The 144179-nt window shown below is 35.3% G+C and overlaps 3 protein-coding genes and 3 pseudogenes across 3 annotated transcripts; 2 read left to right on the forward strand and 4 right to left on the reverse strand.

The window, feature by feature from the left end:
* Positions 1 to 12379: 12379 nt before the first annotated feature.
* LOC145936526 (lipase 3-like) lies at positions 12380 to 78755 on the reverse strand (annotated as a pseudogene).
* On the forward strand, positions 23519 to 24973 carry LOC145935852 (uncharacterized). The gene is made up of 4 exons (XM_083037521.1): positions 23519 to 23623; positions 23803 to 24005; positions 24228 to 24496; positions 24585 to 24973. Exons 2-4 carry the CDS (start codon positions 23822 to 23824, stop codon positions 24840 to 24842), a joined length of 711 nt encoding a protein of 236 aa, XP_082893647.1. The 5' UTR covers positions 23519 to 23623; positions 23803 to 23821; the 3' UTR covers positions 24843 to 24973.
* On the reverse strand, positions 49123 to 49643 carry LOC145935853 (uncharacterized; annotated as a pseudogene).
* Positions 78756 to 82151: 3396 nt separating the features above from the next.
* Positions 82152 to 94044, reverse strand: LOC145936528 (uncharacterized; annotated as a pseudogene).
* Positions 94045 to 114195: 20151 nt separating this feature from the next.
* On the forward strand, positions 114196 to 115265 carry LOC145936529 (uncharacterized). The gene is made up of 4 exons (XM_083038772.1): positions 114196 to 114405; positions 114497 to 114745; positions 114869 to 115004; positions 115111 to 115265. Exons 1-4 carry the CDS (start codon positions 114196 to 114198, stop codon positions 115263 to 115265), a joined length of 750 nt encoding a protein of 249 aa, XP_082894898.1.
* Positions 115266 to 133349: 18084 nt separating this feature from the next.
* On the reverse strand, positions 133350 to 134018 carry LOC145936530 (uncharacterized protein F54H12.2-like). Its single transcript, XM_083038774.1, has one exon. The coding sequence runs from the start codon at positions 134016 to 134018 to the stop codon at positions 133350 to 133352; it is 669 nt and encodes a 222-aa protein (XP_082894900.1).
* Positions 134019 to 144179: the final 10161 nt, after the last annotated feature.

A 144179-nucleotide genomic window follows, 5' to 3' on the forward strand; every position in this document is an offset into this window, starting at 1 on the left:
CTCATTATTTTTTACTTCTTCGCGTTTAATTCCAATCCCTTTCCCTCCAGGTACCTTCCCAACCTCTCCAGCATGCACCTCATTCCTCCTTCATCCTCCGCCATCAACGCCACATCGTCCGCGTATGATAAGGAGAATACCTTGTCCCCTCCCAGTTTTACCTCCCCCAACACCCCTTCCTCATCTCGTCCTCCAAGTCCGCCACCAACAAGTTGAAGAGTAATGGACTCAAGGGGCACCCCTGTCTCACCCCACGGCCCGTCCAGAATCTTTCCCCTATCTCTTCCTCTATCCTCACCCTAAAACATACCTCCCCCAACACGTCCTCGCATCTCCTCACCAAACCCTCTCTCGCCCCCCTTTCCCTCATTGTCGCCAATAACTTTGTCCTATCCACCGAATCAAACGCGGCCTTCAAGTCTACAAAAAATAACACTAATAACCCCCCCTTTCCTGCTGATTTGCCTGTTTATAAGATAGTTTAACACGAACACATTATCCATTGTTCCCATCCCTTTCCTGAACCCCGTTTGATTCGGTGGAATTAGAGTTCTCCCTTCTATGTCTTGCCTCATTTTCTCCGTCAACACTGTGGCGTATACCTTATACAGCGACGACGCCAGTGTAACCCCTCTAAATTCTGATACCTCCCTCCCTTCCCCCTTCTTTAAAATCGGTACCACCAGTCCCTCGCACCACTCCCTGATCCACCTCTCCCCCATTCATATCCTGTTGCATGTGTTCCAAATCCACTCCTCTAACTTTCCCCCCCGTATTTCCCGACCTCCCCTGGTATCCCATCCACGCCTACAGCCTTATTATCTCTTATCTTTGTTATCGCCTTCTTTACCTCCTCCTTACTTAAAGCCTCTTCCTCCTCCTCCCTCATGCCGCTGCTCTTCCCCATCACCACTCTCGATTCCATATCCCCTAGCAGGTCTCTGAAATATCTCTCCCAATCCCTCATTTCTATTCTTTGCCCCGCTATCCTTCTTTCTCTTCTGACTACCTCCCACACCTGACCTTCGGTCTTCGCCTCTTTTGCTCTCTTTATCCACTCCTCGTTCTCCTCTTCCTTTTTCTTCTTGCACAGTTTCCCATATTCCCTTTTCAGTTCCCTATAATCCTTCCTTTCACCCCCCTCCCTTTTCCATTTTCTCGTCTCCCTCCTCACTCTTCTTTTCTTTTCCCTGCACTCTTCGTCGAACCACCCTCCCTTCTTTCCCCTTTCCCCCCATCTTTGTTACCCTTCTTCAAGATCTCCAACAATTTTTCCTTCATCTTAGTCCAATCCTCTTCCAGACTCCTTCCTTCTCCTTCCCCTTGTATTTCCTCAAGCTCCTCCCTAAATTCCTTCCTCCCTTCCTCAGACCAATTCCATCTCTTCATTCTTCTCCTTTCCTTCCCCTCTTTACCTACACCTTCTCCTTTTATCCTTATCATTACCATTACCGGCATATGGTCCGATTCGATCCTGCACCCCACCTCAAGGCTCCCGATTTTTTTCCTTACCTCCTCGTTCCCAATCACGTAATCGATTACTGACTTCCCGTTCGGCCCCATGTACGTCCAACTCCCTTCTTCATCTCCCTTCATTCCCCCATTTATTATCTCCCACCCTACCCCCTCCAGTTCATTCACGAGCAATCTCCCCTCCCTATTTACTTTCGTATCCTTTGACCTCCTGCCCTCCTCCCCGCCTGTCCCGTTCTCCCACACCCAGCCCCCTAAATTCCCTGTTCTAGCGTTAAAGTCTCCTCCCAATAATGTCTTAATATTCCCCCCCCTCCTCCATCCCCTTAACCCTATCAGCTTTTCCTCCATATCCCCATTTATATAGACTCCCATGAACCTCCATCTCTCCTTCCCTAGCCTAACCAAACTTTCCATTACCCCCTCCCTCTCTGACGTGTCCTCTATTACTATCCCTTTTCTAATCCCTACCATCGCTCTCCAATTTTTACTCTTTCTTTTTGCATATTGAACCTCCCAACAGAATCCCTTCGGAAGTCTCCCCTTTATCTTTTCCCAACCCCTCGAATCCACCCACGTCTCTAATAAATATACTATGTCTTTTTCCCTTACTGCTTCCCAAAAGTCTGCATCCTTGTTACTTAGCCCTGCCACATTCCAAAACATCACTTTCCAACCCCTTCCCTTTTCTCTGTCACCCTTCTTTAACTCCGCTCCCATCCTCCTCCCCTCCCCGAAGTTCTATTCTTACTCTCTTCCGCATGCTCTCCTCTTATGCTTATGCTCCCCCTCACCCCTCCCGCCTGCCCCTTTCTCTCTTCCCCCCAAACACCCGTTTCATCCTCTCTCCATCCTCTCTCCTTCTATATTCATCACTCAGCTCCCTGAACCCTCCTCCTGCCTTCACTAGAATTTCCCTCTCCTCATCCCATTTCCACCAGTTTCCTTCCACCCAGATCCTCCCGTATCTCACCCCTACTCTCTTACCCTCATTTTCCTCTCTCCTCGCAATTTCCCCTATCCTCCACATCATCCTTCTCTCCTTCTATGTACGATCTTCCTCTATCCTTTCCTCTCTTACCCTTAGTCCTTTTTCTTTTCCATAATTTCCCTTTTCATCTCTATGATTCCTAACTTCACCACCGCCATACCCGCTCTATCTTTAGTCTTCACCCCTACTCTCTTGACCTCCTCTATCTGTCCTTCTACTCCTATTTCACTTAACAGCTTCTCTATCTCTTCTTTAATTTTCCTCCTTCCCTCTTTAATTCCCTTTATTACTACATTCCTTTTCCTCTTATCCCTTTCCTTTCTCTCTAACCTCCATTCTAGAGAGCTCAACTTTCCTATTAACTCCTCTATTACTGTTCCCTTCCCTCCCCCACTCCCCAACCCCTCGTTACTCCCCTCCCCATCTTCCATCTTCCTCTCACCCTTCGCTTTTTCCAAACTACTCTCCATTTCCTCCAGTCGTTTCGTCATTCCTTCCCTTTCCTTCTCCCATTTTTTTTCCTTCTCCCCTAATTCTTTTTTCAATTCCCTCAACTCGTTTCTTATTTCAACCAGCCCTCTACTACCTTCCTTTATTTCCTCCTTAATTTCTCTTTTCATTTCCGTCAGTCCCGCTAAAATCTCTTCTTTAAATTCTTTATTCATTTCCCTCATATTATCCCTCCACTCCCCCGGTCCGTCCCACCTTTCATCTTCTGGCGATCTAACCACCTTCTTGCTTTTCCTGAAAGCCCACCCCCCTTCTCCCTCACTACCACCCATTCTTTCCAGAACCGTCTCCTCTGTCTCCTCTCTTTTCCTTTTTAGCATTTCTTCTACCGCTCCCAACCTGCCTCTTCTTTCCTTTGCTATACTACCCGCTAGTTTCGTCACCTCATCCATGTTCCCTTCTCTATGCCCCTTACTTTATGCCTGATCGTTCTCTTACCGACTACCTATTGCTGCTTCCTCGCCCGATCGCTAGCTCCCTCTCGCCGTCCCCACGCTGTCTAAATTCCCTAGCTCCCCCTCTACTCCCGTTGCCTCCCTCGCCTATCACGTCTTTTCTCCCTAAATGCTGACTCACTCAGCTACCATCAACTCTACTCCTTTTCTATGCCTCTCTCTCACACTCTCTCGCCTCTCCTGCACTCACTCCACTTGCATTCACGCTGCACTATCCCGATTCGCACTCTTTCACACCCTTCTTACTCTTAGATCTCTCTTTATCCACCTCAAATAACCACACCACTTTCACATCGACTGTCCCTGCCCTAACTGGAAACGGAAGTCTCGAGTTACCCAATATCTGTGGCAATAATTATCATATATTGGGAGATAATGCATATGCTATAAGGCCATAGCTTTTGACTCCATATAGAGACTATGGAAATCTCTCCATAGATAAAACTCATTATAATAAAGTATTTTCAGGTACTAGAGTTTTAATAGAAAACACATTTGGTTTATTAAAAAACAGATTTAGAAATTTGATGAAATTAGAATTTCAAGAAGTAGATAAAATAACAAAATTCATAATGCCTTGTTGCGTTCTGCACAATTTATGCATCGATTATGATGACATTCTTCCTAACGAAGAATCATCATGATGAAAATCTTTATGAATACCCCGAGCCTGGCCATATAACAGCGCAAGATATGCATTATGCAAGATTAGGACAATTTAAAAGAGATGATATTTGTCAACAGCTTTCTTTATAATTAATTTTTTATTTTTAGTTTTGTATATAAAAGAAATAGTTATTAAAAAATGTTATTAAAAATAGTTATTAATATATTCAGTCTTTCACGTCAACACATTTGATATTAATTATTTATTTTTAGTTTTGCACATATATAATAATATTTTCAACATAAAATTATACATATGTATATAAATTTGTATTTGAAAAAAAATTAATAATAATTAAAATAAACATAATGGAAAAGTAATGAACGATAATTATTGAAATAAACGTAACTCAAAACGCGTAAGAAGTAAAAATAAATGTATAATGATTAATTTAATGCTCTCAAAACAATGTCTCTGACTTACTGTTAGTTATACACGTCAAAAATAAACACCATATCTCAGTTTGATACTGACTATGATTCTGTCAATTTTAACTCACATTTTAACATAACATCATGTGCGTATAGGGTTTACCACGTTACATTAAAGAATAGGTATTACTAATTACAATATTACTACTATAAATCAAAAGTGTTATCTAAATGTATTAACGACTCTGTATTGTGATCAATTTTTGTAGCCTGAAGAGGACCCAATTTAGGGTCGAAACGTCGTAATAAAAGAATTATTGCTTTAGCCAGTGTTGGTCAATAAAATACTCTTAACCTTGTTTTTAAAATTCGACTGGCAATCACATCTTACATTTTGTTATTTACACACCTGGACCTAATAATGGTGTTGATTGAAATAAGAAGTTTTTTCGATGAAATCTCGAGAAAATATGGAAAGGAACATACTATCTGTTTAAAAAATTGGATGAACACGAACAGGAAGATCATGGAATCAGAACAACAACTTAAATTCCTACTAAAATGTCGCAGTTATGATGTTCTTCCGGCGCATATCAGCAATTTACGGTTTAATCTCACGTTTCATAGTAACTGGGTCTCTAGATTAAATCATAATCTGATGGAAAAGAACAAGAAAACTTTATTAAATTTTGAAATAAAAGATCTACATCTTAACATTAGATTTTTAAAAAATAAACGATATAATATCGAATGTGAATTGTCATCCTTGTTATCTGATTCTTTTCTTGATGAATTTTACTCTTATAACTATGAAGGTTTATCTCAGCTAATGAATACTCAGAAAAACAGACTTATCGATAAATTCAATAATATTTTAGACAAACATATAGTTAAGGATAATTTTCTGGAAAACATTGACAAATCTAAATGGCTTATAAATCTGAGCGATAAAACTCTTCCCAATTCTGTTCAAAATATACTGTGCTTGGGTGAAAAATTTAGTCTTAATCTTAATTGTCAGAATCCTAAAGATCGTGCCTTCGTAGCTATAGAACATATAAAAAATTTTGAAACGAATAATAACAAGATATCTGATGAATCTAAGGAAACTATGAAAAATGGATTTGTAAACTCTATTAAAAAATTTTTGCATAGCAAAAAACATCCAAAATATGTTGATAACGTAATTCGCTTTCAATACCAACAATGTGATAGATTCCTTAAAAATAACAAAGACTTATTTGTCACAAAGGCCGACAAGGGTCAGATCACGGTCGTTTTGAACAGAATTGATTATATAAATAATATGACATCTTTACTTGCGGACACTAGTACTTATAAGAAGCTTGATAAAGATCCTTTAAAAAAATTGACTAATAACTTAAACTCTTTAATGCGATCATGGCGACAAAACGATATAATTGATGAAATGACCTTCAAGCGTTTGGCTTGCAGTAATGGGAATCTTCCTAGAATATATGGCCTACCAAAGGTGCATAAAAAAGACTTTCCATTGCGACTTATTGTATCCTCTATTGGCAGTCCTACGTACAATCTAGCGGTATACTTGAGGGACATTATATCTCGGTCTGTTAAGAGGCCTGTTTCACATGTAAGGGATAGCTGGTCGTTTGGAAGAGGCATTAAGAGCGCTAATATTAAAGATAATGAATGCATGATATCCTTGGATGTTAAGTCTTTATACACAAATGTTCCTAAATCCTTGGTTGTTTCGGCAATCAAAGATAGATGGAAAGATATCTCTCAAAATACGATCATTAACCTGAATCAGTTTTTGTACGCGTTGGAATTTGTTATTGACTCCACGAGTTTTTCCTTTGAAAATGGTTATTACGAACAAATTTTCGGAATGCCTATGGGGTCCCCTCTTTCTCCGATTCTATCAGACCTGGTTATGGATGATTTGGAGTCATACTGCCGGAATGCACTATCTTTTTCACTGTCGGTTTATTGCAGATATGTTGATGATATTTTCGCTATTGTTCCGAGAAATCAGATAGACAATATTTTATCGCAATTTAATGGCTATCATTCTAGACTACAATTTACTTGCGAGATAGAATAAAATGATTGTATTAATTTTCTGGACACATCCATTATAAGGCAAAATCAGAAATTAACAACTAATTGGTACCGGAAATCTACATTTTCGGGAAGATATATTAACTTTTATTCTAATCATCCTCATAAATACAAAATCAGTACTATTCTTAGCCTCACTGATAGGGCTATTATTCTTTCGGACAGGAAGTTTCATTCACAGAATATTTCGTTGGTCAAACGGATTCTTTCCAATAATTGCTATCCAATTACTTTAATTAACTCAATCATTAATAGAAGACTTAAGTTTTTACAATCTAAGTCATATGATAATTATCCATCCGGGGGAAAAAAATCTTTTGACACATCTAATGTAATCATTTTTCCATATGTCAAGGGATTAAGTGAAGATATACAGCGATTATTGGGAAAGTGTGGCCTTGAAGTCGTATATACTGTTCCTAACAGACTAGACAAATTAATTAAGAAAGGGAAAGACCAACTTCATCCCTATAAGAGAACTAATGTCGTATATGGGATCTCTTGTAAGAATTGCACTTCCTGTTATATTGGGCAGACCAAACGTCATTTGGAAACGCGCATAAAAGAACATAACTCTAACATCAAAAAACATGAAAGTAATTATTCGGTGATTAGTAAACATAGATCGTCGCTTAATCATGATTTCGATTGGTCTAATGTATCGATCCTACATAATGAAGCTAACTTGAAAAAGAGAGAAATAAGCGAAATGATTTTTATTAAAAAGCAAAAGAATTCTATAAATTCGCAAAGGGACACGGAAAATTTAAATTCAATTTATGACACTATTCTCAAATTATTTTAGTCCCATCCAACGCATTTTTTAATTATATTTTTAATTCAAATTACCTTTAATTATTCAATTTTAATATTACTTATAATTCTTTCGATACATATCCTATTATGGGTTTATAGAGTCCTTTAGCTTTATTATTGTAATTGTGTTTATTTCTATTTTAATTATTTGACTTTTAATGCTCTCAAAACAATGTCTCTGACTTACTGTTAGTTATACACGTCAAAAATAAACACCATATCTCAGTTTGATACTGACTATGATTCTGTCAATTTTAACTCACATTTTAACATAACATCATGTGCGTATAGGGTTTACCACGTTACATTAAAGAATAGGTATTACTAATTACAATATTACTACTATAAATCAAAAGTGTTATCTAAATGTATTAACGACTCTGTATTGTGATCAATTTTTGTAGCCTGAAGAGGACCCAATTTAGGGTCGAAACGTCGTAATAAAAGAATTATTGCTTTAGCCAGTGTTGGTCAATAAAATACTCTTAACCTTGTTTTTATAATGATTATATTAATTATCATGTTCTTGGTCACTTTCTTCAGAAATGTTTTCTGGATCCTTGCATCCATTTTTATCTAAATTGGATTAGAAAAATGAAAGTTTATTATTTATTATATTAATTATTTATTATAATAATAAATAATATTATAATAGTTATAATAAATTAATTATAATTAATTAATTAAATTAAATTAATTATAATTAATAATAATAATTAATAATAATTAATTATAATTAATAATTATAATTAATAATAATAATTATTATTATTATTATTAACTTACATAGATCTTTTAATAATTTTAATTTTTTTTTTGTGACGACGTTCTTTTGCTGCTTCCTTTCTTTAATTAATATCGTATAAAATATCTTGCAAGGATTTTTTAATTTTTTTTTAACTTTAGGGTTTGATATTTTTATATTGCTCGATTTAAATGCTTGATTATTTTTTATTTTTGTAACACCTCTTAAAATTTCTGGTTCAATACTGTCGTCTGCTGCTGAAATTTTTTTTAATTCTTCGTATTCTACTTCCATTCTGCTCGAACCTGATTTACTGTTATTGTCTATTGATTTTTTCTTTCTCTTTATTACTGTTTTGTATCTATTTTCACATTGAATACTAGTCCGTTCAACGTTTAAGATTTCCTTTAAATCTTGAACAATTCGGTCCACATGACTTTTTTAGTTTTATATGTTTTCATTGGACCAACTAATGAAAGGTATGAATTATACTTGTCTAATAAAAATTTTGTTTCGGGGATGGTCCATAATCTGTAAAAATTAGATTTATAAAAACGTAACGCGTTATATATCACTCAACTTTTATTAATTTTAGAAATATAATAAACACATATATACCACTATCATCATTGCAATCTTCTATTTTTTTTGAATACACATCATTTTCATTTGGAGTCAGAATATCCTCTTGAGGATTTATTTCTGTCTTTGATGAACAAGGTAAACGAAGTTCAGAATTATTTGATGAGCTGTTTAGAGCTACTGGAATACTGTAATAAATTATTTTATTATTTTTTTTATTTCTAATAAAAAATTTATTTATTTATTTATTTAAATAAACTTTAAGCAAACAATAGTATCGAACTAGAAATTTTAAGAGGTGTACAAAAAATAAAAAATAATCAAGCATTTAAATCGTGTAATATAAAAATACAGAAGTATCATATATCAAATACAGAAGTTAAAAAAAAGGTTAAAAAATCATGACTAATAAAGCTTCAGATACTTACAATGTTGTGCCATCAAAAGATTGAGCTAGTGAAGTTATGCTTTCTTCTAATTTTAATATTTGTTTTTCTACTAATTGAAGAACAAAATCCACCGCATAGTTATTGATATCTATAAAATATATATTCTTGCTGAATTTATTTAATAAGTTTTAAATCTATGAATTATATTGTGTTTAATCAACAAATATTTTCATTAATCTTAGAAAAAATAATTTACTTACGTTTTAATCGATACCACGTATTTTTGTCCACTTCACAACAAATTGGTTCTAATGAATTTATTTTAAAAAACACAATTTAGAGATCAATTTTTTCACTCGTCATTATTAAATTAAAAATATATATAGAGGAAAAATGAAAAATTATACGAGGTTCATACGAAATGAAAGCTGTAACTTCACTTTTTTGTCAAACATTACTTTTTTGTTAAACATTACTCTTTTGTTCAATATTACTCGATTCCCGCTATTTTCTCAAAACTGAGTTCAAAAGACATATTTCATTAAGTATGCAAAACTAGCTAGAACTGGTGGCGTTTCATGTAACGCCGACAAAAAACTCAAAAATTAACGGACACTGAGTGCCAGCGAGTTTTTCCCAATAGAAGACGCTATAAGGTTTGTAATTTGTAATAAACAACTCCTCGCGCGCCTAGCAACCTCTATCACTGGGCGGCCGCATCTTGCCGCGCGCTTGCATTTGACAGTAGGCCGGGCTAATACGGCGATTTTTAATAATTAATAATTCGTTAACTATTGCGAAAATTGCAAAATGGTAGAAGATTTTTCGACTCAGTTTATTTCGCTCTATCTGCACATGAATTTAGTCCCAAACATTCTGGGACATCCTGTATTTCTTCTTATCATTGAACCTCGCGTTCATAGACAGTTCTATAATTAGTAAAAACTAGTAGACTTTAAATTTGTTGAGATAAGCAATATTCCTATTGCCATACTACTAGTTGTTAACAGATTTAACTCTATAGTTTTGTGATATATGTATAATTCTATAGTTTTGGCATAAACTTGATTTGAAAAAAGCAAAACATTAAAAAAAAAATAGTCAACAATTCTATTGCATATTCGTGACATAATTTATTTTGTTTTATTCGCACGGTGAATTTATTTCGCTGAATCTGATCGATCTGTCTCTGATTGCAATGAAAATGCATAGGAGTTTCCCGATTTCGCGTCTAAAGATATTAATATATCAAAATACATGGAAATAAAATTAAGACATAGAGGAAACCCGTCTATAATGTCTCTCGGAATAAAATGGTATCCTGTACTTATCTCTCAGATTAGTGTTGTTATCTGCATGTAGAATTTTATACTACTTCTATTTCTGTCCTGCCATCATGTGAACGTTTGCTGAAGCGATTGGATATGTTTAGCAATAAGATAAAAAATTCGATTTTTTAAAGATTTGATATAAGATAAACTTCCTGTTTTGTTTCATTGTACGTCCTGTGATTAAGAGAGATTCTATACCTATAAAGTTATTATGCTAGTAAGACCTAGTTTTATACTACATATTTTAATGAGTTTAAAAAGTCCACAAGATGGCAGTCTTTCCATAGCTTTTTTTTATAAAAATGGAACGGTCGGGGTTAAACGGTCTTTGTTCCTCTTTCACTCTGTCCCAAAAATTTTTTAATGCATTACTCTGCGTTTTTGTTGCAAATATAGTACAAAAATGTCTAGAAATCATTCTCACATAAAATCACAACAAAGTTAAAACCCAATTAAAATTTCAGTGCTTATTTTGTTAATTTTTTTTGCAACATCAAGTTAACAATGCACTATTTGATAAAAAATGCTTAAAATACATTTTTATTACATAAATTCGAATTATAAATATAATTATTCATTCGAAACTATTACCTGTATCAAAAATATTTTTGGGGGACCATTTTACTCCATGAACTGGGGTAAAATGGTCACTATGGAGGCATATAGAAAATTTTTGACTGCAGAAAAATTTGAACTAATAAATAATCTGTAATTGTTCCACTAAAAAGATGAAGAAAATGTCTTTTCAATTTTGCAAAGTTTGAGAAAAAACAAAATTAATATAAAAACTGCAGCATTTTTTCCTTAAGGTGACCATTTTACCCCAGTCTCGTTTTACAAAAAATAAATTTAAAAATTATATTAAAACATATATTTAAAAAACGTTAATTACGCAATTAGGAAAATTAAGATTTAATGTTTCAACGGAAAATTATCATTTAATTAATATTTAATATTTCCTTATTTTCGTGAAAATTTACATTCCTATGATCTAGTTCTATGATCCTATGATCCTATGATCTAGTTAAATCGTGATTAGTTGTGTTAATTTGAAATGTGGCTATGTAAATGTATATCATTAGATATATAATTATGTATAAAGATATACAATTATATAGTACAGAATTATTTATAATGTAGTATAATTTAACCGCGCAATCTTTATATATCTTCTGAAAAACAATAAATTATTCCTTTAATTATTCTTGTAAATTATAAATGAAAGTATATACATATTTAAGTATATGAAAAAAGAGCATATATTCTATTGTATAAATACTTATACATTTTTTAAAACAAATATGTATGGACAATTTTTTTTGGTAGAATTTAAATTTGTATCTCGGCTATCGTAAATATAATAGACAGATCAGTAACCATATGCTATCGGTATAAAATCAATTTAAATATCTGTTAATAATTATTGTATTAAATATAATATAAATTTTTGTAAATAATTTTTGTTAGAAAATAATTGTTTATTTAACATTTTATCGTCTTTATATTAATATGTTATAATTTAAACGTATTTGTTATATATTGCTATTGACTATTGATATTGTTATTTATATTCTTATATTTATTATGTATTATTATAAACTATACTATATTATAATGCTATTTTTATATAACATTGACCTATTACTTGCTGAAACGAATTGTTTAAAAAGAATTGTTTTAATTCACTTATATAGGGTATCCTAGATCTACCGTATAATCTGTTAATGGCAGATTCCTGGGATTATTTGGAGACAATTTTTCCTCAGCGAAAATGTCAGGGGAGGTCATAATTTTTTGTATGTTCCCAATTTTTGCCATCACGTATCCTTGCAACTAAGCTTTAAATTAAAATTGTGTATATACTAATTGTATAAATAATACTAAAAAATATAAGTTTACAATTCATAAAATTAATGCTAACACCTGCTATCGAAATGTATCCATTGTTAAAGATTTGGCGTGTAACATTCATTTTTTATTTTCATTGCCAATGTAACATTATTTATATTCTCCTTTCTCATGATCCTGAAAACTCTTTCGTAAACCAGTTTTGGTGCATCTTTGGCAAAAATAAAGTCCGCGTGATTGAAATTAGGCCACGGCACTTCATATACATCCATTACATTGGGTAATGTGCAGAACAACCTTTTCAAATCCTTGAAAAAAAAAGTTTTTTTAAACTCATTTCTCATATCTATATACATACGAAGTTTAATTCATATACAATGTCCCATTTTGTAGTATGTAATATATGTAATTTGCAACTAGCAGCTATATTTTTCCTTATAAACAACTATGTGTTTTCTTTGTACCAATTAATTTCTTTCATTATTTGGTGTATAAAGGTATTGAGGTAAAAATTATTGAAAAATTTCATATTTCATATTTATGTAAGATTATGCCAAAGTATAAAATATCTCGTAAACTATTCACTTTTTGACCATCTCACTCTTATAACTTCTAATACCTAATATTGCAAGAAATCAATCTATATAAAAAAAATTGGTCATTTAAAAAAATTAATGACCTTTAAATGATTTTGAAAAGCGCTCTTTAGGAAAAAGTCAGTAGCGCGCGCCATCTTTTCTCTCGAAATCCTACTTTTGTTTAAAACATTTTTTCGTAAATTGATAAATAGCTATGTTAATTGAGGTAATAAATTAAAATAGGAAACTGTATAATTATATCGCGATATCAATTTCTACTACGTATTTTCTTTCTAATATTCTATAACATTTATTTTTTTGTCATTTACCACGATGTCAATGAACGTGTCGCCAGTGCCGTAAAACAACGCCATCGAAACCATGATTTTCGAAAGATCGTAGTCCGGAGGTTCCACCGAGTTGTATATCAACAGATTTTCCGCGCGACCGTAGTCATATTGGCAAAATTTGCCCGATTGGACTCCCTGAGAGTAGTGCGTCACCGTATTAGATGAACCACCGGCAGGTAAGTGACTCATGATTTCGGGCAGCAGAGTCTAAGTGAAAAAGATAAGAAGACATGTACGCAAAATTTTATTTGAATTACGTGATCCCGTGAGTCACGCGACAATCGAGGGTTTAAGTGTCACGTGAGTCATGTGTCAAGTGTCATGTGACGATCGAAGCTTCGTAGTATCTCGATTCGATCGTATTAGTATCTGTATCTCGATCATTCGACATTCAGGACATTATTACTCACATAGTTAAGCTGCTCCCAGTCGTAACCCCACATTATAAACATTAAATTGACGCAGATTTCCTTTCCGAGATTGTGGGCGCATAAATATTTCAAAAAAGATCTTACAGATTCGGTTGACAGGAAGTTATTAAAAAAAGATCGCATCATTATCTGCAATCGAAGATCTTTTAATAGTATAATACATAAATCTCTAAATAAAAAAAATTATTTGTCTTTTTGAAATAAAATATATAATAGCTTTGAGAGGTTCTTTGATTTTAATTTTAACTCGTCGAAAAACATTTCATTAAAATTAAAATCGATGACAGAATAAATAACGATAAAAATTGAATATGCACGGCAGATACGAATAGAATGTAAAGCAAAAAAGAACACATTTTTGTTTAAATCTGTTAGAATTATTTTTTTTAAATTTTTTGGATATAGAAATCTTTGACATTTCTCATTTAATTTTCAAATAAATTTGTGTTTTAGATGTATAAAATGTCATTAATTCATTTTTTTAGATATTTTTTAAAGAACATATGCGCTGTTTGGATTGTAATATTATTATTGTTGCAGTAATACTTAAAAAATATTACACTAATTCATTTATATATAAAATGTAAAAACGAGACAATAAATAATTGTTATTTTGTTTTAAAAAATATTTTAAATAGTTTTTACATAATAAATTATTATCTAACAGCATTCAACAGCTTATATTATACTTTACCGTATCTGGCAAGAAGGGGGTCAAGTACCGTATAGGACTTGTCATATGATTTAGAAAAGCCGTTGGTCCGAAGCTGATCATCATTTGCACCATTTGAGCAATTTTCGGACGCTCTGTTGCCATTACGTAAAAACAAGTTGTACCCATTGAATGACCAATGTACGTATGCAATGGTTGCGATCTCATATTTGTAATAAACGTAATTATTGCGGGTAAATCATAGATGCCCAATTAGTTAAAGCTGATAAAAAACTTAATCAATATACAATCATATAAATATGTAAATATATGTATATACAATATATATCGCCACATACACATATAGAAAATAATATAAATATATATGTAATATATATACCTATGTGTTTGGCGCTCACTTTAGTTAATTAATAAGTAATTAGAAATAATTTAGGGTCGGGTTTTTCCTTTTCTGTATTTTGTCTATCGTCGTTAATAATTTAGATGTAAGGTTAATAAATATAGATTTACTATATGTTATCGAGTCACGAGAAGTCGGTGGATCGCGATCGGCTGTGTAATCAATAATTCGACTCACTTATCGGTGCTGCCATCGTCGATCCACCGATGATACCTCGTAAAGAATTTGCGAGCTTTTTGCTGGGTCTGCTATACGCTTGCAGGGAGACTTTTGGAACTCACTCTCGCACGGACCGCTCTCGTACTCACTTGCGACACGGAGCTCTCGCATTGTGGATGCCTGCTCTTTTGTCGACGTCAATTACGCATGGAATTCCTGCTTGCTTGCTTGCATGAGCTCTTATCTTGCCTGATAGCTTTGCTGCATGGAATCAAAGCAAAGAAGGACGAGAATCTAAAGTTTCGAGGAACCACGAGGACCGAACAGTGAGATCCCAGGTATGCACCGTGCGGTGAGTCGCTATCGTTCGCTAATTATTTGATATCTATTAATTCATAGCCGCGCTTTTGTCGCTTGTCGCTTTTGCTAATTATTACCGAAATTCATTCTCGATTTACTATTCGCGAGCCGCCAAGTCTTATACCCTTCGCGTGTAAAATTGCTCGATATAGTCCATTTTTAGATTCGAATAAAATAGCAACTATCGCTTTAGGAGGAGACTTGAACACACCCTTCAAACATTGGTCCTTCGAGCCGGATTTGTTTCACTTAAAAAAAAAAAAAAAAAAAATTGATTTTTGAATGTTAGTACTATTTAACACCGACCTCTCGTTGCCCGATTTTACCTTGTATTTTCTTCTCTCTCTCTCGTTTTTTGTCGCGGCATTCCAGAGTTTTGAGTGTGTCAATATTTTCGTTGAGAGCTACACTCGGTTCGCTCTAATATCGAAATCTTGCTAACATAACTTGCGATATAATAAATCACTGCGTTCAACTCGATTGTTGCGTGCGTTTATTATTTGATCATTACATTATTGTTGCTAGATTTGCTACTAGTTTTCGCCACTATTATTGCTATTAATTTTGCTATTATTCTTTGCTACTATTTGCATTATGAGTATTATTCGCTCTAAATTCTCGCTATTATTGCGGGCTATTATTTTGCGATTTATCTGTTAGTATTTTTTTTTGCTACATTTGGATGCTATTTGATACGGCTTGATATCTTGTGTATTACTTTAAGTTTATTATATATATATATATATATATATATATATCTTATATTAATTGCCACTGCTATATTGTGATTATTACTTGCTATCATTATCTGCGCATTTATTGTATTGTTACTTGATCGGATTACTGTTATTATTTGTTGCTTTTGAAAAATTATTGATTCTTATATTATTATATTATTGATTATTACAATTGTTAACTGCAATTGAAATTGAGTAAGAATTATAGAATTATATCGATTATTAATTTGATTGCTCTTGCATTCACTGGTATAATTACTTTCGCATCTCGGGAATTATTATATTTTGGAAGCGAATTCCAAAGAATTGATTTTGATACTCGTAAATCAGTCCTGAACATTTCGTCTATTCATGTCTTGCTTTTGCGAACATTCTTGGTGTTATTTGCATCATTGTAAAGAGGCATATCTTCTATCCAGAGTATTCATGAATTGTCATCAATTATAATATTCTTATAATATATTGCGCACTCTTACAATATAATATTGTTGTATATTTATGTATATATGTATCTCTATTTTTTCTTGTGTTAATTTGTCGTTCTTTACAGCATTCTTATTTAGTAGTTGGAATTTTCCAAAATTTGTTCTGCTCGCTCGACGCCTGTAATCTCGCGTTCTCTCGAGCCTCGCGCGCGTGTTTACGTTTTTTCTATCCTTTCTCTCGCCGTAGTCTTCACCGTGCAAGAGCTCGCTCTTCCAGGATCTATTATCTTACAGTTTATATTATTTACACCGCATATATTTCCGAGGTCGTTCTCGTGAATTCGGTCCTTTCTCGCTTTCATTCGAACTGAGATATATTTCGTAATTTTGTGCTACTGAATCTCGAACGATAATTACCGAACATCTATCTGGTCGACTTCTTGGCACGAATGTTTATATTGTCGATTGATTTTGATATTTGGGTCGAAAAATTGAGTCGATATCGTCGCGTGATACGTTGACTTAAATATTTCTAATTCACGATGACAAAAAATGCTCAGATCAAACGCGAATTGTGCGTTAGACGTTTGTCGGAAATTTTTGACACCGCGGTAAAGGCTGAAGCGGATCCTCTGTATAAAACAGCATTTTTTGCGTGCTATCCGGATGTAGACACCTGTTGTGTGCCTCGAACAAGGCACTGGGGTTGCGCCGAATTAAGGATGAGGATCCTCGGGTCGTGCAGGACTTCGTAGGAAGTTAGGAGTGTTGTACTCTTTTCTTTCTCTTAAAATACACTTTTATTTCGGATTGAATATGGTTTCGCTTTATTTCTCGTCCTTTCTTTAAATATATATTCGCGTAACATTCGATGAGCGTATATTCGTATTCCTCTCAATAATTCAGGTCGTTGTTAGTGAGTCTCGTTCTGATGTTCTGGTTTCTTATTAGCGATTTCGTTACTTCTCATTCAGATCTTAACTTGCGACTGGCCCGCGGGCTGACTCTCGGTCTTTTATAATCCTTGTTTCTTGAATTTCCTTCGGGAGAGGCCCTTGGAAACAGGTCTCTGATTGGTTAGTAATATTCACGCGTTTTTATTCTAACTGCAAGCGAAGCAGGTTGAAGTCGCAGGTCTTCGCTTGCATCTCGCGGTTTCCGGTGCTTCGCGCGTGTCTCGCTGCGTTAGCGTTTTCACGCGACGAGCGTTTGTCGAGAGCGCTCTTTTATACGTAAAAATATCTTATAATATTCTATAAAAATATTTAGTGAATTCTTATTCCTAATAACTACTGGTTATAGTTCGGGCTATAACACACCCTTATCGAGGATTTCGAGATCGCTCATTTGAAATTGCTTCAAGATGCTACGGCAGATTTCGAGACTGAGGATAAAGTTCGGGCGCGCTTTGATAAAATGCGTTATCGCATAAAAACGGCATATCACACGTTCGTGAGTGAGCCTCGATCCTCAACAACCGAAACTCCCTCGGCTAATTCAGCATCAAAAATCAAGCTACCTAAGATATCTTTACCGCGTTTTTCGGGAGACCTTACGCTTTGGCCCTCTTTTTTCGCGCTTTTTAACCAGTCGATTCATAATAACACGCAACTCGACGCGATTGACAAATATCAATATTTGCTTGCCTCCTTAAGCGGGGACGCGCTTAATGTGGTTAAAAATCTGCCTCTATCCGCGGACCACTATGAGATCGCGTACGATTCTTTAGTCGGTAGATATCAGAATAAACGTAAGTTGGCCAGTCATTACTGGCGTTCAGTCGTAACTGCAAAATCGTTGAAGGCGGATTCATCCGACTCGCTACGTCAGCTCTTAGATACGTTTAATGAAAATTTGAGAGCTTTGCAGTTGATGTATTTCCCTACGGAGACGTGGGATTTTATATTGCTAAACCTATTGTTAGACAAAATCACTCCTTCGTTGCGCGAGAAGTTCGAAGCGGAGCATCGCGAAGTTGAAATCCCACGATATGAGCAGCTAACTACGTTTTTAAACGATTACTGTCGAGTTTTCGCGTCTTTATCGAGTGCGCCGATAAAGACGGGCAAATAGGAGGGAAGGTCCGCGTCATCTGTTTCCTCGTTTGTGACTAGTACCGTAGATTGTCTTATTTGTAAAGAATCGCATGGCCTTGCAAAATGTCCTGGTTTTCTGAAATTGTCGGCCAAGGATAGATATTCCAAGGCGAAGAATCTGAGATTGTGCCTGAATTGTCTTCGTTCGGGGCATCAGGTGAGCAAATGTCCATCTAGTTGGACCTGTCGTTCGTGCAAGGCAAAGCACCATACGCTTTTGCATTTTGAGCCCCGTTCTACGGAGGCTACTATGCCTCTTTATGACCGCCGTCGCCTCTTTATCGGAAACAGCGTCGTCCTTCTTGACTGCTACGACTGCCACTGAAACAGTACCATCGCTCGTGACCATGGCTAGCATCTCCTGTTCTAAACCTGTCGTTCTATTATCGACTGTTAAAGCTGAGATTGCTGACGTACATGGCAATTTTTCTCCGGTCCGTATTCTTTTAGACTGCGCGAGTCAATCTAACTTTATTACCGAAAGTTGCGTCCAAAGAGGCGGGTTTAGTCGTACGCCTAGTCAGATGGTAGTGCTCGCGTTGAATGATGTCAAGGCCGCCACCACCAAAGATAGCACTTCTTTCGTGCTTCGCGTCAGAGATCGAGATGATATCCGGATTCCAATAGAAGCTACGATACTCTCTCGTATCTCTTCTCAGTTACCTAGTGGCAAGGTAGAGTTAAGGTCGTGGAAACATTTAGAAGGGTTATCGCTAGCGGATCCCGACTACTATCGACCAGGTCGAATCGACATTTTGCTAGGGGCCGAAAATTTTGTATCATATCTTCGAGATGGCCATCGTAAAGGAAAGGTAGGAGAACCAGATGCCCTTAATACTATATTCGGATGGGTGTTGATGGGCGCGGTCTCTTCGGTGGCATCGCAGCCCGTGCATTCCTTTGTGACCTCGCTGGGGACTCTGGATACTACTATCCGAAAGTTCTGGGTGGTAGAGGAGATTCCGTACAACGCTCCAGCATCAAAGGAGGACCAGTTTTGTGAAGGATTGTTCGCGCGTACTACTCGTAGAGATGGTCTCGGTAGATTTGTAGTTCGGTACCCCTTTTCACAGAAGTCACCTTGTTTCGTCGATTCGCGCCAAATTGCTCTTAATCGACTTCGATCACTCGAGCGCCGCTTCAAGTCTGACGAGGCCTTCAAGTTGCAGTACTTGGCGTTTATGCGAGAGTATTTTGAATTGGGCCACATGGAGCTTATTCCTCAACCGTTTCCGGTGGACGGTGAAGTTTGTTACTTGCCGCATCATGGTGTCATAAAGCTTGATAGTGAAACCACTAAATTGAGGGTAGTTTTCGACGCTTCCTCAAAGGACTCGAATGGGTTGTCGCTTAATCAGACACTTTTGAGTGGACCTAAGTTGCAGCAGGATATCTCGGCCATCTTGATTCGCTTCCGCATTGGATCTGTGGCCCTGACCGCGGATGTCAAACAGATGTTTCGACAGATCCAGGTTGAACCTTCGCAATGTGACTGTCAGCGGATCGTGTGGCGATTTTCGGATTCCGAACCTATAGCGGATTATAGATTACGAACCGTAACCTTCGGGATCACTCCCTCTCCGTATTTAGCGATTCGATGCTTGCTTCAGTTATCGGAGGAGAGCAAGGAAAGTCACCCTTTAGCGTCTCTGGCCTTGCGATCATCCTTATACGTCGACGATATTGTGGCGAGTGTTTACTCCATCGAGGAGGCTCTCGCGCTTCGAGATCAATTACAAGACTTGCTCCGAAGTGCGGGTTTTTCCTTGAGAAAGTGGGCTACTAGCCATTCTGCCGTGTTAAAGGATATCGCGTCGGAGCATTGCAGCGACTCAATGTTATCTTTCGACTCTGGTGAAAATTATTTTCTGAAGGTGCTTGGACTTCGATGGTATGCGCCTTCAGATTGTTTTGCATTTCAGGTTCACCCCTTAAATAGAGAGTGCTCAAAGTGGGTCATCCTATCGGAGTTGGCGCGAATTTTTGACCCCTTGGGATTTCTGGCGCCTCTCACTTTCGCTGCCAAGCTGCTCATCCAACGATTATGGACGCTAGGCTTGGACTGGGACGTTCAACCTCCTACTGATATTTGTCAACAGTGGGCTAGGTATGAACTTGAGCTGGGGGAGCTGGCCTCTTTGCGGATACCTCGATCTCTCGCGTTTGATGGTGTGCTGCGTGGGGAGATTCATGGTTTTTGCGACGCCAGTGAGCGCGGTTATGGGGCCGTCGTTTATTTGCGTGTCGATACGACCACTCGGGTCATTATTCGCCTGCTTATCGCTAAATCGAAGGTCGCTCCGCTTAAGTCTCTTACCGTGCCACGCTTGGAATTATGCGCGGCTCTATTGCTCTCGGAATTGATTAAGTATTTGCAACAGGTACTCCAGGATCGGTTCACCTTGGACTCCGTACACGCCTGGTCGGATTCAATGGTGACCCTTGCTTGGATTCGGTCATCTTCACATCGGTGGAAGACTTTTGTTCGTAATCGCGTGGCACGGATACAGGAGAATCTCGCTGTTGCTGCTTGGGGTCATGTCGGGACTGATTCTAATCCCGCTGATCATTGCTCACGTGGATTGTTTCCTCGGGAACTTGTGGCCTGCGACCTATGGTGGAAGAGGCCCGATTGGCTGAGGGATTTTCGACCACGCAATGAACTCGATACTGATTCTGTCGTTTTACCGGAAGCTGAGACGGCTTCGGTTGTATTTCTCACTAGCGTTTTGTCGTCTCCATTCGAACTCTTGTTGTCGAAATTCTCGTCGTTGGAGAAGATCTGTCGTATCGTAGCTTACTGTCGTCGTTTTGTTAGTAATTGCCGAAAAGTTCCGATTCCAAGTAGTGCGGCAGTCGATCAATTGGAATCTCATTCCGCTCTACTCTTGCTGGTTAAGTACGTGCAAACTGAAAGCTTCTCGGTGGAGCTACAAGCGTTGGAAAGCAAAAAGAGGGTCTCCCGGGATTTCCGCAAACTTGTTCCCTTTCTTGATTCGCGCGGAATCCTCAGGGTGGGCGGAAGGATAATAAACTCGATCTTGCCATACGAGACGATGCAACCGGCATTGTTACCGAACCGACATCGTCTTACGGAGCTTCTGATTGAGAGCACTCATCAACAGCATATGCATCCTGGCAGGCGTACTCTGCAGTATCTATTAGCTCAAAACTTCTGGGTGTTGGGAGTGCAGCGTGCGATCAAGCGAGTTCTCTCGAAATGTTATCGTTGCTTCCGGGCAAACCCTCGTATTGCTCAGCCTTTCATGGCCTCTCTACCCTCCGAGCGAGTCAATCAGGTCAAGCCTTTCTCAATTACAGGCGTAGATTTCGCTGGCCCCTTTTTGGTGTCGCCTCGTCGAGCTCGCGGAACTACCTCGTTTAAAGTGTATGTTTGCGTGTTCGTTTGTTTTGCTGTTAAGGCCGTCCATTTAGAAATCGCCTTTTCTTTGAGTACGGACTCATTCTTGGCCGCCTTGCGGCGTTTTGTTGCTCGGCGCGGAAGGTGCTCGCTCATCTTTAGTGATTGCGGTACCAATTTTGTCGGTGCGCACCGCGAACTGTTAAGATATATGGAATTGGCTACCGAAAGTGAGAAAATCAGGTGGTCATTTAATCCGCCTTCGGCGCTTCATTTTGGAGGCCTGTGGGAGGCGGGAGTAAAATCATTCAAGACACATCTCAAGCGCGTAGTGGGTGATCAACTCCTCTCGATAGAAGAGTTCTCCACCATTCTTGCTCAGGTAGAAGCTGTTCTTAATTCCAGGCCTCTCTGCCCAGTGAGTACCGATCCGAACGATCTTGCGGTCCTCTCGCCAGGACACTTTCTGACCACCGAAACTCTCGTTTCACTTCCAAGTCCCGATCTAGCGTCTGTGCCATTGGGTCGATTAGATAGGTGGCAACTCATTCAGCGGATGCATCGAGATTTTTGGAAACGATGGTATCTCGAGTATTTGCAAACTGTACAGCAGCGTCCTAAGTGGCTCAATCCTGGGGCGCCCGTTTCGGAAGGCGCTTTGGTTCTCTTAAAGGAGGCCAACGCGTCTCCGTTGCATTGGAAGCGCGGGCGGATTGTATCTCTGTATCCCGGTCGCGATGGGATATGTCGGGTAGCCACGGTGAGGACTGCGGACGGATTATTGACTCGTCCTCTGGTGAAACTGTGCCCTCTGCCGATGGGCAACTCACCGGAGAAAAATGTAAATTGAGAGTTCTTAAAAATAAGTCTTATTTTGGTGGGCGGTATGTTTGGCGCTCACTTTAGTTAATTAATAAGTAATTAGATGTAATTTAGGGTCGGGTTTTTCCTTTTCTGTATTTTGTCTATCGTCGTTAATAATTTAGATGTAAGGTTAATAAATATAGATTTACTATATGTTATCGATTGTCACGAGAAGTCGGTGGATCGCGATCGGCTGTGTAATCAATAATTCGACTCACTTATCGGTGCTGCCATCGTCGATCCACCGATGATACCTCGTGAAGAATTTGCGAGCTTTTTGCTGGGTCTGCTATACGCTTGCAGGGAGACTTTTGGAACTCACTCTCGCACGGACCGCTCTCGTACTCACTTGCGACACGGAGCTCTCGCATTGTGGATGCCCGCTCTTTTGTCGACGTCAATTACGCATGGAATTCCTGCTTGCTTGCTTGCATGAGCTCTTACCTTGCCTGATAGCTTTGCTGCATGGAATCAAAGCAAAGAAAGACGAGAATCTAAAGTTTCGAGGAACCACGAGGACCGAACAGCGAGATCCCAGGTATGCACCGTGCGGTGAGTCGCTATCGTTCGCTAATTATTTGATATCTATTAATTCATAGCCGCGCTTTTGTCGCTTGTCGCTTTTGCTAATTATTACCGAAATTCATTCTCGATTTACTATTCGCGAGCCGCCAAGTCTTATACCCTTCGCGTGTAAAATTGCTCGATACAGTCCATTTTTATAGCGTTTTCGATTGGGAAAAAGTTAGTGCGCACCAGTGCGTACTCAGTTCACATGAACACTGGACAAGTTCCATGGGTTGCACTGAATAGTGCAGGTGAAAAAGAACACGCCGAAATTTTCAGTGCCACTTGAGTTGACTAGATCGCGGGAAGAACGAAAAAGTAACCTCGGCATCTCGTGTTCAGTTAAGTAATGATTTTTACTATATGTAATTAAATAATATAAAAGATGATCAAGAATATCACGTATTTATCAATAATTATACACACTTACATGCAATAAATTATTACATGCAATGGCACAAATAAAAAAATTTTAATTTAATCTTTGAGTTTTTACTAATATTTGATATTATTCATTTAGGATTGAAAGCATTTTCATAATGGAAAAAATAAATGTCGCGTGCAGTTTCTGTGGAATTGTTGGATCATATAAGACTATATTGAATCATATTAATTATGATCATCCCGATCCAGAAACTAACAATTGTGAATCCCAGGCTGGATGTAGCAATGTTCAGGAATCGCAAGAAAATTCAGAAGTAGACGAGACTGATAATAGCAAAAGTAATATATTTGTTTTTTGTGGAAATTATGAACAAATAATATTTTTTACTGTGCTGCTTATGGCCAATTTCTTCACCTCTAGATAACTTTATCTAACAGATAACTTGGTGATTATTGGTAAATAAATTATAATAGACATTTATCAATGCAATGAAGGTCTAATAATACAAATATTTTAAGATTTGGCAGAATGGAGTGAAGGTGAAACGAAATTTCTCCTAGATAAATATGGTCAATACATGGTTATGATTGGTCCGATGAAACAATTTAAAACAAAGAAAACTATGTGGGAGAAAATAGCAATGGACTTAAAAAATATTTTTGGTGTGTCCAAAACATCCCTGCAATGTGAAAATCGGTATAAAACCATCATGAAACGAAAGAAGAAGGCAATCGATAACAACAAAAGTACAGGGCGGAGTAAAATGACTGTTCCTTATGAAAATGAATTATCAGGAATTGTAGGATTAGATGATAGCATAGAACCTGAGGTATAATTTTAATTTTAAATCATGTAATCAATCTTATAAATTTTTAATTATATTTTGTAATTTTAACATTATTTGTGTATAAATATAGGTTTTAATGGACGCCAAACATCTAGTTGTAAAGAAGAAACGAATATTATCTAATCTTGGAAATGAAACCAAAGAAAACGTTTCTGATAAAGAGACAAATGCTAAGAAAAAGAAGATTTCTAATAAGAATCGAAGTGTCGAAGACACTTTGAAGGAAATACATGAAAAGAAAGAAGAAGGTAGAGAACGAAGACATCGAGAAAAACTTGAGTTGTTTAAACAATTTTGTGAGAAATATTACGAAAAGAAAAGTGAATAATATAACATTCCAAACACTTTCAACGAATAAGTTATATACATTTATATATATGTAAACCCCTTCAGGGTTAGCCGAGTAAACGGCATTACTTCCAAATATTGTACCAAAGTATTTGCATTATTTCCAAATATTCTACCAAACTTAATATTGTGTCATGTTTTGTGTTCATTATTATTATTTTTTATTTTATTTTAATTTAAAGACTGTTACACAAATTAAGGCATTAATAATAGAATAAGAATTTTATTTTATTTTTGTAATTATATTTTATTTTTGTTATTTAGAATTAGAATGTAAGTGCAATGGAAAAAATAGATATAATGAGATGCAAGAACTATAAACATTAAAACATTTAACAAGTAATAGATATTGTTTCATTTTTTATTCATGTTTTTTTAATAAAATGTACATATGATCCAAAAACCTTTAAATTTAAAACTATCATCTATTTACTATTAACTATTATCAAATGATTCGCATATTTCATTTCTCTTCTGCTCTCCTCTTCTTTTTGCTTCTATTTCTCCCAAAACTTGGGGATCATCGATATTAAATATTTCATCATTATTGGGCTCGTTTATTAATTCTATGTCGAATGAATCCTTCAAATCAATACACAAATTATGCAATACGCAACATGCCATTATAAATTTTGACATTTTTTTGACATCGTGAAATTGTAATTCTATTAACTGATGAAATCGCGACTTTAACAAGCCAAATGCATTTTCGATAAGCACTCTAGTTCCACAAAGCTTTTTGTTATATATTCTTTGTGATCGAATAAGATTTCCATAATCTTTATAAGGTGTTAAAAGATATTCCCTTATTGGGTAAGCACTATCGCCTAACAAGTGATACTTTCCATTTTGACATATACCACTAATATTTTTGCTTATGAAGGATAATGTGAATGTCCTGCTATCGTGAAGTTTGCCAGCCACTCCAGTGAAGGCGTCAATAAATCTCTTCTCATCATCACAAATTCCTTGTAATACAAGACTCGTTTTGTCATGTCGATTAGCGTAAGTAGATCTTATTTTATACTTAGGAGTTCGAATGTTTATATACGATCCATCAATACATCCTAATACATTTGGAAAACCTGATATCTGAAAAGAAATAATTATTTATTATTTTAATTTATAACAATTCAATAATAATTAAAAGTAATTTTCTTTTATTTAAGATGTAACCTTTGAAAAACGATAAACCAGCTCATCTTTTTCTTCGTCATTATTAGGAAACTTTATAACATCTTTCGCTATGCTTAAAAGATAATTCATAACCCTTGATAAAATCATTTCGCAGGTTGAAATAACTGTATCGAATCGATCTGCTACGTCTCGCATCGATGATTTGTTTCCTGCAAACCTATAAAATATATTATATCAATTTTTATACAATTATAATTATTAAAAGGAACTGTTTTCTGCTGTACTAACCACAAAAAAGATAAAATATGCTTTTCAGCAGAAACTGCTGATCTACCACCATGCATTTCATTTTTTGGAAAGAAATCTGATTGCTGAAAACCATCTATTAATTGCTCACATGTTTCTGGACACATTCTGAAGTGCCTACAGAACTATGACAAATATAAAAATTATTATTATTCAGTATAAAAATGCTATTATATTACATTAAGTACATTAATTATATTTTAAAAAAGGGTATAGGTTCGATGTTTATATAAAAAGATATAACACTTACGGTGTCATTATCCATTTTTTTCACACATTCTACATAATTTACAGTTTTTGGAATTATTCTTCTAGTTCGAAGAGTTATAATTATTTCTTCTTCCTCGCTTGAACTAGAAGAAGATTCCAAAAATGTCTCCAAAATATTAAAGAGAGCCAAATCCGAATTGCTCATTATGAATTTTCGTTCGTTATTATTCAAAAGAATGCCCTACTGCTTGCATGCATCCAGTGCACTGAACTGGCACCGTCAAAATATCTCGTGCCACTTAGTGCGCACTGAGTGCGCACTATGCGAGTGTCGTGCGTTCAAACGAACACGCAACACTAGTCAAGTGCGCATTGGCACTGCCAATCGAACACGCGCCTGACACTCAGTACAGCCAGTGCACCCCAATCGAAAACGCTATTAGATTCGAATAAAATAGCAACTATCGCTTTAGGAGGAGACTTGAACACACCCTCCAAACACTATGTATAATATATGTATACATATAATATGTAAAATGCATATATGTATAATATAATATATATATAAAAAAACGTCTTATATAAATAGGCATCAAGATTTTTATACAAAGAATTATATATATATATATATATATTTATTATACATCAACATAATACATTTCTAAAAATTTTGTCTAAGAGAAAGGTATATACGTACCTATATCTTACAACTTACTGACCACAAATATTTGTAATATCTGTACTTCTAATACTTGTCTGTACATCATTTATATAGAAAATACTTTATATATTTATAACTATTTTTAGATAAATGCCATTTAAATATATATATATACAGGGTGTCCCAGAACTGGCGAAGAAGCTTTTAATGACAGATTCTTCATGAAATTCTAAGTCGAAAAGTTCTTTACAAAAATGTGATTCAATGAATAGAATTTGAATGGTGAGGCATTGAAGTTGACGTATGGGAGCGCATGAAATTCGCGCGGACAGGAGCGTAACGGCCAAGCTCGGCACGGGTACAACTTATAACTCGTGTATCGCGCCGATGCGTGTTTATCGTTACTCTATAATATTTTGTTATTAATAATATGAATTAATTATTCTCATTAATAATAATATTTATCTTTATCAATTAATAATTTTGTGTACTTGACCTACTGGTTGAATATCCTTGTATATCCTATATATGTATATATATATATATATATATATATATATATATATATATTGTGACATTGCCGTCACGACGCGCGTCCCTCCAACCAAAATCGCGGGGCAAGGGCCGAGCGGCCGCGCCACGCGAGAGAGAGAGAGAGCACGAGAGCTACCGATTTTCCCCGGAGAGACGGCTTGCGAGATCAAAATTATATTTATTAATTCGCGTTTATTTTTATTTTTTTTTATCGTACACAGAGCGTTGTCGGGAGGACAGAGCGAAATAATAATAGCAACCTTGGAGGAACCTAAAAACTGTCGGAAGCAGCCGTATTTACAAAAATTGGCATTCGGCTGACTCAAGGGCACGGCCGTTACCGCGTGGATCGCGCAGATCCTCGAAACCGGGCGATGACGTACATTGAAAGGGCGAGGAAGTCACCCCTGATCAACGAGGGCGGATAGTATCGAGCTGCACCTCAGCGGGTCCGAAAATTGATTCCGGCCACCCCGCCGGATAGTACGAGGCCCAAGGACCGGCGAAACTATCGAGGACAAGGCGTAATGAGCGCCGACCATAAATTTCGCGAATTACAAATAAAGGCGCTGTCGCCCTAAGTACGGCCGTGCGTAAACCGCGCGAGGGCGATAAGTCGTGCGATGCAATTATTGGGTGGGCGTCCGCGCAACCCCTTTCGCGCAGGATTGAGTCCCGATATCGATTCGAAACAGTGGTGCGTGCCCGTTACCGAGCGTCAGCTGATCTCGAGGCTAACGAGATTTCGAGTTACTGGAGACGCAGAGGTGCCCACGGAGAGAGATTTTCGTATCGGTGAGGTCACCCGTGTAAGAACTATTAATCACGTTTATGTACGTCCGAGCCTTAGCCACTCTAACGTCGTCGCGAGCTTTTTGGTGTAACCTTAGATTAGAGGTGTTCGCGAGGGCTCTGCCCGACCTTTGGTGCTTTAGTGTTTGTGAGCGATCGACGTTAAGTGGCGAGAGCCTCCGAGACCGTCAGTCCGTGGATTAAAGTACACGTTATTATCGTCTCTCCGGGATTCGGTCGGGTTTGCGTATCGCGATTGTGCGTTGTCGCGTCTTTGTATAATTGTGTCGTGCGATTGAGTGAGTACCGTCGTAGCGTGAGAATTTTGTCGCGGGATTATTTATCGATCCGAAGGAAGAGCGTATAAAAAGAGTTCGCGTAAAACATTTAATTGTAGAGAGAACCGATGATACTCGCGACCATCGGCGAGAGAGCGCAAACGAGAGAGAGATCACGCGAGAGCGCGCACGCGGAAAAGAGAGAGAGAGCGAAGACCCGACCCCGTGCCGTCGGAAGACTATCGAATTGCGCCGCGAGAGATTATCTCGCTCTTATTGTTAAAGTCGTAGGTCGTGCTAACGAATTTCGCCTGCTTATTATTATTTTTATTACGCGTCACTATTGTTAGTCCATTAGGTTATTATTGATTTTTTTGTAAGTTAAAGTTACCGTTAATATTATTTGAAGCTCTAGCGTCGTATTTTCTTTATTACATTCTCGTACCGCAAAATTATCATTACTGTTGAACGGATTGATGTTTCCGTCGCATTCGGCACATTACTTGCTAATTTCTTTAGTACTTTTATATTTCTGTTTCATTAATTTTTCTTTAATAAATTTATGTTATTTTCTTTTTATAATAAACTTCTATGATTAAAATTGCCAAATATACCACGTCGTTTCTTTCGTGTCTCGTCTCGTCACGTAAATTGTAAGTCCTGCATTTAAGTATTTCGCGACTTTATCATTCGCGAATCTATTGGGTTCGCGGCAACACCACCCTGCCCCTCTACCGTTAGGAGAGCTGACCGGCCCGTAGCGGGTTTTTGGCCAAGATTTCGCGTCGGATTATTTCGCGGATTGATGCGTGAAAGAACGTGTCTGGCGCCCTAAGCATATTGATTCGTATTAATTGCGGCCCTTTTCTCCGCTGCGGTACACGCGGAGCGACCGACACCTTAGCTCACACGCGGAATTAAATAAATCTATCTCTATATCGTTTTTTGTAAACGACTCCGCTCCGTTCTTCCGATTTGCCGCGCGCGAATCGGAAGAAAAAGTCGTCGCAATATATATATATATATATATACACATATATATATATATATATATATATATATATGTCAAGCGCATAGTTTGAGACACCCCATTTTTTTGCGTTAATGTGTGTAATATTGTCACAGTAACATGTCCAAAATTATTAAATTTTTTATAAGGCAATAATTTTAAAATTACATAACTTTTTAGTATACAATGCATACTTTGGGGATTTTAATATGTATATAATAAACGAATATTTCAAGGACAGTCCTTGAATCATACAATTCACATATACGACGGTCATTTTTATCCTGTCCTTAAAGCATGCGTTTAAATTTGAGGTCTTCCTTATGTTAACCGCATACTTTGAGGACTATTATATATATACGTGTATATAATAAACGAATACTTTGGGGACAGTTCCCGAAATATACAATTTACATACATATGATAAAATATTTACATTGTCCCCAAAACATGCGTTTAAAAAGGTATACTTTATAGTAACCGCATACTTTGAGGACTATTATATATATAGTATATAATAAACGAATACATTTTGGGAGGAGTTCTTGAATTATACATTTTACATATAAGATGGAAATTTTTACCTTGTCCTCAAAGCATGCGTTAAATTTGAGATTTTCTTTATAATAATCGCATATCTTGAAAACTTTTTTTATATTATTAAAACTAAATTATCTATATTTGTTAGTTTAATATTATATTATAAATAACAAATGATGAATTATTATATTTTGCATTTATAAATAAGGAATATGTTTTGAGTATCGTTTTAGATTCTTTGAACAAATAAAATATTTTGAATAATACTTTATTTTACTTAAAAATCAAGGATTAATGAAGTGCAAGTTGCACATATTCCTTTTTTATGTAAATGCAAAATATAATAATTCATTTGCTGTTTATAATAAAACATCAAACTAACAAATATAAATAATTTTAATGGTATAAAAAGAAAAGTCCTCTAACAATAAGTATATGATTATTATAAGAAAGATCTTAAATTTCAGGCATGCTTCGAGGACAAGATAAAAATTTCTATTGTATATGTGAAATGTATAATTCAGGAACTCTTCCCGAAATATTCGTTTATTATGTACGTATATTAAGATAATACTCTAAAACAGTGCTGGGATTTACTTGCCATTTACGGCGAGATTTCGAGACGCACGCCTCTTGCCCCCCACTCCTCGCTCGCGCCATAACAACGCAGCGCCGGTCGCTCGTAACTAAGGAGCGCGGCACATAGTCTCAGGAACGTGCGTATCAAACGCAATAGCACAATTAGCATTCTAATAGCAAAAGAACACATATACGTGATTAATAATAGAATAATAACTATTTGTATTATTAATACAAAATAAAAGATTGAATAGAAAATTTTAATAATAACTTTTGCTATTAGAATGCTAATTGTGCTATTACGTTTGATACGCACGTTCCTGAGACTATGTGCCGCGCTCCTTAGTTACGAGCGGCCGGCGCTGCGTTGCTATGGCGCGAGCGAGGAGTGAGGGGCAAGAAGCGTGCATCTCGAAATCTCGCCGTAAATGGCAAGTAAATCCCAGCACTGCTCTAAAATAATAAATTATCTATGAATTATACAACGCATACATTGAGGTCACTTTGGTCACAAACCCTGTATAGAGTGTCCCAAGTCAATTGCTCTATCCGTCATAGAAATAGAACGAGTTAAACTGCATAAAAAGTCCTCCATTTTGCTACTTTCACAATAATTAACGAGAAATTAATTTTAAAAAATCGGTCAATCCGCGAATAGAAGCGCGCGGCAAGAGGAACAGTCCGCTGTAACTTGATACATGGCGCACGGTGAAGCAAAGGAGCACTCTACAGAAAACAATAGCTATGTACGAGCGATTTCGTTGCAGTCAAAACGGACTTTCTTACTCACGTTTAATTCATTCTATCTCCATATAACAGAGGAGAAGGATTGACTTAGAATGCCCTGTAGAACTTTTTATCTATACATATCCGCAATTCTTTTTTTATAAATATAAGAAATAAAATCCGTTATGTTTCTTCTTGCCGCGCGCTTCTATTCGCGGATTGACCGATTTTTTAAAATTAATTTCTCGTTAATTATTGTGAAAGTAGCAAAATGAAGAACTTTTTATGCAGTTTAACCCGTTCTATTTCTATGACGGATAGAGCAATTGACTTGGGACACTCTATACAGGATTTGTGACCAAAGTGACCTCAATGTATGGGTTGTATAATTCATAGATAATTTATTATTTTAGAGTATTATCTTAATATTAATTATATTTTAAAAATTATATTGTTTATTGATTTTATGCATTTTTCTTGAGTTTGTTGCCGTCGGCCACCGGTATATTCGACACGGTACCAAATTGGAATGTATGGTGTTGGTCACTGGAGGCGGAGGTGGAGGTCAGCTCGACACTCAACACTCAACGTGTGTTAACGTTTTCTCCAACTACAATATATAATTGATAATTGAAGAAATAAATTCATTTCATAAATCTTATTATTATACAGGATGTCTCAAGTCATCGCTCTATCCGTCATAGAAATAAAACGGGTTAAACTGAATAAAAAGTCATATATATGTATATATATCGTGAGCATGTAACGAGGACAAAATCTCAAGCGTATGCATGCTTTGGGGACATTTGTATATTTTGGGGACAGGCCTCAAACTATACACATATCAAACACGCGTGGTTCGGAGATGCATACGCTTGAGATTTTGTCCTCGTTACATGCTTACGATATATATATATACATATATATGACTTTTTATTCAGTTTAACCCGTTTTATTTCTGTGATGGATAGAGCGATTGACTTGAGACATCCTGTATAATAATAAGATTTATGAAAAATGAATTTATTTCTTCAATTATCAGTTATATGTCAAGCTGACCTCCACCTCCGCCTCCAGTGACCAACACCATACATTCCAATTTGGTACCGTGTCGAATATACCGGTGGCCGACGGCAACAAACTCAAGAAAAATGCATAAAATCAATAAACAATATAATTTAAAAAATATAATTAATATTAAAATAATACTTTAAAATAATAAATTATCTATAAATTATACAACGCATACATTGAGGTCACTTTGGTCACAAACCCTGTATAGAGTGTCCCAAGTCAATTGCTCTATTCGTGATAGAAATAGAACGGGTTAAACTGCATAAAAAGTCCTCCATTTTGCTACTTTCACAATAATTAACGAGAAATTAATTTAAAAAGATCGGTCAATCCGCGAATAGAAGCGCGCGGCAAGAAGAAACAGTCCGCTGTAACTTGATACACGGCGCACGGTGAAGCAAAGGAGCGCTCTACGGAAAACAATAGCTATGTACGAGCGATTTCGTTGCAGTCAAAACGGACTTTCTTACTCACGTTTAATTCATTCTATCTCCATATAACAGATGAGAAGGATTGACTTGGAATGCCCTGTAGAATTTTTTATCTATACATATCCGCAATTCCTTTTTTATAAATATAAGAAATAAAATCCGAATATTTTTATTAAGTATATATGCTCAAAATATGCGATGCATATATTTAATTTATTATTTAATTATTTATTAAAAAATATAATAAAAATAATTAATTTATTGTAACATTGTAATATTAGTTAGTTATTTTATTTCTTAAGAGCAGTTGACAAAAAATATTGACTGATTCAAATGAAATAAATAATCGAAATTAAAAAGAAAGAAAGCTTTATTCGGATTTTTTCATTTCTTATATTTATAAAAAAAATTATGGATATATGTATATAGATAAAAAGTTCTTCAAGACATCCCAAGCCAATCCGCCTCATCCGTTATATGGAGATAGAATGGGTAAACATGAGTAAAAAAGTCCATTTTGGAACTGCAACGAAATCGCTCGTACATAGCTATTGTTTTCCGTAGAGCGCTCCTTTGCTTCACCGTGCGCCGTGTATCAAGTTACAGCGGACTGTTTCTTCTTGCCGCGCGCTTCTATTCGCGGATTGACCGATGTTTTTAAATTAATTTCTCGTTAATTATTGTGAAAGTAGCAAAATGGAGGACTTTTTATGCAGTTTAACCCGTTCTATTTCTATGACGGATAAAGCAATTGACTTGGGACACTCTATACAGGGTTTGTGACCAAAGTGACCTCAATGTATGCGTTGTATAATTCATAGATAATTTATTATTTTAGAGTATTATCTTAATATTAATTATATTGTTTATTGATTTTATGCATTTTTCTTGAGTTTGTTGCCGTCGGCCACCGGTATATTCGACACGGTACCAAATTGGAATGTACGGTGTTGGTCACTGGAGGCGGAGGTGGAGGTCAGCTTGACATATAACTGATAATTGAAGAAATAAATTCATTTCATAAATCTTATTATTATAAAGGATGTCTCAAGTCAATCGCTCTATCCGTCATAGAAATAAAACGGGTTAAACTGAATAAAAAGTCATATATGTATATGTATATATATCGTGAGCATGTAGCGAGGACAAAATCTCAAGCGTATGCATGCTTTGGAAACATTTGTATACTTTGGGGACAGGCCTCAAACTATACACATATCAAACACGCGTGGTTCGGAGACAATCTCCTATATATGTTACACTCGTAGTTTGAACACCTTGAATTTTATCAACTAATGGATGACTTCACTGAATGAATTTGAATACATTTTGTTTGGCGCCGTGTCGAATACCGGTAGCCGACGGCAACAAACTCAATAAAAATGCATATCAAATTAATAAACAATATAATTTTGAAAATATAATTAATATTAAGATAATAATCTAAAATAATAAGCGCATGTTAATATAAAAATATAATTATTTTTAAAATTATATATAAAATGACATGGACAGTGTATAGTTTGTTAAAGCCCGGCAAGCAAAAATATAGTTGTTATCATAGTCTTTGTAGAAAATTAATATTCTTTTTGTGTGATTTTTGGCTACCTCCGTATCTCTTAACTATTGGATCTATCAGACAAATTATCTATAATAATTACACAACATACATTGAGGTCACTTTAATATAAATATTTGAAATATTTTTATAACTTCAAATTTATTCAGTGAAGTCATCATCCATTAGTAATTGATAGGTGTTCAAACTATGAGTTTAATATATATAGGAGATTGTTTCCGAATCACGCGTGTTTGATATGTGTGTAGTTTGAAGCCTGTCCCCAAAGTATACAAATGTACCCAAAGCATGCATACGGTTGAGATTTTGTTCCCCTTATATGCTCACGACATATATACATAATAAGTATATATATATATAATAAGTATAAGAATAATAAATTATATACTAATAATAATAATAAATAATAAATCAATAATTATTAATTTTAATATTGAGGATGAATGCCGGCACTCGGTGTACGCGCACCGGCAGGAATTGTGTCCGGCGTTAAGATGTGTGTATGACAGCCGAATGACAGCGCGATCCGCGGTGTCCGTATAGCTGTCTCACTCGCACTTCCTCCGTTCGACAGTCGAGTGAGTGAGATAGCTATTGGACACCACTAGCGGTTATCACGTCTTGCATTGCTTTCTCTCTCAATCGTGCGATGTATGAAAGAGATGCAAAATTGGAGTACCCCCTACTATTTTCTCCTTTGCTCCTTGATCTCCGCCGCGCTTGAAGCGACACGTACGTCGCGTTACGTATGTGTGCGTATAACTTTCGGCTGTCATACACGTATTCGCCCATCTAACGCCGGACACCATTCCTGCCGGTGCGTGTACACGTAACACGCAACGACAGGAATTATCCGGCGTTAGATATGTGTATTCGTGTATGACAACCGAAAGTCACACGCACACATACGTAACACGACTGAACGTGTCGTTTGAAGCGCGGCGAAGATCAAGGAGCGACGGACACTATTCCTGCCGGTCAGCGTACAACATGATTATAAACCGGCAATAAAAGACTTTAGAATATTATTCAAATATAAATAAATAGATTTTTTAATTAGTTTCAGATTGCCTTAAATATTTTAACATTTACTATAATAAAATATATGGTCTCAAATTATACATTTGCCTTATGTTATGACCGTACAGTATGCAATACATTTTTTTACGGATTTATTTTATCAACTGCATACTTTATACGCTATTTTTGAAGAAAGGGACAATATTGATCTAATGATTTTTTTTTAAACATGTTATGTTTTTGCTTATCTTCAATAATACAATTTATGGTATCAAATTATATGTATATTTGATACATGTTATGACTTCAAAATATGCAAATGTTACATGTAGAATACTTTTGAAACTTAAACAGAAAATTTTAGTTTTTGAATGTCAAAATTGATATTTTATATATGAGTATAAATATTTTAGTGTATATGTAAAGCATAATTTGAAGTCACATTATATGTTTTTTATTGACAATAAAAAATAAATATAAATATAGAAGAAAATATAAAGAGAATAACCGTGAGAACTAGCTTATTGACTCTTTTAATTCGGAACAGGCTGTTATATCCATGTACGGATCATTAATATCATCTACAATTATTTCTTTACTATTTATTATGTTCTTCATATTTCTGTACTATTGAAGATAAGCAAAAACGTTTTATATATGTTTAAAAAAAAACAAAATCAATATCTCTACTTTGAAAGCAGCGTATAAAGTATGCAAGTTGATGCCAAGTTGCAAAATAAATCCTATATGTTTTATATACTATATGTCATAAGACAAATGCATCATTTGAGACCACACATTTATGCAATTTATAACTTAGTCCTTTCTCTTACATTAAATGCTTTATTATTTGTAAATAATTTTCCTAAACTTGATTTTAATTATCTCTTGCAAGACAAGCAGGGAGTATTCTGCATCGTTCCCACGCGGAAGACAATCTATTTTCATTGTTATAGTATTAGTGGCGCCATCTGTTAGTGACCTCAAATTATGCGTTTAATATATATGCGTAATGTCCCCAAATCATACATTTAATATATGGATACTTTGAGACCTGACCCCAAAGTATACAAAAGTCTCCAAAATATGCATTCGCCCGAAATTTTGTCCCCAAAGCAAACGCTTGACATATATATACACATATATATATATATATACTAGCTTTTAAGCCCGCGCTACGCGCGGAAATACTTCAGTTATTATTTTTTTTTTTACAATAGAAGGAAAAAATGTGTTATGTACTTCCGATGTTGCGGGGAAATGTAGGATTCTCACCCATTAAAATCCCTCTCTGTACACAAAATCAAAATCTCGGCAAAATTTTGCTATACGAAAAAATTAAAAAAATTTTGGCACCGATTTAAAAAGAATCAATCCATCAATAAATAAATGTTCACCCACTAAAAACTCTCTCTCACGTCACAACCAAAAAGTGATATTAGAAATGTGTGTGTGTGTGTGTGTGTGTGTGCGCGCGCGCGCATATACAGCGTGTTCAAAAAAGACCAGAACCCCTGAATAACTCAGAATAATCGAATTCTAGGAAGAAATACCCCAGATAAAAGTTGTAGGGTTAAAAAAAGGGACTTGATAGTGACCTAGAACTTGACCTTGAGGTCAAGTTTAGAGGTCATTTGAAGGTCAACTCGATTTTTTAAAATGGAAACCCCCATTTTTGACCCCGGATTCGGAAAAAGCGGGAAATTTTAGGTTCAGAATGGTACTTAAGTCTTGAATTAAGATGACCTTTAGGGGTCATTTAGAGGTCAAATCGTATAGGACAGAAGAATCTATCAATAACTAACTTTAATCATGTTCTAGGGGAAAAACACTCCAGACAAAAGTTGTAGGGTTAAAAAACAGAGACTTGATGGTGATCTTGAACTTAACTTTGAGGTCAAGTTTAGAGATCATTTAAAAGTCAACTCGTATTTTTTAAATGGGAATCCCTATTTTTGACCCCAGATTCGGAAAGAGCGAGAAATTTTACGTTCAGAAAGGTGTTTAAGTCATGGGTCAAGATGACTTTTAAGAATCATTTAGGGGTCAAATTGTATAGGACAGAAGAATTTATTAATTAATAACTAACTTTAATCATGTTCTAGTGGGAAAACTCTTAAAACACCCCAGACAAAAATTGTTGCATTAAGGAAACAGAGCTCGGTCGTTACCTTAAACTTGGAGTTGGGGTAAAATGTAAGTCCTCTGAGTGGCGGAAAGGATTATCTCTGAGCAAGATTAAGTTTAAATTTCATCTCGAGATACTTCAAATTTTTTTTTTTTTTTTTTTTATTTATTTATTTAACTGGACTCATCCCTCTAATACAAAAAACAAAATTGAAAATTTTATGTATTAACATCAGTAAAAGACATAATTAAAATAATTATAATAAGAGACAACGCAATATAAGTATTAACAATCAGAAACAAAAAATACGTGATAAATTAGTGAAAACATTTCGATAGAGATCGTTTGAATGAGTAGAGCGAACAGTGAAAGAAATCGACACGATCTGAAAATTTATTCGCCAATATGCTAAGTTTGTTTAGCGGTTTAAATTTACCAAATGAGGTACGATGAAATTCTTCCCCGAAAATTGGACTGATTCTGAGAGGCCTAGCTGGGATACGCAAATTTACTCGTGCCAATAATTCCGAACAACAGATATGGCCGTTGATCAATTTATATAAAAACAATAAATCTAAAAAAACTCTTCTATCTTCCAATGTGCTTAAATTAAGCTTCTTTAAAATTACATCATACGTATGATCGGAGAAACGCATTGGCCTGTCCGTAAGAAAACTCATCCTGCGGAGAAATCGATGCTGCACTCTTTCAATCAGAATGCAACAACTCTTCCGATACGGATCCCAGACAATCGATGCATATTCCAGCTGAGACCTAACAAGCGTGCAATACAACAATCTTAAAGTAAAAACATTTTTAAAATACTTGAAAGAGCGCATTATAAAGCCAAGTTTTTTAAACGCCCAACTCGTGATATTTCGAATATGTTTACCAAACGATAAATCCGCGCTAAAAGTGACACCCAAATCTCGTATGTCATCAACAACTGATAGAGTAAACCCATCTATCATGTAGTCGTGCTTATACACTAATCTTTTATGATTAAAACGAACTACATGACATTTAGATAAATTAAAGTGTAATTTATTCCTATTGCTCCAATGGTCAAGGCGAAGCAAATCTTGCTGTAAAAGATCCGCATCCACAGAGTTATCCACCCGACGAAATTCTTTAAATCATCAGCATAGAGCAAAAATTTACTATGATAAAATATTTCTCCAATATCATTAATAAATAAATTAAATAGTAACGGGCCTAAATGAGAACCCTGTGGTACGCCTGACGACGCTTTTATAACTCTGGATAGACAATTATTGTACTTAACGGTCTGCAATCTATCAGTTAAATAACTAGTTATCCATTTTAATATGTTACCCCCAATGCCAAAGGCACGCAATTTGCAACGCAGTATAGCATGGTCAACACTATCAAAAACCTTTTTAAAATCGGTATAAATAGCATCTACCTGGGAGCCATCCTCAATTGTCGCGCTTATAAAATCCTGATACACCAATAAATTCGTAACCGCAGAACGACCAGCAATAAATCCATGCTGCTGCTCAATCACTACATTCTTCAACATTAAAGCAAGTTTATTAGTAATCAAATTCTCAAATATTTTTGGTATAATACTTTGCTTACTTATAGGTCTATAGTTGGAGACTGAAGACCCATCCCCGCTCTTAAAAATCGGAGTAACGATAGATAGTTTCCAGGATTCCGGAAAGATACCACTTGATAAGGACTTATTAAAAATTATCCACAGAACTCTAGACAAGATATAGTTGCATGACTTAAGAAGCACCGATGGGATGCCATCGGCGCCCGGACTGGAATTTATTTGAGTGGAATTAATAAAGTTGAAAATGTCCCCAATGGAAATATCCATGTCCCGTATATTCAAGTCATGCTCATACATCACGTCACAAACTTGACCATTAGAGACGGAATGGACAGATTCGAAATAATCTGCGAAACAATTGGCAATATCCAAGCTATCATCGATACAAGAATCGTTATGGTATATATACGTAGGTGATTTATTGGAGGTCGTCATAGAATTAATAAAATTCCAAAAAATTTTTGGATCTTTGGTGATCGCTGACTCTGAGTTAAGTACGTAACTCTGCAAGCATGTCGATGCAAGTGATTTGCACTGCGCTCTCAGTCTCGAGAAAATCAGATAATCGGAATATTGATTGCTACATTTATAACGGAAATGAGCAGATTTCTTAGCCTTAATAAGAGAGATCAATTCCCCCGAAAACCATGCAGGATGCAGAGACCTGCGAACCGGATATCTAGGCACATAGGCAGATGTCGCATACTCAATATGATTATACATCAATTCAACAGCCGCATTTACATCAAGATACCTGAATTCATCATCCCATAAAATACTGCCAAGATAATCATTAATTCGCACGCTTAAAATTCCATCTCCATTCAACTTTAGAAGGTAGAGAAATCTTCATCGGTAACTGAACAGATTTGTTCGGGAATTTGTTACGGAATTGTAATCTAAAATAATTGAATTTCAAAATAATCTTGTCAATATAATATTATTTTGCTCTCAGGTTAATTGTTTAATTTCAATATCATGAAGTCGATATTCTGGGGTGTTTTAGGGGTTTTCCCTCTAGAACATGATTAGAGTTAATTATTAATAGATTCTTCTGCTCTATACGATTTGACCTCTAAATGACCCCTAAAGGTCATCTTAATTCAAGACTTAAGTACCATTCTAAACGTAAAATTTCCCGCTCTTTCCGAATCCGGGATCAAAAATTGGGGTTTCCATTTTAAAAAATCGAGTTGATCTTCAAATGACCTCTAAACTTGATCTCAAGGTCAAGCTCTAGGTCACCATCAAGTTCCTTTTTTTTAACCCTACAACTTTTGTCTGGGGTATTTCTTTCTAGAATTCGATTATTCTGAGTTATTCAGGGGTTCCGGTCTTTTTTGAACACCCTGTATATACACATATATATACAAGGTAGGCCATTTTAATATCTCACAATCAATCAGATACTTAATTTAACAATTAAGTATAATTCTCAACACATTTTATTTATTCAAATACCTGAAGTTCCAATATGTCGAGGTCGTTGAAGATAGAGAAATATGCGTTGAGTAAGTATTACCACGAAAATTGCCCAACCAAACATCATATCCTTGATCCGCTAATAAGCTAAAATGCAAAAAAAAAAAATCAATTGCAAAATTTATTATATAACTTGCATCTTCTCATATAACATTCTTATACATAAATAAATTTTACAATATCTTCACGTACTAGTATTTTTAATAACAAACTGACTTATAATTCACTCATTACTTATTGTTAAATAAATTAAAAATTAAATGAACATTTCTCAGTATATCATAGTGTCCTCTTTTAAATGCCGCAGGTAAATATCTCGAAATATATGGAAGATACGGAAAAATGTTTTAGACAAAAGTTGCATGGTTTGAAGGGGGCCACATGATGAAAATATGGACTCAACCTTGAGTGATCTTTTCAAGGCCAGGTCAATGTGATCGATGTTTTCTTAAATGGAACCCTCCATTTTTTATTGCATATTCTTGTAGCTTGTAGCCCTTGTTGAGATATTTTCAAAACACTATCTACTTTGGTCTTTTGCGCAAGTCATTCCCAAGATATAAAGCTTCAAAATTGACATCCCAACTAGCAACGATGTTCACGGGACGTCCTTTTCGACGTCCATTTTATGTCCAACCGCGAACGTTTAAATTGATATGTTTCCAGAACGTTTAATTAACGTTTAATATGTCTATATTTTAATTGAATGTTTTCAGGACGTTTAATAAACGTTTAATGTGTGTATTTTAAACTGAATGTTTCCAGGACGTTTAATAAACGTTTAATATGTATAGGTTAAATTTTTATATTTTGTTAAAAAAGTTGGGAGTGCGATAATTCATCATATAATATATTTTAATTTATTAAATGTACGTATAAATGTTTTATTTATCAATTTAAGTAAAATTATTTGTATTAATAGGCCTAATATAATATAATATATATTTCTATATAATAAAATGCTGAGAAGAAAAAAATTTAGAGATCTTGGAGCAAGACAAATTAATAATAGATTAAATTATATCAGAAATAAAAATAAGTTGTTATCAGAAGTAAAAAATAAGATTTATGAACATAATTTAAATGAATCTTTAAATCAGTCTTGTTCAAGCCTTGAATCGGCGGTAGATGCTAACTGCTCCAACTTTTCAAATTTTAATCTATCATTGCACGAACATGATAATTTGCTTGATGATAATATAATTATTGGTAACGAACACGACCAAACTCCAATTATCGAGGTTTTAAACAACGAAAATGAAATCTTTACATTTAAAGAAATTTTAGCTGCGTGGTCATTAGAATACAATATTTCTCATCAAGCTTTAAATGTTTTATTGCATAATGTTAAACGATTGGGTTGTTGTTTTTCTAATTTACCAAGTGATGCTCGAACTTTGTTACGAACACCTACAAAACAGTGTGCATTGGAATCAATGGGTTCCGGAATATATTATCATAAAGGTCTCAAAGAATCAATTATTGAACAACTTGAACAAGTATCTGATTTAAATCAGGTATGCCCGCAAATAGGATTGTATCTAAACTTTGATGGTTTGCCAATTTCAAATAGTTCTTCACAACAATTGTGGCCAATTTTAGGATACATAGTGAATGCTGGATTTGACAATGTCTTCTTAATTGGAAATTATTTTGGCCCCACAAAACCTCCCCGCAATATTTTTTTGAATAAATGCTTAATAGAATACGATTATTTAAATAATACAGGTTTTTTATTCAGAGGAATTCGTTTTTACTTAACTATAGTAGGAATTATCGTTGATACAGTAGCGAGGATTTATTTTACTTTTACTCCTGCTCACAATTCTTTTCTAGGATGTAGCAAATGTTTTGTTGTTGGCCAAAGAATCAATAATAGAACAGTATTCCTTGATACAAATGCTCCACTCAAAAATGATCAAAATTTTACAGAAAATTTACCTAATAATCAAGAAGTCTCTGCTCTCGAAGGAGTTGGAATAGGAATAGTATCACAAATATCTCTAGATAATATGCACCTTGGATATTTAGGGGTAGGCAGAAAAATGATAGAAATCTATACTTCATCGTTAGTTCACGGGCGACAAAACACTGTAAGAGTAAAGGCTATGGATGAAGCATATTTGACATTTAGAAATTGTATTCCTGATGAATTTGTACGGAAACCTCGTCCACTTAGCGAATCTTCACGATGGAAAGCAACAGAGAGTCGACTCTTCTGTAATTATCTTGGTCCAGTTGTTCTCAATAACTTTTTATCCGAAGAACAACTCCAACATTTCAATTGCCTACATTTTGCTTTTCGAATATTAAACGATCCTGCAACATGCCAAGAAACTGAAAGTAATGAATATGCTCGCCAATTATTGATTTTTTTGTTGAAAAAATGAAAGATTTGTACGGACATGACAAACTGACATTTAATTTTCACAATTTAATACATTTACCTCAGGATGTTTTGACAGTTACAGTGCATTTCAGTTTGAGAATTTTTTACAAATTTTAAAAAAGCAACTTCGTAAACGCAATCAACCCCTATCACAGTTATATAAACGATCTGTAGAAAAACAATCAATTTATTTGCAAATATCGAGACAAAGCAAAATTGAAAATGGAAAAATTATACTTCATAAAATAAAAAAACTCTCTGATAATCTACCACAAGATTGCACCGAAGAATATGAAGCTGTGAAATTTTCCTCTTTTACATTGAAAAGTAAATTTCCTAATAATTGCTGTTATATTGGAAAAACTGTCATCATTGTTGAACATATTTGTATAAAAAACGATACTCCCATTATTATTGGCCGCAAATTTATAAATCCACAAAAATTTCCAAACTATCCTGTAGAATCTGAAAAATATGCAATTGCGATGGTTTCCAAATTAAGTGAACAGAGTATATGGCCAATACAATTTGTTGACAGAAAAGGCTTTTTAATACCACTGCTTTCACAAGAAATCGCAAATACCTGTTATTATGTCTTTCCTCTTTTGCATTCCGATTTTGATTAGAATAAATTGGTAACATTAAATATTTTATTCAGTTTTAATTTATAACTTATTTCCATACTATTTTAACAATTGTTTTAATATAGAATTTTCTGAAAAATATAATAATTATAATTATTAAAAATAGTTTTAAATTTTTAATATAAACTTTAAGAAAATTTTAATATACATATTAAATATAAATACCTCTCAAGCACTCAAACAAACACCCCTCATTTTAATCAAAGGTCTGTTTAGTTCATAATTTATCTTTTTTCTTCCACTAAATTCTAAACTATTAAGGTGCCTTTTCACGAGCCGCTGAAACCGATTGTTTGAGCGACAAAAATGATCACGTGACAACTTTTATCGCTGAACTAAACAGCGATAATTTTTGTACATGAAAAGGATAGCAGCGCGACAGAATTGAAAGTTGAGAGACAGATTTTGCGTCGTTTGTGTAATCAGTTAAAAACAAATTTTGCATTATTTGTGTAACCAGTTATATTAACTTGTATATTACGCGATGGCTTCTAGAAAACAAAAATATCACAATTGGCTACTAAATTGTAATAGTATGATTCGAGAAAGTGAAATCAAATATAACAATGATATTATTTTTGCCATTACTTTGCTGTTGACAAATCATGTTCATTTTCCTCGAATGAATTCATCTTTGCATCTTCCACGTATTCTTTAATAATTCTCGGTTCTGTCTGCAATAACGTCTGTATTAACGTGTAAATTATGTTATAAATATGTATTAATATTATAAATAAATATGTATTTATATATTATAAATATGTATTACTTATTATTTATGTGTCGTTAACCGTGGAGTAATCTGTGGTTATGTTTTCTTCAGTATACACGACACTATCAACAGTGCATCAGAGTTTGAGCAGTAAATGCTTTGTAGTTGAACTGATTCAAACTACAAAATTGTTGGCGCTGGATTATGAGCGACAAATCTGTCGCTTCAATCGCTTGTTTTAGCGGCACGTGAAATTGCGCCTTTAGCGTGCAGCCAGTTCAACTGAAAAGAACAGACCTCTAATCTTCATACACATGTCATTTAATCATAACCTACAAACTTTATTAGATCGCTTGACATAACAAGAAACAGAATTAATAATAATATAAAGCCCGGAGTCTACAATGAGTCGTTAGGCGTAAGTCGTTAGTAAATTGATGAAAGTTATTTTTCAAAAATAATCAATTGTGGTCAATTTACTTACGATTTATGACATGTAGACTATAAGCACAAAAGATTGGTATCAATATAACCTCTGGAGCTCTCAGTCAGAAACACGGCAATAATATAAGTTTTGGCTTATCCCGAAACTTTCTTTAAACAAAAATAAATCTTTAACATATAAACAAGTGGTTTCAATTGTGATTTCAAAATGTACACGAAGAAATGTGAAGAAAATGGTGATAACCCAGGTAAATGAAATAATTTCTTTGTCGCTGAATTTTATTTATAAATATGCTTTGATCACTGGATTTTATTTACAAATATGATTATATTTTTTAGATCTTATATTAATAAAACTCGCCAATTTATAATAAAAAATAACAATGTAACACAAACGTACAAACACATACCTATTGCTACAAGAAATAATAACACTGATGTTAGAACATATAAAAATAATAGTGATGATCTTATTGGCAAAATGAAGAATATTTCGAATATAAAAGGTAAATATATTGCTATAGATCAATTATTATTATTATTGATAAAGGAAAAATTTCATGTTTATATTAAATAATATTTTTAGATATTAGAAAGAAATGTGCAAATGAAACTATAACATCAAACGCATATAAAGAAATAAAGCAAGCATCAACCTTAGCACAGAGTAATAAAATTAAGATGAATACTAATTGTAAAACCAATGATTTAATACAAATAAAAAATTATACTACACAATCAATACCAGGTAAAGTGTTTTTAAAGAAATGCTGATAAAATAATTGTATAGCTTAAGTGAAAAAAGAGGAAAAATATGGGTTTTTTAAAATATTGAGAAAAAAGCTATAAATATTAATATTTATTTATATGTTTCTGTATAGAAATCAAATTCGCAAAATCACAAGAAATTATTCCTTTGAAGCATGTGGTACCTTTTGATAACTCTACGTATAATGTAGATTCAACAGAAAAAGGTAATATTATATATATGTTTTTATTTTACGTAATAAAGGTTTTTATATCTTTATTGCAAATGTTTTAATTGTTTATTACATATTTTTATTACAGAAAGTGAAGATGATTTTTGTCCATCTGTGTCTAACATTACTAATATAACTGACGATGGTAAGTTTAAGAAAGGATGATTTATTTTTTAATAAATTGAATAACATTAACTCTTATTTTCTAGTCCTAGATGAATTTGTTTATTATGATGATGTAAATGATAAAAATGAACAAACTCAAGAAGACACATTAAATTGCTATGAAGTTTTAGATGATAATAAATCATATAACACTGATAGAAATATGCAATATAATGATGAAGAAGATAAAACATATTTAATACACAAACTTCGGAAAGAAATTATACTTTCGGTAAATGATTGCATATTATTTAATCTATTATTGAAAATTCTTTGAAAATCATAAAATATTTTTTTTCTAGATGACATTGTCAAAACTCAACTTAAAATAATACAGAAGTTAGATTTTCTTATGGAAATTATTACAAATGAACCAAAAGGTGAAGTCGGTTCCTTCAACAAGGTCATAACCAAAAAAATTTAAACACCATTAAGTGTGAATATAAATTTGTACAAAAATCTGAGTTAGACAAATTTGATTGTCGTTTAAAAACCGATCAAGAGTTTCTTCACGCTTTCGTAAAATATTTATTACTTTTTCTTTACTTGTTTTATATAGTCAAATTTGCTTTAAATAAAATTGTATAATTGCAGACATTAATGCTGTTCCGCTTCTGTGGAAAATGTGTAAAAAGTAGTATCCGAAAGATGCTGGAATTTGTTGAGTTATGAACTCAGCGTACACTTTAGCTACTACGGTCAACAAAATAATATCAAAATAAAAGATTACAAGTTTATTACAGTGATATTAGGTATGTATAGAATCTATTATTAATTTTGTTATTTGTAATTGCAATGAAATAAATCGTTTTATTTCAAATAAAAATGTACAAAGACTCTCGCGAAGTATAGTCAAATAGGAGAAATCAAGTTTCTTTATTTGCCTCTTTCATTTACTCTTATTTACGACTCTTATTTACTATTTAATTTGCTTTATTCCGTTTATTTCATTACAGATATAGCAGCTATAGAAAAATTTCAGTGCAGTTTAGAGGAAGCAGAAAAAGTAATAAAAATTTTTTTCCGAAGAGCAGGGACAAAAATTAATAAAAAAAGGATTGCAGAAACTAAAGAAAACCGTCAAGATCCCGGTAATGTTAATGATGAAAGTAATGTAGATGAAGATAAATCTGATTAGTTAAAAAGCGTTACAAAAAATTACTTTTACTAATACCAATAAGTTTTATTGTTTCTAAACTATTTAATTTATATTTGATATGTTGCGACAGAGCGTTACATATATAGATTATTAATAAGTTTATTTTTTGTTCTAAAGATTTTATTTTATTTGCGTTTTTATATTACATATAATCTAAAAAAAATGTTTTATTTTATATTCTATTCAAAGTTATATTTAAAGATTCTTTAATGTGTTTAAAGCTTACAATATAATTATAGTTAAAAAGTATAAGTATTCTCAAAAAGTTCCTATTATAATAGACAATAATATATATAAATATATTTTTAATAAATGATATATAAATATATTTTTATTATATAATTTCGTAATTTTTTGTATTACATTATTAATAAATATATCAATTATTTGCATAAATATGTATATATTGATATTACGTAAAATATGCTATATGTTTATTAAAAATTAATTACACATATTATAAAACATTTATAAATATTTTTCATATAAAACTTTAAAATATTTATAAATTCGTGCTTAATTTACAAATTAAACATGAATCATAAATGTTTCAAGTTTTTTATATGAAAAATATTAATAAATGTTTTATAATATAATTAATTTTTAATAAATATATACTTTAATTTTAATATATATACACATAACCTAAAAAACAAACGTCTAATCAATGGCCACAAAACGTTTCAAAAATGTACTGACATGACATCCGTTGGACGTTTCAAATAACGTTTATAAAAGCGTGAATTATGACGTTCTAATAAACGCCAATAGCACGTCTTTTCATCTTAAATGAAACGTTTCATTGGACGTCCAAGATCCAATGAGTAACGTTGCATAAACGTCTATCGGACTTCTTTTTGCTAATTGGGATACCATCGGCATTCGCATTACCCGATGTACACCGCGGAAAGGTTGAAGTATTCTAATCAGTGATGCCATTTTCAGTGATCCTACTGTCTCTTGTCTGTTATTAGTAAACACTTCGAATTTTATTTCGAGCTACTACTACGAATTTTTTATCAACCTATGTTGATGCCCTATGGCGCTAAATATTACTATTTGCCTATTGCACTTTTTCTCACTGATACATCTTATTCTTGTATTTTGTTCATTCCCATAATAATGTGAAAGTAGGTAGTGTTTTGAAAATGTCTCGATAAGGGCTATAAGAATATGCAGTAGAAAAATGGAGAGTTCCATTTAAGAAAACATCGATCACATTGACCTGGTCTTGAAAAGATCAAGTCCATATTTTTATCATGTGGTCTCCTTCAAACCATGCAACTTTTGTCTGAAACATTTTTCCGTATCTTCCATATTTTTCGAGATATTTGGTTGCGGCATTTAAAATGGGACATCCTGTATACATATATCAATAAATTATATGCATATAAAAATACATATTTGTAGGAAGACTCTTTATTTAAAGCTTGTAGATGCATGTATACAAATGTAGTTCTCTCGGAAGAATGACCGAATAGTGACTGACCCGCTTTCGGGCACTCGCTTCTTATACGCTCGCTTCTTCAAGGGATATTGAGTTACATGATAAGTCGCCGGCTCGATATCACGGAGCAATAAAGGGATCGGAAAGGGATTGGACGCTTTTATTCCTACAACTCGTCTATCTTGACATATCGACTGTCTCAGTCAATCATACGGTGTACATTAGTTATAAGACTTGATAAAATAATTTGTTTTAGTCGCATATCCAAAGTTTCATGCAATCGGCGGATATTACACCATCGTAAGGTAAATGGGTAACCTGAAACCCAGGGATATCGCGTAGAACGTAGCGGTCAGATCCCAAACTCTTATGGATAACATATACGGTTCTTTATATTTTGAAATAAGTTTCTTATTTACTCCTGCCGTACTATCCATATTCGCGATCATGACATAGTCGCCTTTGGTGGCTTTTTTATGAGTACGATCAAATGACTTCTCATTCGCAGCTTGATTTACTAAAATTTTTTGTGCTACCTCTTCTCGTAATGCTGGTAGATCTTGATCGGTTACGGTATAATCGCATAAAGTTAGGTATAAAGAATCATTGATTTCGCCTAATTGTTCTAAACCAAACAATAATTGGCTGGGAGTATTTCCGGTCGACTTGCGTACGGTATTATTAATGGAAAATTTTGCCAAATGAATCATTTGATCCCATTTTCCTGGATTGTCACTCAATTTGGCTAGCATTGGTGTTAGAAATCTATTCATTCTATCTATTCTTTATTTCTTGTCCGTTGGCTCGAGGTGTAGCAACGGCTATCAGGACGTGTTCTATAGATTGTTCTTTCAAAAAATTTTTAAATTTAACTGACGTGAAAGCAGTGCCGCGATTGCTTACAATGCGTTGCGATTTACTGTAAGCCTGGAAATAGTCCTTTAGATGCTTTATCGATTCGCTAGTCGTAGTCAACTTACAAAGATAGAGACATATGAACTTTGTAAACGCATCTACAATCAAAAATATATATTTATAGCCTTTACTAGTTTTTTCGAGAGGCCCATAATGATTGATATGATAAATTTGAAATGGCAGATTGCCTTTTGAGATGCTATGTAAATATCCCTCTGACTTTCCGCTAGGCGGGAAAAATTGGATACATTTTAAGCAATTTTCTAAACACTTTTTTACTTTTCTCCGCATATTAGGAAACCAATACACCTTATTAATGTTAGCGATTATTTTGCTAATCCCGACGTGACCAAAGTCATTATGACACGTACGTATAACGTTATGTTCCATCGTCTGTGGTACGTAAAACAATAGCTTTCTTTTATTTATTTCGATATACAAGGTTGTCTCGAAGTTCATACATTTTATCTTTGTATTTTTCTAGTTTATCTTTAATTTTGCAAGACTTTAATTTTGAAAAGACGCGTTAGAAAATATAACCTCTAAAATCAAGATGCTATTGCAGCGGCTAAAAACGTCTACGTGCGTTGTTATACGTTTGCTAGACTGGTTTGCTAGACTATTTTATAATCGTATTGTTGCAAAAACATCGCCCAGCGCGCTATTCGCGGATTTATCGTTTGCTTACTTCTTACTTAATGTAAGACGGAAATTATTGCAATCGGTGACTATCTTGAATCGAATACCTGATAAATAAACATGGAAACATTTTATCGCATATATAGCGGCTAAACACTCCGGCTCAAAGCTGTGATATTTAGATTCGGCGGGCGACATCCTATGACTAAAATATGATACTGATTTATATTTTGCGTCGCCTCGTCTTTCTAACAAAATAGTGCCGAATTCGCTCGTGCTCGCGTCGCAATGTAACTCGGTTATCGCCTTAGGGCAATAAATCGCTAAGATAGGTGTGTTGATTGGCTAAATAAATTTTAGCGCGTTGAACGCATTGTTCTCTTCGACTCCGAATTTAAAGTTAACGTCTTTTTTTAACAGATCGTATAATAGTTTCGCGACGATAGAAAATTTCGGTATAAATTTTCGAAAATAGCTCGCTAGTCCTATAAATCGCTGTACATCTTTTGTGTTATGAGATACAAGATAATTAACAATGGAATCGATATTTGCAGGGCTCGGTTGGATACCATTTTCATCGACCAAATAACCAAGTTACGTTATCTGATTATACAGAAAATAACATTTATCTAACCGAAATCTGAGATTATGATCATGAACCTTTTCAAGCATTTTGCGTAGAATAATAAGATGCTCGTCTATTTCTTCTATGGCAATCATTATATCGTCTATATAAATCAATATCTTGTTTTGTGTGATCATCGATCGAAATACATTATAAATGTATTTGAAACACTCGCGGAGCATTTATGACCCGAAAGGCATTTTTAAAACTCGTACTGTCCCATGGGCGTTATGAAAGTATATTTAATTGAGGTCTCTGCTATTTTAATATGGTAGACCCGTTTTCTAAGTCGAGACAACTATAAACCTGTTTCCTTTTAACTGATTTATATGATCTTCAATTATAGGCGTTGGAAAGTTATCTCTAATCGTGATTTTATTTAACTTTTTGTAATCGACACATTGTCTCAGATCGCTGGTTTTTTTACGTACTTATACGATCGGACTTGCGTATAGGGAGTTACTTTCTCGAATGATTTTTTCTTTAATGAAATCATCTAAAATAGCTTTTAATTTTTCTTTGTCCGAGTACGACAGTCGTCGGGCGTGAAAGCTGATAAGTTGCTCATGCTTTAAGCTGATTATCATTTCCGGTTCGTCTGATGATACCATCGGCTTTCTTTGTGACGAATAAACATCGTTGTATATATTTCGGCTTCAGTCGTGCTATGCGAAACATTTGGATTGAAATTCAAATCCGGTTTATCGAGCGATTGCCTATCGTAATCTATATGCATTATCTATCTATCTATCTATATAATATATAAAATCGCTATTTTGTCTGTCGTTGAATTGATCGGGTACTTCCTGACATGCTAGAAACACCAAATTTCGCATGGTGATAGGGGTCCACCACCCCCAGGTAATGGGAAAATTCTTGAAATCTTTAATTTCGGTTTAAAGGCGCAGCCAGGGGCCTCTTATTGCGCCATAGAATTAACATGGGAAAAAACTTCAATCTGGCCTAGGAAGCTAAAATTTCGTACATTGATAGCGGTAACCATAAGACTAAAGGGAAAAATCTCACAACACAAAATTTTAATCCAGGAGCGCAGCCAGAGGCCCCTTAATGCGCCATAGGGTTAACATGGGAAAACTTCAATCTGGCCTAGGAGGCAAAAAATTTGGTATACCGACAGGGGCTAACGTAAATCAAAAGGGAAAAATCGGAAAACCCAAAATTTTTATTCAGGGGCGCAACCAGAGGCCCCTAATTCTGCCGTAAGGGTTTACACGGAAAACTTTACATGACCTACGTAGGAAGATGAAATTTGGTGTTCTGCCAGGGGCTAGAGTAAAAGCAATGAAAAAAACCAAAGAGAAAAATCAGAAAACTCAGGGGCGCAGCTAGGGGCTTCTTAATATCCCATGAAAAAATATTCAGTAACAGCTACCTTAACGCCTGGCGTAGACAGGCTTTTCCCCTAGTTTGTTTATAAAAATCGTCTTTCTCCTGCGCGTTTCGCAAAACTTTGATTGTTTCACTAAATTCTACATTTATCGCGGGGCTTGCAACAAAATCACTATCCAACAACGCGACACCACTCATCGTTATACTCGGTACTACAAAGAATTAGATGCGAATATCAATATCGTTAATTTTTACATTCTCTTCAAAAATACCTGAAATCTCAATCAGTGAGCCGTTAATGCCGCTAAATTGATAATCGTTTTTCGTGATTGGATAAGACAAGCAGTCGGTACGTATTCGGATTTAATTAGGCTAATGGATGAGCCGGTATCGACTATCACTTCGAATAAATATTGACGCGCGTTATCTTTACTTTGGGGAGCCGCACTTCACAGATACCGTATAGGGATTAGTTCCAACGATCAGCTGGACCAAATTAGCCTCGGTCGCGCCGAATGCCTCCGTCGAGTTGCTAGGTCGATCGCCTGTTGATTTTTCGGCTGTCGTACCCACGTATGACTTCTTGCAGTTTGATGCACGATGTCCCGGCTACTTGCAGTTGAAACACTTGAAAAATCTTCTTTTGTGTCGAGTTCGCCGTCTCTCGTTCGGTTGAGGCTGTTTTATCTTCCTTTTCCGCGGTTTTCTGCGGATTTTTCCCATAGAGATTTCGCTCTACTTTCGCATTGTTCCGAAGGGTAAAGTTTTCGAATGCCTTTAACAGTTCCGATACTTCCACGAGTCGTTGAAGTCGTGCTTGATCTCGTAGTCATGGGTCGGGCACACCGTCGACGATGTAATCAATAACTTCGTCATCATCAATGGAAACTTGACCTGCCAAAATTATTTTTTTATGACAATAGTCGGCGAAAGACTCGCCGTTTTGCCACGTTTGTTTCTCGAAATTCCTCCTTAAAGTTAGATTGTTCGGACGTTAATTGAACATTTGCTTCATTTTGTCTAATAGATCCGTGGCGATTAAGGTTATGTATATGTTCTGGCTTCGAATAAAATCAACTTAACACTCTACCTTTCAATTTCGAACCGATTAATACTTTGACAGCTTTATTGTCGAAGCTGTACGCATCTCATAACAGCTCAACTTGTTGACGCCATTTAAAGTATTCGTTTCCGGTGCGTTCGAAGTCGCTTAATAAATCTTTCAGTCTTCTTATATTGTTGCTGGTACTTCCATTTACGGTCGGGCTTCTAATGCCGGGAGTTGATGTGCGATCTCTTAACTCGGCCTCGCGTCTCATCAGTTCGAGCTTACGTCGAAGCAGCTCTCTCCCGACGAACGAGTTCGAGTTCGCGGGTTGTTGCGTCGTTTGCTTCTTGGGTCATGTTCTTATCGGATTCTTCACCTACAGCATTTTCCTATACACATTTCACATAATTTGCGTCTTCTTCTTGGCTTAACGCGTCAGGCACCTTCTCCTTTAGACGTAGTAATAGCTCAGCTTTATTATCATATGATGACAGATCCCTTGCCCGAAGGAGTTCCCTCAGATGTGCAACACTGTATCCGGATACGCTTCCTGTGTTCGCCATTATGGAACAGTTCTTTTTTTTCATCACGCGATCTATTTACAGTTCTTTTATTATCTCGATTACCTATTTACAGGGCAACGTGCTATACGAATGTTTGCGACACGATACTGTAACACTTCGAGATATTGCCCTTTATCCCGCACCTTGCGGAATAATCACACGTGACACACTCGTTTCTCGACACGCACCACGTATCACGGTGAGAATCTCTACTTTAACGTGTATTATAACACCTCGAATCTCACTTCTAAAATTTGTAGGATGACTCTTTATTAAAAGTTTGTAGATGTATACAGATGTAGTTCTCTCGGAAGAATGACCGAATAGTGACCGACCCGCTTTCGGGCGCTTGCTTCTTATACGCTTGCTTTTCCAAGGGATATTGAGTTACGCGATATGTCGCCGGCTCGATATCGCGGAGCAATAAAGGGATCGGAAAGGGATCGAGCGCTTTTATTCCTACATATTATATAACAAAATTTAAATTTTTAATTTAAAAAAAATAATTTAGTGCACTAAAATGTAATACAATTAAGAGAGTGCAATAAAAATGTTTTTTTCCGAATTAATATTAGAGATTTTTCTCTTAGATGTTTTTCTAATAAATATAAGCTCAGCAATGTAATCTGATGAACAAAATACTGGAATATATCTTTTAAGCATTGTTTACAAGACCGTACCAAGTGCTTTGCCTTTGCCAAGAAAAGTCCAGACAACGGAGGTACAAAGAAGACCGTGTTGCAATAATACAGGTAGAGACCCGTTGCCACCTGGGATACGATGTAACGGCAAGAGATAGCCGTCCTCTGTCATTACAACATGAACCTCCACGGGATAACCCGCCCTCCTTATTATCTCCGGCTAAAAATAAAAGAATTAGTAAGAAAGAAAACTTTTAAAAATAATTTAAAGTTACAATAAATTTGTGTGATAAAATGAATATGATATTCATTTTCGAAATAATAAACATCTTTATAATAATAATATATATATGTATACAAATAAAATAAGTATGTTATTAATATACAGAGTAATTATATAATAATTATAATAGTAAATAATCATGAATTATATCCAAAATCAAATAAACAATAATAATTCTTAGTGTGAAACATTAATAATATTTAATTAAACGTATAATTATAATTTACAAAATTATAAAGCGAAATTTTTTGTATGATAAAGCATAAGGCTAAATGGAAAAATTATTTTAAAAATAAATTGTAGAAGACTATACTATCTTGTTAATATATAATATATCTTTTGTTATTATCGCAATTGAAATAAATTTAATGACTATTTCACAATTACAAATATACATAACTATGTACAGTACCCTCCATGGAAACATTCTCTAAAAGTATACAATATAAAGGAAATACATAATAAAATCGATTCGTTTTGCTTTGTAAGTTTATTTTACAAATGTTGCAATGTCCTAGATGGTAACATATATCGTTATTTAAATGTCTTACAATATATTTATACCAAAAATCGTCGCAGATCGCTGCCGTGCGACTTTATTTGTAAAACGTAGGGTGTTTCCAAACTTATGGAGGGTACTGTATTTATTTTTAGTCACTTTAAATAATCTACATTATATGTCGTTAGAAAGAGAGACACAATAGTACTATATACAGAATGTGCGCAAAGATCGTAAAAACGTTTAAGGGTAAATTCTTCAAATCATTTTAAGAAAATTATCTTAATACTGAAATATTCAGGCTATAATAATTTTCAAATTAAAAGTGTTTAGAGTTAATGATTGAGGTAATTTAAAGTTTGCGCGCGTTCAGATGTGGCACAATAATGAAATCTGACTGTCACCCCTCAACAATAGAATAATAACAATAGAAAGTATCAACAATAAAATTTTTAATCGATTTTAAAGAGCGAAAAGAAAGATATGAATGCTATTGTAAAAGTAATTAACCAATGTATATAATTTTGCGAAATTTACATTTTTGCTTCCTCATAGAGGAAGCTTTGTTTTCGTGAAAAAATTTTTTTTTCGGATTTCTATGCCAATGTGTTTAGAATGTTCCAAAACATCGAAAAATCACATTTTTACAAAATGTCTGTATGTATGTATGTATGTATGTATGTATCCATCTACGGATTTTTCAAACGTCCATAACTCAAGAACTGCTTGAGCTACAGCGCTTTAATTTTGCACACAAATAAAGTAGTACAACACTTTTATTTACTGTAATTTTTAGAAAAATTCATAAAGTGTTTTAGATTTTAATCCAATTTAAATTTTTTTAAAGAATGGCGTGATTTCTCTAACTTCCGTAAATTTTGAGATATCGGGTTAAATTTTTTTACATGAATAGATTATCATTAAAGGTTGGTTGGTATTGAATTTGACGAAAATCGGTAAAGGGATTTATTTTTTATGAAATTTTAAATTTTTCAAAAAATGAAAATTTTACGAAAGAAACATACGAAAGGAACACATACAAAAGGAAGTACATACATACATACAAGTAGTAATACTATGCCGGTTCTAACTCAGGGGCAATGAGGGGCGAGGGGAACCCAGGGCGCGGGGAAATGACGTCACGCGGGGAGGGGGAATGACGTCACGCGGGAGGCGTCCGCGATGTACCGCGAGGGGTCCGCGGGGAGGGGGAGCGTCTGCGATTTAGGTGCCGGGTCCGCGAGGGGTCCGCGGGGAGGGGGGGAGCGTCCGCGATTTTGGTGCCGGGTCCGCGAAGGGTCCGCGGGGAGGGGAAAGCGTCCGCGATTTAGGTGCAGGGTCCGCGAGGGGTCCGCGGGGAGAGAGGAACCCGCGAAAGACCGTATGAAGCTTTTTGGGTGAGGAGTCCGCGCGGAGAGAGGAACGCGAAGGAGAGCGCGAGGCGAACATGAGAGAGAGATGACGCAAGCGAGGCGTATATGCAAGAGCGAGAAAGATAGCTAGGTAGCGAGATAACGCGAGGCGTTCGCGAAGGAGAGCGCGAGGCGCACGCGAGAGAGATGACGCAAGCGAGGCGTATACGCAAGAGCGAGAGAGATAGCGGTCGCGAGATGATGCGGCGATAGAGAGCGCGAGAGCTGATGCGGCGAAGGAGAGCGCGAGAGGCGGACGCGAGAGAGGTAACGCGGCGAAGGAGAACTCAAAGAGAGAGGCGTTCGTAAGAGAGAATTTTTTTTAATTAATATTTTTTTCTTTTCATATTTTTTTAAATTAATATTTTTAGGATGAGGAAGGGGAGAGGACCTATTCTAAAATAAATACATTTATTTAATATTTAAAATAATGTTTATTATATAACTGTGTGTGTGTATTTACAAAATGTGTGTGAATTTAAAATATAAAAATGAAAATATAATAATACAATAATAATATAAAAATATAAATTAATATAAAATGTAAAAAAGTATATAAAATTTAAAATATGAAATATAATAATACAATAATAATATAAAAATGTAAAATGTATACAGCAGCGCGATGGTGGCTGCGAGGTGGCGGGTGTCGGCAGACGTCGGCGGTGGCTGCGAGGCGGATGCGGTTTCTGCATAACAAAATTTATTAATATTTTCCTAATTTTTTAATTTATAAATATTTTAATTTATTTATTATTATAAAAATAAAGAGACTTACATGGATTGCACACTGGACACATGTTTCTTGTAAAAATTTGGTCCATCGGAGCCTGACAACCGGTACATCACTGTCCCAAAAGCTGCTCGTATTGCGCCGTTTGGTGAGTGCGCACGACGTAAATTTCAACGAAAAGATCTTGCATTCGCACAAAACATCTTGTGCACAACTTAGCACCACCCCATGGACGATAATACAGACGTATCGCGCACATTCTCGTCGTATCATCCATGGCGATGATGTCCGCTGTGTACAAGTTTTGCACTCTTCTTTCGCGAGTAACACCATCGCACTCACTGTCATAGTCCGAATCGTTTGCGGGCTCAATTTCAACGTCCGAGCCCATTTCGTCGTCTGATATAGCATCTACGTCTGATCCAACTTGAACCACTATCACCTCATCATCACTATCATCAATAATTATAACCTCGTGCTCCATTATTAACAGTCTGAAACTTTATGATGGATGTACGAACACCACGGGGTTAAAAAGACTCACGTTAAAAAGAGTAGGGGATGTATGACATAATAGCTTGAACGCTTACTCGGCACATGAGATAAGAAAACAGATGGTCCGAGACAAAGATTCCATGATGAGAATAAGTGGGGTCAAATGTGGCATTGCATCACATCCTGGATGCGTAAATCGCACGGGGCACCCCCACAAGGATGGTAGGTTCACTGACTGCATCCTCGCCGCTGCAATGATACCGGACACTCTAAGCAAGCCTCTCTTGGATAGCATTCATAAAATATTCCGCTCAGAATTCGCTGCTTTTAAAAAAGAATTATTGGAAGATCTCAAAGCTGACATTGATAAAATAAATAATGATGTATTACGCCTGTCGGAAAGAATTGACAGATTGGAAAACTTAGGAACGCACCCAAAGGGTGCCCCCCAGAGGAGGAGATCCTAGAAGAAATCGCCGAGAGAGAAATGAGATCTAAAAACCTCGTGTTTTTCAATCTGGAGGAGGCTGAAATTTCAACGGATTCCGTAATCTCAGATTTGGATCTAGTCAAGGACATCTTAAAAACAATAATTCCCAGGGACGTACCAAATATCAAAATCTCAAGATTGGGAATGAAGCGACGTGATATCCCTAGACGTTTACGAGTATCGTTTCTGACGAAGCAAGAAGCTCTACTTTATTTGCGTGGGAGAAAAAAGTATTCGGGACCGGCAAAAATTTATCTCGACAGAACTCCTAAGCAAAAGGAACACCTAGAGAATCTGCAGGCGAAGCTGAAGGTGGCTCGTGATGCAGGGGAAAGTAAAACTATCCGATATATCAATGGTGTGCCAAGGATTGTAAATGTGCGTCCAAACAATAATAATAATAATGAAAAAAATTTTTAGCTCCCCCTCTGGTATATTATCAGAACGTGCGTGGTCTTAGGACCAAATTGTCAGATCTTCTGTGTGCGTTAGCCTCGGCTTCGGAAAGATATGACATTATTATATTTGTCGAGACGTGGTTACATGCAGATATAAGCGATGCCGAACTCGGCATGAGGGATTTTAAGATTTTTCGAGCGGATAGAAGCGTCGAGGTTTGTGGTTTTTTGCGCGGTGGTGGAGTATTGATAGCAGTCCGTGATTGTCACACATGTAAAAAATTGACTTTAGCGGATTCCGACCTTGAGCAATTATATGTTGATATTTGTGTGGATCGAAAGCACTTGTTTGTTGGTGCGATATATATACCACCATGCTCAGATGTATCTGTTTACGAATCACAATGTTTTATTATGAGTGAACTAATGTCGGGATTTCCAGATAGCGATTTTTTGATTGTCGGAGATTTCAATATTGCGCATATGACTTTCGCAAGCGATACCGACGGAGCTTTTCGTTATACCACCACTCGGGCTCGAAATTTGACCAGTCAGGCGGGTGTTTTCTTAAATTATTTAAACGAACTCAATCTATATCAACATAATTATATTAAAAATGTAAATGGGAATACACTTGACCTGGTTCTCTCGAGTTTGACTGAGGTTACTGTAGGTATGGCTCTAGACAGCTTAATTGAGTGCGATAAATACCACCCAGCTCTATGTTTTGCTCTACCACTGTCCATTACCAAACGAAAGAAAAAGTCAATCACTGTGAAGAGAGACTTTAAGCGTGCGAACTACAATGCTATAAACGAATACTTAGGCAGCATCCTCTGGGATAACGAGTTGAGGGATTTGTCGGTTGACTGCGCGGTAGATTTTCTATATATGCATCTAGATTATGCAATCTCTCGTTTCGTGCCTACGTATACGTTGCGAAAATCGTCTTTTCCCAGCTGGCTCTCTGGGGAGCTTATTGCACTTATAAAAGCTAAGAAAAAAGCTCATTTAAATTACAAAAAATCATGCTCAATAACTGATTATCTTGAATTTGCTGGTGTCAGGTCGAGGTGCAGAGCTCTCTCTAGGAAAACGTGGAAAAGTTATCTGCGGAGTACGGAATCTGCTATCTCCAGAAATGTAAAGACTTTTTGGAGTTTTATAAATAACATTCAAAATAAAAACTCGTCTCCATCGTGCATTCGAGTCAATAATAATGACTTTATAGATGATGATCTGGCCATAGCGAACACCTTTGCCGATTATTTCGAATCAGTGTACGCGCGAGACAGCTCTGCGCGCGTCGAACACAGTAGCGAGCCTATCATAAATATATCGAATATCGATATAAGCATTGGGGAGGTTTTCATGTGCGTGAATGGTTTGAATGCTAACGCAAGTCCGGGTGTTGACGGCATCCCCCCGTTGTTTATCAAGTCGTGCAATTTCATTTTATCCAGAATACTTTGGCTAATTTTTCGTAGCTCTTTATCTTGCGGCACTTTTCCTACCGCCTGGAAATCTTGTATTGTGACACCAATTTTCAAGGGTGGTGATGATACATTAACTTCAAATTACAGGCCTATTAGTAAACAATGTATAATGCCAAAGATTTTTGAAAACATTATAACGATGAAAATGTCTCAGCTCCTAAAAAACATTATTATTGGGGAACAGCATGGCTTCATGAACTCTCGTTCAACATCTACTAATCTAGTTTTGTACCATGATTACATAGTCACGGCCCTTCAAGAGGGTTGCCAGGTGGATGCCGTCTACACCGATTTCAGGAAGGCATTTGACAGTGTAAACCATACGATATTAATTAACAAGATGAGTGCTCTCGGTATTAGTGGTGGACTCCTGGAGTGGCTAGCGAGTTTTATCTCGAATAGATCTCAAACCGTAAAAATTAATAACACCTACTCCAGAAATATTGCGGTTTCGTCGGGGGTTCCCCAGGGATCACATTTGGGCCCATTACTATTCAACATTTTTATAAATGATATTGAGAAAGTGTTTGTTCACTCCAGGTTTCTGCTTTATGCCGATGACCTTAAGATTTTTCTTAGAATAAACAACTCAACCGATGCTTGTCGACTGCAGCAGGATCTGCAGGGGTTGGATGCCTGGAGTGAGGCAAATGGGCTGGACTTCAACGTTGCTAAGTGTCACGTCGTTCACTTTAGTCGTAAGAAAAATAGTAGCTTATATGACTACGTTCTGAGCGGAACTTCTCTCTTGGCCGTTGACTCTATACGTGATCTTGGCGTGATATTTAGCAGCGATCTGTCCTTCGAGAATCATATCACTCATATTACTAATTCTGCATACAGGAAGCTGGGGTTCATAAGTCGCACATGTAAATTATTTGACAGCGTAAATACGCTAAAAATGCTATATTGTTCGCTGGTGAGGCCTCAACTGGAGTATGCCTCAACTATCTGGGCTCCTTATCAAGCAAATCAAAATGCTCTGATTGAGAGGATTCAGCACCGCTTTCTGCGCAGGGCCAGTTTTAAGTTTGATAAACCGATGAGCATTTTTGACCACAACTACGATCGTGTGATGATAGATATGAAATTGTTGACCCTCGCGGATCGAAGAATAGAGTTGGACTTGATGTTTATTGGCAAAATAGTAAACGGATCGATTGATTGCCCGGATTTGTTGGAGCGCATTGGGCTGCGTGTGCCCGGTAGATCGCTTAGACATAATCAATTATTTTATCTAGAGACGCATCGCACGTCTTATGGGATGCATAAGCCATTGAATAGACTTTGTTCATTGGCAAATGATTTTGCAGCGCATGTTGATTTCTTTGCCATGAGTATAGACCAATTGAAAAGCGCTCTGCACCGCTTTTTAGTTATGCGTTTCTGTTCTGGTATTATGTGAAATTATTTTGTATTATTTTATTTTCGTATTTTTGTGTTTCTTTTTTTATTTTTATTTTGTATTGTCAAAGGCAATTTATGCAAAAATTGTCCTTTATTGTCTTATGTACTAGAGGGTTCTTCCCGTTCATCGATTAATAAATAAATAAATAAAAATAAAATATTATTTTAATATTAATTTATTCAAAAAAAGGGTGTGGCGAATCATTGCGATGATTTGACCACCAATTAAATATTTTAAATACATTTTCTAAAGCACAATTTTTTACATGTTTATCGCAACGTAGGCTATAGGTAGTATCTAAGTTGTTTAAGGTAGGAATATCTTCATAGTTTGCATCCAAGGTCTCAATAATGAAACCGTTTCTCGCATCGTCCATTATATCGGTCAACCATTCTCGCTTTTCATGGCCTTTTACGTACACAAGAGAGGATGATTCTTCTTCTTCTTGTATCATACCAGCGATAGCTGTTGTAATTAAACGCTGAGCCATGCTGTATGGAACGTTTCCATCTACCCATTGCAATCCATGATGATTTCGAGTCAACCATGAGGCTTGACGTCTCTCCGATTTTATGAGCACACCCCATGGTACGGGGCATGCGAAAAAATAATGTGAAACAATGAATCCTCTTCTGAGGATCGCCTTCACAATAAACTGTTTATTGAAAATAAATCCTTGTAGATCCACAAACGTCGGTACATCCATATTGTTGCAAGAATGTTGGACGACTGATGTCGATTGTTAAAAATCTCAATCTTTTATATCGGAGGATAAATGCTGGTTAAGTAATTTTACGAACTATGTTGGTCAACGGACAATATTCGACAACACGATCGTGCAAAATGAGGCAATAGGCGGTAGTATTTGCCGTTACATCTTCCATACATTCAAATTCTATTCTCACGTCCACGGTAGAATTTTTGACAGATTCATTTTGTCGCGAACAATCAATAACTGCGAGAGGACCGCAATGTAGAAATTTTGCGATAGTTAGTACATTCTCAATATCACACCCATAATAAGATTTGCGAAAACGAGAGTACATATCATACAGAATCGACCATCTGTTTTTATCGAAATCTAAATTTAAATCATCGTAGGGATAAGATTCCGAGTTTAGATATAGCTTAACGTTGGCTAATTTACAATGATCGAATGTAGTATTATCTTTTGTCATAACATTCTTTTTACCAGTCTGCAGTGCAAAGATCACATATCGCGGCTTTTCCAGCTGAGAGGCGGTTTTCACAGTCCACGAATGCTTGGTCGTACTATGTAACAACGGAAATTCGTACAGATCCAAGAGCGAAAACTTATGTTTAAGAATCGCCCGCTTTCCAATGTTCGTAACAAGGATAGTTTATTGATTTCGTTCAATATTACATGCGGCCATTGTATCTTGATCAATTCAATATCAGCTTCCGTACGTCCATACAGACAATTGTTGTCGTTGCGCGAACGTATCAAAATTAATTCATGGCGAGCGTTAATCACAACTTGCTTGTAATCTTCGCAAAATCCCAACAGCATGTTGAGCGGTACGCAAAAGTTAAACATGCAACTATCACCACATGATCCATTATGCGTCATATCCCACCCGGCATTCTTCAAGATTTTACTTCTCTCGGTAGTTAAAGAGACATAATTTTTCAACGTTGAAGTTATTCCAACGTTTCTGTTGCGATCAATCTCCACACCATCGAATTCATATCGAATTTCATCAAACATGAATGCAACGCAGTTATTTGCCAGCGTTTCATTTGCATCTATTTTAGATACCGTCAACTTTCCCTCAACATACAGAAAGCTTTCGCACGGTAACGTGTACAAATCCTGGTGGTGTATAGGTATCCGTATCTCATCGCTATGTCCAAGCGATGAGTTGGCGTATGGATGGCGTACGTATGTGTCTCAACCTTGACGATACGATCATCAAAGACTGGCTCACCACCAATATTCAAAATGTCAATCATCTTTTCGTACGATGAATCCCAATGATTTTAAAAATTCGCGATTCAATGCGTTGAGTTTCTTTTTAGTGTAAGGAGATCTCTGATTATTGTCGCTCACTGCCGCAGCTGCTCTCGCAAAAGTATTGTCCCTCGTAATGTCCCTCGTAAAATTATTTTCTCTCACGTGCTCCGTATCATTTAGCACGAGCATCACACGCTAATTTTGTCGACGCCGTACGTGCAATCTTACAGTAACTTCCTCTCCTCGAAAATCCAGCAATCGTCCTTCTTGATCAACAATGCGTATCGTTAGATCAGTAATGCTCCGTACGACGATCGAGAGATAAATGATCTGTGCAGGCGTTTCCGATATCTTATATCCTGGCGGCACGCTCGGTGAAAATTCATGTATCGTGTATACGCGCTTGTCATTACTGTACGCACCAGTGGTGACGCTACATTCTATACGGATAATATTCACGCTAATAATATTTATAGGTAAATCCGAATCATGCCATTTGTGAGGTTGCAATATACGATTCGACGAGAATCCCAACAGCGATCCTATGCTGTCTGGTTTACTAAAATTTATTCTATAGATGCATTTGATTTCGCTCTTTAGAGTATTATGATTTGCGCGAAGTGCTATTACATCTTCATTCTGCTCTTTATTGGAAGGATATTGTGAAATTGCACGTCTCAGATACTCATCTATAGCTTGTATTTCGTATAATCCCTCGGGTATCGTAATTTCCTTATCATCGTTATCAAAGTAAAATTTATTGTTCTTAGAACACATTCGGTATCGTATGATAAGTTTCAAAATCTGTTAAACCGAGCTCATAAGCACCATTCGATAAACCTATAGCTGGAAAGTAGCTTACAGCGAGAACGCTACTTTTGCCAGTCAACGTTAGTGTTAGCGACATGTTGTCAAACTGAATCGTGATGATGGATTGACAGGCTTTATATCAGTCGTTTGAAGAAATCGTAAACACAATTGTCCACAATTATTCTGATTATAATTTTGATAGGATGTGTGATTGTATTCTATATTCGTAACATTTAAATATTGCACCAATTCTTTGGGTGGTTGAAGATTGCCAAAACTATGGAAATATATTGCTCGATTTCCTCTCTTTACATATGCTACCTAATGGGTATCGGAACCATCAACGTCATCCAAATTTACAATACCGCTTTCATTTTGTCGTATACCGCTTATCGGTAAATTATTGCGCATGAAAACACCTCTAAAGAATGGTATACGCATACGTCTTGCCAGTTGTTGCAATTGTACATTAGTTGTTACACCCACAGGCATTTTTAGCGTTTTTTTTGACGTTTTTTTTTTCTTAGTTGAGAATCCCTGTCCACGGTTGTATGGAGCGAGATAAACTCCACGACCTTCCATAGCGCGATTATGACGTTGCATTTCTTCAAGCTGACGTTGCGCAGCCTTGCTATCATTCACAGCCTTTGCGACTCCCGCTGCTCCACCGGCCAACGAACCGAGAACTCCTAACAATGGTAAAAATGGCAAGATACCACCACGCTTCGCCACAGGCAGTATTCGTTTCTTCTTCTTTTTCAAAGATTTTTTCGTCTTTATCCCCATACCGAATTTTGTCTTTGCTTTCATAGCTGCCCAAACAGTCGTAGCGGCTGCTCTTTCACCAAGAGTCGAATCTCTCGCAGTAATATGTTTTCGCGGTTTCACAGCGAGTATATTATCAGCAACGTGTCGTTCTCTGAGGGCGTTGCTTTGAGAATATGCAATGTCGTGCTCGCGACACGCGGCATCCAATGGATTAATACCTCGATCACCTCTAGCCAATCGCTTTTCCAAATGAGTCCCCGGACCGCAAAACTGATAGCCGGGGATATGGAATTCGATCGGAAGCGTTTATCGCGCGATTAAAGAGACCACTACCTATTTTCGTTGACATTCGCTGCAATCCTTTATCATCGGCGCAAGACCGTCGATGTGCGTTTGCTGCCACGGTCGATTGTAATGTTTGAAACAGCGGCGACAGGTCTGAATCTCTGGATCCGCCTTTATGTGTTCCGGAAGCTTGTCCCACACGTAGTGGATGTGATTTTCATATCGCAATAAAAATGCTTTTGGCACAAATTGCAGCTGTTCGGCGCTTAAACCGTGAATATCTGAAGCACTTGTTAGCAGAACAAACATTTTTTCGGTACTGAGCGATTCATGGTTCCGCGCAGCTATAAATAGGCTCTCCATGACTCATTCATTCATTCGAGAGAAAACATGCGGTTCGTTCAGCAATCGACGATAATCAAAGTTACAAATTTCGACGATAAAACACGGTTAATGTTGGATAAAGAAATACGCAGACATGGAAACATGCTACCAAATACTATACGCGGTATCATCTGCGGCCCCTCGAATTGCGGTAAAACTAACACGTTGATTAGTTTGATAGAAAGCCCGTATGGTGTTCGCTTCGAGAACATGTACGTTTACTCGAAATCGCTTCAACAACCGAAATATCAATATTTGGAAAATTTGCTATCACCGATAGAAGAAATTGGTTATTTTACATTCTCTAATAATAGCGATGTCGTTCCACCGAGTGAGGCGCTTCCGAATTCCATTTTTATCTTTGATGACGTAGTATGCGACAAGCAAGATATGATAAGAGAGTACTTTGTAATGGGACGACACTCGAGCGTCGACTGTTTCTATCTATGTCAAACGTATGTCAAGATACCCAAGCATCTTATACGTGACAATGCAAACTTATTAATTTTATTTAAACAAGATGGGACAAACTTGAAACATGTGTACAACGATCACGTAAATACAGATATGTCTTACGATAATTTTCGCGCTTTTTGTCAGAAATGTTGGCAACATAAATATGGATTCGCGGCGATTGACAAGGACAGTCCGTTGACTAATGGACGATACAGAAAAGGATTTAATGAATTTGTAATACCACAAAGCAATTAGTCGCTTTCGACACATTGATCGAGCAACGTCTAAATTGCAACATGATGAATAAGGATCGTGAAAAGATTGTGAGAGAGATTGCGAAAACGAGCGATTCAATCCGTAAAAAATATCCTTTCTTGAAAACTGGTAAAATGGAGGAGGACGATGCATTGGAGAGGCATTTTAAACCAATCTCTGAACCTCTGAAACAGCTTGTTGAAAATACAGTCGGTGTTGAGTCTGGTGAAGAAAAGGTTGAACCATCGAGTATGCTCGGAGAGAAAAAAGAGTTTAAAACAAAGCGATCAAATATATCATTGAGCGGTATAACTTCTACTCCAAAGCGAATAAAAAGCAGGCGAATGCAACAATTATTAGATGCCACTACTTCTACTCCGATACAAGATGTACAACCAAGGCAATTATTGCATGATAAGACGTCTATCGAGGAAATTTTCGAGACTTCACCTGAATCGCTTGTGACATCAATTCAACATTCATTACAAACATCTGAGGGTCAAAATTCATTGCGAAATCACCTGGGTCCACTTGCTCAAAAATATGTGGCAGCTATATTGAGTCAAGATAAAAATTCCAAGATGGATTACGTATACGGTGTTAAATTTATCGACAAAGGAATGATGCTCGGTAATAAAAATTTTGATGTGGATAAAAATGATAATATAATTATCGATGGATCAAAATACGTTGGAACAGCAGGTCTTTACGAGTTGGTTTTCAAAAGAATTCCCGACGATGAAATATATACTGCAAATGACTTGCAAAACTACAAAAGTATATTAATAAGAACAAATGCGCACAGACGAAATGGTAATGTGAATCAGCCTGTATTAGGTAACAAGGGATACAAATATAAATATATAATCGCACCATTATTCTCTGATAAAAAATCTGGAAAAGGTATACCGCGTGCTATGACCTTAAACAATAATAGGATTGATTACGTGCATTGGAATGATCCCAACGAGTTTGTAGATCGTCTGCGATTGCTCGAAGCTTCACGTCAAGCCGGCAACAACGCCCACGACAATGAAATATTGTCGATTATCGAGGAACTTTACGAAGCTGGTATTATTATAAAATAAGTTATACATCCACGATACGAGTCAGTCTGTCAATATTAGTGGTATCGAAATGTCGATTAATAAATTTGGATTATCACTTGGAACGTCGAATAATAATTCATATTATCAATGGAATGGATTACTAAGAAATTACGTGCGCGATAACACTCTGTGTCTAACAACCTCCGGCTATGACGCAAGGTCGCGCAAGATACGACGTGTAGCGCAACCGGAAGATGATAATGATGCAGCCAACAAACGATATGTCGAAGCGAGTATCAAGCTTTTGAGAGATCAACAGAAAGAAATTGAGAAAAAAATAATCAGGCTTGAAACGAATATGCAGGCGCTATTATTAACGCTGGATAAAATGGCTGTAACGCAGTCTACATCAAAAGATACATAAAGAACTGTACGTGAAAATTATATCACATTATTACAAATATGCCTCGATCAAACACCTCTGAAAAGCAGCGTGGAGGAATTGCACGCTCCAGCGAGAAGAAATTTTCCGCGTAGACGGGTCATAGTACGTGGATACGACGACCTGTGGCAAGCTGACGTGGTCGAGATGCGTCCTTATGCAAGAGTCAACAAAGGATACAATTACATACTCACCGTCATCGATGTGTTGAGCAAGTATGCATGGGCCGTGCCGCTCAAGAATAAGAGCGGACGCGAAACAGCTGACGCTATCGCCGAGATAATTCGAGATAGCAAGAGATGTCCGAGAAACGTACAAACCGATAGAGGAAAAGAATTTTACAATGCAAATGTCCAGAAACTCGTAAAAAAACAACATCAATCATTACTCGACGTATTCTGTTATGAAAGCCTCAGTGGTGGAACGATTTAATCGTACTTTAAAGAACAATATGTGGAAAATGTTTACACTTAATGGCAATTACAAGTGGATTGACGCGCTGTCCCGACTCGTTGCAGAGTACAATGCGCGAAAACATCGCACTATCGGCATGAAACCTATCGATGTTACTCCGGAGATTGCCGAAAAACTTTTAAATACAGTATACAGTAACGTAAAAATTGCTGCTCAAGCAAGATTCAAAGTAGGCTGTCAGGTACGCATGAGTAAATTCAAGACCATCTTCGAAAAAGGTTTTACACCAAATTGGACTACCGAAATATTTAAAATTATCAAAGTGCAGAAAACTAATCCTGCGACATATATACTTGAAGATTCGCGCGGAAATTCGATCGCCGGAGGATTCTACGAGTACGAGTTACATCATGTTGCAAATCCCGATGTATATCTCGTGGAAAAGGTTTTGCGGAAAAAAGGCGATGATGTTTATGTGAAATGGTTGGGACTGGATAAATCTCACAACTCATGGATTCATAAAAATAATGTATTATAAACATTTATTTAAAATATTTGTACACTGTTTATTTTACAATATATTTATCTAATAATTTTATAAATACAAATATACATATAATATACATATTTATACAAAATATACATATTTTACAATAAATATTATTTACAAAGGTATTTTATAATGTCCCCATGGTAATGTATCAGTGGTTTCAGGTATGATATACCGCTTGTCATCGTGAGGACTTAGAGCAATTTTCGTCTCGCGAATGGTGTATACTTCATGCAATTTCGATCTTATACATGATTGACTACGTGTCATTTCAATCTCTTCATTCAAACACCGCGTGTAATCATCAAATGTTATCGTTCTCGCGACAACGTTACTCTTGACACCTTTTATTTTTTTCGTATCTTTCTTGCCATCCACTCGCAAGGCATACATTTTTGCTCTAAGCCCTACAAATTCGGTCATAATCACACTGTTGTTTTCATCTTTCATTAGACCGGGTACCTTTTCACGAGCGGTATACCGTACACATTGTCTGCAGTGTAATCGCTCGTATCAAATTTGTCGAGGTTGCGCTTTATATTCTCGTACACATCTTCACATTCGATGTGGTATATTAGGCTGTCTGTATCGGTGTACATTACTCGACATCTGTCATGATACAGCGGTAACATGTACTCATGATGAAATTCATATAAACATCTAAGTAATAATGACACAAGCAAAAAAGAACAGCTTCCAACCACTTTCTTTAACATTCCGTATGTCCCTGGTATTTCCGAGCAATTTAGTCGGGCAATTCGAGATTTGGATACAAAAATATCATATACCGGTATCAACAAGCTTAACAAGTTTATTAAAGTGCATAAAGATAGCTTGCCGAAAGACTTTCACACGAACGTTGTATACAAGATCTCCTGCAATAACTGTGACGCTTCTTATGTCGGTCAAACGCGCCGTTTCCTAAAAACGAGAATAAGCGAACACCGCAACCACATCAATAGAAACACGACGCAGCGCTCGGTCATAACAGACCATAGACTTCTAAACCATGAGTTCGATTGGAACAGCGTGGAGATCCTGGATGAGGGCCGATTCTAGGGAAAAGATTCGTGTCCGAAATGATTCACATTAAATTACAAAAAAATAGCATCAATTTACAAAATGACACGGAGTGTTTAGACCATATATATTTCCCGATGATAGAAAATATGTATAATATCTAAAGCCAAGCGGGCGCTCATTTATCATCTGTTTTCTGTTGACCTCATTTCTGTGTTTATATTATTGTCTCGATCTCATCTTTCCATTTAAAGACCAGTCGCGATGTATCGTTTAACAAGTGCGATTATATGTTACGTTCCCGTAGGCCTCTGTGTTTTCTAGCATCGGTAAGTTGCCTCTTTCTTTCGTGTTTCTTTGTTAGCTCGATCAACTTTTCTTTAATCAACACAGGTTTGCAATAATATGCATTCACAAACGTTCTCTTTCCGTTTGGTAACGATGAGAGGTGACGCTGTTGCGATTATACATTGGCTGCGGGGCTCTTCGCCGTTTTTTGCCGCACGACCCTTATACAGCTTTTGAATCATTCTTTCTTTCTTTTATGTACGTATTGTTTTTATCTTTAATTTTAATTATTCTTTATCTCATGTTGGTCCTCCTTCTTATTATAATTATACTAAATTTCTGTTTACCATCTCCTCACCGTTTTTTGTTAAATAATTTTTGCCATTTTTTCAATTTTTTATTTTTTACTTTTTATTTTTATTTTATGTTTGTACAGTTTACTGAGGATGGCCCGAATCAGGGACCGAAACGTTTGAATAAATAAACTTTGTAACTCTAAGTTCGTTTCTTTTTTTGTCGCGCTTCTATCCGCGCTCGGCTCTTATTAGCTCGTTTATCTATTAATTTCATATAAACATGTTTTGGAGATGTCGAGTATGCACATGCCAACATAGATTGGTTTAAAAAATTTTACCTCGAGTTTGCGTAATTCGACAGCGATTAGATTTTCAGAAAAGATGCTTCTACTGTGGAAATTTGGTTTCGCAATCATTGCCTCTGCACCGTATCTTCCTTCCCAATGTGTGATAAGTTTTACATCAACCCGATTACGCACATTTTCCATCGTTTTGCCGAATACTGCATTATTCATCAATTTATATAAATTTTTTTCAAAATCATTTTTTGCTTGCGTTCTAAATTGTGTATTAAGTTCGATATAATTTCGAAGCTATGGAAATTGCGCGAATTGTAATATGCGATGTATTTTTGCAACGTGAAGGCCGTGACGCGTACATTGCTGCAGGTTGCGGTAGTGTATCACGTATCGCTTCTTTTCGTATAGCGTTGCGAGAAGCTTATCTTCCCGCTTGCCTGGCGGCTTGTCGCGTGTCGGGCAAAACGGTAGGTCAGTGTGCGTGTCGTGAAGATGTCGCGGATATTCTAAATCTACCTCGAGGATGTAGCCTGTGGGTGAATCGAGCGCGATAGATGATGTGTCGAAATTAGATACATCGTCGACCCATTGAAAATCAGCATAAGGCAATGGTTGACACATTGCCCATCCATACAAATTATTTACATCGAAATACATTAGATATGAAGATGGTTGCAATGGATCGTACGACTGCATGTACTTGTTATTAGCGTGTGCATATCTGTTTGAACATTGACTCAGACCGCCGCGTATACCCCGTTCGATAAACATTACCATGTCAACGTCTGTAAGTAATTCGAACGTAATTTTTGTTTGCTTTAACATGGCGTCCCACATATACCCGGGGAGAGTATAGTAATACGCGGGGTCGAGCCCATAACTCTCGATACATTTATCCCGGAAATTTTCAAAAATGTCAGCTAATAACATAACATCAGTTTTTAAATATAAGTCGCTATATTTGCCCACCGTTCGAATGGAGAACCGCTCCCAGACGTTTTCGGCGTGCGCGTAATCGTTCTCGGATACAGTGTCGCCGGTCAAGGAACTGTAAAATGATTCGCGCGGTGGTAGACATGTATCATGCAACCTTTCAAAACAGTTGATGTATTCGTATGGAAAGACACCTTTCCGTGTTAATAATTCGAAATTTTCGGTGGATAAATTTTGAAATTTCAATTGTAAATTTTTGAGTTTATCTTTACTTAGAAATGATGCCAATTTGTCGAGACTAGTATTGAGAAATTTATATGAATCGATAAAACGTAATTTAATATTTCTGGATTTGTCTTCTGCAATTTGAACAGTTTTGTAAATGATATATATTTTTCTTTAATTATTGGAAGTAATTCGATTCCCCCTTCGAACGCTGTAGCTATTTTCTTAATTATGAAATGTGAGTCGTAACCGGATAAATTATGAAATACTATTGGAATACAAAAAGAGTTTTTATAATTCAAGTTGCAATTTGAGTGTGGACCTCTGTACCGCCCGGTCAGATGGCAATGATCGCGTACGCGTGTATCATCATCATCTTGCGTGAATGGTTTCTCACATATATGACAATGCGTCGCGCTATGAAATTTTTCCCACTCGTCTGATGTTAAATTTATCATGGGGACGTTAGTTGCTAAAATATTCTTTACGCGTATCGCTAAATTTTGTAGTTGTTCGGAAAACCACGAAACGCAATCTACACTACGACGAGAATAATACTCGGATAATGAATCGTCATATGAGCAATGTACATAATATGCTATACTAAATACTTGGTGATGTTGATATAAATTCTTTTCTTCTTCCTTCTTATCCGTCTTTGTCAGCACATATTCGAGGTCTGCGTATATGACAAAAGGAAGTTGCTCTTTCCTGGTGTAGTTGGTGAAGCTGAGCCACTTGTCCTTATCGCTCGGTAACCGGATAGCACAGTCATTCATCTTTCCGCAGTCTACTGTATGTGACTGCAACTTGTCTTCCGAACCGAAATAATGCAGACATCTGTAAAATAACAATTATAAACAATTGCACATTTATTTATATAATTTGCAATAAATTTACATACCGATCGCAGATATATTTCTTGTGATCATGTTTGCACAATTGTGAGCTGACAAGCCGGGAGAGATTCTTGATCCAGGCGAAATGTCCAATGTTGTTGCTGTCTTCCACATACAGCAAGTTGACGTGTCCGTCTTTCTTTTGCTCCGAAAGACGTATCGAGACAATGTTCTTTTCTTCGATGCTGTACAAATTTACCGAAATGTTGTTTGATAGTTCAAATTTTTAATTTGATTCACAGTCACTGGAAACTCAATGTCCTGGATATTCAACACTGTTGTGTAGTGCGGATATGATGATTCCCGTTCCACATTTCTTTCGGCGGGGTACAGAGCAGCAACCACCGCCCACGCAAAACATGCATTTTCTTTTGATTGCACATTAACCACTGCTCTTTTCATCATTATTTCTCGCGGTAATTTAACATGGCATCCCGCGCGCATTGGATTATACTTGTTTATATTTACAATTAAATTGATTATTCGCGACAACGTCCAACCACTATCACGTTCTTGAAACTCTTCGAGAGATGCCAATGTGGGCTCGATAACGCGGTGATCGTACCAATCATGTAAATCGGAGGTGCGAAAGATTTCAAAGTTTTTCTTATTGATACTTTTATTAGCATGCTTATCGCCCGACACAAACTCGCCATTAAATATAGTGTTCACTTTTACACTAGTGTGATTTTGCAACACTTTTTGCACGTGTTCGATCACAATGTCTTTGGCATCCTCTAGAAATTGACGAGGTTCGATGTGGTTGCTGTTTATCACCGCACCAGTCAAGATGCGGTCTCGAACGCCGTATCAATCTCTCGCCATATGAGTCCGATGTCTCGCGAACTGCTTCCGGCACCTGCGTGTACAAAACGTCTGCGTACCGAATTCTTCAACCCTTCGAGACGTGCGATTTGGGAGACAAGCGATTGTCGAACTCCGATCGGTAATCGTGGACGCTTTATTCGACTTTGTTCTTCCAGTGATTCGATGTATTCGTCACATTGCTGCTCCCACACAATATATTCTTCCACCGAATTCACCCATGCGGCTTGCTCCAACAAACTTGCTTCCAATTGTGCCATATTTCTTTACTCGAGATGCACTTCTTGAACCTCTGACAAAGATACTGACAGAGTATGCCTCCTTACCACCATTTTTATTTGATCACTGACACTTGAAAAACTCGAGTATGTTGCATTTTGCACATTTGACCTTGACAATAATTCTAATATTTCATTAAGGATGATGTCATAGCAGCCGTGCATCGGCGCTTGAAAATTGCAATTTTGCACATTTTGCTAATAAACTAATTGTGAACACCTGGGGGATGACAGCAGCCGATGCATTGGCGCTCGTGATACATTTAGCACATTTCGCAAGATTCATCTCAAGGTGATAGCAGCCGTGCATCGGCGCTTGAAAATTTTGAATATGTTGCATTTTTGCACATTTTGACCTTGACAATAATTCTAACATTTCATTTGAGGATGATGTCATAGCAGCCGCGCATCGGCGCTTGAAAATTTTGAACATGTTGCATTTTGCACATTTTGACCTTGACAATAATTCTAACATTTCATTTGAGGATGATGTCATAGCAGCCGCGCATCGGCGGTTGAAAATTTTGAATATGTTGCATTTTGAACACCTGGGACTGATGTCATAGCAGCAGCTGTGCATCGGTGCTTTGATTGGTTGAAAATAATATTGGATCAGCAATAATCCCCACCCCATCACAGTGGATATTATGGATAAAATTTAAAAATAATTTAGTATCACATTGATCACTCGATTGAAAAGGTTCTTTTAAAATGTACTCCGCCAGCATGAATTATTACGTTCCAGTACAAGAGAGCAATGTTTTGTGCAAGAAGAAATGTGACGAGTAAGTTTCAATATTATCTGTTAAATGAATTTTTCAATAAATAACTTTTTTTTTTGTTGTTAAATAATTATTTTCAATAAAATTTTTGTAGCGCTTCATCTCATTGTGCGGCTCGTATACTTGGAAGAAGATACGTCTTAACCCCAACATCATACAAATATTTGGAAATAGGAATCAGCGGAATAATATCCTATGTGGAATTGGCTCTCGGTGATAATCGAGGCAATCAAATAATATTACCCATTGAAACATGGAAATCTCTAATGCGGAAACGAACAGACATTGAGCAGCTAACTGAAACTCCGCTATGGATTAATGATCTGACACTCGAAGCGGTTAACATGTATACTTCAAAAATTATAAAAATTACATTATCTGATAATTCTTTGTACATGAAACCATCAACGTTACTACATTTATTCGATTTCGACAAATGTATTGATCATATGTATTCCTGGCTGTGTGAGAATACTCATAGTGTTAATGAAAAATTTAAGCAATTTGTAAATATTTTACAATGTTATAATATCCGCGATGTGAGCAATGCCGCAAAGGCGATACGTGATAGTAATATGTTTAATAGCGAATCACTTATAGATTGTGAATTGATAACTTGTGCTATAAATGAAATTATTTATAATGCTTGCAACAAATAAATTATTTTACTGTTAAACTGTGTTTAATTATTTCTTCCCTGTCTGATATACATAGTCGACAAAACTCTCTGGAGATGTAGAAAAATGATGAGCTAGATGATACTCCAGTTAGAACAGAGAGATGAAGAGATGAAGAGAGATGTAGAATTAAAATCAAGAGGGGAGCAACATTATAATATATGTGTCGTGTTATAGAGTAGCAGACTTATACTCGCATGCTCGTGCTGTGCGGTTGTATGAAACTGTATGATATACTCTAATTGAAGGGAAAACGTGTTGTAAAGATGATAACTCTGGAGGAATACATTGAATTACTGGAACAACTTGTGTTGGTGACGGTTACTGAGCTGAAAGAACGTGATTTAATGGGATTGCATGAAATTGATAAAACGTTTTACTGTATGTGGGAGCCAGATTGCGATGGTTGTATCGACTTGTTAGAAGGACAATGCCCGCAAGAACTAATGAGAATTTTCGGAATGAAAATCAACCCAAAGAAATTATTAATTAAAAATTTGCAATCACGGACAGCTCGAATCGCGCGACTTGAAGAAATAAGAAGATCGCTACGCAAACGTTACTTCGGTGTAGATACCAATGTTCCAGCACTATCGACAAACACTCCAGTAAATTCAATTGTGCAGGCAATACACGGGCGCGAAATAGGTTTGAAAAAACCTCATACCGATGCTCTAAAATATCAACTATGGGCTATGAAACTATGGGATGATCCGAAAAAACGCTCTCTCCTATTCCAGTCGAACGTTTCTAGATTTTCCTATGCTGAGCATAGAGAATCCTCTGAGGAGGAATAATTGTTGTAAGTATTTCTTTTCATTTATAAATTAATAAAATAATAAAATGACTCATAAAATTATTAAATTAATTAATAAAAACTTTTTTTCTGTTATGCAGGAGCCTTTCACGACCGCTGCATCATCGTGCCGCGGCAACGTCCGCTGACACCCACCACCTCGCAGCCACCATCGCGCTGCTGTATACATTTTACATTTTTATATTATTATTGTATTATTATATTTCATATTTTAAATTTTATATACTTTTTTACATTTTATATTAATTTATATTTTTATATTATTATTGTATTATTATATTTTACATTTTATATTAATTACATTTTTATATTATTATTGTATTATTATATTTTCATTTTTATATTTTAAATTTACACACACATTTTGTAAATACACACACACACACACACACACACACACACACACACACACACACACAGTTATATAATAAACATTATTTTAAATATTAAATAAATGTATTTATTTTAGAATAGGTCCTCTCCCCTTTCTCATCCTAAAAATATTAATTTAAAAAAATATGAAAAGAAAAAAATATTAATTAAAAAAAAATTCTCTCACGAACGCCTCTCTCTTTGCGTTCTCCTTCGCCGCGTTACCTCTCTCGCGTCCGCCTCTCGCGCTCTCCTTCGCTGCATCAGCTCTCGCGCTCTCCATCGCCGCATCATCTCGCGACCGCTATCTCTCTCGCTCTTGCATATACGCCTCGCTTGCGTCATCTCTCTCTCATGTTCGCCTCGCGCTCTCCTTCGCGTTCCTCTCTCCGCGCGGACCCCTCATCCAAAAAGCTTCATACGGTCTTTCACGGGTTCCTCTCTCCCCGCGGACCCCTCGCGGACCCTGCACCTAAATCGCGGACGCTTCCCCCTCCTCGCGGACCCTTCGCGGACCCGGCACCAAAATCGCAGACGCTCCCCCTCCCGCGGACCCCTCGCGGTACATCGCGGTACATCGCGGACGCCTCCCGCGTGACGTCATTCCCCCTCCCCGCGTGACGTCATTCCCCCGCGCCATGGGTTCCCCTCGCCCCTTACCCCCCCTCATTGCCCCTGAATGTTATTTTATATGAAACATGTGTGCAAATTGGAAACTTGCACATTGCTTCCTCACCATTCTATTTCGCTCATTAAGCTTCCTCTATGAGGAAGCCAAAATTGAAAAACTAGCTTGCTCATAGAGAAAGATTAATGAGCGAAATAGAATGGTGAGGAAGCCATGTGCAAGTTTCCAATTTGCACACTTTTTAAGATTTTTTTATAAACTTAACAGTGGCGTAAGATCAACTAAATTGTGGCGTAAGTTATTTTTGATTATTTTTTGCTAGCGTTGAAAAAATTTAACTTATTAACTGATCAAAATAATGAAAATTCTAATCCATGTTTAATATACAGAATAAATTTTGTAAAGCGGTTACACACTTATATCTCGGAAATTAAGCATTTCAGAAAAAAATGTTTCATACAAAAGTTTTGTGACTTCGAAGGGGACATAAGATAGATTAGTTTGACCTTGGAAAGTTGTTTAAAGATCACGTAAAGGTCATCTTTAATTTCTTAAATGGAAATTTCCATTTTCCAATGCATATTCTTGTAGCTTACCTCGACAGCTTTTCAAAACATTATAATTGAATTATTTTTTAGGGTAGATAATCGAAAACTGAATATTTTACAAGATATTTTATATTTTATGTCAAAAAATTGTTAACTTCAAACCTTATATATAACTCAAATTAAGACAAAAATATTTTATTATAGTGTTTTGAAAAACTTTCGAGGTAAGCTATAAGAATATGCATTGAAAAATGGAGGTTTTCATTTAAGAACTTAAAGATGACCATGTTATCTTCAAACGACTTTCCTAGGTCAAACTAATGACACCATCTTATGTCTTCTTCAAAGTCACAAATTTTTTGTATAAAACATTTTTTTCTAAAATAGTTTAGTTTCCGAGATATAAGTTTGTAACGCTTTAAAAAATTCACTCTGTATGTGATCACTTACCGTGTTGGGAATAACATCAGGATTAAATTCCGCGTTGTTCAGCCAATTCCAGCTAGTCCAAAATATTTTATTCAAGAGTGCGCTTAGTTCGAATGTCACATCTGTCGACGTTATATCAAGATGACCGCAAAATGACATTAAATACACGATTCCGATCAATCTCATCGCATCGATGAGTGATTCAATAGACAATAAAAAAAAATGGAGAGATTATCGAAATTATCCGGAGTATCGGAAGAAGACAAACATGCGAAAGCGAGATGAATACGACATACGACTGCATGCAACTGCTCTTAACACACTACTTATTCCTACTAGAATAAATTGGCATTATGATAATTGTTTATTAACTAGAAGAAAAAAAGATAAAGTATATCGTGTTATTAATCATACATACAGGCTGTCCCAGAATAAGTGGTACACGCACCGGCAGAAATGGTGTCCGGCGTTAGATGTGTGCGAATACGTGTATGACAGCCGAAAGTCATACGCACACATACGGAACGCGACATACGTATATGACTTTCGGCTGTCATACACGTATTCGCACACATCTAACGCCGGATACCATTTATGCCGGTGCGTGTACATAAGAAATAGATGCGTCTAAAAGAAATGGACGTACATGTGTCGGTGGTGTCGGTGCAAACGTATTGACGTCAGGCGGCTAGGTCGGTTGTTAGATCCGTATTTATAGTTGTGATTTTGCTGGGAAACTTACAATTAGTTAAAACCGGTCTTGAAACATGATATGGTTTAATAGATGAATCTTTAAAATCAATTTGATATTCGTTCATAACTTCGATTTAATAGAGATACTCAAGAAAAAATTTCAGTTAAAAATTTCAGTTCTTTAATCAAAATTTAATTATTAATTGTCCACATCTGAAGACATAACCCTACTGAAAAAATCACGTCACGAAATCACGTAACAAAATTACATAACAAAATCACGTAATTAATAACATGACTTTGATTTTTAAAAATCATGTAATTCGAAAAATCACGTAACTCATCAAAATATGTGCTTTATATGAAAAAATATACATTTTGTACAAATATAAAAACAAGTTCCCTAGGATTGAAATACACGAAAAAAGCACTATTACTCTCTAAATCTAGATTAGAAGTCTAATATAAAAGTATAGTTTGTATTACGACTCATGCGTATATGTGTGTGCATTGTAGGTATAGTAGAGCGAAAAACAGCAGTACACATTTACGTTCAAACCTAAAATAGTATTAAACGTAGCAAAAAGTGACTCCATGTGTGCATGGATATACATAAATTTCTAATACGTTTGCCCTGGGATGATTGATAAATAGAATTCAAAATGTAATTATTCTTTGATAGTTAGTCGGTAATTACCGATATTTTTAATTGCAAAATGAGGGCGCTACTATTTTGTCGGAGTTCGCTGTACGCTCAGGGATTCTTTTAATAGTGCGTACTTCATTTGCAATAATACATCGTACATCATCATTTGACAATTTGTTCATGTGAACAATGTACGACTTTAGAAAAATATTCATATTTGGTTTATCTTTACCAAACCATATGCCACACACTATAGGTCTACAACTTCTTACATGTGATAAATACGTGAGTACATATTTCAAAACTGCAAGTAAAATTCCAGCTTTACTCACGACTACTTTAGCATTCATATTCTTATTATTTTCTCCTTTTTGCATCATTAATCTATTAAAACTATTCTATTATATATATATTGGGTGTCTGACGTAAGGTGTCACACCGAAAATATACAAGTAGATCTCGTTAAACTGAGTCGAAAAGTCCTATACCATTTTGCAAACAACCACGTAAAATTTCGAGATATTAATTAAAAAAGATCGACCAACGAGCGCGCGAATTACGTCGGGACGGCCCGCTAAGCGGTGTACCGTGCCGTATCGCTATAGGCAACGCGCGCCTAGCATGCGGCGGACCGCCCCGACGTAATTCGCGCGCTCGTTGGTCGATCTTTTTTAATTAATATCTCGAAATTTTACGTGGTTGTTTGCAAAATGGTATAGGACTTTTCGACTCAGTTTAACGAGATCTACTTGTATATTTTCGGTGTGACACCTTACGTCAGACACCCAGTATATATATATATATATATATTGTGACGTGACGTTTTTACGCCCGTCACAGGGCCGGCACGGCCCGGCCGAGGAAGGGTCGAGAGAGAGGACGAATTTTGGGTCGGCGAGCGACGAACTTTTCTTCGTCGACTCGCCTTTAGTTATTTAAGTCCCGTAGATTTACCGAGTGGAAGTGAGTGGTCGGAGAAGGCCCTAATGTATCGAAGAGAGCAGCCATCGTGGGATGGCGGAATTTGCAGCAAGAGTGGACGACCTGGGTGGAAGCGGTGCGCTCGGGGACGCCGGGTAACACGGTCAAGTAAGGTATTTATTGTAAAATAAATAGAATAAATACGCAAGGGCCCGTTACTGCCGGATACGTTTTACAGCCTCGGATAGCGGACGGGACTAAGCGGAGGAGCACATAAAAAGGTACCGACATCTCGAGACAGGGATGGTTACTCCAGTGGGGCCGCCGGCACCGTCCCGAAGAAAGCGGAACCGTCGGAGACTGATCACCTCTCGGCGGTTTCCCCAGCAAGTCGACAGCCATTAGAAGAGGAGAGAAGCAGTTATTCGGGAGTACAGCGAGCAGCCACATTAGCCGCACCAACATTCCGAAAAGTACCGAGAGTCGTTTCGAAATTACCGGGGCAACGAGGCCCACAAGGATCGACTAGCGTCGACAGAGGATCAAGGATCGATTATCGGCGGCGCGCGCAGCGCCACCGACGCCGGCTACCGGCGTGCCGTGAGCCCAGAGTCGTACACTGTTCGACGAGACTGCGGCGTGCGAACCACGTGAGACACCGACGGACCTCAATACATTGTAAGGCCACCACTTCGAAATCTCGGTAAGAGCGAACTCGGCAGGGACTCGCGTCTCTAAGGGCACGGCTAGAATTGTTATCTATGTATTGTTAATTACTTTCGTTACCGAGCACTCGGGAGTGTGCGAAACGCGAGGCCCGTACCGAGATTCGCCATTAATGTAAGAACTGCGCAGCCTCTCTCTCTCTCCGTGGAGAGCCGTACCGAGTCGACAGTCCAAAATTTTGTACATAAATGTTAGATTAATGAGTTATTGAGTTTCGTTCTTCTGATTGTCTTGTGTCGAGTCTTTGAGTCTTGTAATTTGGAAGTGTCTTTATCCCTCGCCTCCTCGGTTGAAATGTAATACGGGATATGTTCCCCTCGGTAGCGATAAATATCGAACCATAATTGCTTTGTAACACCTCGAGTGTCGAGGATCTACCGAGTCACGAGGCCGTAAATAAGTGATGTGAAACTTCAATCAATTTTCTAATATGAAATATATTTATCTAACTTTTATTTAAGTATTTCAATGTGCCGATTTAATGACTCTCCTTCTCTCCGAAGCCCCGAGTACGATTCCCCGCATTAAGACTCCCGCCCCTCTGCCAATTAAGAAACTGAGTTACCGAGCTTAAGCCGTCACTATCGTAGAATTAATTATCGTGTTATTTTGAGTGATGCGGCCTGACCGTACCTGGCGCCCAAGCAATCTGTCGAATTTTTGTGTGTAGAGATACCGAGAAAAGTGACGAAGTTGCGCGGCACTAGGAAGAAAAGTCCGTTGCAATATATATATAATCTATTAAAACCAATATTACTTTCACTATTGACATCTTCAGGATTGTCTTCTTCGTGAATATCATTGTCATCGCTATCATCGGCATCGCTAAATTGAAATAATTCTTCATGTGCATTATAGACCCATGAATCCTCTAGATATAAATTACGTTCATTATTATGGAGTTTTAAAAAATATAATTAAGATGGATATAAAAATTAAAAAATTAATGTATAGATGCAAATGATACGCATATTGTGAACCATGAAATTTAAAAATATATGCTCACATGAAAATTTTCATTCTCAGAGTCTGATAAGCCGTACAGTTATCACAATCCCTATCATTTATTGAAATCTGGGATACATCTTCTGTCTGTAAAAAAACCAATTTTTTATTTTTAAAAATATATTAAGTTAATCCTCAACATATACAGATACAAAATTTTTAATATACAGCCCTATATCGACAAATAGAAAATTCATATAATAAAAAAACCAATGAAATATTATATTTAGAATAATAAGAACAAAGTTTTTTTATTATTCTAAATATCTAGAATAATAAAAACTATGTCTTTCATATACATAAATGAAACTAATTAATTTGATCTGAAAAATGTAATAGTAATTTTTTCGTATGTTATTAATTACCAATATATTTCATAAAAACAATATAATAAATGTTATAAATTAAATAAAATATTCATGACTCACACTGCTATGAGTGTTCAATAAAATTTTTATGAATTATAATTTATTTTATGCATATCAAATTATGTATATTATTTATAAAAATTCCAAATAAAAAAGAATGTGTATAAATACAAATCAAATATTGATAATGTCTGTCTCTGCATACAATTATCTTAAAAAATACAATTATCTATCAACAATGTTAAATGCGATTTTCAAAAGAATTTATAATAATTTTTTAGTAAGAAGCGTTATACACTAACTTGCAATGTTGACGATGATTGTTAATCATTGTTTCGCTCAATAAATGGATCTTCATGTGTTAATAAACATTCATGACAATTATGTTGTACGATATTCATATGCTGGTCTTGTACTAAATTTAATGACAAGTTATAACTAATTGTAAGTTGCTCATTGTTTCTAATGTCTGCTGATAATGCTTCTTTGGAGGATGATGTGAATATTACTATGTTGACTCGTGCTATCAGAATCTGTATAGCCACTGTCACTAGATGATTGAAGATTAGAATATTCCTAAATAGAAGCAATAAAATAATATTAATATGATACAGAATGAAATGAACATATTTTTGTATTCTACATCATGAGTATAGGCCATTTTAATATTTTTAAAAATTAATCTTCTTTATTAATTTCAGCATAATCAAATAAAATAATTATTAATTTAAAGCATAATCAAATAAAATAGAAATAAAGGAACTGAAATTTTTGTTGGTTGGAGCTTGTGGTTCATGCATACATGAAAACTATCGCAAAAATGTGACAAAAATATTACTTTCAAGAATTTCATCAAATATAACAATTAAATTAATACGCTAGCTTCAAAACAACAGTATTGAAAATCTATAAATAAGTAACATTATAACAAAATTTTATAAGTTAAAAATTTGTTGCATTTAATATTATCTTTTCAAAATGCTTTTATTAATATATTTTATAAATTTTAATATTCAATTTCTGTAATTTATAAGGTTAATATACATATGAGTCATTCCACGTCAACCGTGCCACCTCTCTGCCCAGAACAGATTGTGTTGAAGTAAAACTGTCAACATTTTATAATTTAGTTTGAAACTTCTGGTTACTTTATCTTGAATGATTACTGTTAGTTTACTTTAAGTTGGTACCATTGTAGTAATTCTTATTTTCCTTGAGTTAACAACACTGCATAAATTGTCTTGTTGCGCATGTACCGTACTGTTGTTCGCGCGTTTTTGTCTAGTCGAGTCAAGTCTCGTGCAATACCTTTGTAGTTTTCATAGGTCATATTAATAATAAATATTCATGTTGATACTTCTATAAGTGGCCTAATTCTCTGCATCCCAAATCATCAACATGATAGCAGAGCGTGGTTTCCAAAAATTGTAGTTACTGACACGTGGTTCGCATTACCGGATTATTCTAACCTCTCTAAGAGCGGTCTAAATCGTAACGCGTGGAATTGGAAGTACGTACCCATACAGCACTGAAGCTTGCAGCAACATTGCTGCAACATTGCATCATTGCATATTGCAGTACAATGTTGCAGAAATATTGCAAAGATATTATTTTACAATATTACCTTAACAATATTGCAGCAACATTTAAAAATATTATATTAAAATATATAGCAGTGCTCTCAACAAATATGTGTCCGGATGTATATATGACTTAAATTTTTTACCTAAAAGCTGCTTTCAAAAATATATAAAAGTTTGAAAAAATTAATAGATATACTTATTTCTATTTAAAGGACAACATTAAATTTTTTAAATATATTTATATTAACGCAATTAGTTTTTTCAAACTTTTATATATATATATATATTTTTGAAAGCAACTTTTAGAGGAAATCATACAATATATATTTCCTTTTACTCAATATATATATATAAGGCCCTATTCTTGAAATAGTTGCGTATACGTAAGTTGCACATTGCGAATGATCGCACCTGAAAATCCCTAGAACGTTATTCTTGACGGTCGCAACTGAAACGTATACGCAATTTTTCATTCGCAATGCAACGAATGGGTCATACCATACTTTTCAAGAGAAACGTATACGTTTTTAGAGTTCGTTGTCGCTCATGGCGTGATATATAGTTTATCAAAAAAAATATATACATATATAATATATAAATAAACATAAGAAATAAAAGAAATATAAGAAATTTAACGAATTTATAAGATAAAGATATAATAAAAGGCTCTGCCCACAATACAGAAAATATTAAGAATAAAAATAAATATTAAATATACTATAAAGAATAAAAATTAGGAATAGATATTAAATGTAACGCACAATAAGAAATAACAAAACATAATAAAGTATAAATATTAGAAATTGTGTCATTCAGTCATAATATAACAACCAAAAATATTTATATTTTTATAAAGGACCCCGCACAAATCTTATGGAAAATGGGTCCCAGTCGAATTGGCTGAAATTTTAGTATAATGTAGTTCATTGCATCCTGATGAAAAGTGTCCATGGGCACAAGGTCGAAAAGTGGACAGTTTTCGAGTTATAGAGTCAAAGATCGGAAAAATGGGTTCATCTGCTCTTGGTAGTTTTTTTTTTTTTTTTTTTTTCTTTTTTTGTTTGATTATTTGATTGATTGAGACGATTGATTGAGGAGAGAGAGAGAGATGAGAGAAAATTATTTGATTAATGTTAACTAATGGTTTACGTACCTTTTATTATGAAAGATTTAAACATTCTTAGAATTCAATCGGTTAAAACGGAATTTTGCATATCTCTATCCACGCACGCACGCACACACGCACGCCAAAACACACTACCATAACACTATCATGACCGTACGCATTAAGACTACCAAGAGCAGATGAACCCATTTTTCCGATCTTTGACGCTCTATAACTCGAAAACTGTCCATTTTTCGACCTTATGCCCATGGACACTTTTCATCAGGATGCAATGAACTACATTATACTAAAATTTCAGCCAATTCGACTGGGACACATTTTCCATAAGATTTGTGCGGGGTCCTTTGCAAATTTAAACAATATATAGATTTAGAAATTATTAACGAAATATAATCTTGACCAAGTTATAAAATCTGTAATCCCAGAGCAGCATTTTTATTATCATGTTTAGTTTTTTAATTAATGGGAATTTTATTTATATTAAAGAGAAAAATATATAAACTTTGGAGAAATAATAGATGCTAGTGGATCTCATTAATTTACAAAGAGATAGTTCTAGATAATTTTTAAATTTTTGTGAAAGAGTTTAAAAATGATGCAGATCTCTTTTTTCGCTATACTAAAATGACATCAGAAATATATTATAATAATCTTTCTAATTCTTGGTTCTGTTGTATTTACGTACCATAGGAGGAATAAAGCTGCGTCAGTTTCATTGAAATATCTATAATACTTTTATTTGACAAAACTTTTATTCTGAATAATTTCAATGGTTTTTTCTTTAATTTGGAATATAGAATTAAATTTATATAAATTAGATAAAGCTAACTTAGATTAATAATAAGATTAGCTATTTGAGTATTCACGCGCATATCTGTTAATTTGCAATACTATTTATCTGTAATGAAATAATATTTGTACAAATAAGTAATAAATTTGAAAGTAATTAATCTATATAAATAATTTTAAAAAACAGTAAAAACGTTTGATTCAATTTTTTAATTAAATTAAGTTATTTAGTTATTTAGTTAATTTATAAAAAGTGTTCATTATATTTAATTACAATTTCATTAATTTTTTTATTTTCATGTGCAGTCATATTAAACAATCAATTTTTAGTTACAAATTTTTTACATCAAGGTTTCCATTAATTTTGCAGATTAGAAAATTATAAAAAGATATTATTATGTATATGTGTTGTTATTCTAAATGATAAATTTTTTATATTTATAGAAATATATTTTCTAAAAATATATATATATATATATATATATATATATATATAAAACATTGATATAAAATTACATTGATACACTGAGAAAATTTTCTCTCGGAATTTATCCTGAAAATCGTGGTAGGTAATCGTGAGACAATATGGTATGGAAAGAATTTTATGAGAATTTCTCTGATTAATATTTATCACAATAAAAATAATAATATCTTTATCACGATAAAATATAAAACATGTTTGATTAATTTTACTAAACTGCATAGTAAAATTAATCAAACATATTTTATATATTTTATTGTATAATAGATATTATTATTTTCATTGTGATAAATATTAATCAAAGAAATTCTCATAAAATTCTTGTCATACTATATTGTTCCACGATTACCATGATTTTCAGGGTAAATTCTAAGAGAAAATTTTCTGTGAATATAATTTCATAGTAAAACTTGAAATACAAATCTTTCTGCAATTTATTTGTATAAGATTTTATTTTCTTAAGATATATTATATATATATATATATATGTATATAAAATATATATATATATATAATATATACATTAAAAATACATCAATACATACATTGATATACACGCGATATGTAACACATGTTGATATTTGCCCAATGTTTTTCGAAAATACAGTGCAATACAAAACGTATACGTTTCCAATTGCGAATATTACAAAAAAGTGTTCAAGAATCTACTTTCAGAAGCGTATACGCATTTTGATCGTACGAGACATGCGCATACGCAATATTGCGAACGAAGTCAAGAATAGGGCCCCTGATCCCGCGCATTTTACATCTGATTGTGAGAGTGAGAAAGTTATCAACACGTACGTGCGAACAAAACGAAGATACAGGGTGATTCAAAACAATCGTTTGTCCTTAAAATGTCGTATTCCTGACTGAATTCTAAGACGATTTTTCCTTTGACAAAATTTGATCCGAAGCTTAGTTTTCAAATTATTAAAAGAAATATTAAGCGAATTACGGCACGAGTACGGGCGGTAGGCAGGAGCGGCGCAACTCACTATCCGACGCGGGCGACTATGTGAGGCACTCGCTGCGATCAGCTGTTCGCTACACGCGATGTGTTAGTGTTTGTTTGTGTCTGTGTTTTGCGTGTGTGCGTACATACACACACACACATACACACTCTCTCTTTCTCTCTCTCTTTTTCTCTCTCTCGCACTTACTCACTTTTATTCTTACCTTGTAGAGATGTTTGATGACTTTACTTCTGATGAATAATTGTTGCACGACTGTTAACAATGAGACGTTCCCATCTGACACACCGAATAATAAACAAATTTTTCTTCTTTCAGAAATTGTATCCACATTTAGAACGAATACACTCACGCACTTGATCGAAAATAAAGAATTTATTTATCGATTGTAACAGTTAATCACAATCTCGGTTACTACTGATTGATTATTAAAATCACTCACAAAAACGCGTTAAATGCAAAGCGCACGTTACTCGATGCGGATGACAATAGTCTGCGACGATGACAACAGACTGCGGTGACGCGACGCGACGCGATGACGCGACGCGACGCGACGATAACAATCACGGCGTTGCCGAACGTGAACGTGTACATGTACATACATTCCATGTGATAATAATATGTATAATTTATAAGTTATTATATTTAAAAAAAACATTATAACGTATTATAATACATTATACTTTTTTTTTAAATAACTTAACATTATCTACTGTTTTGCTATTTTTCGCAAGCGAGACATGAGAAAAATTAATTTTATGTTTTTGCGAACAAGATGTTCCACGTATGAATGTGTTGGTCGCTATTAAAAGAACGAGTTGTTTTTTGGTCGCTCTGAAAAGAGCGGATTGACTTTGGTCGCTCTAAAAAGAGCGGCTTTTTAGTTTCAAAAAAATTTATAAGTGCTCAAAATGACCACCATCGATTCTAACGCAAGCTCTCAGGCGTTTTAATAGATTTCTTTGGACGTTCTCCATTACTAATAGGAGACTTCTTTTAAAAAGTCCGATATTTGGAATGTCGAAGAAGAAGTAATGGAGAACGTCCAAAGAAATCTATTAAAACGCATGAGAGCTTGCGTTAGAATCGATGGTGATCATTTTGAGCACTTATTATAAATTTTTTTGAAACTAAAAATCCGCTCTTTTCAGAGCGGCCAAAAAACAACTCGCTCTTTTCAGAGCAACCAACACATTCATACGTGGAACATCTTGTTCGCAAAAACCTAAAATTAATTTTTCTTATGTCTCGCTTGCGAAAAAAAGGCAAAACAGTAAATAATGTTGTTATTAAAAAAAAAAAAAAAGAAAAGCATAACGTATTATAATACGTTATAATGTTTTTTTTTAATAACTTAAAAATTATACATATTATTATCACATGTAATGTATGTACGCGTTCACGTTCGGCAACGCCGTGATTGTTATCGTCGCGTCGCGTCGCGTCATCGCGTCGCGTCGCGTCACCGCTGTTGTCATTGTCGCAGACTATTGTCATCCGCATCGAGTAACGTGCGCTTTGCATTTAACGCGTTTTTGTGAGTGATTTTAATAATCAATCAGTAGTAACCGAGATTGTGATTAACTGTTACAATCGATAAATAAATTCTTTATTTTCGATCAAGTGCGTGAGTGTATTCGTTCTAAATGTGGATACAATTTCTGAAAGAAGAAAAATTTGTTTATTATTCGGTGTGTCAGATGGGAATGTCTCATTGTTAACAGTCGTGCAACAATTATTCATCAGAAGTAAAAGTCATCAAACACCTCTACAAGGTAAGAATAAAAGTGAGTAAGTGCGAGAGAGAGAAAAAGAGAGAGAGAAAGAGAGAGTGTGTATGTGTGTGTGTGTATGTACGCACACACGCAAAACACAGACACAAACAAACACTAACACATCGCGTGTAGCGAACAGCTGATCGCAGCGAGTGCCTCACATAGTCGCCCGCGTCGGATAGTGAGTTGCGCCGCTCCTGCCTACCGCCCGTACTCGTGCCGTAATTCGCTTAATATTTCTTTTAATAATTTGAAAACTAAGCTTCGGATCAAATTTTGGCAAAGGAAAAATTGTCTTAGAATTCAGTCAGGAATACGACATTTTAAGGACAAACGGTTGTTTTGAATCACCCTGTATATGTGTATTATATTACCGATGTGAACCTGGCGCCCAACTTAATAAAAAATAAAAATAAATAATACAGTTCGTTTGTACCTTGTTTGTACCTGTTTGTACCGTTTGATTTTTCGTTTGTACCTCAAAGGGTTAAAAAATACCAGGGGGTAAAAAATCGCCAGCACCCAACTTTAAGGTATTTTAATTTCATTAGAGCCATTCGAAAGAGAATCGTTTGTACCCGTTTGTATCTCCTTTAAAATCGTTTGTACCTCAAAGGAACCGGAAGTACAGGCTTTTCAAAATTCGACCAAAAGGTAGTTTTGTCATTTTTTGAGATTTCGAAAAACGACCGACGCCACTCGAAAGAGAATCGTTTATACCCGTTTGTACCTCCATTCAAATCGTTTGTACCTCAAAGGGACCGGAAGTACAGACTTTTTAAAATTCGACCAAGAGGTAGTTTTGTCATTTTTTGAGATTTCGAAAAACGGCCGATGCCACTCGAAAGAGAATCGTTTGTACCCGTTTGTACCTCCATTCAAATCGTTTGTACCTCAAAGGGACCGGAAGTACAGACTTTTCAAAATTCGACCAAGAGGTAGTTTTGTCATTTTTTGAGATTTCGAAAAACGGCCAACGCCACTCGAAAGAGAATCGTTTGTACCCGTTTGTACCTCCATTCAAATCGTTTGTACCTCAAAGGGACCGGAAGTACAGACTTTTCAAAATTCGACCAAGAGATACTTTTGCTATTTTTTGAGATTTCGAAAAACGGCCGACACCACTCGAAAGAGAATCGTTTGTACCCGTTTGTACCTCCATTCAAATCGTTTGTACCTCAAAGGGAAAAATCATTAATTTGTTATTTTATAACGCTACATCGGTCATCTTGCATATAACATACGCACATATAAAATATTTATAATTTGCACAATTTATTCTGCCATTAAAGTAAAGGGACGTCTTATCTTATGAAAATTGTTTTATTAATATATTTTCTTCCAAATCAATATTATTTATTATAAAAATAAAATTCATATTTTATCAAATTTAACATACTGTATTTACTGTATTACAAAGAAAAATACCTTTGGTACATTAGGTACTTTATAGTAAAAAAATATATAATGCTCATAAAAAAATGTCGGTGCTAATCAAGAATTAGTATACGTTTAATTTCTAAACAAGTAAAAAAAATAATATAACTAAATTTAATATGCTATATCTATGTTAATATGTTAAATTAAAATTCTCGATAGAATTTCAAAAAGAAAACAAAAAGTCATAAAATTAAAAAAAAAAACATTTAACATTTGGGTTTCTTGAATAAATTAAAAATTCATATTACATATTAATATAAACATAATTATTTTTGCCCCCCCTCCCACCTCCTCGTCCTTGTCCTCGTCCTTGTCCTCGTCCTCGTCCTCGTCCTCGTCTTGCTCTTCGGCCAGCTCTCGCCCAGCGTCGTGGTTGATCTGCCAAGTGTAATAATAACGTATTGTTACGTCCTGTGGACTGCACGATTCTTTTCTCCTCCCCGATTTACGCAGATTCGCGTTCCGCGAACATATTAATTATAAGACCGAAATTAGTTATAAGAATTAAACGGAGAAAGACAGTGATTGCGAAACAACTCGACCGGTGAGATTACGAAACCTACACTTTGATCAATAAGTCATAGGTAATGTTGAAATATCACGATCGACACACGCTATCAGCGGACCAAAGATCAGAATTAGGAAAGAACCCTTCATACAAGAGAGCAATACGTTGCGCAAAAGGGATTAAACACCGAACGTATGACTATGAGTTACAAGAAAAGAAGACGCCCTTTGCCCTATAAGAAGGGCAGATGAATAGTATAAAAGCAGCGAATCTTCCAAGAACGCTCTCATTAATTCCGCCTACGTCGTGGCAGTTACGCACTTCATACTGGATCCTCGCATTAAGCATATATTGTGACCATCGGGGCTCAACAACCAGCTACTAGTCAACCTACACCTTCGCCCACACCACTCGAAGGAACCATCGATCCTGAGAATCAACCTATAGCTGCCAACCCGCTCATCAAATAATATACAGCCAACAGTGAGTACTCTCATTCTTCTACGATCACGGAAGTGAATAAATCCCCGGAATCGCGACTAAACCTAATAATCCGTAGTGGAAATCACTGCCCGTCGAGCATTGAAACGGGACGATCAAAAGCCAACGCGAATCCTCAACCGCCTCATAGCACATCACTACGACCTGCACGATTCGCAGGAGTTTCGAGAGCGCTTTCTATCGTCAGGTCCTAAACAAAACCGCTCCTCCTTTTTCTCCTTTCCGTCCCGAGGTCATCGACCTCACTGACGAGTCGAATTTCATATCAACGTTACACACACACTCATATATAATTGTTTATACATGTCCACAAATTCAAATGTCTAATTCTCCGAATATTATTAAGATTTTATTTTTTGAATAAATGATAATTATTTACATTACGCGAATTTAAAGTCTTATTTAAACCCCTGTGTTCCTTCCTATATCCCCCGAGATCGCACAAGGTCCTATCCCGCGTAAAAGGGATTTAATTCCCTTACCGAAAAGGACCGACGAACGGACCACTGAGATAAGCCAGGTAAAAGCGACTATCCAGTCGTTGACCTGCAAAAGGGCCAGACAGTCCGTTCGACCCGAAATCACTCCGATTTCGGGAAAACGCTGTTACGACCTTCGAGCGGCCTTTCCTTCGTGCAGGCCAGGACGTAACAGTATAACTAATGTAATAAAAAATAATGTTACGTAATAATGAAGAACAAAAGAAAAAAACAAAAAAATATATAACAATGTAATTTAAAAATTATGATAATTGTTATTTATTACAAACATACATTTTTACTTGCCTTGTTTTTTTTGTAAATTTTTGTCATTTTGATCAGTTTGCGGAGATTCCTCCTCGGGTAGTGTTTGGGTGGTGTTTGTCTCTTGCATGTTTTCCTTATTTTTTTCTTGTTTTTCCGCCAATAATTTTTTTAATTTTTTTAGTTCTGCTTTTAGTGTTTCATTTTCATCCTGCGCTATTTCCAAATCCGTTAATTCTGTCATATTAACTTCTGGTATATTATTTTCTGCAAATAGAGTTTTATTAGATGTTTATAAAGTAGTATATATTTTATAAATTGTAGGTTAGATATTATTTATAGAGGTATTAAGATAAGATTTAGAACTTATTATAAATGTTATATATGTACGTCTTTATTCGGCGTCCCCTAAGGGTTTGCCTAGGAGCTTTAGGGTAGCTCCAACCCATTACAATCTCCCTTCTTCCACCTGGCCACTTGCGACCTCACAATATCTCTAAAATACAAATACAGAATTATTCCATCTTCTCTCCTCCTTCTCTCCTCTCATCCAGACTCATCTTTCCTTCTCTCTTATCTCCTGTCTTACTCCGTCTCCTTCAACGTGTGCTCCTTCCTCTCCAAGTCCCCTTTCCTTTACCTTCACATATAAATCAAAAACATAAACATAAACCTAACCATAACAATTCTCCCTCTGCGCCATCTCCTCTCCCTTTCCTTGTCCTCTCTCCTTCTCCTATCCTCTTGTCTCTCTTGCTGCCTCCTTTCTCTCCATCTCTTTATCCTCCTCTTCTTTCCTCCTTCCGCTCTTCTATGATCCTTCTTCTTTCTTCCTCTCTCTCTTCTTGCTCCTTCTCTGCCCTCCACTTCCTTCAGTGGACTCTCCGCTTTCTCTCTTCTTTCTTCCTCCCTTCTTCCGGCTTCTCACCCTCCTCTTTCCTTCGCCCCTCTCATTTTTCCTCTACCCATCTCCCTCCTTCCGTGTCCCAGAACCACTCTTTGCTGTCAATCCATAGTCTCCTATTCGTCATCTCCACCGTCCTCCCTCTTTTTCTCTCCAGCCTCGCCTTCTCCATTATCCTCCACCTTGCACTTCTCTCCTCCATCGTCAAATCCTCGTCGATCCATACTCCCCATCTCTCATGAATCTCCCCGCATCTTCTCAGCATCTCCTCCTTATCCTTTTCCTCCTTCATCTCCACAATTAGTACCCAGACTCCTGTTTCTCCTGTCCTCTCCGTTATCACTCCTACTTTTGCTTCCTTCCCTATTGCTCTCTCTATGATTTTCTCCACAAAAATTCTCCTTTCTCCCTGGTCCTCCATCCACTCCTTTCCAAATCAGGTTCCTTCTTTTCCTTCTTCTCTCCTGTTCCTCTCTCCTCTCTCTCTCCTTTCTAATATTCTCTCTCCTTTCCCTCTCTCTTCTCCACTTCTCTTCTCTCTCTTCTATTTTCTTCCACACCTCCACTTCTTTGTGGTCCCTTTCTTTACTATCTACCTCCTCCTTTCCTCTGTCCCCTCTGCCCTTTTCGTCTTTTATTTGCTCTTCTTCCCTCTCTCTCTCTCCTTCCCTCCTCTCGTTCCGCCTTATTTTCTCCCTCGCGCTCCGGTCCTCTTCTTCCTTTACCATCTTCCACCATTCCGCTCTGCCTTCCTCCTGATCCTCTTCTCTTTCCTCGCTTTCCCCCCTGCTCTCCAACTCCCCCTCATCTAATCTCCATGCTTCCACATCTTCTTCTCTTTCCTCTCTCTCTTTCTTCTCTCCCTCTCTCCTATCCTCTTCTTTCTCCTTCAATTTCTCTCCTCCATCTTTTATTCCATCCTTCTCTGTTTCACCAACTTTGTACCTTCCTTCTTCCAACTTCTCCTCCTCTCCTCTTTTATCGACTGACATATCTTCCTCCTCTGACCTCCGGCTGTCCTCTTTTCTTCCCTCTTCTTTTCTTCGAGTTACTCCTTCCCATGATTTCATCCCTCTCACCTCTCTTTTCTCTCCTTCTGCTATCTCTCCTTCTCTTCTCCATTCCTTCCTTGCCTCTGTCTCTTCTTGACTCTCTCTCAGTACCTTCACTCTCTCTCCTGTCCTTCCTTTTAATATCTTCACAATCCTTACCAAAACCTCCTTTATTTGTCTTAATTCCTTAACACCCTCCTTCGACTCCATCCTCCTGTCTCCTTCCTTTCAAACAGATACCCGAACAAATCAATAAATAAATACTCTCCGCAGCTTCTTTCTCCCGTAACGCACGTGTGCCACCTTCTCCATAACCTCTTATCCGTCAGCTGTATCGATTATCGATTTGTTCTGTCGATCCTTCCCCGTCGTCCGCTGCGCCCTCTCTCCGCTCTCTCTCCTTTCTCACTACCTCGTACCTCTGCAGCGCCATCTCCCTCGATCTACCTTTCCTCCGCCTTACCCTTTTCCTCTTGTACCAGCGCCCTCTTCATTCTCTCCTTCTCCACGCCACGTCTCCTTTTTCCTTCGTCATGCTGCCCTTATTTTCCACCTTTCGCTAGAGCCTTCTCCTTACACTCCATACACTCCACCATTTCTCCCAACTCCACTTTCTCTCCTCTATCCAAAAACTCCATTCCACTTACTCCATTTCGTTCTTAACACCTCCTTTTCCTCGCTCCAACACGGAGCACTACCACACGCTTGTCACTACTTCCGCCGCCATCTCCCCTCTCTATAAATGTTATATATAATATTATAAACATACATACATAAATACATATATATATATTTTTTTTCTTTGAAGAGAGTCATTAATTGCAGGTTTTATATCATCAATAACCATAGTCAAACAAGACAAAAAGTGTATGCGATATCCCAGTGAACACAGATGTGAGAGATGTGTGACTTTTAAGTAACATATATTTTAATAATAAATAATTAATATGAACGTTACATGTAACGTATATCTTAATCGTAATTTCTCACTCATAGATGTTACAAATATGTGTTACTGCATTTTTATCCCATACAGCAAAGTGATTCATTGGTATCATCCTTCTTTGATATCGACGAATTATTGTGCTATATGGAATATAACTACAATATAACAATGTAGTACATGTTATTTACATTTATGAGTGGGAAATTACAACTAACATTTACGTCACATGTAGTGTTCATTTTAGTTACATATTATATAGCAATCTGTGTTTGTTGGGTGGTAACTTAAAATATGTATATTTAACCTAAAATAAATAAGTAAATACTTACGTTGATTCGCTGTCATAGTTGTATGACCAAAGTTAATAATTTTCAATCAAAACTAAAATAAAGACTTTTTACTTTTGAACGCAGTGATACTTGAGACACAGTTTCTCTTTTGATGACGCAGTTTATTTTTGATGACGTAATGACCATAAAATATGAATTACCAACTTAGATTATCGAATCTCAATATAGAGTGCTTTCAGCAAACAACACAGGCGACATCTCTAAAAAACAACAAAGATAAAATGACGCCCCATGTCGCCCTCTGCGCGTACGACGCAGCATACACGGCAGCGCGTTTGCGCCATAGAACTTATAGATATGGAAGGGGAATAGGATGCGGAGAACTGTGTCCAAGAAGTGAGACAACAAACTATAGTTCTGTCTTATTCTAACCTATAAGGCTCTGTCTCATTCTATTACTCTTCCTCGAAATGCGCATGAGCGGCCGAAGCGAGATTGTATTTGTAGGTGTGCATTTTCGTCTGTGTACGGTTTAGCGCATGCGCATAACGAACCAAAGTCATGTTCTATCTATAGATGTCGGACGTAGTTTTAACTATAGAAAGTATATGCTATTCCTCTTCCATATCTATAATAAGTTCTATGGTTTGCGCTTGTGTACGTAGGCAATAGAGCTCAACATCTGGTATGGGTACTTTCAGCAAGTAACACAGAGGGCGATGCAATGCGTCATTCTATCTTTGTTCACATCACTAACCCATCCTACACATACACGACGTACAAATAACTTGTTTGACGGAAGGTTGCGTTAGCGTTCTGCGGTACTAACTACATACGCGGTTAACCGATCAAGTAATTGATAAAGTAAAAAAGTCTTTTGTCTTTTTACTTCCGACTACTGCCAATTTTGGTTATGTGTGTGATTGACAAAAGAGTGTGATCTATAAAAGAAGTGATTATTAAAAAGAGCTTATAAAAACGTCGTGGTAGTCTTCTTTTAGTAATCTGATAATTATATTTCATATATCGAAATAATATTTATTTATTTAAAAAATCAATGCTTTCAATCTTTATTGCATATGCAAAAACAGATATATATGTCTACTAACATATAACTAACATGCGCGTTACATATTACGTACATATTAATTGTTATTTCACACTTATTAATGTAACAAATATGTGATATATAATTATACATATTGTTGTTATATCCCATATAGCACAATGACTCGTTAATACATCAGAGACCCTTGGCATCCATGATACCAACGAGTCACTATGCTGTATGGGATGTAACTACAATATAACTAATACATATTTATTATCACATATACACATATTTAATACATTTGTAAGTGGGAAATTACAACTAACAAATATGTTACGTGTAACGTCCACGTTAGTTACATGTTATATAACAATCATATATCTATGTTTGCTGGAATGCATTGTATATACATGCATCTTTACGAATAACATGATTGAAAAATAGCAAGAATTATACTTACAAGATTTATGTTGCACTCATTTCTTTAGAGCAAAGATTACGTAGGATAAAGACTAAACGAATTAGTTTCTAAACAAACAGTATGTTATATATTGCATATATATTGTATATATATTTTATAGTTACATATACATATATAGTCTTCATAAATATTGTAAAAAATTTGCTTATAAAGAAGTGAAGCTTTTTTCTGTATATTTCTGGATAATAAGATCAGGTATAATTATATTATCACATATATCACATTATTTTTAATATTATATCAAAATAATATTTATTATCAATGAATCATCAATATATGTGCTCTTGCATAAGAAGATAACTTATAATTCTTTATAAGCAAACTTTCTACAATATTTAAATTTATAAAATTTTTTACTTTGCATATGCTTATTAAAATAATTTTAAACTGCATTATATTATTGAAATATTGATTAAAGATAAATGTGTACTACCCTTTTTAAAACAGAAAAAATATATTTAAATAAGTTATCAATAATAATTTTAATTTTTGTAGATATTATAAGTGTGTGTACCGCTGTGGTAAGTAATCACAAATTCTAATTAAATTTTAATTAACATTTTTAATAAAATTTTTTATTAAGTTTTTTATTTAAATTTTACTTTTTATCTTATTTTTAATTTTATTTTTTTTTAATTTTATTTTAATTTTTTTTTTATATAATTTTTTTTATTTTTATATTAATTTTATTTTGGTGTTAATTGATTAATTTTTTTATTTATAGATTTTTTTGATAATACAAGGCTGCTGTGCACCGATACAAGGCTGCTGTGCGCCTGTAAAAAGCGGCTGCTGTGCACCGATACAAGGCTGCTGTGCGCCTGTAAAAAGCGGCTGCTGCGCACCGATACAAGGCTGCTGTGCGCCTGTAAAAAGCGGCTGCTGTACGCCGATACAAGGCTGCTGTGCGCCTTTAAAGAACATACTGTATACTTATACAAAGTTACTGAACGCTTATAAAAGAAATTTGCTTACAAATAATAATTTATTTTGCGCTTAAAAGTCATTAGTTTTCGCTTACAAAATCATTTTCAGCTAATTACAAAAGTAAATTTAGAAATAAAAACTTGCAAGATGCCACGTCAGCCAAAAAAGAACGTTGATGAAATTTTCAAATCAATAGAAAACTTGAATTTTTTTGACTCTAAAGGTCAACTTTTCTGATTATCTCATCCAATTTGGAAAACTGCAGAAAATGTTATGAATAAACAGCTTTCTGTGAAATATTTATATTTATATTTCTCACAAGATAGAAATGGAATTTTGAAGCGGTTACGTAAAAAATGTAATATTTCACTTGAAGATGTATGACTAAAATCGATAAATTCATCTAATAAAACTCATCAATCAAATGATTCTAACTGGTCAATGTCTACTTCATGTGTTCTTAAACCATGGCGTACTATTTTATATTTAGATAGAAAAACGTGGCATACAATTTCTGAATGCGAATTGTCGAATAATACTGATAAATATACATGCTTAAAACCAGGATGGACAAATATTATTTATAATGAAATTTGGAAACAATTAAAAATACCCTGTTGCTTTGCTTTTAAAACTGGGAGAGTTAATCGTAACCCAGGAGAAATGCTTTTAAAAATAGAAGGAAAATGTACAGAATGCGGTGCTGCTTTCAATGCGTATAGTATGTATGAGCCAAGCGACGTAGATTCAGAAATGGAAATCCATGTTTCTACTTATGATACCAGAGGAATCGTACACAAGCAAAAACGGCAATTGCGAAAAATCGAAAGAAGCAATGTAATGAAGGATTTACGTGCAACATCTGCATATGGCTGGAGGAGAGAAAAGGCTAATGAAATAATGACATTTGGTGATGTAGAGCCAGCGCATTTGTATAGTGAATCCGTATTGCGAAAAGCAAAACAATTAGATAATGATGAGAAGTTAGGACTTAACAAAATATCCGATCCTATTGCATCTGTTCTGCAACTAAAATATATAAGCCCGAATTTTCATCAATTATACGTGAAATTGGTTTGGATAAATTTTTTGTAATTTATTTTAGCCCAGAGCAATTATTCTTGTATCAACAATTTAATCGGCAATTAGAGAAAACGGATATGTTAAGTATTGATGCAACAGGATCGTTGATAAAAAATATTTAAAAACTTGATGAATCCACAAATTTTGTGTTTTTGTATCAAGCTGTTGTTCCTTTTAAAACAAAAATTTTACCTGTTCTTCAAATGATCTCCGAAAAACACGATACAAATATTTTGACGTATTGGTTACGAGAATGGCTGCGATCTGGTGCACCTTGCCCAAAAGAAGTTGTAACTTATTATTCGTTTGCACTTTTAAATGCAGTCGCTCTTTCATTCAATAATTGTGATCTAAATACATACGTTGAAAATTGTATGAGAACATTACAAAATAATGATTGGACAAATGCTCCAAAGTGTATTCTTCGAATCGACATAGCTCATTTGATAAAATTAGTCTGTCGTTGGAAATGTTTTAAAGATAAACATGCGCGCATTAAAGATTTTTTTGTTAGGTGCGTCGGTATTTTAAGCAATACCACAACGCTTGAGAGTTTTCAACGGATTTGTCAGGATATCTTGACAGTTGCCTTTTCAGAAACAGAAGACATTTCTGTCAATGATTGCGCGCTTACATGTTTTAACGCGCAACAACGATTATTAAAAATGATTAAAACACAAAATTTTGAATATAATGAAGGTGATATAGACGATTATGTGGATGAAGTACCTAACAACGAATCTGCTATAAGTATAAGTAATTTTCTTCGCGACATCGAAAAAAATAGTAAACAAATCAATTCCGAAGATAGGCCGAATCTGTATTATTGTCACAATTTTGGTATCAATTTACTTAGAATTTCTAAAGAGTTCCCATTATGGACAGCCACAATGACATCAAATGGCATAAGTAATATAGCGTCATCAGCTAGAAGCGAAGAATATTTCAATGAAATAAAAAACTTGATTTTTAAAGGTACAAAAAATATACGCGTGGACAAATTTTTAGTAACACATATGAGATCTCTGGCTGGTACAATGAAAATTTTAAATGCTGACGAGACAGTTCCGTTACTCAATAAAACAGCTAAAATTTTGCATGTTCGGACTACAAATTCGGATGAACCTATCCATATGTTAGAAGATAACGACAAATGCTTACTTAAGAACGATAGTTCGGATTGTCCTCAAATATCGCAAACTCCACCACCCACGCATAATGAATCTGAAGAACATACAAAAATTACAGAACAAACCGTAACAAATATTTTAAATCAAACAGAAACTTGGAGAGGTAAAAAAATTAAACAACTTAAGCGTGGCAAATATTTAAGAGTATGCCCTGATATGCAAAGTATCCATAAAAAGTCTAATGTTACATCAAAAATTCCATTTTTACAAAACGGTAATAATTTACGCCCTCAAAATATTTCAGGACAATATGTAATGGTGAAAAATACATGTGCATTCGATAGTATAGTGCAATCTTTATTAATAGTTTACCGTGATTGGACCTCCTATTATGATTACGTTGATAAACACAATAATGACATATTAAAATTTATAGAAATAGTATCTACATTTAGTACTTTACAAAGAGTTTACAAAGAGAGTGTACGAATTTTAAATAACATTTTCCAGCCAACAAGTGGGACGATTGAGTGCGCTTATAACGTAAGTAAATTAGTGGAAAAACTTTTCATAGAAAATGTATTATCTTATGAAATGTTGCAAAACTGTTCAACTTGTGAGTGGACGAATAAGGAAAACATCACAATTATTGAAATAAATACCAAACCAATGTATAAATATGGTATGCGTGGTTTGGAAAAAGCTCTCGATGAAAAAATTAAGTTCATAAATAAAACATGCAGACGATGCTTTAATGACAACTTAATTATAAACATTACGACAGGGATGCAACTTTTTATTGATGTCGAATGCTTACAATGGACTGAGCTTGCCGAAAGGCTCGGATACCCTGATTGGTCCGGTATGTTTACACTTTCCGAGTTACTAGTAGATATTAAATTTTCTAATTACACATATAAATTAATCGCAGTAATAGAATATATTGGTGGTAATAACAAACATGAAATAGGACATTATGTTGCACATTGTCGTCGAATATCAGGAAATTGGGAAATATACGATGACATAAACAAAAACAAAACATCAATATTAACATCAAAAAGAACACTTTTACAGAAAAAAAAATTATCTCCCCTTATATATATAAAACCACAAATTAAACTATTTTCCATTTACTATCATTTTACAAAGTTATTTAATAATTATTAGCAACTACGAGGGCAGTTCGATAAGTCAGTGACTTTTACAAGATATGGCACTCAAATCGAAATCTAATTTTATTTCTGATATTTACCATCTTATTTAAGTATACACACCAAGTTTCAAGTAGATCTGTCAAATAGAAATTTTTTGACAGCGTTCTAAAGCGGATAAGTTTGTGTTTTTTGCTAAAATGGAAAAAAGTGAATTTCGTGTGCTAATAAAACATTACTTTTTGCGTGGAAAAATCATTAAGGAAACTGAAGAAAAGCTAAAAAAGTATTATGGGGACTCTGCTCCGTCGCATGGAATGGTTCACAAGTGGTTCACTGAATTTCGTTGTGGTTTTTGGTCGATTGTGAGCAAGCGCGGCACCCATCTGGCCGACAGCTTCTTCATGCCCAAATGTTTATGCAAGATATTAAAAACACGTTCGTTTGAGATGTTTATCATCTTGGCTATCTCGCGTATCTTCACTCGACGGTCGTTCAATACAATATCATGGATTTTATTGACTGTTTCTTCAGTTGTGACCTCATTCGGACGTCCCGGGCGCTCAGCATCATTCGTGCTTGTACGAGCACAACGAAATTCAGTGAACCACTTGTGAACCATTCCATGCGACGGAGCAGAGTCCCCATAATACTTTTTTAGCTTTTCTTCAGTTTCCTTAATGGTTTTTCCACGCAAAAAGTAATGTTTTATTAGCACACGAAATTCACTTTTTTCCATTTTAGCAAAAAACACAAACTTATCCGCTTTAGAACGCTGTCAAAAAATTTCTATTTGACAGATCTACTTGAAACTTGGTGTGTATACTTAAATAAGATGGTAAATATCAGAAATAAAATTAGATTGCGATTTGAGTGCCATATCTTGTAAAAGTCACTGACTTATCGAACTGCACTCGTATAATGTTGATACGTTACTATTACATTTATTTTTAAAAAGTATATGCTCTACTATTTAATACCAATAATATTAGAATAATTAAATTTTATGAATTTAACCAAACGACTTTAATCAACTCTCATGGCTCACTTTAAAGTATAATAAGAAAGCCAAATTCGCTTATTTGTTAAGAATTATTTTCAGAAGAAACTAATTAAAATAAACTGAAAACCTGTGCTTCCGGTCCCTTTGAGGTACAAACGATTTGAATGGAGGTACAAACGGGTACAAACGATTCTCTTTCGAGTGGCGTCGGCCGTTTTTCGTAATCTCAAAAAATAGCAAAAGTACCTCTTGGTCGAATTTTGAAAAGTATGTACTTCCGGTCCCTTTGAGGTACAAACGATTTGAATGGAGGTACAAACGGGTACAAACGATTCTCCTTCGAGTGGCGTCGGCCGTTTTTCGAAATCTCAAAAAATGACAAAACTACCTCTTGATCGAATTTTAAAAAGTCTGTACTTCCGGTCCCTTTGAGGTACAAACGATTTGAATGGAGGTATAAACGGGTACAAACGATTCTCTTTCGAGTGGCGTTGGCCGTTTTTCGAAATCTCAAAAAATGACAAAACTACCACTTGGTCGAATTTTGAAAAGCCTGTACTTCCGATCCCTTTGAGGTACAAACGATTTGAATGGAGGCACAAACGGGTACAAACGATTCTCTTTCGAGTGGCGTCGGCCGTTTTTCGAAATCTCAAAAAATGACAAAACTACCTCTTGATCGAATTTTAAAAAGTCTGTACTTCCGGTCCCTTTGAGATACAAACGATTCTCTTTCGAGTGGCGTTGGCCGTTTTTCGAAATCTCAAAAAATGACAAAACTACCACTTGGTCGAATTTTGAAAAGCCTGTACTTCCGGTCCCTTTGAGGTACAAACGATTTGAATGGAAATACAAACGGGTACAAATGATTCTCTTTCGAGTGGCGTCGGCCGTTTTTCGAAATCTGAAAAAATGACAAAACTACCTCTTGGTCGAATTTTAAAAAGTCTGTACTTCCGGTCCCTTTGAGGTACAAACGATTTGAATGGAGGTACAAACGGGTACAAACGATTCTCCTTCGAGTGGCGTCGGCCGTTTTTCGAAATCTCAAAAAATAGCAAAAGCACCTCTTGATCAAATTTTGAAAAGTCTGTACTTCCGGTTTCTTTGAGGTACAAACGATTTGAATGGAGGTACAAACGGGTACAAACGATTCTCTTTCGAGTGGCGTTGGCCGTTTTTCGAAATCTCAAAAAATGACGAAACTACCTCTTGGTCGAATTTTGAAAAGCCTGTACTTCCGGTTCCTTTGAGGTACAAACGATTTTAAAGGAGGTACAAACGGGTACAAACGATTCTCTTTCGAATGGCTCTAATGAAATTAAAATATCTTAAAGTTGGGCGCTGGCGATTTTTTCACCCCCTGGTATTTTTTAACCCTTTGAGGTACAAACGAAAAATCAAACGGTACAAACGAGGTACAAACGAACTGTATTATTTATTTTTATTTTTTATTAAGTTGGGCGCCAGGTTCACATCGGTAAAAGATTTATATAAACTACCATGTCAATCCAGTGATTTTAATATTAAAGTGATGACAGTATGTGATAATAACTTTTATTCTTGGCCATTCACAGATGTTCTATGTAAGGCATGGAAAATTCCATATGGAAACGATACAAATACTTTTGCTATTTTTCCTCTTAATAATGAAATATAATTTTGTGCGTTATACAGAGTATTTTAAAAATCTGGAAACGATCGAATCTTATAAACAATGCATTTTAGAAAAAAATATTTCAAATAAAAATGATAAGGGGAAAAAAATATTGGTCCGAAAAGTCGCTGAAGCGGGAATTGAACCCGCGTCTTTCGCTTGCCGGGCGACTGCTCTTACCACTAAGCTATTCAGACCCCTTCGATCCTATATTTTTCATTTGCCTTATAATGGATGTTAGTAAATAGCGCCATGAATTAGGCCCAGACGCAAATATATAAATTAAGAAATATTTTTATCGGCTCTCAGTATATAATAAATAAATGTGATTTTTAAATCCGGCCAATAGAGCCAAGCACGAAAATTAATTCTAATTTTCCAGAACTGTATCTCTTGGTTTGAGATTACTAAGTTCCATCAATTGACAATCCTCGAACTTACAACGGGAGAATAGGCGAGAAAAATATTGGTCCGAAAATTATAAGGTTTAAAGATCTATGTATTTACAGATCTTATCACTTTGATCTTAAGTGGCGTTGCCAAGGTCAAAATGATAAGATCTGTAAATAGATAGATATTTTTAAACCCTACAATTTTTATTTGAAACATTTTTTTCTAAAATGCATTATCTATGAGATATTCGACCATTTCCAGACTTTTAAAATACTTTGTATATAATATACATATTTCTATAAAAAGATATAATATGTACATAAATTCTATATGACCTCGTACATTGTGCGACAGAAAAATGGATAACGAGAAATATATTATTGTGGAATTCACTGATGGTCTGCAGTTAATACCTGCTGCATGGTTGAATGCAGATACATTATCAAGTATTTGGCCTAGTCACTTCAAGACAAAATTTCGTATTAATAAGGCAATAATAACGAGAGAGATGCCAAGAGAAAAGTCCGATTGGGAAGTATTATCAGTAAAGAAAGTTTTTGGCATTGCAAGTAAGTAAATAATATAAAATTTGTATATATATATATATATTATTTTATTGTATATATTATTTTAAATTTGTATATATTTATATACATTATTAGTAATTTTTATCTTTTTTAAGACTTTTTATTCTTTAAATTATTTAGATACTTATGAAGATGGCAAAAATTAACTTTAGCAGAAGATACATCAAATATTAAATCAAATATATCGTCAAACGAATTAAAAGAAAAAGAAAAGAAAAGAAGACGTTTAAAAGCCAGAAAACATATATCTTCGTCTTCTGAAGAAGATTTATATTCATATAAAGAAAATACTATTACACGGGAAAACATTCTGCCTGCTCTTCCACAGAAACAAAATTTTGTGTCATCTGACAAAGAGTTGGATACATCAAGACAGGGTACATCTAGACAGCTTACAAGAAATATATTATGTGAAAACACATTATTTAATGGAGTAAACAGGAACGGTAATAATTATAGTCACAATTTATTAACTATACGATGTTTGTAAAAAATACTAATACATTTTAATAACTTTTCAGATATTAGTGCTAACGAAATTATTAAAGATAGTACTCCATTTGTAAAAAAATTCTGCTTTACATACAGAAAATGAAAATGTATATACTCATGGTACGTTTTAAAAAAAATATTTACAATTTTTTACATATTTCACATACTAAAAAAATATACAATATATTTGTTGCATGATATATGTATAATAGTAAATGCAGTAGTGATGTTTCTAACTATTAACTAAATAATATTAATTTATTTCAGAATTTAAGAAACTAATATTAGGAAAGTTAAACAGAGTATTATACAAATTGGATACCATTGAAAATAAATTTGAAATACTGCAAGAGAAAATACAATATGGGAAGCAATCTTGCATTATACAAGAAAACAACATACAATTTCCGATATGTACATTACCAGAATTAACATTGTTTGAAGAACAATTGCAAGATATGAGATTCAAGGAAGATGTAGTATGACATATATAAGTTTTTAAATTTTGGAATATTTCTCTTTAAATAGTATTTATTCAAGTTGGCAATTTGTTTCAGCTTAATATCTTTCAACTTGTTGGTGGAAATAGTGCTCATAATATGATACGAAACATATTTAAAAAGGCAATAACCGATAATTTAGCTACACATTTCAGTTGGACTGGAAAGAGAAATAAACAATGTTTCAAAGATTTAGGACTTTCAAAAGTAATTATACGTAAGTATTTTTTAATTTTATTAATTTTAATTAATTCATTAAGTAAAATATTTTATACAAAACACATACAAAATATCCTAAATAAAATAATATACATATCGATAATTCGTAAACAGTAAGTCTTAAGAAGTTATTAAAATTAAACTTTTGAGATTTTGAGAGAAACATATAAGATGGCTATATTTTTGAAGCATTAGAATGATTTTTCTGTTATCTGTATTTTTTTATACTTTGAAATAATTGAAAAACATTTAAATATCATAATATGTATTGTCATATCTCATATTTAACTTGATGTTTTCTTCGAAATTTTTTACAACTTTGCTCACTTTATATTTAAGAAATAAATGGGATATAAGAGCAGTACTTTACTCACTTTAACAATTGATTCTCTACATGTAGTGTTTACAAGTTTATGTATTATTTTAATTACGAATTTAAGTGTTATTTTATTTGGAAATATATATACTTTGACTAATATTTAAAATATATATTAAATATTATTTGTATATATTTCAGAAGCTGTTCGTATGTTATATAAAGAAATAAGAGAAACCGAATTTGCAGAATATGCATCCAAGTGGCTTGCGCAAGCCCCCGTACGAATACTAAGACAAAAGAATGAAGAAAAGGATTCAGATAAATAAAAATTAAACATGTGTAATGAATATCATCAATCATATCATTGCCTCAATTCTGGTAAATCGCATTCCACGGTGCCCGATTCTTGTTTCATACATATATTACTTTAATCGTATATTATTTTATAGTCATTTAACCAAAGAAAATACTTTGTTTTTGTTTTATACATATAGTTTATTATATCTAATAATCTAATATGTGATTATGCGTGTATTGGGCGCATATTATATTTTTTTCTCATATATATAATTTAATTATTTATAAAAATTAATTATAATTGAATTATTTTTTCATTTTATTTAATGTGTTACTTATCGTATATTTTAAATGTATTATTTAGTATACTTCTCATGTCTTTCAAGTAAAACATTATGTTTGTTTAAATATATATTTGTTTAATTGTTTAATAATAATTATTTATTTCATTTACGTACACTTACAGTTGCGTATTATTAAATATAAATAAATAAATATACATATGTATTAAATTAAATTATTTATTATTAAAATACCATTCCACATTTTTAAGATAGCATTTATACGACAGTTTATAGATTGGTATATATACATATAGCCGAAATGATAAAATTATATGATTTTAAAATTTCAATAATAAATTCATAAGTTTTAGTATGGTTTAATTTTACATGAAATTAAGAATAAATAAATGTCTGGACTATATATATAATGGCATTCAATTAAAAAATTATGCCTATAGAGTCAGATGCAGGATCTATAGTGTGCAGATTTTTTGTATTATAATAACAAAATTATAAAATGTAAACTTTTCGATTCACATTCGACTCTATTCATTGAATTCTCTCTGTCACTGAAGAGAGTCGAATGTACATCGAAAAATTTGCATTTTATAGTTTCGTTATTATTATACTACAGAAAATCTGCACACACTAGATCCTGCACTTGGCTCTTATAAACCTAATTTCTTATTATTTTTTTCATATTTAAGGATGTTACGTCGATAATTATATATAAAGTATTATTGTATATATATATTATATTGCTATATTGCTGCAATATTATTTTGCAATATTTCTGTAAGCGGACATTTTACTATTGCTGCAATATCACAACAACGTTGCAGCAACATTTTGTAATGTTTCTACAATGTTGCAATCTTGCAGAAAAATGTTGCTGCAATGTTGTTGCAATCTTGCGGTGCTATATGGGTAGTAATCTTTTTCTCTTGTTCAAATATCATCGTGACACGGAACATGGAAGTCCACGGAATTGAAAAACTACGAGGTACTGAGAACTGGAATATCTGGAAGTTCGCGATGAAAAATTTACTGCGTGGAACCGAGGGAGCGTACGAAGTTTGCAACGGCGAAATTGAGAAACCGACGCCAGCTAATGCAGCTGGTAACGAAGCTGCATATCAGGTAGAATTGAAAGCATGGGATAAGGCGGATCGAGCAGCAAGTCAAATCATCGTCAAGACCCTGGAGTCCAAGGTAATGGCTTTGCTGGTAACATGTGAGTCAGCGAGAGAGATGTGGCTTAAGTTACATTCAGTTTTTGAACAACAGACTAAACAAGCTGTACACACTGTCCAAGCAGAATTTTTCAGCTTTAATAAAAATCCAGCCGACGAAATGGTGACGCACATCGCTAAATTTGAAGGTTTGATCCTACGCATGCAGCAGATGAATGTGAAGCCAGATGAGTCATCGCTCATGGTTAAATTACTGGACTCGCTCCCGGATGACTATGAAAGCCTTCGACAGGCGTGGTGGGCAAGAGCTGAAAATCAACAAACGATCACCAACTTGGTAGGAGTATTAACCTCTGAAGGAAAGCGTCGACATCAACGAGCTGAAAAACAGAAAGAATTAGTAGCACTAGTAGCAAGCAAAGCAAAAATCCAAGGTAAGAAAGATCGCAGTCACACCAACAATAATAAAATTAACCGATCAAAGAAATCAGTCGAATCAACGGGCAGAAATAACAAGGATAAGCCATCGAATTTCAGATGTTATCAATGTGGTGGCATCGGACATATTCGTCGTAATTGTAAGAAAGAAAAGCAAAACAGCACAGGTACGTCAAAAAATGGTCAAAGGACGAGGCATTTATCTGTGAAACTTTAAGTGCAGAAAACGACGACTTATGGATTGCGGATACTGGTGCGACGGATCACGTGACACATCACGGTGAATGGTTTTCATCATTTGAACGATTCGCGACTCCTGTTAAAATATATATCGGAGACAAATCAACGATGGATGCTTTCGGCAAAGGAGTAATTAAATTTGAAGCTCTCGTTGATGGAAAATGGATGTCATATCACATGGAAAACGTCTTGTATGTACCAACCGCACGCAGAAATTTGCTATCAGTTACTTCAGTGTTGGACAAAGGAATGTCCTTCAACTCGTCCAAGAATGGATGCGAATTTGTGAAGAACGGCGTTGTAAAGGCACGTGGTGTTCGAGCAGGTCAGCTGTTTAAAATGGTAATTCGAGTAAAGCAGCCGGAAACGTCGTGTGTAAGCGAAGTAAATATTGCATCACGTGACACGTTACATATTTGGCATGAAAAACTAGGACACCAAAATAAACGTCATGTGAAGAAGTTGCTCAAGGAACGTGGAATCGAGTTCATAGAAGATGATCAATTCTGTGGAGCTTGCATGGAGGGTAACAACATCGTAGTAGCTTTCTTGAACGACAACAGCATGCTACAGAACCCGGCGAAATTATACATGCAGACTTGTGCGGCCCAATGGAGTGTGCGTCATTAGGAAGATCAAAGTATTTTTTATGCTTTACATGCGATTTTTCAAGAATACGCATAATTTATTTTCTGAAAGAGAAATCAGAGACCGCGGAAAAGATTGCTGAAATGCTGCAAGTTATCAAGAATCAACGTGGGCGACCGATGAAGATCTTTCAATGTGACGGCGGTACGGAGTTTGACAATAGAGAAGTGCGAAAACTCATGACGTCAAATGGAGTAACTTTGGCAATCACAAATCCGTACACGCCACAACAAAATGGCTGCGCCGAACGAACTAACAGAACCGTGGTGGATCTTGCTCGGACGATGCTTCTAGCGAAAAACCTACCAAAACATCTGTGGGCCGAGGCAGTAAATGCTGCAGTTTATATTTTAAATCATACCGGACCAAGTAGCGTCGATGGAAAAACACCCGTTGAGTTGTTTACTGGAAAAAGCACACGTCTGGAAAAATTTCATGTTTTTGGCACTGAGTGTTATGTGCATGTACCAAAAGAAAGACGCAAGAAATGGGACGTGAAAGCAAAACGTGGCGTATTCGTTGGATATTCGGATAACATGGACGGCTTCCGCGTCTGGTCAGAAAACTGCGTAATTCGGAGCAAAGACGTTGAGTTAGGAAAGGAAAACACTGGAAGATTACTGACTCTATTTCCCATTGAAATGAATAATGAAACACCAACTCAAGAACAGAAGAATGTACTTGATCCAGGTAATCAATCAACTGCCTCATCGCCTGAACAACTAGCTGATCCTGAAGAAAAATCAAAAATTGATCTATCGCAAGTGCTAGAAACTCCATTATCTACAACCGGACGGCAACTGCGAGGTAGAGAAAACCTAAAAGCACCTAAGCATCTGATTGAAATAATGGTCGCAGAAGTAAATGAACCGAAGAATTACACCGAGGCAATGATGTCAGCTGAAAAAGTGCATTGGAGTACAGCAATGGAAGAAGAAATGGCTTCACTTGAAGAAAACTTTACGTGGGATTTAGTCAAGTTACCAGCAGGTCGTAAGGCTATATCAAACCGTTGGATTTATCATTTAAAACGAAATGCTGATGGTGAAATCACTCGACACAAAGCACGTTTGATCGTCCGAGGATTTAGTCAACGAGAAGGAGTCGATTATAACGAGACTTTCAACTCTGTTGCAAGATTGGACACGATTCGGACAGTACTCAGTGTTGCGGCAAACGAAAAATTAGAGCTGGCTCAATTTGATGTCAAAACGGCCTTTTTAAACGGAATAATTGAAGAAGAAATCTATATGCAACAGCCCGAAGCTTATGAAGATAGCAGCCAGCGTGTATGCAAATTACGAAAGAGCCTATATGGATTAAAACAATCCCCAAGATGCTGGAATAAACGTTTTAAAGATGTTTTAATCTCCTTCGGATTGCAAGAAAGTACAGCAGATCCGTGTTTGTTTTATCGTATTACTGAGAACGACAAGTTGATCGTAACATTATATGTCGATGACGGGTTAGTGGCTGCAACGAAGAAAATGCGTATCAAGGAATTCTTAAGCAGGTTAAAAGAAGAATTCAAAATAACAGCTGAGCCAGTTGGATGCTTTCTAAACATACTAATCGATCGTATCGATGATGGGTCAATTGTCATCAGCCAGAAGAGATATACCGAGGATATTCTTCGACGATTCAACATGGAGCACGCAAATTCAGTTTCAACTCCAATCGAGAAGTGCCAATTGACAGGGGAAGAAGCAGATGCCAATATAGCAGATGTTCCATATCGAGAGGCTGTGGGATGCTTAATGCATCTGGCAGTAGCTACACGTCCTGACATCACTTTTGCGGTGAGCTACGTATCTCAATTTCTTGAGAAACCTGAAGAACGACATTGGTCAATGGTAAAGCGGATTTTAAAATATCTCAAGGGCACAACCACAATGGCCATCAAATATACTGCTGCTAATATAACCGGAGAGCTGGAATCTTACAGCGCCGCAGATTATGCAAGCGACCAGGCTACCCGACGTTCAGTCAGTAGTCTTCAAGTTCAGCGGAGGAGCCATCGTCTGGGCGAGTAAACGACAGCACTGTGTTTCCCTGTCAACTACGAAAGCGGAGTACGTGGCGGCTAGCGAAACGGCGAAGGATGCTGTGTGGCTAAATCGTTTGTTCCAAGAAATTGCACCATTAAAAACCGTACCTCTACTTTTGGTGGACAATGCGAGTGCCATAAAGCTCGCTAAAAATCCAAGTTTTCATAAGCGATCTAAACATATTGACGTACGCACTCACTTTGTGCGTGAACGAATTCAGAACGGAGAATTGAGAATTGAACACGTTCCAAGTGAAAATCAAGTCGCTGATGTTTTAACAAAACCAATTCCACGCATGCAGTTTCAGCGGCTGCGTGACAAGTTGGGCATGATTGAACACTGACTATGGATACATATAATCCTATATTATCTAATACATATTACTCTAAAATTTGAAGTTTAAGGGCGAGTGTTGAAATAAATCTGTCAACATTTTATAATTTAGTTTGAAACTTCTGGTTACTTTATCTTGAATGATTACTGTTAGTTTACTTTAAGTTGGTACCATTGTAGTAATTCTTATTTTCCTTGAGTTAACAACACTGCATAAATTGTCTTGTCGCGCATGTACCGTACTGTTGTTCGCGCGTTTTTGTCTAGTCGAGTCAAGTCTCGTGCAATACCTTTGTAGTTTTCATAGGTCATATTAATAATAAATATTCATGTTGATACTTCTATAAGTGGCCTAATTCTCTGCATCCCAAATCATCAACAGATTGCAACTAAAAAACTTTTTCAGGGGTGCAAAATTTACTTAAAAATATACTCTTTCGAATGCCGTGTGCTAAAAATTGTGATACATAATGGCGAAACTAATACGGCGATCTCAAGGTGTCCATACGGATGCACATTTATAAGAGTGAGATATATTACACAGAAATATACTTAATGTCTTTATAAAAATATAATTTAATGTCTTCTAAGTAATTTCTAATAAAAATTGAACGGATTAAAGGTTGGTTGTTGACTTGTTCGGACTTGGCATGTGTGATAAGCATTAATGATATTTTTGATTTTATTTAACTTCTTTTCTATAAAATTTCAATATTTTTAATCTTTTCATGCTAAGATTCTCTGCGGTTAAGCCAGTACCAAAACTTTAGCAAAGTCATGCTTTTATTCCATTATCAGAAGGAAAACTTTTAATAAAAAGATATTCTTCTGCAACAGAAGGTGTTCTTTTCTTGTTTTTTTTTCATTGTGTGTGTGAATATGAGTGTGAATATTAATTATAAAAAAAATTGATTCCAAATTTTCATTCTGATTTATTTAGTTGATATCCTGACAACGGTTGAATTTTCGAAAGATACACTGATACACAAGTTATTAAGCTCATTGAGTACTATCGATAGAGTGACTACAAAGTACTCCTTTCCATTAAAAAAAATTTTGTTTTAATTTTTTGTGTGAAAAATCAACATTCAAGATTATTCAAGGTCACCAAAATATGTGCCCCTACTTGTCCTACAATTTTGATAATGGATGTCTTCCCCTATCTCTAACCGTTTTCGAGAAAAACATGGTGGACTTTTTATCAGACTCACCCTGTATATACATATATGGGTGATTCTACAAAAATAGGAATTTTTTGCGGCTCCTGTATTTTTATATTTTAATTAAATAATAACATTAAATTGGATTTTATTTTGAATGAAAATGAAGATAATACTTGAATACATATAGACATATAATAAAAAAGAAGTAATGGCTGCGTTCAGCAGAAAAAGCAGCTTAGAAAGCGCTTCACGCTATGCTACCAGCAGCGTTCGACTTCTGATGAACGCACTTTTTCTGAACTATATACGTTGCAAGTGAGCGTGTTTTGTGGCATGATGTGTCATAACCTACAGTTTTGAATAAAAGTGATCTGTCATACAAATAGTGGTCATCAAATCATCAAAAAGCACTCGGTAGTAAATTATATATCTTTAATATACAGTTATTATATATAGTTCTATTATATATATATTTATTATATATCTTTAATTTAAGTTATTTAAAAAAAACAATAATGGATCCAATGCTATTATTCATGTTGGATGAAGATCTAAATAATATAGTAAATAATGTGGTAGAAGATTTAGATCATCCAATACCAAATATTGAAAATGAAGAACGAAATGTAAGGCCTCGGAATGAAAATTATTTTGAGATAACGATTCCTCAATACACCGATATACAATTTCTGGAACATTTTAGAATATCACGACGTACATTTGAGGTATGTATACATAAAGTATATTTATGATATATCTTTAAAAGATCTTTGTATTATAAACTAACAATTTGATATTTTGTACATGACATTACAGGAATTGCTTAATGTTGTTGCTCCTCTTGCAAACAATATGGAAAATGTCAATGTAGATTTCTCAAAGAAATTGATGTTTACCATTTGGATATTGGCAAAACCAGAGAGTTTCTTAGCTGCTGGTGATAGATTTGGCCTTGCAAAAAGTACTGGGCATCAAATCTTTAAAAATATAACAAATATATTAGCACAATTAATGCCTCAATATGTAAAATGGCCAACTATAGCAGAACGTCAATTATCTTGTGAGGTTCGTTCTTAATTTCATTATTCTTTTATATGCATATTGAAATTAATAAAATGTATAATTATGTAATATTATATATATAAATATAAAATATACATACATATATATGTGTATATATTATTTTAGATATTTGAAAACCGATCGCACGGATTTCCAGGGGTAATTGGTGCAATCGATGATTGCCACATTCCCTGTAAGCAACCAATAGGGAATGCAAACGATTATTATAACAGAAAAGGATTTCACTCGATAATTTTGCAAGGTAAGTATCATAAAAATTAAGTGTATAAATAATTGATACAAAAAATTCTTTATTTTTGAATATTAGAAATGTTATACTTTGATATTAAACATTTTTAACCAATTAGAAATATATGCGTTACCTCTTATAAATCCTTTTACACACCTTACTGAACTTATATTTTCTGCTAAGTTTTCTGTTATTTCCGAGCGTGTATCCGAGTCGATGGGATGTTCACTATATTCAGCTGATGTTGATGGAATTGAAGTGGAATCTTCCTGAATATTATTCGCTTCGTCGCTATTTATCATAGACGACAACGTAGCACCTACGTTTATGGTTCGATCTTCTTTGAATATATCTTCCATTGTGTCGTACCAATCCCAAGTTATTCGACCGCGACCTGTACTAGTTTTTTTGTTGTTGTCTTTTATACTTTTGTATGATTGTTTCAAATTTCTCATTTTGCGATCCAGGATACTTTCGTTAACGTTATAACCTTTTATTTTAAATTCATCTACTATTTCAGTCCATAACATTTTTTTCTTAATTTTAGGATCACGAAATTTATTCTTGCTCTCATTATATTTTTCTAGAAGGAACTTAGTAGTTTGATTCGTCCATGAGAAATTTCCAGTATTAAGATCTGTATCACAGATAAATATACTTTATTACATATCTCTAATAATTGTTTCAAATCAGTTATACATACCATTCACTTCTTTTTGTATACCTACTGCTTCACATGAGTTCATATTATTGTTAATATAGGTATGGAAGAACTTTTCATCTGTAAATAATGAATAAAAATTATGTATGTTGATTAAAAATATCAAAAATAATAATAGAAAATTAAGTAATATAAGCATTATATAATTATAAAATTTTACTTACCATTCAGCAACCTATCATGTATTTCTTGAGTTGTTATAATATTATAATTGACATTATTATAAGTGTATATCATTTCATATTCGCCTGTCTGATCCATCTTGTTAGGTTATTTCCAACGTGTTGCGCTTAATCAGCGTACTTTTATTATGCTAGAAAAAATGGCGACCGCTGAGTAAACATGTTGGAAAAGCGCAAAGTGATAGATGGCGTTCAACCGAAAATCTTACAACAGTTGCAAAGCTGCTTTTTCTGCTGAACGCAGCCAATGTTTTTATTTTCAAAACTTATCTTATAAATAAGAAATTCTCAGTTCCCTGGTGTGTCACAAACCCAGAATTCAAATTATTAGGTGTACAAATGAATAATCCAAATTTTTCAGCTAAATTTAAGATTTATTTTAAAAAAAGTAAAACAAATTTGTCAAAGTATTCGCCGTTGCTTTCTATAACTTTAAGCCATCTGTCAGGTAACTGATAAATTCCATTTCGGAAAAATGTTGTGTCTTTAGATACAATAAAGTCGTCAAGCCATTTTCGGATCTCATCCACTGATTTGAAGTGCGTATCGGACAAGGCATGTTGCATCGACCGGAACAAGTGGTAATCGGTAGGAGCGATGTCTGGTGAATACGCCGGGTGCTGCAAGACGTCCCAACCAAGATTCATTATGATATCTTTTGTCGTAGAAGCAATATGTGGCCTAGCGTTATCATGTAATAATTTCACAGGACGTTCCCCTTTGCCAGTATACGGGCATTTCGTTCTAATTCTTGACTCAAATGGATTAATTGGTCTTAGTAGCGATTCGCAGTAACTGTTTCATGAGCAGTTGCTATAAATCATCATTACCACATTTCTGAGGGCCTCCAAGACGTTGTTTGTCATTCAGATTGAAATAGTCGCTTTTAAACCGCCTAAACCAAAATGCGCACACATCATACGATACGACACCTTCGCCGAGAAAGAAACAAATTGATTCGCATGCTCTTGCAGCATTTTTTCCTTGCTAGAATTCGTAAAGAATGCAGTGTCGGATATGCACCTTATATCTGTTGCCATTTTTTACTTTACTGAACTGAATAATTTTTAAGGTCATGTTGAGTCTTCCGCCATACTAAATATAATTTTTAATAACTATATGTCAACACTACATAAACCGTAAAAGAGCGGAAAAATTAGATTATTTGAAACTTAATTTCTTAGCCGCTTAGAAAAGTTTGGATTATTCATTTGTACACTAATATAATACATTGTCACAAAATAATTTTAGAGATATATAAAATTTTTATGTGTGATAACTAATTTACATTAGTCATTGATATCAACAACTGTATTATTTATGTTATTTAATTTTATTTTATTGATAAACAACGTTATTAAACTTTGTCCCAAGATTTAATTCTCAGTCGCCTGACATTAAAATTATTTGCATTGTAAAGTCATATATGGTCTCAGCGAAATAGCTATTTGTACCGAATGAATGAGTTTGAAGTAAAGTTAACGTACGTCAGTCATTTTTGTTTATTTTTGTTTTTATTTATTTCATTTCGCGTGATTTGTTATGATGAATACATGTTGGGTCAGTCAACTTCTCAGTCCCCTGGTAAGTGTTATGTTAAAAGTTTATTGTTTTTATTAAATTTGATTTAATGTAAATTATGTACAACAAGCCAACTCGCGTATAGATACACGGAGTGCCTCGCCGTTGGCGTGGTCGGCTACGCCCAAACTCAACGCCAGACACTACCGTGTCTGTTGATAAGTTTAACTTTTAAATTTTTCTCAACTATTTAAACCTCTATATATAATTCAAACGAGATATTTTTAATTTATAAACCTCAAAATTCTCAGTCCTCTGGTTTTCAGTCCCTATTCTCAGTTTCTTGGAAAACAATATGACAGGAGATTAAGCACTAACCGAGGGATTGATAAATGTATATTAAAATGAATGTATCTTTGTATTTAAAAAGCGTTTCGCATTGTTTCTTGAAAGTTATTGGCAGTTATTTTATTATTTTACTTACTTATTCAATATTCTCCTATGGAAGAAATTTTATGATTGCAACTGTAGATTTTTTTTTTTGTAAAAAAGATATCAGTTTTTAGTTTTAATATAAAGTTTTAAATACTTATTCGTAATTTTTTTATTTAAATCTTAATTCTTTGGAAATCTTCCCAGTCTCCTGACCATGTTTTGAAAAAATGCTCATAAAATCTTAAATACATATTTTATTGACTGGCCGGTTTTATAACTATAATAACATATCTAGTTTCACATCATATACCAGTTATAATCCATTAAATATATTTTTAAAAATGTGGACAAAAATAATGTCAAATAATTCCTATTTTCGTAGAATCACCCATATATACAGGGTGTTCTAAAAAGGTGCGGCCAAACTTTAGGGAGATATTCCACACACCTAAAGGATGAAAAAATGTTATATGAACATAAGTGCGGAAACGCTTATTTTAGGAGTTAGAGCTTCTTTTCGGAATATGCGACGTTACGGCTAATGAGGTAGTGACCTTATCTGCCAGGAAAATCAGAAAAATATTGACCTTTAATGTTATTAAGTGATCATTTTTAATGTTATTAAACTCCAGAGCTAAATCGTTATATAGCATAAACTGAGTTGTGGTGAAAAAGATTGAGTTTTCATGACTAAATAGTGACGTTTAGTTATAAAAATTGACGGTTTTATTATCGCCTTGCATGCTCAGAGTTTTCGTATGTTTTCTTCTCTATTTTAACCTTAGAGCATGTAAATGTCTATATGCTCTAAGATTTTAACTCGAGATGCAAGAAAGCGCAATGTAGCAGCCAATCTACCTATTATATAGATATATAGATATCAATTTTATATTTAAATTTAACCGATAACGCAATGTGAAAGAACATATTAAAAAGAAATACGGATTCGTTAAAATTTACCGTTGACAAGGGTTTATAGCCTGACGCATAACAGTATCTTTTTTTTGTAAGTGTGGAGTTATTCGGATCAAAATTTCTTCAAAAAGACCTTCATCCATTCGATAATAATTGTTATAAGACTCAATGTCTTGCAAATTAGGAAAAAATTAAATTAATTTAAAAAAATGATTTTGAAAAACGACAAAATATTTAATTTGATGATTTGATATAGATATAGATTAAATGTACCGAAGCTCCTCTTGCACCATATTTAAAACTCCTTCGTTCCTTCTCTGTAGCCAATTTCGAACCCATATCCTTTTACGTCTACAATTTCTTCTATTTATTTCACGATCAAGTAATAGCGCGAATGCAGCTAATCTCCGTCGTCGCAAAATTTCATTTCTTATATAAAATAATTGTTGTTCCTCCATATCATTTTTTTACAAATATTTGATTTGATTATCGAGATCTATCCTGAAAAACCTGTCAAACAGCTACGTTTGACGTTTGACGTTTTCTTTCGTCTGACGTTTTCATACAACGTTTCATACAGCAAACAAATATCGTGTGACGCTTTTATACAATGCTCCATGCAGCAAACCAAGCAACGTACAGCATACAAGCTAACATACAAGATAATCATACACAAAAATGTACATCGTGTGACGCCGGCTTTATAGATAGATTGCAAAACAATATAAATGCGATTCAAAATTATTCACGCTTTTATATATAATATATCGAATTAAAATAATAATTATTAGAATTTATGTGTTAATACCCTAGTAGCACAACTTTATTGGAGCAATATTGGCTAAAATTGATTCATCGTAAAAAAATGATTTAATTATTATTTAAAATTACAAGACAATAGATCGAAGGGCGCATTATATATTTTAAATAAAGAAATAGTCAAGCAGGAACTTAATTTCTGATGAAGATGTACTTGGTAATGTCCAAAGATGAAGTTAATTTGATTGAATTTATCCCAAATCAATTATCATTATTAATTAAGTAATTAAGTATGAATATTAATTATAAATTATAAATTATTCAATAATTAATTTATTATTAAGCGAGATATAATTGATTTAAAATTATTTTTGGGCGTAGTTGAGTGTTCTGAAATGGCATTAATTAATCAGCCAATTAAGTGTGAATATTAATTACAAATTAGTAATTATTTAATAATTAATTATTAATTATCCGAGAGATGGGATTGATTTAAAATTATGTTTAAGCGTATTTGAATGCTGTTAAATGGCATTAAGTGTTAAAATTGATCCATCTTAAAAAATGATCTTTGTTATTATAGAAAATTATAAGATGATATATCGATAGGCTTTTCATATAATTTAAATAAGGAAATAATCTAGCTAAATTTTAATTTTTGATGAAGATGCACTCAGGCATGACCAAAGATGAAGTTAATTTGATTGGATTTATCTCAAATCATTTTTATCAATTATCATAATTAATCAGCTAATTATGCGTGAATAATAATTATTAATTATTAATTAATTAATAATTAATTGAGATGACATTGATTTGAAATTATTTTTAAGTGCAACTGTGTGCGGTTAAATGGTATTAGATGTTAAGATTGATTTATCGTTAAAATAATTTTTTATTTTAATATAGAACAATAGATCGATAGGGGTATAATATTATTTAAATAAAGAAATAATCAAGCTGGAATTTAGTTTTTGATGAAGATGCATTCAGTAATGTCTAAAGATGAAGTTAATTTGATTGGATTTATCCTAAATCATTTTTCATTATTAATCAATTATTAAGTGTGAATAATAATTATTAATTAGTAATTAATTTATAATTAAGCAAGATGAAATTAATTTGAAATTATTTTTGGATGTTGACATTAATTTTTAAAATCGATTCATCTCGTAAAAGTAATTATATTATTAAATTACATTATTATATTAAAAAAAAAACATGCAATAACTGTACTTTGTAAAATGGAATAAAATTGAAAAAGAATGTTTAGTATCGCAATGCAGTTATTTGAGAATTTTATTAGAGATAATATATTGCTTTATTCTTAAAGATATATTGGAACTTCGAGTGATTTATTGAGATAGAAACGCGTGCTTGATTTCTATCACATTTTTACTGGCACAAAATATGCTTACAGATAAACCTGATATCTAATTATATTTTATATACATATGGTGTCATTATTATGTTTAGTTTTGATTTGATTTCTGTTGACATATTGAGCCAACATATAATGCTCAAATTCTGCTCTTTCTATGATAGTTTTATTTTTGAAGCATTTTTTCTAGTAAGTATGATGATGGGCCTATTGGTGTTTTTCTGCATTTCTGTTGATATTACAATTACAATAGCAGATTATGTTCGGCTGCTAATTTTGTTAACATAAAATATAACACATAATTTGTAATACATGTTTTCTTTTAGATGATATTATAAAATAAATCAAATAAATTAAAAAATTAATAAATTAAAAAAAATATTTTTTGTATACAACATACTTATAATTTTTTTGAAATCCTGCGACATGCATTTAACATCTTTTTTATCTTCAAAATTATTTAAAATTACACAATATATAGTTTTCTTTATCAATAATTCTTTATCGTTCATAATTTTATAAATAATTTTACATAAAAAATTGTTTTCATAAATAATTGTTTTGTTTTCCTTTACATTTATATTGGAGAAAAATATTATAGTTTTGAAAACAATCAGTCTATTTTAAGAAAGTCTTTAAAAATAACCAGTCTATTTAAAAAAATTAAAAGTCCTGGAAGAAACCAGTATATCTATAAAGACCTGGAAATAATCATAATATCTAAAATTTTAAATATCTGATAATAAACTGAATACATAATAATGTATTTTGTAAGAAACAAAATACAATAGAATATATAATGAATTAAGACTATAAAATAAAATAGGTCCTGGGAAAGACCCTCTATGACATATACAGGGTGTCACTTAAAGACCGCCCACTAAATACATAGCGTTATTCCTTACCAAAAAATAAGTCGAAAAGTCCTGAACAATTTTTTTTCTAGAACACTTGTAACGGGCCGCTTTTCCCGATACGGCCCACAGTGGGCGAAATCCAGAAAAAGTGGACAAAATCGGTAACCCGGTGAATTCTGCAGTATATTTTTTGAAAATTGGTATCTCTAGGTTATTTTTGGCGTAGATTTCCAAATTTAAGTCATAATCACGGAGGTAAAGGAGGGAACATTAGGCTGCGGGGGTGAAGCACTGGTGGAGAGGGGGATTTGATCGTCGGCCATGTTTTTATGGGCCACTCGTGCTGCTATCTATCAATATTTAGCTGTATTATTTGCGTAATGTTGATAATGCAGAGAAATTTATTATATAAGAACATACAATATAATAAAAGAAACAAATAAATATAAGAAACAAATATAAGAAATAATATGTACATATATAATTTACTGTCCTTTAAATAATATTAACTTATTGAAAAGATGCCTTTGACTAACACCGCCAGTATTTGTTTGCTTTGCAATATAAAAATAATGAATATTAATATATTTAATAATAATACTTTTTGTTAATTGTGTTTTGTGACATGTTAAAAAACCTTGATCGTTACAATGATCTTTCAAATCTTCAAATATAATTTGTCTATGTAAATTTAAAAGCACACTTTGAGTTATATTATGCAAAGTATACTTTGAGTTAAGTATAACATTAGGTTTTTCTTTCATAATAAATTTTATAATTTTTTCAGTTTCGAAACATATTTTTATAACGCTTAAAGATGGATATATTAAACTGCCACGATCTTTAATTTCTATTAATTTTCCTGTTTTTGTATTATTAATCAAGGCATTTGTACATAGGTCACACATAATACTTTTATTTAAACGCCGAACAATAAATCCGGAGATATAAGTTATAACTTCCTTAGCATATTCAGTTAAATAAGTAGTATGTGATAAAGCTATAACATATGGATAATCATGATCCAAAGTAAAATTATTTATATAGTTTTCATTATTAATTTCATAATCGTCTATCATACGCGCAATTGTGGAAGTTCTATTTATTATTTCGTCTGGTTTAAAGGCAGAAGTTGCATTTAATATAGGTATATAATCCAGAGCTATACAATTTCCCGTTGTGGCACCTTTAATTTCTGTTCTAATCAATAATCTTTTAAATGCTGCTTTAAATTGGGTAACAGTAGGATTATTATTTTGACGTCCAAAAGCTCGAATGCAGCCAAAGAATATTTCCAGATGATCTTGACTGATTTGATACAAAGGTATGTATGGTACAATTTGTTCCTTTTGGCATATATCTTGATATAACATTTTTAAACTTTCGATATTAATTAGAAAACCGAGAAATCCCGTTTTACGATTAGAATGTATTAACAATTGTCCATTTTCAAGTCTTAAATTCGACAAATATTCTTTGCATTCATCTAGTTTGCTAAAAGTCAGTTCGTAATTATCCGGATTTATTGGACGTTTATAAAATTTTTGTCGCAAATTTCGAGAATTAAATATATCAAATAAATCATTGATCATCTGCAGAAATTTCTCTGTTGCTTCAGATTGCGCAAATTTATCTATATTCAACACACTTCTGCATGTTTTTAGTGCACTCGCAACAGATAAACTAAATATTTGGGCTGCTAAGCGAACATTCATCTTTTTTCTGTGATATTCTATATGTCCGATTCGTAATTTGTTACCCATATGTAAGCCTTCGTTTTCTTGTATTTCATGCAGAGATACGATATATTTCCATAATATATTTTCGTTATTCTTATTTATAATTCTTTTTTTATCTCCAAAAGTGTTCCGTATCAATTTTAACATGTGACACGGATCAAGGAATACATATATTTTTGTTTTGGATATAGGATGTTCAAACCATGTCTGTAAATTATTAGGATTTAAGTTACATTGTAAAAGACGTATCATACTTAAATTACATGCTGCACCATCACACGTTAAAGTTTTTATATGTATTCCGCAATCATGTAACATTGACAAGCATTGATTAACTAAATTAGCTTTTCGTTCACCGCTCATGCCATTAATTAAAAAATAACCAACTGGTATTTTCCATAATTTAATGCCGACAATTAAAAATACTAACGCTTCTTTTGCAATACTACACTCCTCACTCGCAATGTTATTGCCTACATCACAATAACCGGAAAACTTTTTGCCATCATATTCAATATGCTGTCTTATTGCCATTTCGTCTAACATAAGAGCAGCAAGTAATATATGATTCGAATTTTTTACACGTTCTTTAATATATGCCAAGGCTTCCTGATTAAAACCGGGTTCACCATCTACACAACAATACCATTTGCTTAAAGTTTTTGGATGCGGAAGGCATGAATCAAAAGTTTCTCTAACGTATGAATACGCTCGTGGTGAATAGTAATGCAACGTTATGGCAAAAGTTCGTAATGCAGGTGAAAACTTGCGAGTGAGTGGCATTCCTTTTGATTTATAAATTATTCGTTTAAGTAAATCTGCATTTCCTGCTGCAATACCTTTTAAATTATAAAATTCTTCTTCTTGCAAAAAATTTTTTCCTTTAAATGAGCGAAGATGGTTGTCATTTTTGCTACCTTTTTTTCCAAACGTCTTGTTCTCTGTTTTAGAACTTTTATTTTCGATTGGTAGTGTTTTTTCGTTCTGTTTAAGTCTTCTCTTAATTTTACCTTTTCCGGTGAATTATGAATTCTGCGAGGAGATACTGCAGTACCTTTGCAAACTTTGAAAGATTGTGCTACGACAGATAAAAAAAATTTATTGTGTGTATTGTATAACGCATGTAAACAAAAAATATTCTTTTCTATTGCATGTCATATCTAAAAAAAACTTACGTGTTTGAGTACTTTTTTCTGCCGTATTTTTAGTTACTGTTTTTTCAGGTATAGATAATTTTAACTGTAAATAATACATTAAAGTTTTAAAAACCATTTATCTTACACGGAAACAAAACTAGCAAAAGAAAGTTATCTTAGAAAAAAATAATTTATATTATATATAATATATTATATAATATATATATATATATATATAAAATATAATATATATATATAATAAAATATAATATATATATATATATATATATATAAAATATAATATATATATATAATATTATATTTTATATATTATATATAATATATAAAAAAGAAGAAAAATTAAAGCATATATATTTTTAGAGGTAGCAAATATCAACAAATATCATGATAGAAATTATTTTTTTCTAAGATAACACTCTTTTGCTAGCTTTATTTGCTTGTAAGATAAATGGCTTTTAAAGCTTATATAATATTTTCTGTATTCTAAATAAAAGACATTTTAATGTTTTTATTTAATTGCCTCAGCCTATATGTTTACCTGTGTAACATCAACAATTTCCTGTTCTGTTATTTTTGTCTGATCAACAATCTGATCCATAAGTACAGGTGTCATAGAATCTTTTTTACTTTTCTTTAGTGGTCTGCTATCATCGTCTGTCTCTAATTTTCTGGTGCATTGTTTCTTGCACAATGTTGATGTTGATGGTTCCTCTAACTAAAAATATTAACATGCAACGTTTTTGTAATACAATCTTTTACGTTTAATAATTAATTAATCTAATTTTTAAAAGTTTTACGAAAGGAATTGCATCTTCTTTTAAACATATGCGTGTTTCAAAAGACCCATAGAAATCTTCTTTTTGGAAATGCAAAGAACATAATGTTGAATTTTGTGTTATGCAAGCTTCTGTTATATTCATAGCTGTACACCATGCTTTTATTCTTTTTATTTCATTTTTGGGAAAACTATAACATACGCGCATTTTCTCTAGATTATATTTTATCCTAGATTTTTTAAGTATATCCTGGTAAACATTCTTTTATATATTATTATATAAAACAAATATAAAATTATATAGAAATATATAAATAATTATATACAATAAGCTATTATATAATTATATCATTTTAATACATGACTTTGACATATAATTTTATATATTACTGGTTGACTATAATTATATATAAACATATTTTAGATATAGTATATATTATATTCTCATTTTATATGTAATTATATATATATAAATTTTGTTTACCAGATAGCTATTTAAAAAAAAATAAATAAATAAATAAAAAGGTGAGGAGGTTTCGTATTTGTTATCAAAATGATTCCAAAATAAATTTTAATCTATATATTTTTATTTATTATAGACATACATACATATGCCTTTGTTATACATACGTAAAAAATGATATTTTTTGTATTTTTTCTATTTCCTCCTGCTTCTTCGATTTTCTCGATGATCTGTTGTTACATCCTCTCGCTATACAATGTACCATTTTTATATTCTATGCGTCTCAATTGTGTTTTTTATATGTAGCTCCACAATTACAACACGTGCTTACAACGGACTTTTTGTGCGATGACTGCGATGACTGCTTGTCATTTACCATGTTAAATATTTCGATACTTCACCCTCCACCTAGCGCGCCAAATAATGCTGGCATTGTCCGATAGATAGCAGCATGAGTGGCCCATAAGAACATGGCCGACGATCAAATCCCCCTCCCCATCAGTGCTTCACCCCCGCATCACCAAGCTGGCCCTAATGTTCCCTCCTTTATCTCCGTGGTCATAATGATGAAATTCGAAATGGACAATTCAAAATGGACAATATGGGGGACCGAAAAATTAAAATCTGTATGATTTTGTTGAAAATTGATATGCATGAATTATTGACGACACTAATTTCGAATTTAAATTTGAAATTATGAAATTCAAAATGGCCGATTCATTATCGGCGAAATCCGAAATATATGGACAAAAATCAATAACTTATTGAATATTGAATAAAATTATTTGAAAATAATAATCTACTGTTTTTGGAGTCGCAATCGCTGATTCCAAATATCAAATTAAAATTATAAAATTAACAATAATAATGGATTCAATATGAAGAACATTTCATATATATTTATATTAATGATGGTCTCTGGATTGCTAATATTTAATATTAATGGTCAAATTAAACAGTGATTATATCACAATTAATACAATTATATACAATTATATTTGCTTGTTAATAACAATTTGTTAATAACTTTCCAACGGGCAAAAACGGGCAAACGGGGTTTGTTTCTTAATTTAAAGGGCACTTTAAGGAAAACATTTCTCCTAGTCTCGTTCGAGCAATTGGTCAAACTTATCAAATTGCACATCGGAAATTTACTTCCTTTATGCAAATTTGAGCTAATAGGCTAGTCAATTATTTAACTTGGCACAAATATAGTTCAAAAAATATTTAAAAATTTTTTATTGATACAGTGTACAAAAAGCTGTATTAGTGAATTTTTTAAAATTTTTACATGCAATTTTAGCTGTATATGAGAAATTTGAACAAGCACAAAAATAAACGAATGAGCGTTAACAACAATATAGTTAAATATAAATATCAACTTATATGTAATAATATATAACATATTTTATTTGTTTTTCATAAACTTCAGGGTGTTCTTAAAGTCGTAGAATAATTGATTTTGTCCATTTAAATAAATGTTAAAAATCGATTTTTGTCCACTTTTTCCGAATTTCACCCACTGTGCGGCCGGACGTTGCTCAGTAGTGATCGCAAGGTTCGGGAAAGGGCTGATGCGAAAACACAAGACGGTGACTCAGTTTTTAAATAAAGAACACAGTTCATTTAACGTTTCGCGTAATTACAGAAGAAGTGATTCGCGATATTATATTCATACAACGAAAGAAAATAATGCATTAAATGCTTCGGATAAATACATTAAAGTGATTCGTGATATAATACAACTAAGTGAACAATGCATTAAACGCTTCGGATAAATACATTAAAGTGATTCGCGATATAATACAACTAAAGAAACAATGCATTAAACGCTTCGGATAAATATATCAAAGCGATTCGCGATCTAATATTTCGTATCGAGATCATATGTTTCGGTCGCGTGTATGCGCAGGGTTATTGCCCCAGGCCCGTGTTTATCGACAGTTTAAAGGGCCGAGCCTTTGCACTGTCTCGGTCGCGTGTTGATGTTGTCGCGCGAGCGTTGACGGCGCGTGAAGCGGGGCACGGCGGGGCCGAGCGCGTGGCCTCGGTATGCACGTTTTTATGCACGCTCTCTCTTATGCCCGAGAGAGCGTTCGATATATCGAACGCGCGTTGCGTTATTCGCGCGTTTCGGTCGTTTCTGATAGCGTATGGGGCGCGGGATGGTGTTGCGGTTTTAACCATAGGATGTTTTGGTTCCCCAGGGACGGTTACTGGTGACGGAAACGTCCAAGGCAGGGAACTCCCTACCTTGAGATATCGTCCGGTACCGAGGGGTAAAAAGGAAAGAGCGGTTCCGACAACCGAAAACTCTCGGTAGAGACCGGGCACTCCCGATCCCTTCGGTCGTTCGCTCGTGTGACTAGGTAGGATCTTGCTAGGCGGCGTCTGTGAGAACGCTCACCGGAGGCAGAATACACCCGACCCCCGTAATTCGCCGTTAGCTAGTTTTCGGGATCTGGTTCGTTTCTAGGAGCTGTGCTAACTCTAGAGCGGATCGGAAACCGGAGTGATCTCTTCTCGTCTGAGATCGCTCTTTTTAAGCGGCTCGGCTCTCGAGTTCGGGATTTTCCGCGCGTCGTCGGGCGTGTTCGGGGCCGTGTCGCGAAGTCGTTGTTCGTCGGTGCGGTGCGCAGGACGGGGTTTAAACCGAACGGTCGGGATAACGGCCCGATTGTTTTGCGCGAATTAATAAATTGTGGCGCATTGCGCCTGCTGCATCGCTCGGCCGGTGTTCACCGGGCGCAGCCTTCCGCACGGTGTTCAGGCGGGCATCGGGGGTCTCGTTACTTAATAATGGAGTAATAATTCAGTAAAGTGGCGGCCAAACAGCGCCGAACCTTATCCTGGCGCATGTCAGTGAATCGCACAGTGTGCATAAGTACATATTACCAGGATTTACTGAATTATTACTCCAATACTGAATTATTACTGAATAATTACTCCATTATTAAATGTTCAAAAAAAAAAATTGTTTAGGACTTTTCGACTTATTTTTTGGTAAGGAATAACGCTATGTATACTTACAATTAGTGGGCGGTCTTTAAGTGACACCCAATATATATATATATATATATATATATATATATATTGTTTTGCGTTGTGTGTGTGTATCTGCGCGTGCGCGCGCGCACCTGTATATATAGACGCACGTAGTGTTGTTTCGTGTAATTTAAATGCCTCGACGGCGCGTCACCTGAGGCGTGTATATAAGAAATAGATACGTCTAAAAGAAATGGACGTGTGTCGGTGGTGTCGGTGCAAACGTATTGACGTCAGGCGGCTAGGTCGGGTGTTAGATCCGTATTTATAATCGTGATTTTGCTGAGAAACTTAGTTAAAACCGATCTTGAAACATGATATGGTTTAATAGATGAATCTTGAAAATCAATTTGATATTCGTTCGTAACCTCGATTTAATAGAGATACTCAAGAGAAAATTTCAGTTAAAAATTTCAGTTCTTTAATCAAAATTTAACTATTAATCGTCCGCATCTCAAGACATAACCCTACTGAAAAAATCACGTCACGAAATTACGTAACAAAATTACATAACAAAATCACGTAATTAATGACACGACTAAATAATAATCACATAATGAATCGTTCCAATTCGGTACATAATTTATAAAAATCATGTAATTTGAAAAATCACGTAATATTAATAAACCATGTAATTTTGAAAAATAACGTTACTTGGAAAATCACATAATTTTTTAAAAAACTTATGATTTGATTTATAAAAAAATGGTGGGTTCATTAAATGATTTTTTAAAGAATTATATTATATTAAAACTGTAAGATTTTTAATTATTAGGGTCCATTGTTTTTATATTAATAATATATTTTTTAAAGCATTTTTAAAACATTCTCAGGAATCTATCCTTAAACGTTGATCTGAGTTTTACGGGACACCCTGTATACTTACATATTTATATATATTTATGTATATTTATATATAATTATATATTTATATATACTTATATAATTATATAATACTTATATGTATAGGTATATATTTATATATATATTTATACATATATAGATATATACTATTTATACATACACATATCTAGATCCAACATTATTTTTAATTGCATTATCTAAAGATACTCTTTATCTATAAGTATGTACTCTTTATTTATAAAATTTAACTTATATAGAGAATACATATGTATAAATATTACTGTAATTTTTATGAATAAAATATTCATCTTATTTTTTGTAGAATATTCAGAAATGCAACATTCTCGAGATATTTCATCTTATAATATGTAAATATAGAGCATTTGTTATTTCTTAATTCTTCTCTCGTGTAAATTGTAAATAATTCTTCGTGGAAAAATTTTATTATAATTAAGTTTAATATTTATTTAATTATTAGAATTATCACAATTTTTATAAAGTCATTTAAGTGAAGAATCAAGAAAACATCGAACACAAAAGTCACAGTGATATTATAATGATACTGCTCTGTGACAATTAAATATGTCACAATAAAATCACAACGAAGCATGGTGACATACAAATGTCCGTTTTGTCACAAGTGTGATGTCACTATGACATTATTGTAATATGAAATAAAATGTTGCTGTGAGACAATTTACACACACACACACACAACAAAATGATCTTATATTATATATATATATATATATATATATGCATATATACCTTAAATAAGATAAGCTTGTAGAAGTTTTTTGATTATAATAAATCATTTTTACATGTTAAGATCTCTTTTTTATTTCAAAACGGATCTTACTTTAAAAATGCGCTTCGTATATAAATCATAATTAAATAAATTAAATTTATTTATAAAATAAATATGTATATACAATATATATATATATTATCCCGAATACGAGATCGCAACCATTGCACGCGTACATTGGTCATTCGATGGGAGTAGTAAGTGGGCACGTATGGCCCGTCATAACAAACCCCCACCACTCGGCCACTGGCGCCGCCCCCCCTCCACTCGGTCCCTGACGCTGTCAGATATGGCCCGTCAAACTAACCCTCCCCCACCACTCGGCCGCGGACTCTAGAGAGGGGAATGGTGGGATGCCGATTGGTCACGCCGGTGAGATAAAAAAGGGTAATAAAATGTATTTGCATAGGTCCCCGGTGCGTCGAAGGAAATCTTCGATAATAATTACGGTAAGAAATAATTGAAAAGGAAGAGATTATACAATATTATATTTAAGTAGACGACTAATGACATGACAGAGGGGCGACAAAATTATCCGACAAAATAACGATAAAATGCTGAAGTCGCCGTGGTATACCGAAATCATTGTAGGGAGTATGACATCTCCGTCTACCTCTTGCAGTAGAGCGAATGGGCACCGGCGTCCATGTATAGCGCTGAAAAAAATTAACACAAGCATTTATTTCGGCCGAGCGCTTACTCAGCGTCGCATTGGCAGATATCGTTGGTAACGAAGGAAACAAAAAGATATACAAAAAATACAATCGGCCAGCGTCCGTAATTATGCCTAACCGATTACTCAACATCGACGGGTACTATTGGCGCCTCAGGTAACAAAAAGAGTTCTAATAAAAAACACGTGCATTAGCATTCTAGTAAACAATATAGTTAGGAAGTGTAGTATAGACATTTGTTGGATAATAAAACAGATATGATCAGGCATGGGAATCTGAGACACAATATTGAGACAGCTGCTGTTATCGAGGTCGTAAATTACGCTTTAAAGTTTTTTAAAAGATCGAGTTTCTGTTTTGCTATGAGGTTAGAGAATGTGAGAAAAATAACAAAAAATACAAGTAAAAAAGTTTCACACACATTTATTATTACTAATTTCTTCATATAAATTGATATTACAAATACATAATGTTTAAAGTGATACATAAAAGTATTTTATTGAAATTACTGAATTACATATGATATCAGCTAGCAACTACGTTAAAACGTTTCTTACTTCAACGAAGAAAAATTTTGCGAAATAAATGTACGACTAATTGGTCGATGTGTTCGCAATTTTCGGTAAAAAGAGTAAGAAACTGATTAAAATCCGACAGACATATAATATAGAAATACACAACTATATTGTCCGCAAGTTTGTAAAAAAAATCCTTGTAGTTGTCGAGTGTTCCATCGGTGGATGATGGAGTTTCGCCGAAGACGAAGGAGAAATCCGGGCTCCAGGGGTGGTATTCCATAGCTGTCGAAGTAGGTGCCTGTTCCGTGTTTATCGAGGAAAAAGGCGACCCAATGTTCTCCAGGTCGATTATGATCGTCTGTATTAGCGACGATAGCCGTCGACCTCGTCCACACCCTCGGAACTCTGTCTGCGGGAGACACCCACATGCCTGACATCGATATGGCGCAATGCGTAGAATTTCGCAAGAGTTCATTTTTTTGATACAAAGCCGAACGCGTGGATCCTGGTGTTATTTGAATAACTTCGGTTTTTATTTCTCCCAATGTAACGTTTTCGCTCGTCGATTTGAGCTTCGCAAGTCTTTCTTCTTTTTCTTCTTCTTTTTCAATCGCCTGCTCGGCTCTCGACAATTTTTTTATCTCTAATATATTATCCGTTTGAGTTTTAATATTATGAATTAGAACGGAATTGCCATTTACGTTACTAGCAGAATAATCCTTGTCGCAGCTGATTTTCACGCTTTCGTAGCCGCCGTCGTCGTCGCTGTCGCTCAATTGATAATTTTCAGGGGAACTACAAGTATCGGGTTGACTTACGCTCAGAATATCGCTGCTGCCGCTATTATTTTGATCGAGTAGCCAACGTTTCAATTTGTAAGCGTTATGTAACGCGCAATGAAATATTTTTCGAATTCCGTGATGAGCGCAATATTGTCCGCACTCTTCCTCTAACATTAGATTTTTGAATGCTAGAGAGATACCTTCCAAATTATATATCTCTCTGGAAAGTAGATTTCGCAAGTAGTGACCTTTTTCACTGCCTCTAACGTAAATGTGTCGCGTGTGTCTTATAATTTCACGTAAATGCAATGTAAAATATTTTGGATTAGTCTCGCCGTCGAACCATTCGATCCCATGATAATTTCGTGTGAGCCAGCAGTTTTGTCGTCTTACTTTTTCGGGTAATTCAGGGAACGGATGCGGAGGCATCATAATCCAGTGATCGACGATCGACGCGTTAATCGCAACAACCACGACTTCCTTGGGAAGAAACTTCTCGCTCGCATCGCGGAAGCCTTGTATGTCGATGACTATATCCATATTGCGAAGGAAAAACTTATACGTTTTTGCTGGCGAGGTTTAAGCTTTTCACGAACCGTCGACGAGAGCGTCTCGAAGGAAACTGATATTTCTTTTCGTTACAAGTTTTTTTCTCGTGAAACGCATCGGTGAATGAAAGTGGAGGAGGGTGGGGATAAGAAAAATACGTAAAAATTTTTAATCGAATATGTTGCAACGAGAGGCATACCGTAATAAAAAATTTAACCGGAAAAATCGACAATGACTTGACGAGACGAGTCGATTTCTATTACATTATCAAATTCTGCGTAAACAATACAGTTAATTGTCTCGGTGAGCGCCTTTTCGAAACGTACCTCTAATCGTAAACTACCGTGTCTCACGAGATTCCAATGAGCGGCGCAATTAGCGGACAAATCTGGTGTGAGATCAAAAGCAAAAAGAGTGTATCCTTTGGAATAATCATCTCTATTTATAGAATTTCCCTCGTTTAAGAAATGGATGCCCGTTCGCGAAAAGAGGGTTTGATAAGCATCGACGTAAAGCGGTTCTTCCGGCGAGAAAATCGGCTGTAACGGTCTACTAGGAATTTGTGTACCGTCTACGTACAGAGAGAAGAAATTTATGCTGTAATTTTTAAAATTAAACGGATTTAATTTTCTATCTCCATTAAATGCTTTGTTATTAACGAAACCGACTATTATTCGTTTCGGCAGTTGTCCGAGTATTACGTTATCTAATGATTCCCCCACAACACCACTGTGAATCGTAAATGTTTTAATCTCGACTCTCGTAAGCGGATATTTAGCCGTAACTTTACTCAGCATTCTAGCATGTGCGAGTAACATTCCGGCACTTAGTTTCGCTCTTCTCACTAGCAAACTGGCATCGAGAATATGTATTTTCGACATGCTGTTGCTTTCCATGAGACAAAATGAATCTTTCGAGCGGACGAGTCTTAATCTTACTTCCACGCCGTTAATTAAGAATTTGTCTTGAAAACGTCGCAATGCAGATGTCCTATAAGATCTATCGCTCGCCCGTTGCGAATGTAATGGGCGCGTCTCACGAGAGCGGTATTGCCTTTCGATTCCAGCGATTCGTCCATGCGACCCGGTGTGTCCGCGTCCCATAGACACGAGGTTAGATGGGAAGTTTTTGCTGAAGAGGAATAATTTAACAATGCCTCGATGTACGCGCGGTACGCGTAAGCGTTGTTTGGAGGCGACACGAGCTTTTGATTGAAATACACGTCGATCTGATTGAAGATGGAATGAAGTAAATGATTTACGGGTCCTACGACGGTCTCTGCGGCTGCGCCGGTTGTTCCTGGAGCTCGAGCCGTTGAATCGTCGCCCGATTTCACGCGCACGCGAAGACTCAGCAGGGTATGCGTGAGATCTAGATATTCTTCTCCGTGACCAGGGACGACGAATTCTATCGGTGAATCGTCCGAGAGAGAGGTCACGGGTTTGTAATGAATCCATTGCGAGCTCTCGATACTAGTCTGTGTAGGCGGTAAAGAAAAGAGATCAAGTTCGCTCTTTAAACACTCGTTCGAATGCGTGTGAAGAAAAGACATACTTCACTGACCATTGTTTCGTCGTTGTTGTCTTCGTCGTGGTTAAATGTGCGTGAATTAAAATAGCGTTGCTTAAGAAAATATATCAGATACTGTACGTTTTTTGCCAATTTTACGTCGTTTCGCAGTTGTGTTGAGTCTTTTTACCCTCGTACGGGTTTCCTTCCTCTTATTCTTCGAAGATTTCGTCTTCTTTTTTGTCGTGATTTTCGATAAACTTTTCTTATTCGAGCGACGATGTTTAACGATGCGCGTGTCAAGCCCGGCAAAGGGGAAATGAGCTACGCGTATTTTCGCATCGGATTTATATCCCGAACCTTTCATGAGGCTAGTTATTTTTTCTTTAGCCTGTCTTTTGAGATTGTCACGCGATTCTTTAAAACGATGTTTGGCCGCTACCTTGAACGGTGTATTGTTTTCTACATCATCGATTACATTAACGCCCGCGCGTAAAGCTTCTTTACCCACAGCCCTCGCAGCAACACCTAGATAAGGCAGCACGCGTCTGAATAAGCCTCCGAGAAAACTCCCGATACCGTGCCCTCGTTGATAGGGCGATCCGGCGAAAACTCGTGGAATTCCACCACCGCGAGCTCCTCCGTTCTGTAATTCGTCGTAATACGTCGAATAATAATCCATCAACAGAGAAAGAACGAACAAATTTTCTTTTCTTTTCTTTACCCTTTGCCGTTTTCTCCGTCATATACGGCGAGTATTCTTACGATATCTAATCGATACGTCTAAAGTGCAATGTCATCGTCAGAGTCCCGAATTCGAATGGTATACTTTGACCCAGCTGATCTCTTATATCTATTTCGATCGTACGGAAACACGTTTGACGCAGCGTGATGTATTGAGAGGGTGAGAAGTGTCTTATTTGAGTTGATGCGAACGCGTAATCATTTCGCGAGTCGAGCGCGACTATTCGAAGAAGGGAAGATTGTACATCGCCGGTAATATAAGGTTCGCAAATGTCGCAATAGACAAAGAGCTTGTCGGGAATACCTCGTGACAAACTACCTGGTTCGTCACCTATTAACATACGCGAGTCCCTGAGCTCGTAAAATAGCAGTGAATGCATCTCTTCATCATAAATCCATGTTGGTAAAACGTCAGGTATAACGGAACTACTTTCGATTTTAACGAGCTGTTCGTTGTTATTGTACATTTTGATACCAATTTCATTATAAAACCACGTGGGCAACGGAGTTGGTACAGTGGGCTCACTATCGAGTTGAACAAGGTCTCTACGGTTGATGTGAATATCAAAGCCGAGTATGCGGTGAAGTTTGTCGGAAAAATTTACATAATGCGTCATACTACAATTTTTTTCTTCGCAGTCAAGTTTCATGAAAACTTTACCTCCCATGGAGTTGATGAAATGCCAAACGATATGCGAATCGACAGATTTAGCAGCGTGATTCACACACGCTATAATATCGCGCATACTTGAGTAAATACCCGCGGGTACCTGAGATTTCATAGCCTTACCCGTCTTATCGCGTTCGTTAATATCGATGAATCTGATTAATCCTTCATTATCCCGTATATGTAAAAAACTACACGGAAACTGAATCTCAGTGAGCGCCACTTCCCAACGTCCGTGTAATTCTATACGCTGGGGTAATTCAGTGGTGAAACACGTGGTTGTATTTTCCGGAAAGTAACGCATGCTACTATTGCTCGGAAGAATCATGTAAAATTCTTCTCCCCTCATTTTGACTCAAAGATCTTAAACTCGATGCGGGAATCCAAGAGTCGAATTTAGAGGGATAACCTTGCCAACTAACTAATATTTGTTTATTGTTACCGCGTCCTCTGCTCTTTATTACCCGATCGACGATAAATTCTTCCTCTTGTAAATCTTTATTGACCGGAGTTAATTCTTGTTCGTAAAAAATTCCGTCTATATCCTCGCCTGTTAAATCGCTTAGTTCGTATACGAGGGGTTTCCTCCATTCGAGAACGCGGTGAATTCGAAATATTTCTTCGCTCCACTTTGCCTCGTATCCTTTCTCAAACACTACTTTTGCCCTACTGACACGCACGAGTTCGCCCACGTTATATTTAGCCTTCTGCTTAGCGTCGCAATTCTTTTTCATCTTCTCTTTGTTGTCCTTCCATCGACGATTTATATTTTCACACGCGATACGAGCATTTTCCCGCGTAACGACTGCGGGTTGCATTTTAATAGATGTATGACGAGTATGGTTGTAAGCGTGAACGATATCCTGTAAAACATCGATGTAGCGTCGCGTATTTTTATGTGTAAAATATCGCCACATCCGTTCCTTGAACGTTCTATTAAATCGCTCCACTACAGCTGCTTTAACATCGGGATTACGGGCTACGCGAAAACGAATGTCTTTTTCTTTTAAAAATTTCTGTACAGGCTGGGCTATAAATTCTTTACCTTTATCCGTCTACAGGTAAACAGGTTGACGTTTTTTGTTTCTCAAAAGTACACGTTGAAAGGCTTTTGTCACACAGGTAGCTGTTTTGTCGCGTAATGGTTCTACCCAAACGAATTTACTAAGGACATCGATAATTATCAATAAATAAGAATATCCGTCATTATAGCTCTTGAGATTACGAAGATCGATCAAATCTGCCTCCCATAAATCGTCGATATTTGTTACATTATAATGTAAACGTGGAAATTTTTGACGTACTGGTCGATGCAGCGTATACGCATCTTGCGATTTAAGCCATTCAATGACATCGGTACGCGTAAAATTTGGTTTAGCAGCTCGAGATAAATTCTCCGTCGCGGAATAGCCGGCATAGTGCGAGGGAACGTAATACAATTTTTCGAGTTCCATTATTTGAGTGAGCTCCAATGGAATATACCTTTCTTTTTCTTAGGCGAAGTATTCGGCACTAATGTTTTATTATCGTCGCTGTCGTCAGTGGCGGATAAAAACACCGTGTCTCCTTCGGTTTCGTTTAACTCCCGACCGTATGACTTTGAACGCGACAGTGAAGTTTTCGGGGTGGAGCTTCCACGTGGCAGGGTTTTTTTTAATACGCAAAGATCTACGAGTAATCGTAGTCAATAAATCGCGATTCCCTATAAGACTGGAGGGAGTATCTATGTCTTGCAGTAATTGAGCAAACTGAATTCTCCCGATAGCTTTCACCGTTTTTCTCTCACGTACCGCGTCGTTTATAAGATCGCTAATATTCGACCCCGCTACATCACCGTCTATAGTCACGAGTCCGCGTCTATCCCAGCTAATCTTCGATGACTGAATATTTAGCAAAAATTTCAATAACGCGTTTGCTTTAAAACGATAAGTTTGCGGCACACTGCTGAGTATTTCTTTGATCTTTTCCGCAGATTGAGCGCGTTTTTTCCCGAAATTACTCTCGCTAACGGTACCATCACTGCTGATTGAAGTATTTCTATGAGATTGTATTTCCATAAGGTCATTATCAACGGACAAATCGATATCTTTATTTTGATCGCCTTCGCCTCCGTCGCTGTCAACATTATTTGTGTCGTCGACGTTACCACGTGTATCCTCGCGCGAGTCATTGCGTAAGCGTTTTTTCGCTTCTCGAACAAAGTGAAGATAACGCTGAAGTACTTCTTTATACAATTTCCATCTTTCGCCTTCATCTAGCGAGGTTAAGAATATGCCACATTTCCGCGTCGAGTCGCGATAAAGGGGTTCCTGGAGTCCGTACAGTGTTATTATTATTATTATCGTTTTCCCCGTCAGATAACGTATTTTTTTTCTTCGACGAGTTATCCAGGGTTATTGTAGTTCTTGTTATTTCCGGTTGTAGCTGTTGATGCTGCATTTGTCGCATTCTTTCGAGATTTTCCGTAGAAATCAGCACCATTTTTTTTGCTCTTTCCATTATTCCGTAGAGCGAACAAACGCGTCTGTTTTATTCTTTTCGAACCCCGGATGTAATATTTGCAAGCTTTTTTTCACTCACCGATAAACCGGGATAATAAAGCGCCGAGCAAAGGAGCGATAAGATAGGGTAAAAACCCACCGCGCTGTACTAGTAGATTTCTCTTAGTTTTCCAGTTGTCGCGTTTTAGAGCGATGCGCCGAAGAATAGATTTATGCTTGGCTAATCGCGTCTTTTCGTGATTCTTGAGCTCTACGTTACCCTCAAGCGTATTATAAATACACTCTTGAATGCACTTAATGAGATTATTGTCGGCAGAACGTAAGAACGATGATCTTTGATTTTTTTTCAGATAACATAGAGTTTTTAAAAGACAGGCGTTTCTCTCGCCGATGGAACGTCTGGCAATCTTTATCGCGTTGTCGGGTGAATTTTTTGACGTCGTCGACGTCTTTTTTTGTTGTCTTTTCCCGCGTGTTACCATTACGCTAAAATTGTGCAACTGAAAAGATACGCGTGCAAGCGCTCTCCTTTTATACGTCCTTCGCTACTGTTCTACTGATCGATCTACGAGGAACGTACACGTAATGCATCGTATCGTTGGGAAAGATACACGTACGAAATCGATATTCGTCTGGAGTCGATTGTTTCAGATCGAGCAATAAATACCCGTGAGGTCGCGAAGTAGCGTCGTGGTATGCTTCTTCTAGAAATTTTGGATCGTCAGGACATACTTGACGAGCGAGATGACGAATTTGAGCGCGATCGCGCGGATTTTTGAAAATTACTATATAATTAGCGTTGAGAGATATATCGCGTTGTCCGCGGCCTTGGTGGAAAAGATTTTGCGAGATGAGTATAACGCTGAGATTCTTATGATGACTTCCTTTGGTAAACAGATTGACGATAGCGTCACACGATGACGATTCCCTCATAAGATCGTCAATTATCACTAATTTTAGAGATAGCGGATCGTTGGAATAATCTTCCGGTCGCGGTAACCCCTCGTGAAATTCGATTGTATTTTTCTTTATTTTTAGCAAAGTATTATCATAGCCGCTCTTGTGTACATTGTTTTTTTCTTCTTCATTATTTTCACTCGTATCACATTGCAGACGTTGATACGCATCTTGCCATTCGGCGTAATAAAATAAAATTCTCTCGAATCGATCTTCGCACATAGCGGATAAATATCGAAGAAAAGTTTTTACAAAAATCGTTTTTCCGCATCCCGTAGGTCCGCAGATGATCGACGTCCAGGGATGTTTCCAGCGCACGTCCATTTCGCGAAATGAACTCGGTTTTACGCGTGAGTTCATAAATAAAAAAGGTAAAGAGTAACTTAATATCAATAACTCGCGTATAAAAATACGCACGCGCATTGAATATTTTTAATATATATCTCGAGTCGAAAATAAGCTTATTAGCGTCCCGCAGAGGCCCCACCGCGGCGGCCGCATGCTCGCGCTAGCGATCTCGTGCGCATCGTACCAGCTGACGAGCCGATGCGCGTCGCGGTGCCAGCTGACGAGCCGATGCGTGTCGCGGTGCGCTGCTAATTAGCGTATTCGTAGAATGCTCGCGACAGCGTGTATCTCCAGCGCTGGTACGTAGCCTATCATCCTTGCTATCACAACGATGATAGGCTACGTACGTGACTGAGAGAATCTCGCGAGAAGAAAATTCGTACTTTGATTTTTACTAAAAACGTAATTTTTTTTAAAAGAAAAATATTTTTTTTTTTTTAGTCAAGTAGGTTTTCGAGAAGAGGTAAATAATTTTTTGATGAAAAGAACTTTTGTGAAACTTTTATTATTAGACTTTATTTCACGGAAAAAAATTTTCTTAGTTTAAAAAATAAATTATAAAGTCATAAATGTTTTAATTTTACATTTTATTTACTTTTCTCCTTATTGGTTACATTTATTTTGCTCGATTTTATCTAACAATAGTAAAATTTATATTAAGAGAATTTTTCGGGGAAAGAAGGTTCTTCAGGAGAAAGGATAAAATAATCTCTAATGAAACAAATTTTAAGAAAAAATTTTATTTAATCTTCTTACATTGTAAAAAAATACTTTGTACGTTTAAAATCCTAATAATAAAATTAAAAAAGTTTTATTTCACATTTTTTATTTTACAATTTTTCACTTATTAAATATAATTAAAATTTTTCTGTCATTACAAATATTTTTTCTAATTAAGATATATCCATAATTTATATTCGATCCTACTCTGCACTATAATATATCCTTTACTTTTCAAAAATTTATATTATTTTTACAAGACAATTTTACAATTACTTATCTATTTTATTATATCTACATTTTGCTGTATAAATCGAAAAACGCGCGAAGGTGGAAGAGAGAAGCGATCGTGTAGAATTATTATATTGCGTTTTTAAACAGTTAAATATCCATAGGGAAGGGAACAACGATTGTTAATAAATCTACGCTTTAATAGCACAGGCGCACATATTTTTGTTTCATCACGAGTTATTATTTCGTGAAACGCTGTATGCCGAATGGCTCTGAATCGCAGATTTATTGACGTTTCCGGAGTTGTTTCTTTTTCCTCGTTTTCTCCTAACTCTCTTTCCTGCTGCACAATTTCTCTTTGTATTAATAATTCCCTAATACTATTAAAATTAATTAAACGAGAATTTTCAAAGTTTAGGGTTATACCCTTCACTTTGCAAACTTCGTGCATCTGACCATCTGATGTGCGAACCACATACGCGTAAAATTTTGGACCGCCGGACACAAACGACTCTATATAACTAGCGAGCCCATAGCTTTCAAGTTCGTTAGTCATATCGCCTAAAAAATTACCCGTGGGTGGTTCGTACTCGTGTGGATCAGCGCTGCTCACATATATACAAGAATCAGTATCATAATACAAAACGCGCCTATCTAATTTTTCTAAGTATTCATACAATTTTAATCTCGCTTGCGCCGTCGTGTAAGCTGCTATTACAACATTTGTAAGATGCGATGGTGAGATCGCCTCCTCGCGTAATCGAGTCAAGACATATATCACTTCATCGTTTACCGGTAATATATCTGTTATTTCATACTGAGGGTGTAAATTAATCAAACGTTGTTGCGTGTTAACAATTTCCGTCTTTGGTAAATTCGAACGTTGCCCGAATTTTCCCCAGAAAGAGTTTAAGCATAGTTTCGCGACCGAGCGTAGACCGGAGTTTTGTGCGATGTTGTGCTTTTCAAGAACGATACTTTCTCTCTCCTCGTACTCACGAAGATAACGCTCTTTAGCATCTTCATCCACGCATTCGCTCGGCCATCCACTAGCCTCCTGTTTTAACTGTAGAAATGTATTTATATAACCGGTAAATAAACCCCCTTGACGCATAGAAGGATCGTACCGAGTGACATTGTACTGCCATATCTCGCTAACCCCTGTTACAAAATATCCTTTTTCAATTGCTTTTTGTAGTTCGCACGATATCCATGTACCCTCGAATTCGCGCTCAGAAGGAATATGAGTGCACTCGGTGTGCGAAAATGTCTCGCTACAAGTGCGGCATAACGCGAATAACAATTTACCCTGTACCCGATACGGTAATACAGGATGAAACAGATCTTGCGGAGGGAGTATTTTACAACGTATGATTCATTCAAGTGACTCGAAATTATACCCCGGTGCCGTTCCAATTATTGCTACGCATTCCTCGCCAACGTATACTGTTGGATGTCCAATCGGGAAGACGCCTGTTTTTAATACATACGGATACAATGAACACACATCCACGTACTGTATTTTCTCGCTCTCTGTAATCTCATATCGGGTTACAATATTTCCCGTGCGTCCACCGTAGAAGACCTGACGAGGATCGAGCGGTTCGTTTTCTACCGCGGGATGTTGTTGTAAATATCCCCGCATTTCGTCATTTTCCCGCACTTCGCGATCAAAATCACACTCCCATTTCTCCGTCACCCTGTATTTCCGTCTTCCAAGACGAAATGTCGTTGCGATGATGTGTTCGTATCGTAAATCGATTGTATCAACGCGATCCGACGAAAGCGATTTATCGCGATTAATTTGAAAACAGCGCGGACACCCATGCCAGTAACATCCATGAAACTGGAACACGTGATGTATGATAGTAGCGTTTTCCACTGACTCGTAATAACCGTCGACGCGAGTGCCATCGGGCAGACGATATTCCCGGCTTCGTCCTGCATGAATAATGTGATGACCGAGTTCATGCTCAATTCACAGCAGCCATTGTAGCGCCTTACGCGATTGCATATTCACACTCTTATAACCCCCTGCAGGAATGATACCTCTCTATCGCGCAGAAAATTTTTTATAAAAACTCTCATGCAAGTAGAGGCAATAGTGGTGCATTCTTCGAAAGGACACACCTTTCCGCGTAGAAGAAAAATCTTCCTAAAAGCCATACAAGCTAGCCTAAGAATATCTACATCTTTGCGACAATATTGTAATATTTCTCTTTGAAAATCGAACACATAGTTCTCACGGGTCATCTCGGCATGCCACGCGAGAAAATTTTCACGTTCTCTTGTTCTCATGGAATCGGACGAATAATAGTATACTTCGGGTAGTGATCCGACATACGATTGATTATCGATAGTATTAAATAAATGTGGAAAAACTCCTTTACTCGAAGTGTCCGTCAGACCGAAGGCCTTAGGTAAATCGGATAGGCGCATCGGCATGTAATTAATACTGTCAATAAATTTCGTATGTCCTACCGTTAGTACAATTATTTTTGTACTGTTTAAAATTACCTGAGGTACTAATAATGTTCGATTTTCAACGATATATTGCAAAATAAATTGTGCATCAAACGATTTGGCATTATGCGCGATACAAATTAGTCGCTTAAAATATTTCAAAGGGCGCGTCGCGAAATCTACGAATTCCTGCACCGGGTTACGACGAAATATATATTCGCGAACTCCACACCATCGACATCTCACCGACGTTTCGTTTATATCGGCACACGACACACAAATTTGTTGTGCAACACAAAGTGTAGGCACATGAATTTTTACACTGTCAGTACCTTGGAGCGTTTGATCCTGTCGCGTCTCAAAATCGTAAAATATAAATGCTACGCGATTTCTTTTATCACGTGTACGTTCACTCGGTCCCTCGTTTCCGCAATGTTGCAACTCTCCATTATCATCGATAAGATCGGTATTAGAAGTGGCGGTTTCGTTATCAGGAGGGATAGGAAGCATGTAACAAAGGTGATTTAAAGGTTGGAGAGAACGACACACGTTACAGTAACTCGCGCCGCATTCGTGACGTTTATTTTTATGGATTAAGCAACCGCATTCGTTGCAAAATTGTACAATTTCACAAATACTCCGTCGCGATTTTCCATCGTAAGATTTTTGAGTGCGGTGACGCTCCAAGCATGCACGGCTAAAAAATTCACGTCTACAAATTTCACATCTAATAGGCTCCTCGTTAGTCAACTCACACGACGGAACGGCATTACAACGAGGGCATTTATTAGAGCATCGATGTCCACCCCTATCGATGCGATAACTTATGTTACAGGGAACGCAGTAATCTCTACCCCCAGAGGCGGCTCTTAAATTTAACATTACATCATAATGTTTAATAT

Source organism: Prenolepis imparis, unplaced genomic scaffold (genome assembly GCF_030444845.1).
Source record: "Prenolepis imparis isolate NDT839.2.m4 unplaced genomic scaffold, iyPreImpa1.0 SCAF_5, whole genome shotgun sequence".
Lineage (NCBI taxonomy): Eukaryota > Metazoa > Arthropoda > Insecta > Hymenoptera > Formicidae > Prenolepis > Prenolepis imparis.

Coding starts and splice junctions, on each gene's coding strand:
- LOC145935852 (XM_083037521.1), top strand. CDS start 23,822: ATGGAAAAAATAAATGTCGCGTGCAGTTTCTGTGGAATTGTTGGATCA. Junction 24,006..24,227: donor CGAGACTGATAATAGCAAAA/GTAATATATTTG, acceptor AATTTCTCCTAG/ATAAATATGGTCAATACATG. Junction 24,497..24,584: donor ATGATAGCATAGAACCTGAG/GTATAATTTTAA, acceptor GTATAAATATAG/GTTTTAATGGACGCCAAACA.
- LOC145936529 (XM_083038772.1), top strand. CDS start 114,196: ATGGATCCAATGCTATTATTCATGTTGGATGAAGATCTAAATAATATA. Junction 114,746..114,868: donor AACGTCAATTATCTTGTGAG/GTTCGTTCTTAA, acceptor ATATTATTTTAG/ATATTTGAAAACCGATCGCA. Junction 115,005..115,110: donor TCACTCGATAATTTTGCAAG/GTAAGTATCATA, acceptor TTAACCAATTAG/AAATATATGCGTTACCTCTT.
- LOC145936530 (XM_083038774.1), bottom strand. CDS start 134,018: ATGTCGAAAATACATATTCTCGATGCCAGTTTGCTAGTGAGAAGAGCG.